The sequence below is a fragment of the Pecten maximus genome, chromosome 16, assembly GCF_902652985.1.
Source record: "Pecten maximus chromosome 16, xPecMax1.1, whole genome shotgun sequence".
Taxonomy (NCBI): Eukaryota; Metazoa; Mollusca; class Bivalvia; order Pectinida; family Pectinidae; genus Pecten; species Pecten maximus.
The window spans coordinates 6241219-6381790 of record NC_047030.1 but is presented as its reverse complement, the minus strand read 5'-3'; the positions used below and the strand labels follow the sequence as shown (position 1 = coordinate 6381790).

General features: G+C 36.3%; 9 protein-coding genes and 1 long non-coding RNA gene across 11 annotated transcripts; 4 read left to right on the top strand and 6 right to left on the bottom strand.

Annotated features, from left to right (window-relative positions):
* The first annotated feature begins 13107 nt into the window (after positions 1-13107).
* LOC117345009 (leucine-rich repeat-containing protein 23-like) lies at positions 13108-24931 on the top strand. 2 transcript variants are annotated; one of them, XM_033907930.1, is made up of 9 exons: positions 13108-13395; positions 15042-15154; positions 15353-15606; positions 16063-16193; positions 18385-18521; positions 18709-18788; positions 19641-19795; positions 20797-20839; positions 24553-24931. In XM_033907930.1, exons 1-8 carry the CDS (start codon positions 13222-13224, stop codon positions 20827-20829), a joined length of 1077 nt encoding a protein of 358 aa, XP_033763821.1. In that variant the 5' UTR covers positions 13108-13221; the 3' UTR covers positions 20830-20839; positions 24553-24931. The 2 variants fall into 2 exon arrangements, with proteins under 2 accessions (XP_033763821.1, XP_033763822.1); XM_033907931.1 differs by lacking the exon at positions 20797-20839 and having other exon boundaries at positions 13109-13395.
* Positions 24932-25265: 334 nt separating this feature from the next.
* LOC117345011 (transcription factor HES-2-like) lies at positions 25266-34212 on the bottom strand. The gene is made up of 4 exons (XM_033907933.1): positions 32259-34212; positions 31725-31820; positions 27847-27925; positions 25266-27082 (listed from the first exon to the last, which is right to left on the bottom strand). The coding sequence occupies exons 1-4, from the start codon at positions 32310-32312 to the stop codon at positions 26505-26507; spliced, it is 807 nt and encodes a 268-aa protein (XP_033763824.1). The 5' UTR covers positions 32313-34212; the 3' UTR covers positions 25266-26504.
* A 14748-nt stretch (positions 34213-48960) lies between these two features.
* Positions 48961-58398, top strand: LOC117345012 (carbonic anhydrase-like). The gene is made up of 5 exons (XM_033907934.1): positions 48961-49114; positions 49886-49960; positions 57105-57183; positions 57690-57835; positions 58224-58398. Exons 3-5 carry the CDS (start codon positions 57144-57146, stop codon positions 58341-58343), a joined length of 306 nt encoding a protein of 101 aa, XP_033763825.1. The 5' UTR covers positions 48961-49114; positions 49886-49960; positions 57105-57143; the 3' UTR covers positions 58344-58398.
* A 2886-nt stretch (positions 58399-61284) lies between these two features.
* LOC117345010 (transmembrane protein 185A-like) lies at positions 61285-74143 on the bottom strand. Its single transcript, XM_033907932.1, has 8 exons — positions 74000-74143; positions 71679-71855; positions 70667-70880; positions 69169-69252; positions 68487-68663; positions 66709-66832; positions 63165-64074; positions 61285-62674 (listed from the first exon to the last, which is right to left on the bottom strand). Exons 1-7 carry the CDS (start codon positions 74035-74037, stop codon positions 63851-63853), a joined length of 1038 nt encoding a protein of 345 aa, XP_033763823.1. The 5' UTR covers positions 74038-74143; the 3' UTR covers positions 61285-62674; positions 63165-63850.
* A 7266-nt stretch (positions 74144-81409) lies between these two features.
* LOC117344917 lies at positions 81410-97079 on the top strand. The gene is made up of 12 exons (XM_033907801.1): positions 81410-81505; positions 82236-82326; positions 83287-83436; positions 83999-84133; positions 84691-84766; positions 85584-85771; positions 89217-89277; positions 91118-91218; positions 93665-93712; positions 93921-93980; positions 96088-96108; positions 96869-97079. Exons 1-12 carry the CDS (start codon positions 81449-81451, stop codon positions 96949-96951), a joined length of 1071 nt encoding a protein of 356 aa, XP_033763692.1. The 5' UTR covers positions 81410-81448; the 3' UTR covers positions 96952-97079.
* A 1147-nt stretch (positions 97080-98226) lies between these two features.
* On the bottom strand, positions 98227-110833 carry LOC117344915. Its single transcript, XM_033907799.1, has 5 exons — positions 110064-110833; positions 109185-109319; positions 108507-108626; positions 99876-99999; positions 98227-99213 (listed from the first exon to the last, which is right to left on the bottom strand). The coding sequence occupies exons 1-5, from the start codon at positions 110632-110634 to the stop codon at positions 98985-98987; spliced, it is 1179 nt and encodes a 392-aa protein (XP_033763690.1). The 5' UTR covers positions 110635-110833; the 3' UTR covers positions 98227-98984.
* On the top strand, positions 99999-101988 carry LOC117344916. Its single transcript, XR_004536294.1, has 2 exons — positions 99999-100934; positions 101000-101988. It is a non-coding gene; the product is annotated as an uncharacterized LOC117344916 (long non-coding RNA).
* Positions 110834-112905: 2072 nt separating the features above from the next.
* Positions 112906-119932, bottom strand: LOC117314712 (medium-chain acyl-CoA ligase ACSF2, mitochondrial-like). Its single transcript, XM_033868801.1, has 2 exons — positions 119867-119932; positions 112906-115069 (listed from the first exon to the last, which is right to left on the bottom strand). Exon 2 carries the CDS (start codon positions 115058-115060, stop codon positions 113381-113383), a length of 1680 nt encoding a protein of 559 aa, XP_033724692.1. The 5' UTR covers positions 115061-115069; positions 119867-119932; the 3' UTR covers positions 112906-113380.
* A 6945-nt stretch (positions 119933-126877) lies between these two features.
* LOC117314574 lies at positions 126878-130472 on the bottom strand. Its single transcript, XM_033868641.1, has 2 exons — positions 129522-130472; positions 126878-127018 (listed from the first exon to the last, which is right to left on the bottom strand). The coding sequence occupies exons 1-2, from the start codon at positions 130470-130472 to the stop codon at positions 126878-126880; spliced, it is 1092 nt and encodes a 363-aa protein (XP_033724532.1).
* A 2418-nt stretch (positions 130473-132890) lies between these two features.
* Positions 132891-136554, bottom strand: LOC117314573 (putative acyl--CoA ligase YdaB). Its single transcript, XM_033868640.1, has one exon. It carries the CDS (start codon positions 136552-136554, stop codon positions 134875-134877), a length of 1680 nt encoding a protein of 559 aa, XP_033724531.1. The 3' UTR covers positions 132891-134874.
* Positions 136555-140572: the final 4018 nt, after the last annotated feature.

The window sequence follows — 140572 nt, the reverse complement described above, 5'->3', positions numbered from 1 at the left end:
AAGGAATGCATATTAATTTAATCAAGCTTGAGATTGATGCAATTAATTATAAATATTTAGAAGATTTTATTACACTTGGCCTCTTGAAATATAATTTTCTCAAGTTGATACAATAGTCAAAAGGGCCATGGTGTATACTTGAGTAGGATTTCACTTCAATTAGGTAGGTAGTTTAATATGAATGTCATAAAAATGTTATTATTTCAGTACATACAGTATACTGTTCAATGATAACTTATAAAAAGCTAGTGTTGTGACTAATGCTGCTATTCTGAAGAACATCTCCTTCATCTTATGAACCATTCAAAACAACAACTATGATTGGTCACAAACATATTTTTAAGACAGTACTCACTTGAAAAAAAGAAACAGTTTTCTATCGTTATCTCAAGTTTTCAACCTGCAATTATTTCACTGTGTTCAGAACTTAACTATAGAGTTTAGACAAAACACTGTCAAACTCCTGTATCTCTTCATCAGGACTTTCTCCACAATCTGACAATTGTTTTTTGTTTTTATTATTATTGCAACAAAAAGGAATGTCATACTCAATGCCATCAGATGAAATATGAGCAAAGCTTTGTCCAGCATCACTATAATAACATAGATCTAACATATATACAGTTTGTTTGTCTAAAAATAACAGGAGGCATTTAATCTAAATACTCTAAATTTCACATGAAACTTTTTATACATACACTAAAATCTGTCCATCAAATGAATCTGTATATTAAACCAGGGAGAAGTACATTCTGGCGAGTTTTGACGTAACCTTCATTTTCTAATGTTTCACTGTATACTGAAATATCCTATATGTAAATTTTAAAGCTATTACTTATGTGGGAAAATAATTCCAGTATTGGAGAATGTATCCAAAGTGTCAACTCCTACAGGGTAAAAATGTCACTGACATTTTATGAATACATCTGTGAAAACAGTGAATGTTTGAAAGGTCATTTTCTCATGAACGTGATAAAACACTAATATTTTTGTGAAACTGCTTTAATTTACAATAATAAAATCCTAAAATCAAAAATGTAAATGTCAGTTTTTTGAAACTTTGTACAACCACACTGGCCCACAATCCACTCTTTATCGTGGAAACACTATATATATTTGTTTTTAGCTCTCCCAATTATTTTGAATGGCTCACTTGAGCTGCCACTTAACTGCTAACTTTACTGACACAAATACCCATAGTGTTTAAACTCTACAAAACCCTTAAAAATGGATTATTTTGTCAGTACTCATTTAACCATGATACAAAGGTCCAAAACCAAATCTTTTCTGTTTACACTTTTCCCCACTTATCCCAGTTTTAAGTGCCTCATTTTGATATTTTTTACTAAATTTACACAAGCACTGTTAAGTTTTGAAACCCAATGTGTAATCTTTTGATATAAAAAATATTTTGCAAATAGATTTGTTTCTACAAAATATGATTTCTTTTGAAAACCATGAAATATGTCCAGTTATAATTTGAAGAGATATACATGTAATTAACACACATTTAAAGTCATAGATTCCACGATATTCACGTAAAAGATATATTCCAGTTTTTCATGGAAACGCCTCTATAGGTGAATAAATGATTTTTTCTTTTAACAAAAAATTATGTATAGATTATTAATTGAATCAATTAAAACATTTTTCTTTTAACAAAAAATTATGTATAGATTATTAATTGAATCAATTAAAACAGACTGTTTTTATGAGGAAATATCATAATCCTATGAGTCTGTCTGTATGAAAATCTTAACCGATTTTCATAATGTGGTTCCTGTAATTCAAGTATAGCTCGTTTTTACTTCATATTTTTTTTTTAAAGTAACATAATCATTGCAATTGTAACATAAGGTTGATTTATGGTAGAGAACACAAAGCTACTGAGATATGACAGTAAAATAAGGAACGATGAACTTCATTGGCATCTGATTGCCACAACTGACATTCAAAAGATTGTCATGGAAATCTCAAGGACATATTTAACGGTAAAAGAGAGTAACTCTTTAAAATGAACATATCAGAATATGAAGAAAAATCGGAAAACATTTTGCCTGCAGATTTTGGATAGGCCTATACATGTATTATAAGTAAATGAAGCTGACTGATTTTTTAGTACAAGTATTCACATTTTAAGTTTACTTAACCCCAGTACAAACTGATATGGAATCACTTAGGCCTAAAAGAATGACAGAAACCACAAACAATTAAATTCTAACAATAAAACCATCTTATCCGAGAGAATTTTCATTTTGATAAAAGGATCAATGTTTCTTGAACCATCAGAAAATTCTATGCTTATATCAATAACAGAGGAAATTTATAGATCTGATAAAACGGGGAGAAACATAACTCGTTATTTTTCTCATTTTTTGTTATTAAGCCTATAACATAAAGCTGTGAGAATAGCAAGGTAAACCCCTTCAACACAAGCTTTGGGACAAAAGAGGGACGCTTTTCCCACATTCATTGGAAATCAATTCACTCTTTCGCATTTCAGTGAATAATAACTCTGAAAAAGGATTTTCTCGTCAGACATTGATCATGGAGTCAGCCTATTAAGAGGATTTCATCACCAAAACGGCAAGGTCTTCACTTCTTTGTACGAAATATTGCCATAAATCAGGAATATAGCCATCAGCTTTATAAACGCTCAAAAATGCTGAGAAGTAACAGCTGAATAGATTGAGTATCAATAAATTCTCGTTATATTCAATAAAAATTATATATATCCAGTTGGCTCTTACTTTTTTTTCAGACATCTGAAGTGTCAACACATTATGTCAAATGATATATTTCCTCAAAACTAATTAAGAGCCAACTCTCCTTTTGGGGAGTCAAAAAAATACTATCTACTAGGATCTCTGTATTTCAAAGTTTATTTTGATTATTTACAAATAAAAGTTTTAGATATCAATGTCAACCCATCAAATTTAGGAAAAAGAAAAAAAATAGAGATAAGTGAAGTAAATTAGAAATCTGAAAATGTTTTAATTAAAATCAAATATGAATTATCCAGTACATTGCAATTTATCATTGGATGACAAATACACCAGAAATCTCCGCATGGCCAAAATATCAAGGTAACATCTGTCAAAATCTTCTCAATTATAAACTTGTTTGGAGGTTTTGTTCAATTGAAAAGGAAGAACATTTAGCAATAACTAACTTAAAACCAAAAACCTGCACAGATGATAAACAAAAAATTATTCTTGCTGTCTTTTTTCTCTATAAAACAGAAGAAAATGAACAATATCTCTTAAACAATCAGGAACTTACATAAAATAAGACATATTTCTTTTATGTAAAACACAAGATTTGAACGTAAAATAGCTTGAAGCCCTGTCAGTATATGAATTTGTAGTAAATGCCAAGCATACGGCTATAAAATTAGTCATGGTCTTTTTCAGAATAATATTTCTCTCACTGTCAAGACTGTAAACTTCTATGAAATTAATTGAATTATTGTGTGTAGGTTTTCATGAGGCCCCGGATAACAGATATCACATTAAAACAGTGCCTTTTGTTCTGTTGTGAGTGGGGAAACGGGGAAACATTAATCTCCACCACCAGATAGCTGTCATTGGATCTCCCTGTTATTGACAAATGATTAAATTAGGCTAGTGAACCTGACCTCAGGGCATATCATATCTCTACATCAAAATAACATTAAACTGGTCCTAATTATTAATTCTTATAAACACATCATTTTGTAATAAAACTGAGGCTACAAAAACGGTCGCAATAAAAACTATAGGTGAAATTCAACAACATTAACATAAATCTTGTATTACAAAACCAGGAAAAACAGCTTTTAAGAGATTTGCAACTCTTAGTAATTAATGAATTCAATCATATGTAGGTAATTCAGCAAACAAATATTTTTTTCTTTAATTTCAAAGTTAGGCAATAGACTTGAAGAAAGTTAATTATCCACATGTACATTAACAAATATTTGTTTCAAGGTTAATTTATTGACTGATTGACTCAAATATCAACCAGATGTAAAGAATATGCCATGGAGGTAGTTCCTTCGTTGATTGTGTTGCTCTAAAGATCATGGTTTAAAAGTGTGTTGTCTATGACATCAACATTGATCACTTTTTTGACAATGTGTAAATCCATCACATTCAACCCAACGAAAAAATCAGCAGCATTCTAGGTAATCTGAACAGGCTGTGGGATTGCACACAGTTTCCACATTCAAAATCCAAGGGTTCAAAGGTTTTAGCTCATCATGTGTTAATGAATTATGGTACACAAAATAAACAAAACAAAGTTGATATAAGATAATTAAAATTGAGACAAAGAACACACATTTCCTAATTATAGTGTGAAACTTTGAATTTAATCAAAAGAAATTAGTTTTAAATGGTTTTCATCAATGAAATATACATTTTTAGACAAAATGAACTCAGTCTGATTTTTTTTTACCAAAGACCATTTATCTATATGTTAATTACTAACTTCAAAGATTTTATGAAACCATCAGTTGATTTTCATTGTTGATAAGAAAGGACATTCACACAAATTATTATAAAGAAATAGTTCGCAGCTATAATAAACAAAAGCCTTATTGCTGCAGCTCTGGTATAAAGTATGTCAGTGTTATTTCCACATTGACAGCCTCCTTTGCCTGCATGCTTAAATTGAGAAGAATTTCTTTGAAATTGTGAAGAAGTCATAATTTTTGACAGAAATAACATACTTTTTAGCCAGGGGAAACAGTGTTTTCACTGTTAAAACAGTGCAAAAAGATCACTGCAGTTGAATCTTTTTTAAACATTTTGATTACTATTCCTGATAGCTCTAATTATTTGATATATGCAAAATAAATGCAATTGCAAAAAATATTTAAATAAGCCAGTAATTGCCCAATATGTATAAATCAGACTGCAGTATTTCCTCTTAACCTCGACACCTGTTGAAAATATTCTGGAAAGCATTAAACTGTTAAGGTTATGTTTAAGCTGTATTTTCACTTTGCAATTGATGTCACTTTGAAGAATTGAACAATGTTTCCTAACTTCAAAACACAATATATATAGGCATAATGGTCATTTTTAAAGAACTGAGACCTCGTAATGACTCATTCTAGCCTTAACATAAACATAAAGTCTTGAGAAGTAGGTATTAGATGGAAAAGATTCAATATTAGAATACAGAAAATCATTATATGTGGTTTTCATGTACATATATACCTGACAAAATAATGCGGTAAGTCCCAGTGTGAATAACAATGGGCTAAAATACCTGTGTATGGTCCTTTGTTAAAATGCTGCCACCAAGATTATGGTTTTTGGCAAAATATCTCCCGTGTCACTGAATTATGGCAATAAGTTGAGTGTTAATAAAATCCTGTATCGAATTGTACAAAATACCTCTGCATATGTAACGGGGACTTTAGCAACAATGACGTTACACAGGGGTATTAAAGCACGAACTTATTGTCCTCCTACAACTTCCAACACAAGGCAAGTATCTTTAAAAAGGAATAAATTTAGTATGGAGTACATTTAATGCCTTCATAGATTTGTTGATAAGAAAAATAATTGTGTCAAAATGTCTTGTTTTCTTTAAGATCACAATACATATCACAATACATATTATCAAAATCAAAGTACTGTACAAAAAATATACCAGTAACAAGATAATTCATAACGGTTCTTTTTAGAATAATTGAACAGAAAATCTTATGATAACACACTCCAACATCATCACAAAAACCCCCAAGAACTTTGTCATTACCAAAAAGAAAGCAACATAACAAAAATATGAGCATTATTAGGCAGAAATATGTAACATTTATAGACTACCAGACCATATTTTGATTAAGATTAAAATGCAAAATTGCAAAATACATTTATCTGAAGCTGCATGAACTGTATACTCTATGAAGAAGAGAGAAGATAAGATTTCAAATCAGTAACCTTTAGCTACTGTGACCTGTGAGCATTTAAAGTTAATTACTTTGAGACTGCTCCATTAATGTACGATCTATCACAATACTTGTGTGTATCTCCACATCAACACCAGCTGCCAACGCCACCATACATTTATCCCTTACCTGTGCTGCTAGTATTCTACTGATAAGTGATTCCTACTTTACTCCAGATTTAATGAGCACTCTGCTTACCTGTATCTATCCTCATTACGGCAGTTTTACCTAGAAACACCTCTGTTTGATGTGGCGGTGTGCTAACGTCACTTTCATTACGTTTAGTGTCACCAGAGACACAAAGGACAAAATACACATCTGAATCATAAAGTTAATTATCTGATACTTTTTCTAATAAAATAGTAAAACTGATATCCTCACAATCAAAGATATCCTGGTAGTTCATTTAGAAATGAAGATTTAATCAATAAGGAAAATAGAACACAGACCACCACATCAGTATTTTTTTTTCCATAGTTTTTGAAACTTATAATGGCCATTTTCTGACAGTACTTACATATCGAGACATCCGCTCATTAACTTACATACAGGTGACATACAGGTGACATAACATGATATTTTGAGATTAAGCTCTGAGATACTACGAGATTATGGTGTAAGTCAATGGCATTTACGACCGATACTGATCATGTTTGCCATGGATACTGTCATTCATCAATAGATTTTCATAGATCTTAAAGATACCGTACAAAGTAAATATCTTACCTAAAGTATATCAAGCATTTATCGACCTCAAACAATTGTCAAAATTATGACAGCACTACATTTTTTAATGTGTATATATAGATATTCATCTAAGTAACTTGAACTTACTGTTTCCAAAGGTAATGACGATCGGACATCCCAGGTGATGAAAAGCCTTATGACAGTTTTACCTTAACGACTGACACAATGCTATCCATGTAAAGTGCTACCATGGGACATTGAAAACTATTGCCCCATATAGATTTCAGTTATCCTTGTGTGGAGAAAAGTCGATCTCATATCACTGGGACTCTCTAACTGTATTCTAATGGCTCAGTCTCTACCTGGATCCTGCCTACCTGTTCTTACCTGCAAATTTGGGTGTTGCCATGACAATAGCAACAACGTTCCACTAGCGGCATGCATAAATAATAGCCAGGTTGCTATAACAATCTGCACTTCTAGAGAGGCATTCAACAATGAAAATTACTGGAAATCAATTCATTTCTACTGGCTAGGACAAAAACTCCACAATTTTATAGAAAGCAATATCTGTGATTCTTCTGATGTACATGACTTGCATAGAAATGTTACAGAGTGGTACCAGCTAAGTAAGAGCTGGTATTTAATATTACAATCAGTATTTTATCTATATAAAACCTATGTGTTGTCATTCAAACATTGTTCACACATGAGAGATTTTTATGGCCTGTTTAACAGTCATATTTCGGTGATATAATGAATTTTGCACAAGATGTATTCAGAGAGGTATCGACTACTGGCTCATTGCGTTGCCACGCAGTTCTGAGGGGAGCGCTAGAAATTCATTCAAATAAAATCATGTAGCAATATAATTCTTGTGGTTTATAGGACTATAGTTATCAGTGTTGACTTAAACGCCGAGAACCAAACTATTAATCATCGAAAGCATAAACATATGCATGCATCTTATTAATTCGTGGCTTGGCCATTGTGAATGAGAGAGCTAGTCTACACAGCACAAACAGCCATGATTATTAATCAATGAGCCTATTGATAAACACTTAAACTCTATTGACAGCACATGAAACAACAGTCGAGCCAATACAGTCATGTCCAACATGTTACATGTTGTTGACACAAATTAATCTAATACTCACAAATCTTCCTACTCTATCATAATTATTGGGCATCATGTTTTTTTGGGGTTAAGTTTTTTAACCAATTTTATTTTTTTCTTGTTATAACTTTAAAACCTATCATTTATAGTAATAGCAAAAATGAAAATTTCCAAATTAAGTTTCTTTTTCTTTGAAGTGCCATATTTCGTGGATTTATGTTTTATGATAAAACTTTTTTTAGATAAGAATTTGTTTCTTAAAATCTTATGAGTTTCTTGAAAATGAAATTTTTGAAAATATTTTCAAAATTCACATATATTTTAATCTATTTTTCACATAGATTCCTTAATTTGTTTGAAATTTATTTGAACATTAAGAAATAATTTTGACTACTTTGTGAAAATAAAACATCCATAAGGCTGAATGGCTTATCTTAAAAAATTGGACTAGAATGATACGGAACATGACATTAATTATACGCAGAAATGTCAACGGAACAACAAGTGTCCAGACCACTCAGAGGATTACTATGGTTATGTGATTCTCCTCAATTATCAACTAGTAAACTATTCAACTGGGAGGACATGGTACTTTGGATTATTGAAAGTCTGGAAACTAGCACATCTGAGATAAATTTCAAAGACTAAACAATCATGTGATTTTCACAAAATATATGACAAACTGACAAATTAATGTATCAATAAATTTATGCTTGTAAGTTTTGAGCAAGACTGATTCTATTTCTGGAAATTACGACTTCAGTATATTACAGTAAAACTGTCAGATAGGATTTTGTGTCACATTAAAAGATAAAAATACACTCTCTTATCATGCAGATTAGTAGGCATACAAGTTTCTGCCAATCGTTTTTTTTTTAACATTGATATATGGATACACTGTATTATCAATTTGTAAGAGAAAGTTGGAGCATTGACATGAAATACCAAGACAGGATACTTCATTGACAGGCATAAGATTTATTATGATTTTTGGATTTTTGCAAAATTTGTATAATTTTCTATTGAATTAAAGAAAAATATACTTAAGAAATAATTAACGATGATTCGTGTATTATTGCAGGATATACAACGAGGACGAGGATATTTTGCAATTAAATTAATAACGAAGGCCGCAGGCCTGAGTTATTAATTAAGATTGCAAAATATCCGAGTCCGAGTTGTATATCCTGCAACAATACACGAGTCAAAGTTGATTATTTCTATTCTACCATGTACTGTTTAGTTCTTAGATCGACTTCTTTCTCCTAGAAAAACAGCAAGGAAACCCCGAGAAAACCTTGTGATTTATTTCTTGAGTATTACATTATTTGTTGATGAAATATACAGGCAATACAGTACTACGATCAAGAGCATCTTTCATATGGCATTGATTTTGAAAATAAAAAAAGGGATAAAAAAAAGAAAAAAAAAGTGGGCCTCCGTAGGATTCGAACTCGCGTCGTGATAAAAATTAATGAAAGACTAACCCATTAGCCCACTAGGCTATGGTGACCTTAAATAAAACGGGTGAATATTAGATATATAAAACTGTTACAGCCGTGACTCCTGACCGTGTATTATTGGCACGAGCGTGTATTATTGGAAAATAATACATGGTTTTAAACCAATCAAAACTGGCGTTGCATAGCAAACATGGTAGAATTACAAGTTATACATTTTCAAAATGAGGTTGCACGACATATCGTCCAGACAAATCGCAGAGTAAGAACAAACTTACTTGACAGAAAAAATTTGAACGAGAGTGTTAACTAGAAGATTAACAACTGTGTTAATCATTTAGAGTATGACCTATGGATCTATTCTGAGCTAGAGTGTATGATAAATAATTGGACTGTAGGGGAGCTCTGATTTAGGCTGTAGGCTGAATGATGGAATGGTAGGAGGAAGTAGAGTGTAGGCTGAATGATGGAATGGTAGAAGGAAGTAGAGTGTAGGCTGAATGATGGAATGATAGGAGGAAGTAGAGTGTAGGCTGAATGATGGAATGGTAGGAGGATCTAGAGCGTAGGCTGAATGATGGAATGGTAGAAGGAAGTAGAGTGTAGACTGAATGATGGAATGGTAGGAGGAAGTAGAGTGTAGGCTGAATGATGGAATGGTAGGAGGAAGTAGAGTGTAGGCTGAATGATGGAATGGTAGGAGGAAGTAGAGTGTAGACTGAATGATGGAATGGTAGGAGGAACTAGAGTGTAGGCTGAATGATGGAATGGTAGGAGGAGCTAGAGTGTGGGCTGAATGATGGAATGGTAGGAGGAGCTAGAGTGTAGACTGAATGATGGAATGGTAGGAGGAACTAGAGTGTAGACTGAATGATGGAATGGTAGGAGGAACTAGAGTGTAGGCTGAATGATGGAATGGTAGGAGGAGCTAGAGTGTAGGCTGAATGATGGAATGGTAGGAGGAACTAGAGTGTAGGCTGAATGATGGAATGGTAGGAGGAGCTAGAGTGTAGACTGAATGATGGAATGGTAGGAGGAACTAAAGTGTAGACTGAATGATGGAATGGTAGGAGGAACTAGAGTGTAGACTGAATGATTGAATGGTAGGAGGAACTAGAGTGTAGACTGAATGATGGAATGGTAGGAGGAACTAGAGTGTAGACTGAATGATGGAATGGTAGGAGGAACTAGAGTGTAGACTGAATGATGGAATGGTAGGAGGAACTAGAGTGTAGACTGAATGATGGAATGGTAGGAGGAACTTCTAAGAGTGTAGGCTGAATGATGGAATGGTAGGAGGAACTAGAGTGTAGACTGAATGATGGAATGGTAGGAGGAACTAGAGTGTAGGATGAATGATGGAATGGTAGGAGGAACTAGAATGTAGACTGAATGATGGAATGGTAGGAGGAAGTAGAGTGTAGGATGAATGATGGAATGGTAGGAGGAAGTAGAGTGTGGACTGAATGATGGAATGGTAGGAGGAAGTAGAGTGTAGGCTGAATGATGGAATGGTAGGAGGAACTAGAGTGTAGGCTGAATGATGGAATGGTAGGAGGAACTAGAGTGTAGACTGAATGATGGAATGGTAGGAGGAACTAGAGTGTAGGCTGAATGATGGAATGGTAGGAGGAACTAGAGTGTAGGATGAAGGATTGGATTCAGTGGGAAAAAATTAACCATATCCGCAAATCAATGGAATCGTTTCATATTGATTAAAAATCAAGCTTGCCAAGTTAAAATTGACATAATAAGACCTCGGTTTATATGATATGATAGACAATATGTCTTCAATCTTTCTGCAAAGTATTTGTTTATACTTTGTATCTGTATTTAAACTTAAATGTTTTAGTATAATACTATATAGCTTTCGAAACATAAAACTAGATTTAAATACCATACCTCTGAACACTATCTCAAAATATATATAATACTGCAGATTTTATCAATAAGACATGATCGGTGAATAAAAAATCTATACATACTGGGATTATAAAAAATATATACTTCAAAGTCATTCATTCTACATAACCTGCCAAGTTCCTGTCCTATACAGCTATACCACTTAAGAATTTTTACCTGCTAATTTATATAACACAACAATTATTATTGAAGTTGCTAGTAGCAACCTGTATGTGAACATTTGACATACTACTTAAATATACACTAAATCATGCTTGTGTTGTAGAACCGTTTATCAATTGGGCAACCTTTAAAAATACCCCACTTGAATGGTGAAACGTCCTAATTTCTCAATAAATTGATCAGGATTGGGTCTAGAATATCAGCTTAACAAATTCTTTGGAAAAATAAATACACAGTATTTTGTTATTGAGCTCAAACATTTGCGGCATATATCTAAAATCCTTGTAAACTGCTTATTCAGAACATTATGTATTAAAAGAAATTGTTTGCTTCAAGTTGGGTGCTTGCCAAGTCACTGGGATATAGATTAATCTTTAAAAGTCCCTGGCTGAAAACAATGGCTATCTAGTTCCTATGACAACCCTAGCAGCCGAATATAAAACAAATTTGAACTTGACAAGAGAACATGGCATTGTTACTATACATGTTTAAGCTGGGTAGATTACATATGTGGGGCGGCCACATGACCAGGCATGTATTATTGGTATAATGTGACTAGTTTCTATGACAACTCAAATATACAACACCCTGACTAGGGGCCCCTTCTATCATACTTGTAAACAAAATAAATAAATTTTTTGTTGAACAATATTTTTTAATAAATTTTAATATCGAAAGGTTACCAAAGGGACCATATAAAATTTCAACAGTATAAGTCTGCTATAAATAGGAATATCACCGTCAACTTCTATTGTAAGGCCAATCAGTCGTCTGCTAGGCTATCTAGGCTAAGTTAGATCTATCACACAAAAATTTATGAACATAGAGATACTGTACATGAAAGCCTGTACAAAGGTTATTTTACAAACTTTGACAATGTTCTCAATCAACATCAGAAACTTATCTAAAATAAACTAACTTTAAATATAAAATGCAAAAACAAAACAAAAGTGCAAAATTTTGCAGCAGTGCACATCAAAGCAGAAATACAATTCAAGCATGATAACAATGCGTATGTTATTAGTACTGGCCAATACTTACATTTCATTCACTTTATCAACATTAAAATATTTTAATCGTGTCATGAAACTTCGTATTTTTTATCTACTCAGATATCACTGTTGTTTGGCAAATTTTATCAAATCGAAAACCAGGCCAACGCTTGGCCTATCAGTTCTTGTGTCAATAAATCTATAGTTTACATACAAAATATAACGTTTCAACAGTTTCCTCCCAAAAACGTGAATACATTAATGCGACATACAATGAAATATCAATAAAGTGAAATAACTTGGCACACCATCAAATTTCGTTCATATGTATATATTTAACGTAAGCTGACCTTTGAGGCGTGAACATTTGCGATAATAAACTTTTGGGTGAAAAGTACGGAATCTGTCCGTAAAACTTTTCGAAGTTTTTAAGTGTAAAGTGTTACTTAGAGCGCTAACCACACCGAGAAACAAAAGCAACATGTTATATAATGCTGTTACCTTAATTAAGAGAAGTTACGTGTACAATACTATGTTTAAAAACAATACAAAAAGTAAAATAAATGTGGGTTAAACATTACCTTCAAGCCTCTTCGATCATATGGGATGAATACCGAAACCACACGGATTCTCGTTTTGTGCGAAGTTTTACGAGAACATGCCTTCAGCATTAAACAGGTGTTTCCAGCCATATTAACGAGTTTTTATATTTATATTTCATTGTTTACTTGTATTAAAACTATTTTAGAACTTATCTTTATAACTAATTTGCAACGAAAGTATTAGAGTAACCCACTCGATTGGTAATATCTCAAGCGGTCTCCTTGACAACGGTCCGCCATTTTTGTAATCAACTTTCGGTGTGTTTACAATCTCCTCTGGTTTGGGACGTGTCTTGTTGTTTTGTGATTGATTTCAAACGTTGACAGTTGTTCAAATATGTCTGACCAAGAGGATGATTTAGGCATGGAGGAAGAGGAAACCCAAGAAGAGGGCGGAGGAGAAGAAACGGAGGCAGTTGAACAGGAAGAGGCAGAAAATGAACAAGATGAAGATCTTGACGAAGAGGAAAAGGAACTTGGAGAGGAAGAAGAACAGAAAGAAGAAGAAGAGGTTGGTATTGCGTTTTGAAAAAGGGCTAAGAATGTAAAAGGTATTATTCTATAGTACTCATTTTCTTTCTTTTGAAATAATTGATATATTTTAAATATTAGAAATAATTTAAGTGGTTTATTTACATGAGGATTTCCCTCCGTAAGAGATCGAGTAGGTAACCAACGACCATTTTTCATAATAAATAGAATATGAAATTGCATAGGTTTCCCCAAAATAAGGAAATTTCATTGACTTGTAGGTTAATTCAAACATTATAAACACTGTTAATCAACTTCATACTCCGACAGTCACTGAGTTAGAACGCCAGGCACATAACATATTAAAGATCCGATCGAGGTTTGTGTTTCTCTGGAAGCTGAGGAAGGGCCCTGTCTGTGCTGTCCTAGTTGTGTCATTGGACAAGACACGTAGTTTACCCTTATTGTTCTGGATGCCATGCGATGGGCCTCCTGTTGTTCAGTGAGGTAGTCACCAACTACTGCAAGAAGACTCTACCTCAAAATAACCTTAGCCGTTCACAGAGGGATAAACCAAGCAAACAGATGTTTTTCACACAAAAAACTCAAACATTTCTATTGTTTATTATGTTTTAAAATATTGTTATCACTTTGCAAAAACTGTCTGTAGTCAGATCAAGGTCCTGGGTTGGAGCTCCTGGTCTGATTTTAGCATTTTCCTCTCTTATTACATTTAACTATTATACCCATGGGAGGTGTAATATTGCCCTATATGTGTCTTCTGTGTTGATGACTGTTAAAGGATAGAGGAGTAAGAAAGAACTAGACTTTGCTGAATGCTGGTGGCCAGATCACTCAAATGATAACTAGCCTCCATCTTGAGTCCAGAAGTTGCATTTTCTCTCCTTTTTTAATTCAGGATTGATTTTTATTTTTTGTAGCTGCATCAAAGTGTATTTACATTGTGGTATGTACATATTTCGCATAACAAGTTAGATATGTACATACAGTACCCCAATGTAAATATGTAATAGGAGTGGAAAAATGCACGGCCAGACCGGGGTTCGAACCCGGGACCTCCGAACACTAGCCGGATGCTCTACCGATTGAGCTACCTGGTCGCCGACGATCGACCCTGTCCAGTTCCGCTACACTATTCCCTCCTTTTTTTTAAGTCTTCGACCCCGAAGACTTCACAACTCACAACCCAGGTTCGGGTATCCCCTTGTCAAGTATTCACCTCACTTGAAACAAGGTTTGGTCACAGGCACCAAATGTAATAGGAGTGGAAAAATGCACGGCCAGACCGGGGTTCGAACCCGGGACCTCCGAACACTAGCCGGATGCTCTACCGATTGAGCTACCTGGTCGCCGACGATCGACCCTGTCCAGTTCCGCTACAAATACACTTTGATGCAGCTACAAAAACAAAAACAAAAAAAACAATCCTTATATTTATGCTTGATCACCATGACATTTAATAAAAAAAAAAAAAAAATAATAACTTCAGGGTTAATAAGATTCATCTAGTGACATTGCAACACAATTGAAAATATAAGGTGAAAAAGCCCTCTAGTAGATTTTCATCTTTTATATTCATTTTTAAAGTTACATGTTTTTATTTTAATCAGTAGGACAGTACAAGTGTTTCTCTTCTTTTTTAAATAAATTGTTTCTGTTTTCCAGAAAGTGCCAGAAAATCCACTGACAGAAGAAGCTGTAGCAGAAAGTCTTTCACTCCTGTGTAAAACAGGGGATGGATTATCCCACGCTTATGTCCGCTTGGATGTCCACGAAAAGTAAGATGTCTGCTCTACTGTACAAGTCACTTAATGTACTGTGTGGTTTGAAATTTTCATTTTGGAAACTAAAGGGTTGCAGTTCAATAATAATATTCTGTTAAATATTTCTATCATAATCTAATTACTAAATAATGATTGACATACATGTATATAACTAGGTGTATAATTTATCTATTTATTTATTTTTTCTTTCAGAGAGTTGACAAATGTTAGTATTCTGAAGTCCTTTATTCATCTTCGATATGTGGATGTGAGCAAAAATAATTTAAAAGACATTTCATCTCTGAGTGCATTGACACATATGTTGACATTGAAAGCTGATTACAATATGTTAAGTAGCGTCCGCCTGGAGGAAATGCCATTTCTACAAGTTGCTAGTTTTAATTTCAACAAAATTAACACATTGGAAGGAGTAAGCCACCCGATGCTCGAGCATTTATGTCTCAACAGTAAGTGCAACTTGTCAAAGTATCAGTTGGTTTTCTAAATTCTCACACATTTTAAAGATGCTATACCACTGACATCATATACATGTATACTACTTGTCATAAAAATGCATGAAATGGCACCCATGGTATGATATATATCTAATTAACACCAAAAAATGAAAAAATAATAAACAATATGTCCTAAAAATGATTGCTTAGGTCTATATCAGACTGAAAGTTGTATGCCAAGTAGTACAATAGTTTCTCCAGGGTTAAAATCAATCATTTATTGATTCACTCTATGCTAATGATAAAAGAGAACTCAAGGCTACAGATTGTGATAATGGCATAAAGTATGTAACTTTTGGTATAATATTAAAATATACGAAAGCCCATCATTAAGGAATTTGATGAATTGCTTCAATTGAAATTTTAAACTTGATTGATTGAGGAATTAACTATACTTCTCTGTTGTAGATAATGAAATCACAGGAATATCAGGTCTGGACGAAGCCAAATTAGCACGCCTCCATACATTGGAGTTACGGGGCAACAAACTTAAAACCACAGGCGGAGTTCACCTTCCAAATCTTAAGAACTTGTTTATGGTAAGTGTGTGCTGAAGGTCTAAACAAATATCAAGTATAATATTTCTATTACTTGAGTAATACATACCTTAAACTCCTATAGGTCCTAGGACAGATAAATTAGGCCAGGAGCCTAGTCCTCCCTAGGTCCTATGACATATAAATGAGGCCCAGAGCCTAGTCCTCCCTAGGTCCTAGGACAGATAAATGAGGCCAGGAGCCTAGTCCTCCCTAGGTCCTATGACAGATAAATGAGGTCCAGAGCCTAGTCCTCCCTAGGTCCTAGGACAGATAAATTAGGCCGTGAGCCTAGTCCTCCCTAGGTCCTAGGACAGATGAATTAGGCCGTGAGCCTAGTCCTCTGTAGGTCCTATGACAGATAAATGAGGCCAGGAGCCTAGACCTCTGTAGGTCCTAGGACAGATAAATGAGGCCAGGAGCCTAGTCCTCCCTAGGTCCTATGACAGATAAATGAGGCCAGGGGCCTAGTCCTCCCTAGGTCCTAGGACAGATAAATGGGGCCGGGAGCCTAGTCCTCCCTAGGTCCTATGACAGATAAATTAGGCCCAGAGCCTAGTCCTCCCTAGGTCCTAGGACAGATAAATTAGGCCCAGAGCCTAGTCCTCCCTAGGTCCTAGGACAGATAAATGAGGCCAGGGGCCTAGTCCTCCCTAGGTCCTAGGACAGATAAATGGGACCGGGAGCCTAGTCCCCTGTAGGTCCTAGGACAGATAAATGGGGCTGGGGCCTAGTCCTCTGTAGGTCCTAAGACAGATCAATGGGGCCGGAAGCCTAGTCCTCTGTAGGTCCTAGGACAGATAAATTGGGCCGGGAGCCTAGTCCTCTGTAGGTCCTAGGACAGATAAATGGGGCCGGGAGCCTAGTCCTCTGTAGGTCCTAGGACAGATAAATGAGGTGGGGAGCCTAGTCCTCTGTAGGTCCTAGGACAGATAAATGGGGCCGGGAGCCTAGTCCTCCCTAGGTCCTATGACAGATAAATTAGGCCCAGAGCCTAGTCCTCCCTAGGTCCTAGGACAGATAAATTAGGCCCAGAGCCTAGTCCTCCCTAGGTCCTAGGACAGATAAATGAGGCCAGGAGCCTAGTCCTCCCTAGGTCCTAGGACAGATAAATGGGACCGGGAGCCTAGTCCCCTGTAGGTCCTAGGACAGATAAATGGGGCTGGGGCCTAGTCCTCTGTAGGTCCTAAGACAGATCAATGGGGCCGGAAGCCTAGTCCTCTGTAGGTCCTAGGGCAGATAAATTGGGCCGGGAGCCTAGTCCTCTGTAGGTCCTAGGACAGATAAATGGGGCCGGGAGCCTAGTCCTCTGTAGGTCCTAGGACAGATAAATGAGGTGGGGAGCCTAGTCCTCTGTAGGTCCTAGGACAGATAAATTGGGCCGGGAGCCTAGTCCTCCTTGGGTCCTAGGACAGATAAATTGGGCCGGGAGCCTAGTCCTCTGTAGGTCCTAGGACAGATAAATGGGGCCGGGAGCCTAGTCCTCTGTAGGTCCTAGGACAGACAAATGAGGTGGGGAGCCTAGACCTCTGTAGGTCCTAGGACAGATAAATGAGGTGGGGAGCCTAGACCTCCTTGGGTCCTAGGACAGATAAATGGGGCCGGGAGCCTAGTCCTCTGTAGGTCCTAGGACAGATAAATGAGGTGGGGAGCCTAGACCTCCTTGGGTCCTAGGACAGATAAATGGGGCCGGAAGCCTAGTCCTCTGTAGGTCCTAGGACAGATAAATGAGGTGGGGAGCCTAGACCTCTGTAGGTCCTAGGACAGATAAATGAGGTGGGGAGCCTAGACCTCCTTGGGTCCTAGAACACAGATTAATAGAATCTTTCACCCCCTTGGGGGTGAGACAGGGGAATCTCAACCCAAGGGGAAGATTCTTAAGTTGCCAAACACGAGTCTTGCCGAGTGTTAGGTAGCTTAATTATCTTACCCCGAGGGTAGAGATTCCCCTGTCTCACTTCCATGGGGGAAATGATTATTTTTCTCTTACCCTGTTTACCCTCTTATGTGTCTAATATTAACGTTACATTAATGCAAGGAAATCTTGACGTGATGTGATTGAATATTCGACGAGAAAAATGAGTCTGAGAATCAAGGAGCATGGACATGACATTATAGCTAAAGACATCTCCCTAGGCCTTGGGACATGAAATGAACATGTAGTTGATGTATGTTACATTCCATCCATTTACAGGCTGCAAACACAATAGACAAAATTGAGGATATGGAGTCGCTTAAGAGCCTCACTACGTTCCACCTCAGAGACAACCAACTGGAGAACCTTGATGGCTTCACGGACCAGCTCCAACTCCTCCAGTACATTAACCTTAGGTACTGATCATACTGATGATACAAACATTGTATTCATATGCCTACCAACTTTCACCTTCTCACATCTCTGATAGTAATAATGAAATTAACTTAATATCTGTTAAATTTGTTCTTTCTTTTTAATTTGTTGAATCATTTTAATTGAAAACTATTCCAATTAGTATCCATTTCCAAACCTTTATTTCAGAGGAAACAATATCACCTCTGTGAAGGAACAGGTACCGAAGATGGCATGTCTTCCAATGCTCAGGGCCTTGGTGCTGTTTGGTAAGCATTCTATAGCCATTATTGATGTAGACCAAGTCCTTACCAAACTGGTATTAATTATTGTTAGGTGGTATGTATCATCCATTGTTAAACTTAAAACTGATGTACTCAAGTTCTTACCAAAGTGGTATTAATTATTGTTAGGTGGTATGTATCATCCATTGTTAAAATTGATGTACTCAAGTTCTTACCAAAGTGGTATTAATTGTTGTTAGGGTATCTATCATACATTGTCGTAATTGATTTAGACCAAGTCCTTACCAAAGTGGTAGTAATTATTGTTAGGTGGTATGTATCATCCATTGTCGTAATTGATTTAGACCAAGTCCTTACCAAACTGGTATTAATTGTTGTTAGGTGGTGTTGTCTGTGATAGATTAACGGAGAAAGTAACTAACTATAAACACATCACAAGGTCAGGTGTGAGGTTTGATCCCTTCTCTTTAGGCAGTTTCCATTTCTCAGAAGCTGCCCTTGGACAAGACAACCTCACTACTTTGGATAGTATGTGGTTGTTCTCTCATATGTTATTCAGTGATTTAGCCACCAGTTACTACAAGACTAGACCTTAAAATGACCCTGATTGTGAACAAAATGACAAAGCAATTGTGTCCAATTTTGACATAGATGTTCTCGATTCTTTCCCAGCAAAATTTTGTTACTTTTTGTTTGCTTTAAATCATCCTTCACAACCTATTGAAATAGCATGCGTAGTCAGTGACAGGACATTCAAGTTCAAAATTCACCTCAGAAAAATGGACTTGCAGAAAATATAATATTGCACATGTGAAAAGAAGCCAACTGAATGAAATTATGCAGACAGTTTTAAAAATGAAAATTATGATTTATCAGAGAACCCTGCTCATGAGGAAGATGAGTACAGACTGGAAGTTCTGATCGGGCTTCGGAAGTTGGAACGACTGGACAAAGACGAATACTCCGAGGAGGAGAGGAATGAAGCAGAAGAGATTTACGAACAACGTCTCAAGGAAGAAGCAGAGCGAGAGGTGGGTAATCATGTACTATCGAGTAACACACAAAAACCCTCACATATTTCATACATTTCACAGCCATCCTAAACAGTGTGATCTTTTTTTTTTAACTTTGAGGCTGGAATGTAGGATTTATATCAAAGTTATATATCCATCATTATTTTTTTGTAACATTAATTTTTATGCAGCAAATTCAATTAACATCAGGCTTATAATTTTTAAAAAAAAAGTATAAGAAAAACACCCAGCATTTTTCCATTGAATTTTTTAATCTTTGATTTATACAAATCTGTTGAATTGTATGATATCAATAACAAAATTCAAAGAAATATCTCAATTCTTGTAAAGTGAGTGTCAATGAAAATTAAATCAGTGGGATTAATGTATTGTGTATTTCATGGATGGGGAAATCTTCAGAATTATGTCTGTTTTTCATCTCGTTCTGTGTTATAACGAATGTGTATTTATGTATCAAGGTCAAATTAATGTTTAATTTATAATAGTTTTGCATAATTAAAGTGTTTTTATAACCCAGGAAGTGGACCACTATTCTGACTGTGGTGGAAGTCAGTGTATATTTTGATGTTTTGTCACAGCATTAAAAACAGATGTCATTAAATGTTACATATAATTGTATATGGCACCATTAATTTGTGTGATATGTTAATAATGTTGTTCTACCTTAAAGAGACAAATTAAAAAAAAAAAAAAATGGAACTGCTTTTATTTAGAATTGTGTGATTATCTCTATTGATATTCAAAAATATACTGAATAATATGAAATATTTCAATATTGGTTAATTGATATGAAATTAAGAAATCTTAAACAATATGAATATCTTAAATCTTAAGTGAGAGTTGACACTTTCAAACCTGTGTCAATTAAAAAAGAAAAAAGAAAAAAGGAATTTGTCTCTTTATCAAAAATTGAAATCACTGCTACATCAATGCACAGGATTACAATTGTTTTGACCCTATGACCTTTCACCACACCCTGTGTGACCTTTGATTGACAGGCCAATGGAGAAGAACAGCAAAATGAGGATTGATGAGAACAGAGTATGTTGCTATGGCGATGAAATAAACTTCATGTAACCATAACAATAGAACCAAGCTACTGAAGTCGTAGTCCTTAGTGCTAATGGTGTCCTCTTCTTTATTAACCAATCCAACTGTTTGATTTTCTTCGCTTCCCATTAAATATGATTTTTTTAAATGTTGAATTTATGATGCTATTCTTGATAGAAAAAAAAAAAAATCAATGATTTTAAACATAACTATTTTTCCAGTTTTAATTTTTTTATTCAATACCCACACAGTCAGTTGACCAAGGCATTATATCATAAGTACCAGGGCTATGGGAATATGTACAACTGTATGTATATTGTTTTTGTCAGATCGTCAGAAGGTTATAATATCTATTTTTTTTAAACTATTATCTGATATACCTAAGCTTGGCTTCTCAGAAAAATCCATTACCTTTCCTTTTCTAACAAAGAAAAAATTATTAAATTATATTAATTATTAAAAAATTATTAAATTATATCAATTATTAAATGGTGAACATTCTTATAGAAACAAACTTTTGAAGAGTGTTTTAACGATATAGAATTGTATTAACTGTTTGGTGATTGGTGCTATCAGACTTACCCCGATCGTGTGTACCTGTTTGTTCCTGTGTGCTGGCTTGTGTGATCCTCCATTTTACCCCGGACTTGTGTAACATTGATTACCTACACTAATGTACGCCCATTTTCTGACAGCTAATGTTTTATTGACAGGCATGTACTTTAATATAAAAGAGTTAAAAAATAAGTTTATACTTAAAGAATCATGGAATGGTCAATTTTGTTATCAATTTTCTGTCCACCACTAACATCCTCACATCACTAATTCAGAGTTTGTGTTGAAGCCGTTCCTTATATCCTTTTGAAGCATGGACCCTGCTTATTTTTAGGAAGTCAATTCAAACTATTCAGAGGGTCCTTTTTCATTTGGATGTGATCCGAAGATTTCTCAGCGTTATTGGCCTTTGGCCCATATCAGGATTTCAAAATGAAAATAATGACCCATTTATAAAAGACCCTGCATAGATCCTGTTATTTGTAAATATTTTTTCACATTGAAGGATTTCAGGCATCTATTTCAGCTTCATGATAAATTTTTATCATATAATATGTTACTTTCATTCTTTTGGTACTTTTTTCAACAGTACAATCATTTAATGGCCTTCATGTTTCACAATTGTTTCTGAAGATTGAAAAATTATTATTTACACAAATAATCTGATCTTTATTTCAACATTAGCTTGATAAACAAATATTTTAATTGAAAAATTTCCTTAATTATTCTCATCAATTTGCCAAAATCTCGGATTGTCTTAAGAAATGGTTAAAGGACAAAATTATATATAAAATTCACAGCTTGTTAAAATATTCTCATGGCAGGATACAAAATTTATAAGTTAAAAGAATAATAATAATTAAACACTAAAGATGTACTGTCAACTACAAAATTCATTTAATAACATAAAAAAGGGCATATTCAAACTTAAAATTTTAACTTGAAGCAACTTTGTTTTGTAATATTTCAGTATAGTAACACCACTTTTGTTCATGATGGAAGGGAGATAACTCTTTTGGGAGAAAGGACAGTTTCAGTATTAATTTTGAGCTAGGACTGTTCAGAATAAACAGGTTTTCAGATTACAACAGTGCAACAAATGACTTCAAGCATTACACTACAGAATTGTTCTGAATAATATTTGACAAGGAACTGTCTAACCATGGTTGATCCTGTGTTATTTGTTTCAGAAATGCGTTAGCAATTTCTAAAAATTCACCTCAACAATTTTTTTAAAATCTGACCTTGACAATGTTAACCTATACCATTTATTTCAGACAAAAACTTACTAAGCATTCTATCTATAGCGTCAGGTTGGTAAGACAGTGCACAAACCTGTAATACTATTGTTTTTTTAACTATATATTTTCTCCGTGGTACTAGCTTCTCATTCTTCATACAAACTCTTTTGATGAGATATCTTTTTTATAGAAAAAAAAAAAAACATCTTTGCTTTTTGTTTACCTGTATATCTATTTTTGTACCACTGTGATGGTAACACCTCTGTTTATGATAAATACAGAACTTGTGTACAAGATTGTACTGCATCTTCATACTACAATCCCATTAATGTATTCATATATGTATTAATGTATATGTTGTAATTGACGCGTTTTGACGTGTTTTGACGTGTTACACTCATGTTGTTGTCGTTGACCGATATCTTTTCACCAATAATTTGTATCTAAATATCATAAAAATCATTGTAGTCCAAACCAGTACCCCTTTTCCCGGTTTTTTCTTTGTTTTTTCGTCCCAGGATTTTAATTTTTGGTGTGGTATTTTGTTTGTGCTCTGGAATTACCCTGGATTACAGTTTTATTTTTGATGCTTTTTTCTCCTATAAACATCCCTTATTTATTTATTTTATTTTTTCTTAAAAAAAATCTGGAGTGTCATGTTTGTTTGAACTACACATAGTGCTGGTATTTATAAACTTACCAATTGTCATTTTAAAAATTCTTTTGGGAAATATTTCAGCATGAAAATCATGTTTAATAAAGCCAGTATGATTGTCAGCTAGCTGATATATACCATGTATATTTATATCTACCGTACTTATTTAGTCCTATTTTATTATTTGTCAATTAGTTCTCCTCAGGCAAGATTTTTTTTTTCATCTTTTTCATTTGGAATAATGCATTTCATAATTTAAAAAAAAAAACTAGTCTTAGGAAGGACATTATACATTATTTTAAAATAAGGGCAATTTCCCTCTTTGGCAATTGCTTACCAGTATATATATATATATATATATATGTACATGTATATATTTCTCTCGGGTACAACTACGACAGGAAATTCAAATCTATATCTTCGGATCACCAACACATAGTGTATATGATACTTCCTTCGTCATTTGTGTTGCTAAGTTATATACATGTATATATACGGCGGTATGCAGTTAGGCTGAGTAACTTTAAATAGAAAAATGGGGAACATTTGATATTGAAAAGGATTGGAAAGGACCAGTATAGGCTTAGTCTGTTGTCTAATCCATTCATTTATTTATCTTTATGAATTGTATACACATGTATTACTTGATAATAAAATCTTTTGATATGAAAAATAACATTGAGTCTGATAAAATTCCTAGTTTTTAGTCAGCGACATACGTCTTTAAAAATTATTTCATATACACACTGTACGTAATAAACAGGGTTACTTAGTTTGAGTGATATTGAAATTTGAATTAATAATATTATTCAGTTTAATACCTCCAGACAAGTAGATTCATTGAGGTTAATTGGTTAATGGGTTAATTGATATGAGGAGTCTTTCTCAAAAATAGAGAATTCCAAAACTGTACAAAATATTTTTTAAAAACTGATCAAAAACAAATTCTGGGAGTTGTGTTCAGGTACTATCTTTACACAAGGGTTTTTAACAGTGGATAATGATGGCCTCAAGTCCTAGCTATTGAAACTTGAAAATCTGATTTAAATCAAATAGGATTTAGATAATTAGAAATTATGAAAATAGGTTAAGAAAAAAGGAGGTTTGTAAACTTCTATTTAAAACTTACATATATTTGTATGTACAAGTGTCAATTTTCTTGAAGCACAAAAATTGGACTAACTTATGAAATTCGGTTTTCCTAACATTATTAGATTCCAGCCAGTCTAAGAATACCATGTTTTTTGTTTCAGAACGAGGACAACTCAGATGAGGATGATTAAAACTGATTTTCTGAATCCAAATGTGGACTTAATGGGAGTATTCAAGATGGAGCACCTCAGCATCACGCCAGCAAATGTGACGGGACATGGGAATTTCATTTGTCAAATGTGATAAAAAAAAAAGACTATGAAAAATGTCTGTGATATCAACTTCAAAATTGAAACTTTTAATAAAAAAAAATTCATCAGATACACTTGTATCATGTAACAAAATATTCTAAACATTTACAGTATTTCTTGAAAAATATTCTGTAGAAATAAATCTGAATGGAATTATTGTATCATTGTTACTGTTGTAAATATTATTGCAATAATTTATGTGAATATACAATGCCATTTTCATACCTGTTGATTTTTGTCTGTACTTTGTTGCACGAGTGCCATTGAGGACTAAAAATAATCAAGACAAGAGTTACCTCCCTTGGTTCACAGTCCTACCAGAAATGAGAACAAAACTACAATCATTCAATTTATCATATTTTATTTTTTAATAAAAATAAACTCTACATCACAGGAAACAAACAATACATTTTATGTATTAACAAGACAAACAGCTTCCTGTTTCATGGCGAGCATGTCTGTACTTTGTTGCACGAGTGCCATTGAGGACTAAAAATAATCAAGACAAGAGTTACCTCCCTTGGTTCACAGTCCTACCAGAAATGAGAACAAAACTACAATCATTCAATTTATCATATTTTATTTTTTAATAAAAATAAACTCTACATCACAGGAAACAAACAATACATTTTATGTATTAACAAGACAAACAGCTTCCTGTTTCATGGCGAGCAAAATATCATTGATACTACAGGAGACTAAAAACAACCAAATTCTATAATTTGTAATTTGGAAGATTATCAGTTTTGAAATAAAGTACCTGTAATGGTTGAATTTATTTAATCATGATTCTCTGTAAATTTATAAAGAAATTTCATACAAATGTCTCCAATTATGATAAAATCCAATATTTATCAGGACAGAATGGACTGAATAATTTCTTGAAAGAACAAAATAGAAAAAAAATGTGTTTGTTCTGAACTGTAAAGCCAACCGACATCTTAACATCTTGGTCACCATAAGTAGCCAACACCATGATTACAGATATAAGCACAGTACAGGTACATTTAATAATGTACAATATAATATATACAACACAGAAATAATAAATTATCTTTTAAATTAATTCATAGGTCATTCAGTTTTAATTCTTGTGGGAATTTCAACTATTAAGAAAATATTTTAATATAAATAAATTTTAGGCGCATCTTCCACAACTCTTTTCTTTCCAAACCGCTGTAAAATGGACTTGCTAAGCCCTGAACATCAAATTTTAATCCATATTTTGAAACGTAAAACAAAAATCTATATTCATTGATTAAATATGATTGATCACTTTGATAACAAATATCCATAAAACAAATTTGGAACATACATATGGAAAATTTTAATTAAATATGATTAAGGTAATGTGGTTTGATATTACTGACACACAGTATACAAAATGTTACCATCCTGTCGAGGAATACTCCCGTGTCTAGTAATAAACCAATCCATATCAACAGAGTTTGGTAGAAATAGCAGAAAATGATTTTGTTATAAAATAAGTCCACATCACCACTTTGTGTTAAGGGGTTATGCGTTCACCCCTGGGCTTAATGCAGGATAAACAATAATACACCTAATTCAGCAAGTAAGTTTGAGTCATAAGTCACTTGTATCCTTGGAGTTTTTGAACATGAATATAAGTTATATAACACAGGAGCACATTTTTTTAACGGTGAATGACAAGTTACAGACACAGTCTAAGGGAGATAATCCAGTTCGAAATATTGGGCACCCTCTAAAGCACAGTAATCTCACATGTCAATAATATCTTACTGGTGTCCAAGTCACTATGTTGATTGTAACCATGGCAATGATCACCATGGTCTCCACATAGAAGAGCTGGAGCTATCACTGTAGGTGGATACACTGTCAGGAAAGGCTGCCTTGGAAATCTCCGACACTCCGGCTGAACTCATATCGGGACTCGCAGAACTGACATCTGGACTAGAGTGACTCCATTCAGAATGTCCTCGGAACCATTCCATGCTGGACATGTTGAATCCATTTGGGGTACACAGAGGGAGAGATGAAGTAGTGTCCATGGATGACTGGTTGAAGGACGGACTGGATAAAGCTGTTCTGGACATCTGATCTGGTGACCACTGGTGACCTTGGATGGGCACGTGAAGCTCACTGGTATACAAAGACTGACCGGGAGTGCTGTAGCCGGGTAATACAGGACAGGTGTAGTCGCTAGCGAGAGTAGCTGGGGACGGATCCACACTGTAGCTGGCTGGGGGAGGGGTCTGGTGGGTTGTCGGAAATCTGGACAGATGATAGAACAGCCTCATCTTCACATCGTTGCTGACAGAAACATCCTGGTTGAGAAGTCGGAACACTTCCTCCTGGCATCGGGTAAATCCTGATGTATAATCCGAGCTCTTGGAATGTACTGCAATACAAAATAAGAAAAAAATCAGTAATACATCTCAATTAATGGCCATTTCAATATCAAAACCTACTCTGGTGGCTATATAGCATCTCTACAGAGCCCATAATGCTTCATTATTGTCGGTTTTGATTGTCATTGTATTCCACAGACCTGCCAATATAATTATTGAGAACATCCATTCCAATTTCATATTAGATGTAAAAACTGCAAGGAAAGAAAAAACTTTCTTGACTTTTGTGTTTCTCCCTTTTGACCTTTTCTGACACATATGACCTCTATTAGATGACCTTTGTAACTTTAACCCTGTTGAATTTTGTTGAACTATATATTATATGACCCCTGTTGGATGACCTTTGTGCATTCTCTTTGACCCATATGACCAATGCTACTTGACTGGGATCTTTGTTAAACCCAGATGTCTATTGCTGATGATTGTTGGATAACCTTTGTAAACTTGTTGACCCCTATGACCTATTTTGACCCCATGGCCTAATTTGACCTCTATGACCTATTTTGACCCCATGACCTATTTTGACGTATGTTGGATAACTTTTGTTAAACTTGTTGACCCCTATGACCTATTTTGACCCCATGACCTATTTTGACCTATGTTGGATGACCTTTGTTAAAACTTGTTGACCCCTATGACCTCTTTTGACCCCATGACCTATTTTGACCTATGTTGGATGACCTTTGTTAAAACCTTTTGACTCTTGTTGACCCCTATGACCTATTTTGACCCCATTGACCTTAGCCATAGTTACCTGCGTTGGTGTCGTTCTGTAGGTACTGTACAGTCATCTCTAGGATGTCGGCCTTCTCCAGTCTACAGTGTTCATTCTCCTACAAATCAACGACACAATTATGATTAACAGTGAAAAAACAATGGAGCTTGTAACATTGTTAAACAATATCAACTAGTGAAAAAACAATGGAGCTTGTAACATTGTTAAACAATATCAACTAGTGAACTTGACATCAACTTAGATGTGACATCCGCATGTGTTTTTTTTCCACAAAATATTTTGTTTTCATTAGTTAAAAAATATCAATACTAGGGTCTTTCTGATAATTTAAAAAGAACGGTCTAAGAATGCTGCCTGCTGCATATTTAATGATTAACATTTTGATAAAAATGAAATATCTCGTGTAAAATTCTGCATTGATAACAACTATTTAAATTTTAGATAGTTCTCTCTCTTATTACCTAAAGCAACTTGAAGTATTTTCAAAACAAAATAAACTATGAATATTTGATACTGAACATGATTTTGAAAAAAAAAAGAAAAGTGCAGTGATATTGATACATAAAATCATTATAGAAATATGCTATATGCCTGAACTGACACATAATGTGAGCTTTGAAAATAAAATCATTTCACTATTAAGTAATAATCCACAACAACCATAATTTAATATAATTTTTGCTAGCTGATGTGTCAATAACATAATGTTCAAAACATTGTTTAAAATTTGGATATCTTGGTGAAGGAGGTGCATTTCAAAGAAAGGTAGCATACAGCCTTAACTACATGTAATTGTTAAATTTGTGGAACTTCAATTATACAGTCATCATTATATCTGTAATAAGAAACTCTTTATGAAGGAGGTGCATTTCAAAGAAAAGGTAGCATACAGCCTTAACTAATTGTTAAATTTCTGATATTTCAACCATACAATCACCATTTATATTAAATATCTGTTGTATGTAAAAAAAGACAACTAAATTGAACAATAGATGTTGTTATCTGACTATTCACCTGTAAATAATAAAACAATGCTCCCTTCACACCTGGGTAATACCTTGTGCAGATATCAAGTTACAACAATGGTGTTTCAAAATTAACATTTTATAAACAATTAAATATTAAATCCTAATCTATGAAATTTTTTATGACACGTGCCTTGATGATGATCATTAGATGTTCCGTATTGTGATATGAGTTTTAAACAATTACACAATAGAAGTCTCCATGTTTTTCTTTTTTTTTTTCAAATTCAATAAGACATTGTCTGAGCATAGCCTGTATTTGGGAATTAAAATATAACTAGTTTCCATCTAAATGTAAGCAAAATATGAAAAATGTTCTTGAAATGGAGACAAATGTGACTGAATTAATCAAAACTGATTCCTTCAGTGTATATACACATAGACAAAGAAAAAACTGTTAAAAAATAAATATAAACTGTTTAAATAGATAAGTATAAGAATGTGTAGCATTTAAACATCATCATTTCGTTGAGTAAGAAATAGCTTGTAATTTATATACAAGTGAAGAGACAACGTTAACCCGACTCCTCTAGCCCTAAACCAGGCCTTAGACATTTTGAAGGACAGCTCTTTCATGTTTCGTCCAAAGTATGTCCATGGAAATGTCTCAATATCTGGTATTGGGGTCAGAGGAAACTGGGGCTAATACCAGACGTGCCCCACTTAACATACATGTAGCATTTCTAGACAGCTATTCATACATCTCGAAATAATTAAACATGATCAGATAAAAAAATGTTTAACTAAAGACGGTGTATTGGAAAATTTTATAATTTTAACACAATCAAATTAATTAGAAAATAGTCGGCACACATGGAACGGTCGTTTTCCTTCGAAATGTTAGTTTATTAACTGAGCATCAAACAGGGTTGATTATTGTTAACCTGTCAGTATGGTGGACCTCGTACCATTTTGATTACAAATATTCAAATTATATGTAAATTCTCAAGGTAATGATGCAGATTATATATATGGTGATTATAATTTCTAGTCTGACACAACCATCTACACCCGAAGTGTCACAGCGCGAATTAAGTGCAATGTATCACGTTAATTTATCCTGGTTATCGAGCCTTTATCTGTGTAACGACAAATTGATATGCCTAAAGCTATTTGTAAGATAATGTAGTAAACATTGATTTTGACAGATCGACAAACCACAGGTATATCGCTACGGGGGGCCTATAGTAGTAGTAATTGCAAATTTCCGCGCGTTCCGTTTTCAATCGCGAGGTTGACACTCACACCTAGCTCGGCTGTGAAGTATTACAGGTATTTGCTCCCAATTAAACATGGTAATTAGCCTGTCTGTCTACCTGGTCAGGTACGGCACGGACGTCCAGGTGACCTGGTGTCGCTACCTCGTGTCATTAATTATAGCTGTTAAATGGATTAAAATTCTCCCGCCGATATTCCGATTACTACATTACAAATTATCCGATAAAATCTGGGATCATCGTCTGTCAAGGGTAGGGCAGAATCATAGTTACTTAAGACAAGCTTATAGGGCACTTAATAGGTATTTAAAAGGAATATAATCACATGAAATTTTACTCACAATCTACAGATATTTTTTAAATGCCTACATTGTCCCCTGTTCCTTATTTTTACCGTCGCTACCGAGAAAAGGGTTACTTTTCTTGTGAAAAATAAAATTAACATCTATAAGTCAGTATATTCTAGAAACATTTATTTCTTTTGAAAAAAAACCCAACTTATACGGTGAAATATTTAGCACGTGTGAATTCGCTAAACAATCCTGATTCAATTTACACAATACTTTTTTACTGTATGTATTGTAATGTTTACAAAACAATGAAGTAAAAAACTAGATGATAAAAAGTAAAAATGAAAACAATAAAATTGTACAGGAAAAAATCCTTTGTATTCCCCAGCTATTATAGCGTTAAAGCTATTTGATTCTAAATCAACAAAATGTTTTCACTTAAAACGTTTCTAATTAGAAAATATAACTTTAATTATAACTGAGATCAGTATAATAGTCCATCATAATTACATTGATGATTTATTTCTTAGGAAGTTTGCCGATAAAGATACAATGTTGTTTTCCATGAGACAAGCTAGGATTTGTCGCTGTGTGGCGGAAATCAGTTTAGTTAAATGTTGAATAATGAATTTTATTTTTTTATCGTCGGAATAAAATAGCATTTTTTTTTTTTTTTTTTTTAAGTTCTACCTTATATTTAAACAACGATAATCAGTATATGTATATTTGGATGGGACCGACATTTACATGAATAACTGATAAAATCCGCAGCAACATTCACGGCTCAAATAAAATCACACGAAAATAGATAATTATACAAATTATACTAATATTAAACACATCATCTTTCATACTGTACGATGTGTTGTTATAAAGTTAATGTGAATGAAATAAAGTTTATTATAAACACATCATTGTGTTTTTGAACATATATAGAAAATGACGAAATGTTGGGGGTGGGGTATGAATGAGGGAAAAACAGTAATCAGGTAACAATTAATTGCAGAGAGGCCAAATTTAAAAAAAAAAAAAATTGAAGCATCACTGGATTATTGGAAAAATAGGCAAATTCACTAAGTATTATTTTTTGCTTACGACTGGATGCTAAAGAATTAAAATGTAAAGTGTCAGGGATATCTCTAGAGATGTCGTTTTACTCCGAGGATATAATACTCCGTGTTTAATACTTATTAACAGATATTTCAATAAATCATTAAAAACATTGCTGTCGTAACGTTTTCTCCCGTAGTGAAATGAACTGTTAATCCTATGATATTTTATGTGTTTTGCCGGGCAAATGAATATCTGCTAAGATTTTTTTTTCTCGAAATTATTAAGAAAATACAAAATAATCTTTCACTTACCTGTCGGTCTGTTTTCTGAAGGATGAGGGATTTAAGTTGACTAAGGAAATTGTTGATTTTCTCGCGGCGTTTCCTCTCTGTCAGTGGCTTGTTGGACTAAATTTGAAAAAAGGAAGAAATATGAAAAGTCAGTTTTTTCTATTGTTCATAAGAAAGCATGTGATACTTAAAAACATGGACAGATGTAAGAACATCGAACATACCAGTCCGTGTATATACTTTTTATTTATCTTTGTCAAAAGTATTTGTAAATTCCCAGAATATCTACAGGCGAAAGTTTTAAAACACAAATCACGTCAATTTACGACCTCTGTATTATATAACTGTATTTCCAATTACAGATCATTAAATAAATAAATAAATAAATAAATAAATAAATAAATAAATAAATAAATAAATAAATAAACCGAGAGCAATCAAATTGAAGGAGAAAAATCTAACATTGAATTTTTCAGTTTGTACGATAAATAGCGAACTTTAGTTTCTTTAGACTTTAGTTTACAGTTAATTAATATATACAGTAATTCTAATTACCTGCCGTTTTCTTGCTACCAAGGGTGTTGAAGCTCTCTCGATCTCGGGATGCATGATGATAAAGGTATCGTAATATAAAGTTGGATATGTGCTACTTGCTGGGAGTCAAATGCAAAGTGTGCTTCTGGTAGAGATCTGTCACCTATATGGTACCCGGTCACGTGACGGGTAGGAATACTCGCCCCACCCCCACGGGACAGACAATTAGATCACCTACAGTGCAGCACGTGGCGTTAGACAGGTAACTACCGTTAATTGTTATGTAAACGCCACACAAATGTCGCATCCCTACTACAGGGCAGGTGGGCAGCTTACCTGGGGCGCGTGTCGGTGACACGGAACAGGTATTGTACACAAATTGCAATAAAAACTCACCTGGAAACCTGCACAGGTAGATAGGTAAGACCTACCTCTACTCAATCATCACATAGATCTACCTGGGGAATCACCATTGTAGTCATCTGATTGATGGGGTGTGTACTAACTGGAGTATCGTTTGTCTAGAGATAAGTGTTGTCCAAACAGATAGTCTTACCAGTGACACGTGTATGGATAAAGATTATGTCACGTGAGGGTAACATACACACCACCCCTCCTCCACACAATTCTCTACCGTTATTATAGACTTTTTGACAAGATAAGAAAAATAAATTGTGTATATATATATATACATAAATTTGTTTATTTATGGTTCAAATGTTAATTATAAATCTATGAACTAGATAACTTGTCTTAGGCCGTGAGAAAAACACTTAATTCTATCCAGATATTTTGTTATGGGACATTAAATGGTAATTGTGACCAATTAAAAAGAAGAATATGTGGTTGTATATATATACATGTATATATATATATTTCTTACAAATCCATGTTACATAATAATTATTTTACGCTAATAACACTTTCCAAAAGCTTGCGTTTTTCTTTATTGCTGCTATTTCTCGTTATTCCAATGTGTATCTCTCACTGGTTTTATTTGTCTCCGATCCTATCTGATGTGGATAACGGAAACATTATTATTTGTTCCAAACTTTCCTTGAAGACAGTAAACGTTTTAACACAATGTTTTCTTCTTCTCTCCATCATGTGTTTCTTATCTGTTTTTTTTACACTTGATTTTCTGTAAAGATAACTCTATGAATGTGTTTGTTATTGACGTTTTTGTAAAGATAACTCTATGAATGTGTTTGTTATTGACGTCTGTAGATTGTATACTGACATGTTTTATAAAACACATAGAGAATTATGACCCGTTCTACATAACTTTCTGGAATCAAGTCCAAGAAACACGTATGGTGTACAGTTCACAGGGACTTGTCATACATTCCCTACCTATCTTCTATAAATACTGTGTCATGTCCCTGTGGTATCTTATCTGTTATTGCAATTCAATTATTTTTATTCCGTATGCAAATGGCATATAGGATCACAATATACATACATATGACAACATTTTACATTTGTGCAAGACGGCGGAGAACACAGCCAATGTAACACAAAGTATTTTACATTTCAATAAAGCACGTGTTAATATTTTTTGCCATCACAAAAAGTGTATATCATATAACTACAATATTACAATTGCAATTTTAAACTACACGAATTTTTAAGACATAAAAAGACAATCACATACTGGAAATAACTTGAAGTTATATACCTGCCTCTCTGATCCCCAGAGTATCTCTGAAGTTTACAGGCATGACAATAATCTGTTCATTATAACTTCACAGAATAAATGGTACTATTTGGAGATGTTGACCTTTCCTCCGAACAAAATGGTGAACTGTTCAACTGTGTTCAAAAGTTTATCATAGCTACTAAACGTTTCTGATTTCTTATATAATGCTAACATCACTTTGGAATTAAATAACGTACCTGAGGACAAAATCATCTTATTATCCTGTTTATTTTTTCTTCGTCAATTTGAATACATGCATAATCATGAAAGCTTTGATAAGCACTAATTAATTAATTAATTAACCAGGCAAGCTCACCACCCACCCACTTGTCCCCCCCCCCCCCCCCCCCCCCCCCCCCCCCCCCCCCCCCCCCCCCACACCACACACACACACACACACACACACACACACCCTCCCCTCCTATAGAAGTATGAACAGTAGACGGATCAAACTTACGGATTCTATAAATTAATCAAATTTTCTTTCACATTTTGTTTTATTGCTGATCTTGTCCATCTCAATATTGTAAATTTCAATTGAAGGGAAGTGGTTTAACAAAAGCTTTACAGCTTGTTTCGATATCCTTTTCAGTCTTGAAGCGATATTTGTTGTATTTTGTCTTATCTGTATAAAACGAAGTTAATACTAATCTGCTCATTTCCGTAAGAAATACATTGTAATGTAATTTGATATAGGATCTGAAGCTGTACAAGTACTCTCAAAATGTTGTATACTATATATAGTTTTCGATAATTATCAATATTTATATGGTATATACATTTGAAAAGACTGCTATGAAATTATATACAATGCAAAAAGTTACTTTACGGTTTTATCATCCTCCAGACCTTTGAGCCTCTCTTTCATATTTTAAATTGTGAATATGTAATGATAACAATACAATACCATAATTAATAGGTACAATACAATACAACAATTAATTAATACACAATACAATGATTGATTCATACAATACACAATACCATAATTAATTAATACAATACCATAATCAATTAATACACAATACAATGATTGATTCATACAAAACACAATACCATAATTAATTAATTAATACAATACAATACCATAATCAATTAATACAATACAATACCATAATCAATTAATACACAATACAATGATTGATTCATACAATACACAATACCATAATTAATTAATACAACACCATAATCAATTAATACATAATACAATGATTTATTCATACAATACACAATACCATAATTAATTAATACAACACCATAATCAATTGATACACAATACAATGATTTATTCATACAATACACAATACCATAATTAATTAATACAACACCATAATCAATTGATACACAATACAATGATTGATTCATACAATACACAATACCATAATTAATTAATACAATACCATAATCAATTAATACACAATACAATGATTGATTCATACAATACGTAATACCATAATTAATTAATTGCCCCCGAAGACATTCTATCGTGTTAAGTCTCTATATGTAATTGTAAGTCTTATAAGCGATAATTTTTTGAGTTGCTGTAGCAATCTTATTAACATAAGAGTTTTAATTTCTGCTTGCCTGTGATACTCTACGATACTCTACGATACACTGTAATACATTATCGTATTATATGGTTGAGTATCGTAGAGGAGCGGAAATTACAAGTTTGATTTTAATTAGATTGGTTGCTACTGTGAATATTTTTAGTTGCTGATGCTAATTAGATATATTTCTATACTGGGGGTGACATTTTATGTATTTTAGTGACAAGCAGTTTTTACACTGTCAGGGATCTAGCACCTTGATTTATAAGGACTGATTATAATCGCAGTGAGTTTACTATGTAATACATTCATATCTAATTAGAATCATATATTATCTCAGGAAAACGTGAGATATTAACTTTTCTTTTCACAAATATCAGTATATAACATCTGTAAACATTATTTTTTTTATCTCAATCTACACTACTTATTTCATCTTTTTGATAGACAGTAGCGCAAACTATGTTATGTATAAATGAATTTTAGGGCGATAAAGAGCCGCCTACTTAACGATTATATAGTATTATACATGTAGTAAACAAAGCCTCCTCTAACATGGAACACTCTCATAAAGTTTTTTTTTTACATCGGCCCTTTTACTCTAGTGACAATTTTTATCGTTTAGAATGAACTTTTGAATCTGTTTGTGATTATGGTTCTGAAGTAGATTTTCTTGCCGATTTGAATGTTGACCTCAATTGTCCTAATTTGCTTCTTGAAACATTAATATCTCAAAACAATAATCTTGGTAACAAGATTTTAGAACCTACCCGTGTTACAGAGGAGCAGATTTTGTTCATTTTGATAAGGTAATTGCGAAGATTAATTGGAGAGGCCTCTTTTCGTCTGTACCGTCCATTAACTCAATCACAAACTCTACCATTAACTCAACCACTGACTCTACCATTAACTCAACCACTGACTCTACCATTAACTCTACCACTGCCTCTACCACTAATTCTACCATTAACTCTACCATTAACTCAACCACTGACTCTACCATTAACTCAACCACTGACTCTACCATTAACTTAACCACTGACTCTACCATTAACTCTACCACTAACTCTACCATTAACTCTACCACTGACTCTACCATTAACTCTACCACTAACTCTACCATTAACTCTACCACTGACTCTACCATTAACTCTACCATTAACTCTACCATTAACTCTACCATTAACTCAACAACTGCCTCTACCATTAACTCAACAACTGCCTCTACCATTAACTCAACCACTGACTCTACCATTAACTCAACCACTGACTCTACCATTAACTCAACCACTGACTCTACCATTAACTCAACCACTGACTCTACCATTAACTTAACCACTGACTCTACCATTAACTCAATCACTGACTCTACCATTAACTCAACCACTGACTCTACCATTAACTCAACCACTGACTCTACCATTAACTCACCACTGACTCTACCATTAACTCTACCTACTACTCTACCATGACTCACTAACCAACCATCTCTACCATGACTCTACCATTAATCTCTAACCACACTTGACTCTACCATTAACTCAACCACTGACTCTACCATTAACTCACACTGACTCTACCTATTAACTCAAACCACTGACTCTACCATTACTCTAACCACTGCTACTCTAACCCTACTAACTCAACCACTGACTCTACCATTAACTCACACCAATACACTCTACCATTAACTCAACCACTGACTCTACCATTAACTCAACCACTGACTCTACCATTAACTCTACCACTTAACTCTACCATTAACTCAACCACTGACTCTACCATTAACTCAACCACTGACTCTACCATTAACTCAACCACTGACTCTACCATTAACTCAACCACTGACTCTACCATTAACTCTACCACTGACTCTACCATTAACTCAACCACTGACTCTACCATTAACTCAACCACTGACTCTACCATTAACTCAACCACTGACTCTACCATTAACTCAACCACTGACTCTACCATTAACTCAACCACTGACTCTACCATTAACTCAACCACGGACTCTACCATTGACTCTACCATTAACTCAACCACGGACTCTACCATTGACTCTACCATTAACTCAACCACTGACTCTAACCACTGACTCTACCATTAACTCTACCACTAACTCTACCATTAACTCTACCACTGACTCTACCATTAACTCAACCACTGACTCTACCATTAACTCAACCACTGACTCTACCATTAACTCAACCACTGACTCTACCATTAACTCTACCATTAACTCTACCATTAACTCTACCATTAACTCAACCACTAACTCTACCATTAACTCAACCACTGACTCTACCATTACCTCAACCACTAACTCTACCATTACCTCAACCACTGACTCTACCATTACCTCAACCACTGACTCTACCATTACCTCAACCACTGACTCTACCATTAACTCAACCACTGCCTCTACCATTAACTCTACCATTAACTCTACCACTGACTCTACCATTACCTCAACCACTGACTCTACCATTACCTCAACCACTGACTCTACCATTACCTCAACCACTGACTCTACCATTACCTCAACCACTGACTCTACCATTAACTCAACCACTGACTCTACCACTGACTCTACCATTAACTCAACCACTGACTCTACCATTAACCCAACCACTGACTCTACCATTAACTCAACCACTGACTCTACCATTAACTCAACCACTGACTCCATACCTACCATGACTCTACATTACTCAACCACTGACTCTACCATTAACTCAACCACTGACTCTACCATTAACCTAACTCTACCATAACTCTACCATTAACTCTACCATACTCTACCATTACTCTACATTAACTCAACCACTGACTCTACATTACCTACTTAACTCTACCACCTACCTACATGACTCTACCATTACTCAACACACTCTACCATTACCAACCACTGACTCTACCATTAACTCAACCACTGACTCTACCATTACCTCAACCACTGACTCTACCATTAACTCAACCACTGACTCTACCATTAACTCAACCACTGACTCTACCATTAACTCTACCACTGACTCTACCATTAACTCAACCACTGACTCTACCATTACCTCAACTAACTCTACCATACTCACCCTGACTCTACCATTACTCAACCACACTCTACATCCTCAACCACTGACTCTACCATTAACTCAACCACAGACTCTACCATTAACTCAACCACTGACTCTACCATTAACTCTACCACTGACTCTACCATTAACTCAACCACTGACTCTACAGTTAACTCAACCACTGACTCTACCATTAACTCAACCACTGACTCTACCATTAACTCTACCATTTACTCTACCATTAACTCAACCACAGACTCTACCATTAACGCAACCACTGCCTCTACCATTACCTCAACCACTGACTCTACCATTAACTCAACCACTGACTCTACCATTAACTCAACCACTGACTCTACCATTAACTCAACCACTGACTCTACCATTAACTCTACCATTAACTCTACCACTGACTTTACAATTAACTCAACCACAGACTCTACCATTAACTCTACCGTTAACTCTACCATTAACTCAACCACTGACTCTACCATTAACTCAACCACTAACTCTACCATTACCTCAACCACTGACTCTACCATTAACTCAACCACAGACTCTACCATTAACTCTACCACTGACTCTACCATTAACTCAACCACTGACTCTACCATTAACTCTACCATTAACTCTACCATTAACTCAACCACTGACTCTACCATTAACTCTACCATTAACTCTACCATTAACTCTACCATTAACTTAACCACTGACTCTACTATTAACTCAACCACTGACTCTACCATTAACTTAACCACTGAACCTACCATTAACTTAACCACTGCCTCTACCATTAACTTAACCATTAACTCTACCATTAACTCTACCACTGACTCTACCATTAACTCAACCACTGACTCTACCATTAACTCTACCATTAACTCTACCACTGACTTTACAATTAACTCTACCATTAACTCAACCACTAACTCTACCATTAACTCTACCATTAACTCAACCATTAACTCTACCATTAACTCTACCATTAACTTAACCACTGACCCTACCATTAACTCAACCACTGACTCTACCATTAACTTAACCACTGACCCTACCATTAACTTAACCACTGCCTCTACCATTAACTTAAACACTGACTTTGAAATCTTCCATTAACTCATTGAGGATATTAGTATCAAGCTAGTTCCTGGTGTCAATATGCTTATGTGCAGGGACATATAATATATATCATGTATGTCCCTGTTATGTGGGGGAGATCCTGACCTTCTATTTAAAACAAAAATGCACTGGTCTTACTTTCTTTCATCAAATAAAGAAAATATTTTAAACTAATTAGTGGTAAACTAAGGCAACCAGAACTTCCCCTTCTTATCTTTCTCCTCTTCCCTTGCCTCCTTTTATATGATATTTAGAAAATTGATATTGATAAGGAGTAATACTTTGTTTAGATTGTGTCCTCACGTGTTGTATATGTTATTGTGTATTGTAATGTTGGGAGAGGGCCTTGTTAGTTGTGAGAACATGTGCTCCATCATTTGATACATTCCCAATAAAATATGTTTGACTTATCAAACGTATACTCGTAAATATCTCATTTGAACATTTATGTATATGGAGTAACTGGTGTTTCAAAGCAATCCATCACTGATTCACTACACAGATGATCTAGCTCAAGGGAGACAACCCATGCATGTACTCTACTGGGAAACACACGTCTAGTTGCCACCAATCCAATAAATATCTAGATGGTCATTCTCACTACGGTTCATGTAACGTAGCGAGAATGGCCATCTAGATTTTAATTAGATTGAGATGCCACAGTAAAATATCTATATATTTGGATGTCAAATTATCATCACAGAAGACTTTTTTTTTGTTTTGTTTATGTTTTGTTTTTGTTTCTTATTACTGAGAATATTGGTTTTGACATGAATATAGTACCGAGATTTTGTATTTGATGTCACGCTCCCTCTGGGAGACTTCCCTACAGTGTATGTACCGATACAATGATGGGTATTGATTTATTGTGTAAATCTTATTTTGATTACGACATTTCTATTCTGTTTGTTAAGACGAACCACCCCTACATTGTAGGTGGAATATGATAACACAATAGCCACAGTGACGTAGACTTAACCAAATGGACTATTAAAACATCACACGAACGGGGAATGAGTTCAATCCAATAATGTATCAAACAGTTTATGTTGTTTTTTCTGATCTGATATTATATGATGTATTCAACAGAAGGCGACTTTAAGACAGCTGGACACATATAGACACAATGGCACAAAGAAGACAATCCGGATTAGTTAAGAGTAAGAAAATGTAGCTGAGAGGTTGTTCACATTGTGTAGATGAAGAATATTTACAATTCTATCTAACGAATGGTGGCTTGGATGCTACGTAATATTTGATCATAAAAGTGAATATAATTTGTTAAGATACATGTATGTGAGTTTAGGTAATATTAGTATACATTATGTATGCATTTGATAAGGTTGTCTAATTTGTAGATGTTTTGTATTTCAATAATTCCTTTTTTCGTCTGGGAATCAGCTAACTGGTAAACAGCCTACCCTGAAAATGGATATTATTTATCTTTTTGATGTTGAACCGTCAGAGACAGATGTTCTCGCTCGGGACAGAGGGACCATACATATATAGTGTATCGGGACAGAGAGACCATACATATATATAGTGTATCGGGACAGAGGGACCATACATATATAGAGTGTATCGGGACAGAGGGACCATACATATATAGAGTGTATCGGGACAGAGGGACCATATATATATAGAGTGTATCGGGACAGAGGGACCATACATATATAGAGTGTATCGTGACAGAGGGACCACGAATATATAGAGTGTATCGGGACAGAGGGACCATACATATATAGAGTGTATAGTGACAGAGGGACCATACATATCTAGATTGTATCGGGACAGAGGGACCATATATATATAGAGTGTATCGTGACAGAGGGACCATACATATACATAGTGTATCGGGACAGTGAGACCATACCTATATAGAGTGTATCGGGACAGAGGGACCATACATATATAGAGTGTATCGGGACAGAGGGACCATACATATATAGAGTGTATCGGGACAGAGGGACCATACATATATAGAGTGTATCGGGACAGAGGGACCATACATATATAGAGTGTATCGTGACAGAGGGACCATACATATATAGAGCGTATCGGGACAGAGGGACCATACATATATAGAGTGTATCGGGACAGAGGGACCATACATATCTAGATTGTATCGGGACAGAGGGACCATATATATATAGAGTGTATCGTGACAGAGGGACCATACCTATATAGAGTGTATCGTGACAGAGGGACCATACATATCTAGATTGTATCGGGACAGAGGGACCATACATATATAGAGTGTATCGGGACAGAGGAACCATACATATATAGAGTGTATCAGGACAGAGGGACCATACATATATAGAGTGTATCGGGACAGAGGGATCATACATATATAAAGTGTATCGGGACAGAGTGACCATACATATATAGAGTGTATCGGGACAGAGGGACCATACATATATAGAGTGTATCGGGACAGAGGGACCATACATATATAGAGTGTATCGGGACAGAAGGACCATACATATATTTAATGTATCGGGACAGAGGGACCATACATATATAGAGTGTATCGGGACAGAGGGACCGTACATATATAGAGTGTATCGGGACAGAGGGACCATATTTATATATAGTGTATCGTGACAGAGGGACCATACATATATAGAGTGTATAGGGACAGAGGGACCATACATATATAGAGTGTATCGGGACAGAGGGACCATACATATATAGAGTGTATCGGGACAGAGGGACCATACATATATAGAGTGTATAGTGACAGAGGGACCATACATATATAGAGTGTATCGGGACAGAGGGACCATACATATATAGAGTGTATCGGGACAGAGGGACCATACATATATAGAGTGTATCGGGACAGAGGGACCATATATATATATAGAGTGTATCGGGACAGAGTGACCATATATATATAGAGTGTATCGTGACAGAGGGACCATACATATATAGAGTGTATCGGGACAGAGGGACCATATATATATGGAGTGTATCGGGACAGAGGGACCATACATATATATAGAGTGTATCGGGACAGAGAGACCATACATATATAGAGTGTATCGGGACAGAGGGACCATATATATATATAGTGTATCGGGACAGTGGGACCATACATATATAGAGTGTATAGGGACAGAGGGACCATACATATATATAGTGTATCGAGACAGAGGGACCATACATATATAGAGTTATCGTGACAGAGGGACCATACATATATAGAGTGAATCGGGACAGAGGGACCATACATATATAGAGTGTATCGGGACAGAGGGTCCATACATATACAGAGTGTATCGGGACAGAGGGACCATACATATATAGAGTGTATCGGGACAGAGGGACCATACATATATAGAGTGTATCGTGACAGAGGGACCATACATATATAGAGTGTATCGGGACAGAGGGACCATACATATATAGAGTGTACCGTGACAGAGGGTCCATAAATATACAGAGTGTATCGGGACAGAGGGACCATACATATATAGAGTGTATCGGGACAGAGGGACCATACATATATAGAGTGTATCGTGACAGAGGGACCATATTTATATAGAGTGTATCGTGACAGAGGGATCATACATATATATAGTGTATCGGGACAGAGAGACCATACATATATAGAGTGTATCGAGACAGAGGGACCATATATATATAGAGTGTATCGGGACAGAGGGACCATACATATATTTATTATATCGGGACAGAGGGACCATACATATATTTATTATATCGGGAGAGAGGGACCATACATATATTTATTATATCGGGACAGAGGGACCATACATATATAGAGTGTATCGGGACATAGGGACCATACATATATAGAGTGTATCGGGACAGAGGGACCATACATATATAGAGTGTATCGGACAGAGGGACCATACATATATAGAGTGTATCGGGACAGAGGGACCATACATATATAGAGTGTATCGGGACAGAGGGACCATACATATATAGAGTGTGTCGGGATAGAGGGACCATACATATATAGAGTGTGTCGGGACAGAGGGACCATACATATATAGAGTGTATCGGGACAGAGGGACCATACATATATAGAGTGTATCGGGACAGAGGGACCATACATATATAGAGTGTATCGTGACAGAGGGACCATACATATATAGAGTGTATCGTGACAGAGGGACCATACATATATAGAGTGTATCGTGACAGAGGGACCGTACATATATAGAGTGTATCGGGACAGAGGGACCATATATATATAGAGTGTATCGGGACAGAGGGACCATACATATATTTATTATATCGGGACAGAGGGACCATACATATATAGAGTGTATCGGGACAGAGGGACCATACATATATATAGTGTATCGGGACAGAGGGACCATATATATATAGAGTGTATCGGGACAGAGGGACCATACATATACAGAGTGTATCGGGACAGAGGGACCATACATATATAGAGTGTATCGGGACAGAGGGACCATACATATATAGAGTGTATCGGGACAGAGGGACCATATATATATAGAGTGTATCGGGACAGAGGGACCATATATATATAGAGTGTATCGGGACAGAGGGACCATACATATATAGAGTGTATCGGGACAGAGGGACCATACATATATATAGTGTATCGTGACAGAGGGACCATATATATATATAGTGTATCGGGACAGAGGGACCATACATATATAGAGTGTATCGTGACAGAGGGACCATACATATATATAGTGTATCGGGACATAGTTACCATACATATACAGAGTGTATCTGGACAGAGGGACCATACATATATAGAGTGTATCGGGACAGAGGGACCATACATATATAGAGTGTATCGGGACAGAGGGACCATACATAGAGTGTATCGGGACAGAGGGACCATACATATATAGAGTGTATCGGGACAGAGGGACCATACATATATAGAGTGTATCGGGACAGAGGGACCATACATAGAGTGTATCGGGACAGAGGGACCATACATATATAGAGTGTATCGTGGCAGAGGGACCACGAATATATAGAGTGTATCGGGACAGAGGGACCATACATATATAGAGTGTATCGGGACAGAGGGACCATACATATATAGTGTATCGTGACAGAGGGACCACGAATATATAGAGTGTATCTGGACAGAGGGACCATACATATATAGAGTGTACTATTAAAACTCTACTAGCACAAACATAGTTGATGTATTACCTACAACCAATTGAAATTTTCTGTACGAAATCAATATTGCCTATATAACAAGCGTTGTCCTAGTGGAAAAGGGTGAACGACACAGCATGGAGGGGAAAACTCTTTTCCGGCTAGTGAATATCCTTCAAATAGTTAGAGCTACGTATGACTTCACGTATGACCAAGATAGCGATCAGAGTAAGTATAATTTATTCATCAAATATTTATCAGGATAATATGGAGTCTTATCATATTTTGACTATTGTTGTTTTAAAGTATGCGGGCGCTGTTCCTTTGTGTGTTGTCGCTGTGGTTTTTAAATAGTGTTTTGTCTTTTGATGTTGTCGCTGTGGTTTTTAAATAAATGCTTTGTCGATCTGATGCTGACGATGTGATGTTTAAATTGTGTTTTATTGTATTTTATGCCGACGATGTGGTTTTTAAATTGTGTTTTGTCTTTTGATGTTGTCGCTGTGGTTTTTAAATAGGTGTTTTGTTTTATTTATGCTGACGATGTGATGTTTAAATTGTGTTTTGTTTTATTTATACTGACGATGTGATGTTTAAATTGTGTTTTGCTGTATTTATACTGACGATGTGATGTTTAAATTGTGTTTTGTTGTATTTATATTGACGATGTGATGTTTAAATTATGTTTTGTTGTATTTATGCTGACGATGTGATGTTTAAATTGTGTTTTGCTGTATTTATACTGACGATGTGATGTTTAAATTGTGTTTTGTTGTATTTATATTGACGATGTGATGTTTAAATTGTGTTTTTGTTGTATTTATACTGACGATGTGATGTTTAAATTGTGTTTTGTTGTATTTATACTGACGATGTGTTGTTTAAATTGTGTTTTGTTGTATTTATACTGACGATGTGATGTTTAAATTGTGTTTTGTTTTATTTATACTGACGATGTGATGTTTAAATTGTGTTTTGTTTTATTTATACTGACGATGTGATGTTTAAATTGTGTTTTGCTGTATTTATACTGACGATGTGATGTTTAAATTGTGTTTTGTTGTATTTATACTGACGATGTGTTGTTTAAATTGTGTTTTGTTGTATTTATGCTGACGATGTGATGTTTAAATTGTGTTTTGTTGTATTTATACTGACGATGTGATGTTTAAACTGTGTTTTGTTGTATTTATATTGACGATGTGGTGTTTAAATTGTGTTTCGTTTTGTCTATGCTGACGATGTGATGTTTAAATTGTGTTTTGTTGTATTTATACTGACGATGTGTTGTTTAAATTGTGTTTTGTTGTATTTATACTGACGATGTGTTGTTTAAATTATGTTTGTTGTATTTATACTGACGATGTGATGTTTAAATTGTGTTTTGGTGTATTTATGCTGACGATGTGATGTTTAAATTGTGTTTTGTTGTGTCTATGCTAACGATGTGATGTTTAAATTGTGTTTTGTTGTATTTATACTGACGATGTGTTGTTTAAATTGTGTTTTGGTGTATTTATGCTGACGATGTGATGTTTAAATTGTGTTTTGGTGTATTTATGCTGACGATGTGATGTTTAAATTGTGTTTTGTTGTGTCTATGCTAACGATGTGATGTTTAAATTGTGTTTTGTTGTATTTATACTGACGATGTGATGTTTAAATTGTGTTTTGGCGTATTTATGCTGACGATGTGATGTTTAAATTGTGTTTTGGCGTATTTATGCTGACGATGTGATGTTTAAATTGTGTTTTGGTGTATTTATGCTACATGGCTCCATATATTGTACTTGGCTACATGACGCCACATACTGCTAGGTTTGCAAAGCTTGCTTTTAGTTTCGTACAAAGTGTAGTAGAATTGATTTAGTGATGTAAGTTTTTTCCAACCTTGACAGACCCTTCCCACTGGAAATACACGCCTGGGTGGGGCCACTGTGGAGGGAACCAACAGTCTCCGATCGACATTAACACACAACTTGTCACCTCTAGTGATGGAAACGATTCAGTGTTCGTGCTGTCCTCCGTAGACCTTCAAGTTGATGGACATTTTGAAAATAATGGTAATACAAAGCTTAAGTCAAAGATGGCAGTTGTCTCCCTTGCTTTATCTTGATGTGGCATCGTTTTACTATCTATTCATGGTATTTTTATAGAAAAAATCGAATTCTTCATATAAAAGATCATTATCATTTTATATATAAGAAATAATCCTTGATATCAAAAAAGCGCATTATTGACGATATAAAAAGATAATGAATAAATAGTGAAACGCCACCTACTTTATTATCGCTGAATAGCTACGGGTTAACATCTATTAGGTATTGTGTATACCTGTTGACTAAGAAGTTATGTTTAATTACATTATTATTGGAAACAAATCTATGTCTAAATTTGTCCAGTTATTGTGTGTCAAATGTATTAAGAAGTTATGGAAAAGTCTTCCAGGAAAATTACATATTTTGATGGAACATATTAAGGGTATTATTATAAATAACAATGCCTCACTCTAACAGTGTCAGTGACCATGTATGCATTTTATACTGACAGATTGAAATATAACTCATATTACGTAATGACTATGGATATTGTTGTACAATCACATGATATCTGTTACATTTTATTATTTGTCTTGTTTCTTTCACGATATATTATAAACATGTACAAAATATGAAAAGTATTGTGGAAGATATCATGTGAATAAATTTCATTATCTTTAATAAATCATCTCCTGAAGAAATAAATGATCATTTAAAACATAATACATAAAGATAAGGATACTTCCTAACGACAGGATCAATGATTAATATGCCAGACAATTCAACTTATATCTTAATGAAATATCTGATATATTATATATACTTTTGATTAAATACTGGTTCGACAATGCTTCGCTTGGAGCAGATTTTGTGTTGGATTATATTACAATCAGACGGATTTGCTGACCAAGCAATTTTTTAATGGTAAAACTGTTACAAACCACAAGCGACAAACAATATCCACGCTTCTCTTAAATACACATTACTGATTCCGTCGTACCGTACATCACGTGATACCTTACCTGTATAGTTTAATGATTCCGTCGTCCCACACACCACGTGATACCTCACCTGTATAGTTTAATAATTCGGTTGAAAAATAAATAACTGGATATTAAAAAGGTGTGAGTGACATTTAATGTCATCATTTACGCGTAAAGCTCACACATCGAGAACACTTTGGCTTCACAGTCGTAATTTTCTTTTCCGTATGTACATTTGTAAGTTTATCGTGTTTCTCCTAATGTGTAACACGTGTTATTAGACGCTAAGGTGTTTAGATCGACTGTCAAAACTGACCTCGGTCGATTCGTAGGTCGGCTTACCTGCCTTCGTACATAATTAAGGACCACATAAAATTTCATTGAATTAAAGATAGTTTGATTATATAATTCACTGACCCACCCTATGTACGCGTTCACCTTGTAATCTCCTAACAAAGGCAGCGACATTACGTGTACATGTGTGTGTAGGCTACACGTGCACGTTCACGTTGTCTGGAACGTCGTAAAATGACGTCACGACATATACGTTTTGAACATTCGATTTCTCGATATTTTATAGCTTAAGCAAGAAAAATTTGATTTTTTTCCCCCAGAAAATACAGATGCTCAAAAACATTATCTACAGAAATTTTCATTGCGAAAATCCGTCATTCAAACACAACTGTCTACACATTTGTAATCGCCGCGCTACAAGTTGGTTAGGTATAGTAGATGCAAAACCACATATTGATGACGTCATCCACACATAATTCAGGGGATTCCCCGTCTATTATATTACTCCACTTTCCCTCCATAGGAACGTTCGATGTGCAACAAGACATAGGGTCTCGGTTTTGATTTTGGGTAATTTATGACATCAGTTAATAACACTAACATGTACAATCAAGTATCTATACACATTGTGGTTATTAAGTGATGATACCGAGCCCCTGTGCTTACAAGGTAAACGTTTCTTTGGACAGATGGTGACAATGACAAATAAATGTAAGAAACATCTACAAAGGTTTTATTGAAGATACAATGTCCAAGTTTTGTTGTTCGCGTACAAAATATCTTGTCTACGAATACATACTTTTTATTGCTATATCCCAGGTCATGCGCCAACATTTCTGACCGACACCGATTCAGTCGGTTCCTTACAACTACTATCACAAGGAAAAACATACAATTTTCGGAATCTGCATTTCCATTTCGGAGTTCACCTTGGCAAAGGGTCGGAACACTCTGTCGACGGAAAGTTTTATCCAGCAGAGGTCAGTTACGTATGTGCGGATGTGTTGTTTGCTTTTGTCTTTAACCACTTAAATTTTTTTATCAGTAATTGGCTAAGAATCTTACGATCGCGAACTTTCCCTTTCTAGATAGTCGCATTCATGCCGCCCCAAGGACAATGTTAAATTGTTACAGTTGGATAGCTATTCAATGATATACTAAGAGGAACATGATGTTAGTGATAGATTTCGACTGCCAAACAGAAAGAAAACACATGTATAGCCACCGTCTCGGTGTCATTTGGACATTCTCTTATCTTAACTCACAGGGGCTTGACACGTTCCTATGATCTAAAATGAAAAAAAAAATAACCCCAGGGTCCGACCAATAATGAAAATTTTGCCTTATTGATTGGTCCATAGGGGTTAATTTTTAATTCAGGGACATGTTCTTATAACGCAGACTGAAAAAAAAACCCACATATAAGGCCCAACCTCTAGATCACTGATTGGTCGGACCCTAGAGTTATGTTATCATTTTGGGTCATTGGAAAGTGTCAAGCCCCTGGGTCCTTTCTCTGTTCCTAAATTAGAGAACATGTCATTGCTTAGATTCGATATAACAATAATACAATTACACTTGTCTTAATTTCGTTGTACCTTGCCTCTTTTTTTATTTTACTATTTTTTATTATTTTATTTGTTTATAATAGTTTGAGCATAAACTGATTTCCAAAATTGTGTGATTGGTTCAATTATCTCATAACCCTCTGATAAGGTAGAGTTAATATGTATATATATATGTCGTTACAGGCACACCTAGTCCACACGGGGACAGAGGAAGGGGGCGTGTCTATAGTCGTACTAGGAGTGTTTTTAACAATACAGGTACAGTATACATGTATATGATAACTGAAAAATTAGATCAGATATGCTACCAACACAAGGTAATGGTATTCTTAATATATGTATTTTTAACATGGTTTTCGGGTGGCGCAGTGATAACACATTCGCCTTTCACATTTGCGACCTGAGTCTGATTCCCCGATTTGATGTGAAAAATATGTTGCCTGACCACTTGAGTTTTCTCCTAATATTCCGGTTTCCTCCTATAGTAAGACCCACCACACGCTTCCATCCGGGTCATCAACAGTGATTAGATAAAGGTGATACAACTTGTTCCGCAATTGCTGTAGAATATTAATATGATTTTGGCTCTGAGGTAATTGAATGGAGGAAAATATAACAACCTCATTCTAAAAGCGTTGATTTATGCTACGACGTGAACGGCAGTCGCATGCAAACATTCTCTTGATAGGAACATTGTGCGGTATAACATAATAGTGACATTGGCCTTAGCCTTCTGACCCGAAAACCCATCCCATGTAAGAACCATATGTAAAGAAGTACACGTAAATACAAATATGTGGTGGGTGACAGTATCTCTGGTGGTGGGTGACAACATCTCTGTGTGGTGGGTGACAGTATCTCTGTGTGGTGGGTGACAACATCTCTGTGTGGTGGGTGACAGTATCTCTATGTGGTGGGTGACAGTACCTCTGTGTGGTGGGTGACAGTTTATCTGTGTGGTGGGTGACAGTATCTCTGTGTGGTGGGTGACAGTATCTCTGTGTGGTGGGTGACAGTATCTCTATGTGGTGGGTGACAGTATCTCTGTGTGGTGGGTGACAGTTTATCTGTGTGGTGGGTGACAACATCTCTGTGTGGTGGGTGACAGTATCTCTATGGTGGGTGACAGTATCTCTGTGTGGTGGGTCACAGTACCTCTGTGTGGTGGGTGACAACATCTCTGTGTGGTGGGTGACAGTACCTCTGTGTGGTGGGTGACAGTATCTCTATGTGGTGGGTGACAGTATCTCTGTGTGGTGGGTGACAGTATCTCTGTGTAGTGGGTGACAGTATTTCTGTGTAGTGGGTGACAGTATATCTGTGTGGTGGGTGACAGTATATCTCTGTGTGGTGGGTGACAGTATCTCTGTGTGGTGGGTGACAGTATCTGTGTGTGGTGGGTGACAACATCTCTGTGTGGTGGGTGACAGTATCTCTGTGTGGTGGGTGACAGTATCTCTGTGTGGTGGGTGACAGTATCTCTGTGTGGTGGGTGACAGTATCTCTATGTGGTGGGTGACAGTATCTCCGTGTGGTGAGTGACAGTATCTCTGTGTGGTGGGTGACAGTATATCTATGTGGTGGGTGACAGTATCTGTGTGTGATGGGTGACAGTATCTCTGTGTGGTGGGTGACAGTATATCTGTGTGGTGGGTGACAGTATCTCTGTGTGGTGGTGACAGTATATCTATGTGGTGGGTGACAGTATCTCTGTGTGGTGGGGTGACAGTATCTCTGTGTGGTGGGTGACAGTATCTCTGTGTGGTGGGTGACAGTATCTCTATGTGGTGGGTGACAGTATCTCTGTGTGGTGGGTGACAGTATCTCTGTGTGGTGGGTGACAGTATCTCTATGTGGTGGGTGACAGTATCTCTATGTGGTGGGTGACAGTATCTCTGTGTGGTGGTGACAGTATCTCTGTGTGGTGGGTGACAGTATATCTGTGTGGTGGTGACAGTATATCTGTGTGGTGGTGACAGTATCTCTGTGTGGTGGGTGACAGTATATCTGTGTGGTGGGTGACAGTATCTGTGTGTGGTGGGTGACAGTATCTCTGTGTGGTGGGTGACAGTATCTCTGTGTGGTGGGTGACAGTATATCTATGTGGTGGGTGACAGTATCTGTGTGTGGTGGGTGACAGTATCTGTGTGTGGTGGGTGACAGTATATCTGTGTGGTGGGTGACAGTATCTCTGTGTGGTGGGTGACAGTATTTCTGTGTGGTGGGTGACAGTATATCTATGTGGTGGGTGACAGTATCTCTATGTGGTGGGTGACAGTATCTCTGTGGTGGGTGACAGTATCTCTGTGTGGTGGGTGACAGTATCTCTGTGTGGTGGGTGACAGTATCTCTGTGTGGTGGGTGACAGTATCTCTGTGTGGTGGGTGACAGTATATCTATGTGGTGGGTGACAGTATCTCTATGTGGTAGGTGACAGTACCTCTGTGGTGGGTGACAGTATCTCTGTGTGGTGGGTGACAGTATCTCTGTGTGGTGGGTGACAGTATCTCTGTGTGGTGGGTGACAGTATCTCTGTGTGGTGGGTGACAGTATCTCTGTGGTGGGTGACAGTATCTCTGTGTGGTGGGTGACAGTATCTCTGTGTGGTGGGTGACAGTATCTCTGTGTGGTGGGTGACAGTATCTCTGTGTGGTGGGTGACAGTATCTCTGTGGTGGGTGACAGTATCTCTGTGTGGTGGGTGACAGTATATCTGTGTGGTGGGTGACAGTATATCTGTGTGGTGGGTGACAGTATATCTGTGTGGTGGGTGACAGTATCTGTGTGTGGTGGGTGACAACATCTCTGTGTGGTGGGTGACAGTATATCTGTATGGTCGGTGACAGTATCTCTATGTGGTGGGTGACAGTATCTCTGTGTGGTGGGTGACAGTATATATGTGTGGTGGGTGACAGTATCTCTGTGTGGTGGGTGACAGTATCTCTATGTGGTGGGTGACAGTATATATGTGTGGTGGGTGACAGTATCTCTGTGTGGTGGGTGACAGTATATCTGTGTGGTGGGTGACAGTATATCTGTGTGGTGGGTGACAGTATCTCTGTGTGGTGGGTGACAGTATATCTGTGTGGTGGGTGACAGTATCTCTGTGTGGTGGGTGACAGTATCTGTGTGTGGTGGGTGACAGTATATCTATGTGGTGGGTGACAACATCTCTGTGTGGTGGGTGACAACATCTCTGTGTGGTGGGTGACAGTATCTCTGTGTGGTGGGTGACAGTATCTCTGTGTGGTGGGTGACAGTATCTCTGTGTGGTGGGTGACAGTATATCTGTGTGGTGGGTGACAGTATCTCTGTGTGGTGGGTGACAGTATCTCTATGTGGTGGGTGACAGTATCTCTGTGTGGTGGGTGACAGTATCTCTGTGTGGTGGGTGACAGTATATCTGTGTGGTGGGTGACAGTATCTCTGTGTGGTGGGTGACAGTATCTCTATGTGGTGGGTGACAGTATATCTATGTGGTGGGTGACAACATCTCTGTGTGGTGGGTGACAGTATCTCTGTGTGGTGGGTGACAGTATCTCTGTGTGGTGGGTGACAGTATATCTATGTGGTGGGTGACAGTATCTGTGTGTGGTGGGTGACAGTATGTCTGTGTGGTGGGTGACAGTATCTCTGTGTGGTAGATGACAGTATCTCTGTGTGGTGGGTGACAGTATATCTATGTGGTGGGTGACAGTATCTCTGTGTGGTGGGTGACAGTATATCTATGTGGTGGGTGACAGTATCTGTGTGTGGTGGGTGACAGTATGTCTGTGTGGTGGTGACAGTATCTCTATGTGGTGGGTGACAGTATCTCTGTGTGGTGGGTGACAGTATCTCTGTGTGGTGGGTGACAGTATCTCTGTGTGGTGGGTGACAGTATCTCTGTGTGGTGGGTGACAGTATCTCTATGTGGTGGGTGACAGTATCTCTGTGTGGTGGGTGACAGTATCTCTGTGTGGTGGGTGACAGTATCTCTATGTGGTGGGTGACAGTATATCTGTGTGGTGGGTGACAGTATATCTGTGTGGTGGGTGACAGTATCTCTGTGTGGTGGGTGACAGTATCTCTGTGTGGTTGGTGACAGTATCTCTGTGTAGTGGGTGACAGTATATCTGTGTGGTGGGTGACAGTATCTCTGTGTGGTGGGTGACAGTATATCTATGTGGTGGGTGACAGTATCTCTGTGTAGTGGGTGACAGTATATCTGTATGGTCGGTGACAGTATCTCTATGTGGTGTGTGACAGTATCTCTGTGTGGTGGTGACAGTATATCTATGTGGTGGGTGACAGTATCTCTGTGTGGTGGGTGACAGTATCTCTGTGTGGTGGGTGACAGTATCTCTGTGTGGTGGGTGACAGTATCTCTATGTGGTGGGTGACAGTATCTCTGTGTGGTGGGTGACAGTATCTCTGTGTGGTGGGTGACAGTATCTCTATGTGATGGGTGACAGTATCTCTATGTGGTGGGTGACAGTATCTCTGTGTGGTGGTGACAGTATCTCTGTGTGGTGGGTGACAGTATATCTGTGTGGTGGTGACAGTATATCTGTGTGGTGGTGACAGTATCTCTGTGTGGTGGGTGACAGTATATCTGTGTGGTGGGTGACAGTATCTGTGTGTGGTGGGTGACAGTATCTCTGTGTGGTGGGTGACAGTATCTCTGTGTGGTGGGTGACAGTATATCTATGTGGTGGGTGACAGTATCTGTGTGTGGTGGGTGACAGTATCTGTGTGTGGTGGGTGACAGTATATCTGTGTGGTTGGTGACAGTATCTCTGTGTGGTGGGTGACAGTATTTCTGTGTGGTGGGTGACAGTATATCTATGTGGTGGGTGACAGTATCTCTATGTGGTGGGTGACAGTATCTCTGTGGTGGGTGACAGTATCTCTGTGTGGTGGGTGACAGTATCTCTGTGTGGTGGGTGACAGTATCTCTGTGTGGTGGGTGACAGTATCTCTGTGTGGTGGGTGACAGTATATCTATGTGGTGGGTGACAGTATCTCTATGTGGTAGGTGACAGTACCTCTGTGGTGGGTGACAGTATCTCTGTGTGGTGGGTGACAGTATCTCTGTGTGGTGGGTGACAGTATCTCTGTGTGGTGGGTGACAGTATCTCTGTGTGGTGGGTGACAGTATCTCTGTGGTGGGTGACAGTATCTCTGTGTGGTGGGTGACAGTATCTCTGTGTGGTGGGTGACAGTATCTCTGTGTGGTGGGTGACAGTATCTCTGTGTGGTGGGTGACAGTATATCTGTGGTGGGTGACAGTATCTCTGTGTGGTGGGTGACAGTATATCTGTGTGGTGGGTGACAGTATATCTGTGTGGTGGGTGACAGTATATCTGTGTGGTGGGTGACAGTATCTGTGTGTGGTGGGTGACAACATCTCTGTGTGGTGGGTGACAGTATATCTGTATGGTCGGTGACAGTATCTCTATGTGGTGGGTGACAGTATCTCTGTGTGGTGGGTGACAGTATATATGTGTGGTGGGTGACAGTATCTCTGTGTGGTGGGTGACAGTATCTCTATGTGGTGGGTGACAGTATATATGTGTGGTGGGTGACAGTATCTCTGTGTGGTGGGGTGACAGTATATCTGTGTGGTGGGTGACAGTATATCTGTGTGGTGGGTGACAGTATCTCTGTGTGGTGGGTGACAGTATATCTGTGTGGTGGGTGACAGTATCTCTGTGTGGTGGGTGACAGTATCTGTGTGTGGTGGGTGACAGTATATCTATGTGGTGGGTGACAACATCTCTGTGTGGTGGGTGACAACATCTCTGTGTGGTGGGTGACAGTATCTCTGTGTGGTGGGTGACAGTATCTCTGTGTGGTGGGTGACAGTATCTCTGTGTGGTGGGTGACAGTATATCTGTGTGGTGGGTGACAGTATCTCTGTGTGGTGGGTGACAGTATCTCTATGTGGTGGGTGACAGTATCTCTGTGTGGTGGGTGACAGTATCTCTGTGTGGTGGGTGACAGTATATCTGTGTGGTGGGTGACAGTATCTCTGTGTGGTGGGTGACAGTATCTCTATGTGGTGGGTGACAGTATATCTATGTGGTGGGTGACAACATCTCTGTGTGGTGGGTGACAGTATCTCTGTGTGGTGGGTGACAGTATCTCTGTGTGGTGGGTGACAGTATATCTATGTGGTGGGTGACAGTATCTGTGTGTGGTGGGTGACAGTATGTCTGTGTGGTGGGTGACAGTATCTCTGTGTGGTAGATGACAGTATCTCTGTGTGGTGGGTGACAGTATATCTATGTGGTGGGTGACAGTATCTCTGTGTGGTGGGTGACAGTATATCTATGTGGTGGGTGACAGTATCTGTGTGTGGTGGGTGACAGTATGTCTGTGTGGTGGTGACAGTATCTCTATGTGGTGGGTGACAGTATCTCTGTGTGGTGGGTGACAGTATCTCTGTGTGGTGGGTGACAGTATCTCTGTGTGGTGGGTGACAGTATCTCTGTGTGGTGGGTGACAGTATCTCTATGTGGTGGGTGACAGTATCTCTGTGTGGTGGGTGACAGTATCTCTGTGTGGTGGGTGACAGTATCTCTATGTGGTGGGTGACAGTATATCTGTGTGGTGGGTGACAGTATATCTGTGTGGTGGGTGACAGTATCTCTGTGTGGTGGGTGACAGTATCTCTGTGTGGTTGGTGACAGTATCTCTGTGTAGTGGGTGACAGTATATCTGTGTGGTGGGTGACAGTATCTCTGTGTGGTGGGTGACAGTATATCTATGTGGTGGGTGACAGTATCTCTGTGTAGTGGGTGACAGTATATCTGTATGGTCGGTGACAGTATCTCTATGTGGTGTGTGACAGTATCTCTGTGTGGTGGGTGACAGTATCTCTGTGTGGTGGGTGACAGTATCTCTATGTGGTTGGTGACAGTATCTCTGTGTGGTGGGTGACAGTATCTTTTTGTTGTGGGTGACAGTATCTCTGTATGGTGGTGTCAGCATTTCTGGGTGGTGGGTGACAGTATCTCTGTGTGGTGGGTGACAGTATCTCTATGTGGTGGGTGACAGTATATCTGTGGTGGGTGACAGTATCTCTGTGTGGTGGTGTCAGCATTTCTGGGTGGTGATCGAGTGACAGCGGGTATACGGCACCAGAGTATCTGATACTTTACTAATGATTTTTGTGTAATTCTTGTATCTTGTGCAGCTGTTGATTTCTTAATTTCGATTTCAAAATTTCTTTGAGGAATAACGCGAGAGAATACATGTATGACTTATACAGTGTTAACATTTCAGATAGATTCATACGTTGTTGTTGTTTTTTTTCTTTTTTTTCTTTTTTGGTATAAACTGTCGAGACCTGGCTACTTAATCCACTATTTAATTAATGTATTCATGTTATTACAATGCTGATGTTCTTCATTCAATAGGAAGACAATTCCGCTGAACCGAACCCCGAGCTTACTCGAATGGTTGGGAAATATGTTGAAAAAATTCAACAACCCGATGGTAAGAAAACCTAATTACAAAACAATATCCGGGTGGAAAACAAGCTATGACCCCTGAACAAGATCAAGTTTATTTTTACCCGAAAGAAAAATAAATCACTTATTGATGAAGATCGTAAGGTCTAATTTTCAGAAAGACAGTGCGGATTGATCTAGAGTTAAACGAAGGGGAGTAACTCTGATGATCATAATAGACAGAACAAGAATAGGGTTATTTCCCCTTAACAATAGTCATGAATCTATGAGACGTTACTAAGTAGACGTGGTATTCTTTTTCAGGCGCATTTTTGTGGTATGTTGATGTTCTGTTTATTAGATAATCAAACAGTATACAATGATAAACATTTGTGACTTATTTCAAGGGATTTCAATCAAAATTTCACAATATCGATTCATAAAAAGAAAGAAAGAAGAAAAACAAACAAACAAACAAACAAAACAAAAAACAACATCATCGTTTCGTTACACAGGGTTTTATGAAGATGTCCTTTCTGGTTTTGCTTACAGAAAAGACACCTGCTGATATTAAACCCTACGCTGTTCTGCCTAAAAATCTCCACTACTACACCTACAGCGGATCGCTGACCACGCCCCCATGCACGGAACATGTCCGCTGGATAGTTATGCAGGAACCGGTGATAATTTCTCAGGAGGTAAATAAAATCCAAATCTTAACAGCAAATTGTCAACTTTAAAAAAAAAAATTCATAGAGCACATTTCAATTGCGTTTCTAAATACAGAAAATCAGTTGTAACCGATCTTTATGATAAATATTAAATTTTCAAAATGTACATCTGAAGGCTATACTCAGAATCCCCATTTTAACCAATCTTAAAGATAAATAATTCTTTCATGATTTATCCAAAAGTCAGTTTCTCCAACGTCAAGTTGTAACCCGCCTTTTAAGACAAATTATTTCAAAATGTTTTCAAAAAGTTTTCTCTCCGCGTTGACCCATTTTTAGAATAAATAATTCCATCGACATTTATCTGAAATTCAGCTTCATTGCTGTATAGTATGGATTCCAATTCCTCTTGCAGAGCATTACAACACTCCGCTCCTTATATGGTCACAAGGGTCTGATGTCAGAAGACGGGAACAGGCGACCGGTTCAGCGACAGGACACAGCAGACGTCAGCGTCGGCGAATTGAAACACTAATATCTTACTTTGCAGTTTTGTTTCCTATTAAAATGTATGCAGTAAAACTATCAAATTTCCCTTTCTTCTGATTTTAATGTAAATTAACAGTTTATATATGAATGACATGCAGTTTCGAAAAATATAGACCCATGCTATTTCCAGATTACAAAATACTTAAGATGTTTCATTTATTTATTTTGCAGTAGATATCGTTCAAAACTAAGATCAACCATCTTCAACAATATATGGTTAGAATATAAACACATATTTACCATTGCATAATAGTTTATGAAAGAGGACGTTACTAAGTTGTATAACTTGTGTCCAATTTCATTTGAATTTTTCAAATAAAATATGTTTAAACTAAAACTATAAACACTTATATTAACTGCTGATCGTTCTGTTTTGGGGTTGTCTTGTAATTTTGCCACGTTGATTGAAGTGACCGGTAGTTGGTAGGTGAACCTCCCAGAAGTGGCTGTGGCTCCAATCCTCCCATTACACTACTCCCTGACTACAGTACACTACTCCCTGACTACAGTACACTACTCCCTGACTACAGTACACTACTCCCTGACTACAGTACACTACTCCCTGACTACAGTACACTACTCCCTGACTACAGTACACTACTCCCTGACTACAGTACACTACTCCCTGACTACAGTACACTACTCCCTGACTACAGTACACTACTCCCTGACTACAGTACACTACTCCCTGACTACAGTACACTACTCCCTGACTACAGTACACTACTCCCTGACTACAGTACACTACTCACTGACTACAGTACACTACTCCCTGACTACAGTACACTACTCCCTGACTACAGTACACTACTCCCTGACTACAGTACACTACTCCCTGACTACAGTACACTACTCCCTGACTACAGTACACTACTCCCTGACTACAGTACACTACTCCCTGACTACAGTACACTCCTCCCTGACTACAGTACACTACTCCCTGACTACAGTACACTACTCCCTGACTACAGTACACTACTCCCTGACTACAGTACACTACTCCCTGACTACAGTACACTACTCCCTGACTACAGTACACTACTCACTGACTACAGTACACTACTCCCTGACTACAGTACACTACTCCCTGACTACAGTACACTACTCACTGACTACAGTACACTACTCACTGACTACAGTACACTACTCCCTGACTACAGTACACTACTCCCTGACTACAGTACACTACTCCCTGACTACAGTACACTACTCACTGACTACAGTACACTACTCCCTGACTACAGTACACTACTCACTGACCACAGTACACTACTCACTGACTACAGTACACTACTCCCTGACTACAGTACACTACTCACTGACTACAGTACACTACTCACGGACTTCAGTACACTACTCCCTGACTACAGTACACGACTCCCTGACTAAATGTTGGGGGTTTCGGTCCAGTTAGTTTCTCCATGTCTATTTCGGGATGTTCACACTTTTGGTGCCGTAGCAACCCTAAAGATAGTGCCGATCCATTTTAATTTGTTAGTGTGTGTTGTTAGTACGAGTTACTTCCCTTGTTCTTGTATGTCGAGGACGAGAAAAAGAAATGTCCCTGTTAACTTAGTCTCTTCGCCAAATAAAACAGAGTATTATGTTACTATGACTTCAAATAGAATCCAAAATATACCACGATAACTATTTAAAACTATGAAGCGCAAGTGAAGAATAAGTTTGAAATTACAAATGAAGATAAAACAATTTTAGTAATAACATTATAAAGACTGGACATGGCCCATAGCCTCATGCATGTATAAAAGAACTATATATATGTATCAAGGACCGTCAGAATGTCGGATGAGTTTTTTTCCTCCTAAAGGAGATTAGTGAAATATAATGTCAGTGACAGAAAAAAGAAAGATACGAATAAATAGTGAGAACAATTCTGGTAACGCGGATTGAGAGAAACTGCAAAGCAGATTACTCATTTCGCGTTCCGACATTGTACGCTAAATTCGAACTGAATTTAAGCACGTAAGCAGTTTTCATTAGGAATCGCTTAATTGCAGCATCATCTGCGAAAGGGACGTCCAACGTGGCACCTAATGTTTGGGCGAAGGACACGTCGCTTTTGCGTATGGCAGCGTATGTGCTGCTTTCACGTCACTGTTCCAATGACCAGAATGAAAGTTAACCCCAGGGTCCGATCGGCCTTCTGGGTCATATGAATATGTCAAGCCCCTGTGGTAGTACCGCGCGCCAGTCCAAATTGGTCGATCATTCAGTCAACAAGGAGTTGGCACAGATTTCCATCATAGTCTGTATATGTGCATAATTTATCTCAGGTCCCTGTGATATGGGTGATATGCATATATGTTCAAAGGTCAATGATAAAATGCTATGGATATGCTGACGTTAAAAGTTGAATAAGATACAGAATACAAACCCCACAAACACAATGGATAGTGATGTATACAATATACATTTGTTTATTTTATAAATCACAATTCATAAAACACATACATATAATTCATAACATCATAGCAAACGTAATTATCTTAATTACCCATGAAATATTTTGTATAGCAAAGACGTGCAAAGTGTAATTATAATAAAGAAATGGGAACAAAGCTTGTTACATCTGATGTTTAACATGTCTGCTCTATAATTCTAAATCATATCCTAATCTCGACATATCTATAGCTGGTGTTGATTCTGAATCCTCCAGTTCCAGTTTAATCCAATAATTCCATTTTTTAGGGAATGTAAGTCAGTCATAATCATGTATAATTTGTATTTGTGTCTTGTGAGGTTTTAAACACAGAAGGTACTGAACATATCAATCATATGTACCCTGTACAAGAAAAATGATGAACATATCAATCATATGTACCCTGTACAAGAACAATGATGAACATATCAATCATATGTACCCCGTACAAGAACAATGATGAACATATCAGTCATATGTACCCCCCGTACAAGAACAATGATGAACATATCAATCATATGTACCCTGTACAAGAACAATGATGAACATATCAATCATATGTACCCCGTACAAGAACAATGATGAACATATCAGTCATATGTACCCCCGTACAAGAACAATGATGAACATATCAATCATATGTACCCTGTACAAGAACAATGATGAACATATCAATCATATGTACCCCGTACAAGAATAATGATGAACATATCAGTCATATGTACCCCCGTACAAGAACAATGATGAACATATCAATCATATGTACCCCGTACAAGAACAATGATGAACATATCAATCATATGTACCCTGTACAAGAACAATGATGAACATATCAATCATATGTACCCCGTACAAGAATAATGATGAACATATCAATCATATGTACCCTCGTACAAGAACAATGATGAACATATCAATCATATGTACCCTGTACAACAATGAACACCATGCTTTACTAGTTTTACAATTTGTTTCTGAAATGAACTTTCAATTTCAAAACATCCTTGCTTCACCAAAGTGTTTTGTGTAGATGATTAAAGTTCTTGTTCCCTGTAGCAAGACTTACCGGGGTATATTATCAGCATCCTGACCTAATCTGACCTTTTTTTCTTTTCTTTCTTTTTTCCATTCTCTGAGAAAAATTCATAGTCATAGTTATGTCTAAATAACCATAAAGTTGTTTTTTATTTCTATACTTATCAATTAAAAGTAACAATAAGGAATTTCTTGTAACATGATATAAATATGTATCTATATTCCATTTCATAAAGTTTAACCATTGAAAGACAACTTCTATGAAAATACATGTATTCATTCTTTAAAAATTTGAAGCATTTTATTCTTGATAAATATTTTAAAAATATTAATAAACTAAGATTTGTGTATATATAAAGAACAAGATATAAAATTTCCAATATCTAAATTGATTAACCTGTGACCATGATCATCTAATCTGTGAAGTCATATGCATGCTGTGAATAATTATTCGGAAACATTTAAAATCAAATGCAATAATCACAACTTCATGATGTTTAACTAAATGCTAAAACTTAGTAAAATATCCATGAGGATGACAGGATACATGATGGGTAGTTCCTTAGATAATTATATAATACTTATTTCTGAGACAGACCAGTGAAATTTGGCACAGTAATATTTCAAATTACGATGTTCTAGTTGATATCTCATTCGGACAGCCACATCAATAATATTCACATAAACACATATTCTCAAAACAACACATCTTAATGTAGAATATTAAAAGAGCATAAACTTATCCTTAAATTATACTAAGGAAAATGTAAAGATTACAAGAAATGTTTTGTTTGCTTTTCGGGGCAGTTTGTCACCAATTTTCACTTGCCTACAGACCAAACCTACTGGCCATGGGCCATCAGACCAACAGACCAAACCTACTGGCCATGGGCCATCAGACCAACAGACCAAACCTACTGGCCATGGGCCATCAGACCAACAGACCAAACCTACTGGCCATGGGCCATCAGACCAACAGACCAAACCTACTGGCCATGGGCCATCAGACCCACAGACCAAACCTACTGGCCCTGGGTCATCAGACCCACAGACCAAACCTACTGGCCCTGGGTCATCAGACCCACAGACCAAACCTACTGGCCATGGGCCATCAGACCAACAGACCAAACCTACTGGCCCTGGGCCATCAGACCCACAGACCAAACCTACTGGCCCTGGGCCATCAGACCAACAGACCAAACCTACTGGCCCTGGGCCATCAGACCAACAGACCAAACCTACTGGTCCTGGGCCATCAGACCCACAGACCAAACCTACTGGCCCTGGGCCATCAGACCAACAGACCAAACCTACTGGCCCTACAGACCAAACCTACTGGCCCTGGGCCATCAGCCTATGGGTTTTTTCTTGCCCTGTGTATCTTGTTGCCTGTAATTTTTATGATATTCTTAATAGAAAATGTCTACATATTAATTTTTTTCTTATAAGCAAATGATGCATATTGTCCAAGGAAATCACTGTGAACTAAATTATCTCACCATTGGTCAGAAATTTGTTTAATTAATTACAATAAATTTCATCTAAAAACCCAAACTGCATTCTACAAACAATAATGCCATAATAATATGATGCCATGTGTAATATTAATTTGCCCTATTCGGTATAAATTTGTGAAAATAATTTCTGATTGTGTATTTTGGGGGAAAGTTTGAGGTCCTTTTGGTGGATTTTTTTTCTCACTATATAAATGAACAGAAGATTTGTCAATGTTGTAATAAAAATTAATAAAATACCTAGTTAAGGTCTTTATAAAAACGACCTATACATGTATAAGGTATGAAGTATTAATTATTCAGCTTTTAATTACAAAATGCCTTGTGATTTGAAAACGTGGAGCGAAAAAGAAAAGCATAAAAAACCCACTATGAAACCACATCAGTGATTATAAATGTAAAGTATTTGCACTTTGTCAACAACTTTTTTTCATGAAATGAATGTCAAATCGATGATCGATGAGAAATTGTAACATGAGAATTAATTTTACTTTTACGCTAAAATCAATCTGGAGTCTCTATAGATATAACAGGTACAACTGCTTTCGGTTGATCAGAAATATGGTGTTTTTTAGAAGGACACATGTCTATTTTCCCAGTCTCAACCACGGTCTCTTCTGGGTCTGTATCATCGTTATGGAGCGAGTACGATATATTTCCATACTCTTGTAAAAATGGACACACTCCCAGTAAAAACTGGCAAAAGTCTTTTCTTATACCAAACCACCCTGAAAAACAAATAAACAATTATCAATAAATACCATTAGTATACAATTGAACATCTTCCAAAAATTCAAATATATTCTTTATATATCTATTTAAACAAGAGGCCCAGGGGCCTTAACGGTCATCTGACTCTAAATTAAAACCTTATATAATTGTAGTATGTATGCTCTGTAGCAAGTATATAGTGGCACCGTTTGCCATGGTGGCCATCTTGGATTTCTGACCGACCCAATAAATAACAACACTTGGTAAGGACCATCTAAGGATCATTTCTGGTAAGTTACAGCTGAATCCCACTGGGGAAATTTGAGAAGAAGTTTAAAATAGGCATTTTTCAGGAAAACCATGATTGCACAATCATGTTACAAATGGCCGCCATGGCTGCCAAGTCAATGATTTTACGAGGCGGAAAAATATTAACACTTTGTTGGCCCTCCTTCCTTAAAATCCTCACCAATTTCCAACTCAATGGCACCAGTGGAACTGGAGAAGAAGTTTAAAATGTTTTTTCAAGATGGTTGCCATGGTGGCCATCTTGGATTTCTGGCCGACCCGATAAATAACAACACTTGGTAAGGGCCATCTCAGGATAATTTCTGGTAAGTTAGGGCTGAATCCCACTGATGGAATTTGAGAAGAAGTTTGAAATAGGTGTTGTTCAGGAAAACCATGATTGTGCAATCATGTTACAAAATGGCCACCATTGCTGCCATTTCAAAGTTTTTACGAGGCCGAAAAAATAACAACACTATGTTGGCTCGTCTTCCTTGACATCCTCACCCATTTCCAGCTCAATGGCACCAATGGAACTGGAGAAGAAGTTTAAAATGTGATTTTTAAGATGGCTGCAATGGCAGCCATCTTGGATTTCAGACCAACCCGAAAAATAACAACACTTGGTCGTGATCATATCAGGATCATTTCAGGCAAGTTTCAGCTCAATAGCACTGGTGGAACTTGAGAAGAAGTTTGAAATGTGTTTTTCAAGATGGCGGCTATGGCGGCCATCTTGGATTTCGGACTGACCCGAAAAAGAATAACGCTTGGTCAGGATCATATCAGGATCATTTCAGGCAAGTTTCAGCTTAATAGCACTGGTGGAACTTGAGACGAAATTTAAAATGTGTTTTTCAAAATGGCGGCTATGGCGGCCATCTTCGATTTTGGACTGACCCGAAAAATAACAACACTTGGTCAGGATCATATCAGGATCATTTCAGGCAAGTTTCAGCTTAATAGCACAGGTGGAACTGGAAAAGAAGTTTAAAATGTGTTTTTCAAGATGGCGGCTATGGCGGCCATCTTCGATTTTGGACCAACCCGAAAAATAACAACACTTGGTCAGGATCATATCAGGATCTTTTCAGGCAAGTTTCAGCTTAATAGCACTGGTGGAACTGGCGAAGAAGTTAAAAATGTGTTTTTAAAGATGGCGCCACGGCGGCCATCTTGGATTTCGGACCGACCCGAAAAATAACAACACTTTGTCGGCATCATATCAGGATCATTTCGGGCAAGTTTCAGCTTAATAGCACTGGTGGAACTGGCGAAGAAGTTTAAAATGTGTTTTTCAAGATGGCGGCCACGGCGGCCATCTTGGATTTCGGACCGACCCAAAAAATAACAACACTTGGTCGGCATCATATCAGGATCATTTCAGGCAAATTTCAGCCCAATAGCACTGGTGGAACTTGAGAAGAAGTTTAAAATGTGTTTTTGAAGATGGCGGCTATGGGGGCCATCTTGGATTTTGGACTGACCCGAAAATTAACAACACTTGGTCAGGACCATCTCAGGATCATTTCTGGCAAGTTTCAGCTCAATGGCACTGGTGGAACATGAGAAGAAGTTTAAAATGTGTTTTCAAAATGGCAGCTATGGCGGCCATCTTGGATTTCTGACCGACCCGAAAAATAACAACACTTGGTCAGGGCCATCTCAGGATCATTCTGGCAAGTTTCAGCTCAATCCCACTGGTGGAACTTGAGAAGAAGTTTGAAATATGAAAAGTTTACGCACGGCGGACGGCGGACCCTTCGGGTCAGATGATCTAAAAAAGCCTGAGAAACAACTTTCGGATCTACCAGAGTTACTTCCCTTCAGTTTGTCGGGATGGTATACAGATAGCTTATCAGCTGGTGAAGGCTCAAGAAAGCAGAAACCAAGATGTAAAATATTATACATCCTAGCAGAAACACACACTTTTACACCTTTCTTGAAGAAACTGCATCTTAAATATGTATATTAAAAAAAATATCAAGGATCTTCCTTCCTAATATAATAGGGAGGTTGGAAAGTATGATAGTAGTGTAAACTTATAAATCGATAATTTATATCAGATGTATGTTAAAATAGCCTCTTTAAAGTTCAATCCCTAAAAACAATGACATTAAAAACATCTGGGAATATATCAACACATTTCAGAGATTTCAGGTTCTTGTGGATTTCTTGGATTCAATATTAGAAATTGATGGGCCCGTTTGATTCACTGTATGGAACATTCCAGGCAGTAATCGAACGAAACGCAACACTATCTGGGACAAGTTTAGGCTGTGCCGATGAAAAAGGTGATGTGGCTCGCACAGTGAGGTCAACCATCATGGCCGACGGTAACATGTATGTGTAATTTAACTTACAGGAGTTGCCTCCCTTAGCACCAAACGCCAGACAGATGAGAGTGAGGAGGGATATAAACAGAGGCACAGTTATGGCAGTGTACTTGATATGATTGTCTCCGTCCAGGCGATTCGTCAACAATATCTGAAACACAAATTCACCGTCAGTTAGTACACTACCTATTATAGGGACAGAGTAGAAAAGGTCAGAGGTTGACTGAAAATAAACAACATGCAATGCTTTGTGCTATTTTACCTCTGTCTGCCATTGACCTGATTCCAGATTCCAATTTCATTAATTTCTTGAACGTTTTGGAAATTCCAGAATATTGATTTTTCCATAGGTTTCCATTGGAAAGTGTTACACAATTTAAGGAAAATTTCACAGCAAAGATATTTTCCTTAAATCCAGTAATGCTTCACTATGGAAAAAGTCGAAAGAGCATTGATGAAACCGCAGCAAGAAAAATGACATGTTTGTTACTGGGATATCAAAAATATAATTCAAAATGAATGTCTTCAAATCTGTCAGATATTCAAACTAGAACTGTCGCCAGGATGGCTGACTAATACCCCCGCAATCTGTATGAGTCAATGGTGAATTGGAACTCTTAATTAGAGACTAACTAAGATAACCCAGTAATATAGTGACCAGTTGCCATAACAGCCATAATTTTGTGAAAAATAAAGTGGCATGCACATCTACACATGGTCCTCTATATTAATTTGAAGTTTCATTGAAATCGGCCCTTCGGTTTAGGAGGAGTTGTCCGGACAAACTTAAAGTTATGGTTCTTATCAGAAAACCTGCTTATAGTGACCAGTTGCCATAGCAACCATACTTTTGAAAAAAAGAAAGTGGCATGCACATCTACACATGGTCCTCTATATTTGTGTGAAGTTTCATTGAAATCGGCCCTTCGGTTTAGGAGGAGTTGTCCGGACAAGCATAAAGTTATAGCTCTTATCGGAAAACCTGTTTATAGTGACCAGTTGCCATAGCAACCATAATTTTGAAATAAAGAGAAAGTGGCATGCACATCTATGTATGGTCCTCTATATTTGTGTGAAGTTTCATTGAAATTGGCCATTTAGTTTAGGAGGAGTTTTCCGGACAAACTTAAAGTTATGGTTCTTATCGGAAAACCTGTTTATAGTGACCAGTTGCCATAGCAACCATAATTTTGAAAAAAAGAAAGTGGCATGCACATCTACACATGATCATTAATATTTGTGTGAAGTTTCATCGGAATTGGCCCATCGGTTTAGGATGAGTTGTCCGGACAAAATGCGTCTACAGACAGACGGACGGACGGACGGACAGACAACCTGATTCCAGTAAACCCCCCTAACTTCGTTGCGGGGGTATAATGATGAAAATAGCATTAATTATAGCAAGGAGCTGGAACAGGCAGAATTTACCTTCATCAGATAACTATCTTAATGAAGTAACAAATTATAAATAATTAATAAAATCAAGGAGTGAAACAATCTTGTAGTAAAGTATAACAACATTATATCCTATACATTTTATGCTACATATGTAATATCTTGCTAATTGTGAATTTTTGATTTCATGTACAAAATTTTCTTAACATATAAATTATCTGGCACCTGGTAAGTAAACATATCCTATTCATTATGGTGAAACAAAGATCCCCGTTAATATTATAACTTTACTCTCCTGAATTAGTTTTGTAAATTGTTACACCAGATAATTATATAAAGTACCCTTATACATACAGTATGTACTTCACACAGGATGAATTGTTTCCGAAATCATTTCACCTTCCACTCACCTCAAATATAAGTAATGGTATCACCAAAAATGCATAACCAATAGCAGAGGAGATGTTTCCTCGCCTCTGTTCTGGAATGATATCCGGAGACTTGACCAAGATAATTGCCAAGATAATCGCATACAGTACACCAATCATAGCTGTGCACATTACAATCCAGATGGGGATAAAAACAATCTGTAGAAACAATAGAAATAAGTGTTTATTTAATGCTATGTGACTGAAGACATTTTGTCATGGCTGCACTGTAGTTTTATCTCATATTTTTTGCTTAACTCATAAACAACAGCTGAAGTAAATCTATCACTTTGGATTCGAAATATGACAAAATAGTTCATAACAAAAGATTAAAAAATTTTATTATCATTGACTTTATCTCAGGAATAAAAAAAAAAAAAATTCAAATGCAATTTTCTTAATTTATGCTTATATTTCACACAAATTTTTATAAATTAACATTCAATTGTTTAATATCAAAAATATTTTATGTAGATAATCTTAATTTTAAACCAAATTAAGAGAGGCATAAACAATGCTTTAATGTCCCTGACTTTTTATGGTTGGGGCATTAAACCCCAAAAAATATGTGAAATGGTCAAAAATCTATAACATATTCACAAAACAAATGCTGAATTGTCTCCCTTACACCAACCACCATACATAGGCGGGACCTAATGCTTACCACCCAACTCCAATCAATTGTGTTGTCCAATCGCAGGGCGAAGAAAATAAATTGCAGAATGTTAACTGATGAGAAAAGCTCCAACTGAAAATAAACAGGAAAAGACGTTCAGTTTTTTTTTTTTTTTTTAAATAATTTAAACTAACTTAGGAGGGAATCAAAATAATGCGAAACATCTGAGGAAAATTAAAACATGTGACATTATATCCTATTTTAATGCACATTCATTTCACATATAGAAAAGTTTGTGAAAAAGTCATTCAAGCACAATTCTTTAACCAAGACAGTTTGGGTTTAATTCCCCGCTGGAATGTGAGATACATTGTCACTGTGGCTACATTAAAACCTCATGCACTCTCCAATAAATATAGGCCAAAAACTTACAGAGAGGCTAATAATATTGTCATGGAATCTTATTTTATTTCAAGGTAGATCCACTTTAGTCAATATTCCTTAACTTAAAAATCCAATCCTTAACTTAAATTTTCAAATTTCAAAATCAAATAATGTTTTTGAACTAAGATTTTTTCTTACTGGTAAATCCAATGATGTTTGCACATGAAAATTTTTACAATTATACATTAAGTCATATAATGGTGATTTCATTGTTAAGGAATACTGATGAAAGCGGCCAGCATTCAAGAAGATATATCCTCAGTTAATAAGTTGTATTTCCCCCTCAATATTCTCAGGGCCCGGCAAAAGCACTCGTCCGCTCGTCCTGACGAGTAGATTTTCCCGACGGACGAGTGGTTTTAATTGTCAACTAGTCCGTCGGACGAGTCAAATTTTTCTATGTTATTTCAGTATTCGTTAATAAAATTGCTTAAAATTTGATGCATTGTTAGTTATGTATTCTTTTTTTGTGCCATTATTACGAAAAATAGCAAAATTTCTGCATGATAGCAGGTAAGTAGGCCTATCTTCGTCTGTAGGTCGGAAGTCATGTACGATGACCGATAACCTCTGAGTGTTCCGGGTGACATGTAAGTATAATGGGTGTTGTCCGAGGATGTCTGCATAAAAATGGCTTAACGAAAATTGGATTGTTATTTTTATTGTCAGTCAACCTAAAAAACAGGATGACAGTTGTGTTGAGACGACTGATTCAAATGAAAACGGTAACCATTATGATCTCTAACAAATAATTGATTAAGTTTACATTCGCTACATTCCTGTATTAGTTGAATCATCGTCCTTTCTATTGATGGATTAAAAACTTACTAACGTAATGAACATTATAAGATCAAGCGTGAACGTATTGAATACAATTGGTAAACAGCCATGTGAAAAATGAGAATGTTGTATAGCAGATAATTCTGAAATTTTTTTGGACAAGTGAATTCTTTGTTCGGACGAGTACTTTAATTCAGGCCACTAGTCCGATGGACGAGTGCTTTTGAAAGTTTTTCCTGGGCCCTGTATTCTGCCATACAATCTTCATTGTTAGGATATTTTTTGGCTTTGGGTTGACAAAATTTTTTTTCTCACATCTTACCTCAAAAGAGCGGTCATTTTTAACGGCCCATACACAGATCCCGATGGAAATGACAGACATGCACATCAGAGGGATGAATACCAGGATCCAGGGATGTCTGTTGTGTTGTGACTCGAGATTATCACAGGCTAAGATCTCGAACATCAGCAGTAGGAGATGCATGCCAGTACAAATTACCATCGCCTTAAACTGTACATAATTGTTTCCTTCCACTCTGTAAATACAAAGAAATTATTCTGAAATGTTTTGAATTTTACTCAAGTTGGACTTAATAAAACTACTTAATTTTGCTTATTTCATCTTTCCATGAAATTGATCAACTGTGTATAACCTACAAATATTACTGTATTTATCCTGTTACAAGCCCAGGGCCAAACCTTTTAATCTTTGATAAAATGAATGATCGACTAATTGCAGGACAACCAATTCATATTTGTTGCCAACCATTTTTACCGAAATACAATAGACATTGGTGTACTTATTTTCAGAGAGTTGTTCTAGAGATGCAATGGATGCTAGTCTGGGCCGTAGTGTAGGCAGGCTATTCATCATCATTACATTTTCAGTTTTGTATCAGATACCGAACAGTCTATATTTGGTCACATATAATCCCCATGTAATGCATGTATTGCACACTCGTGTCCGAGTTTTGTGACATTGAGTAATTTCAGCCAATCAGATCTGTCAGATACATTCTGTCGAGTTGTGCGAGAGTGCAATATGACAATTTATTATTACAGGTTTTATGATCATTATTACAGCCTTACATGCTTTCAGCAGACAAGATGATGTTTTATCGAAGTTGCAGTATTTATAAGGTTGTAGTGAATATTATGGGATAAGATGCATTTTAAAATGGCATCAGAGTATACCTTTAACATTCTGTACTCTTGTTTTGATACAGAAATGTGATAAAACAGTTATATTATGGCCCTTTGTTTCTATTGGCTGAGGTTGATATCGGTCATCTGAACTCCATAAATGATCATATCAGCAGGGTCAGTTAACATACCTGTAGTTGGGGTGTTTCCACCAGATATAGCTTCCTGTCAAAGCACCGAGAACAACCATCAATTTCCATATCCAGATAGGTAGGAACACCACCCAATAACTCCACTGAATAGTGTCGTCCAGTCGTAGGGCAAACAGGAGAGAAAACACCAGCAGGCTAGTAAACACCAGAAATTTACTGCAACAAAAAATACTATTAACATATACTTACAATATGTCTATGGTTACTGTAATATCATACGGTAGTGTTTATCGTTTTGTTTTTGTAATTATGTGTTTAATTTGACTTTTACGTTTGTGTTTATTATGACATATTACGTTTGTGTTTATTATGACATATTACGTTTGTGTTTATTATGACATATTACATTTGTGTTTATTATGACATATTACGTTTGTGTTTATTGTGACATCTTACGTTTGTGTTTATTATGACATATTATGTTTGTGTTTATTATGACATATTATGTTTGTGTTTATTATGACATATTACGTTTGTGTTTATTATGACATATTATGTATGTGTTTATTATGACATATTACGTTTGTGTTTATTATGACATATTACGTTTGTGTTTATTATGACATATTACATTTGTGTTTATTATGACATATTACGTTTGTGTTTATTATGACATCTTACGTTTGTGTTTATTATGACATATTACATTTGTGTTTATTATGACATATTATGTTTGTGTTTATTGTGACATCTTACGTTTGTGTTTATTATGACATATTACGTTTGTGTTTATTATGACATCTTACGTTTGTGTTTATTATGACATATTACGTTTGTGTTTATTATGACATCTTACATTTGTGTTTATTATGACATATTACATTTGTGTTTATTATGACATATTATGTTTGTGTTTATTGTGACATCTTACGTTTGTGTTTATTATGACATATTACGTTTGTGTTTATTATGACATCTTACGTTTGTGTTTATTATGACATATTACATTTGTGTTTATTATGACATCTTATGTTTGTGTTTATTATGACATCTTTCATTTGTTGTTGGTATTCTCAGTGGAGGCACACTACTGGCTTTTCTGTTGCAACTATAAACACTATGGTTTCTAAAAACAATTGTAGTATTTTTCTTTTATTTCTTGAAGTATTTTTCCTATATTCTAATAAACAATTATTACTGTGTGTATTTTAATAGTGCATCTGTCTGTTGACTATTTGTAATTAGATGGGGGGGACAACGGGGGCTGTTAATCCATGAAGTAATCAATTATTCACGCCCGTGGCACTAATCATTGGCATGGCTCTCCTTCAGTTTTATTGCCCCCCTGTTAGAGAGGTATTTATCATCGTTTCAATCCCATTATCTACTGCAGATGGGTACACCAATATGGGACCTCCTGCCATGGCCACATCTATATATATATTACATAAGGTAAACATTTACTTGTTGCTATTTTCTTTCTTAGTGTTGTGTGTATTATTATTGTCACATTTAGGTAAAAGAAGCCGACTACTCCTTCACAGGAGTGGGGTGCCCTTTTTGCTCTTGCAAGCACTCCTGCAGGTTTCTGTATAAAAAGGGGCGAGAGTAAGAGGTAAGAGTGGAAAGGGCGTTTGAGTTTTATATGCCTAGGTGTCATTTTCCTGGATTTACTGGATATTCCTTATGTGAGAGCAATGTTGCGAGTTACTCTGTAACGATGTCACTTGAATACTTGTGTTGCTGAATACAGACAACTTAGCTGGAACTGTACTACGGTGTTGAATTGTGTTTTCTCGACGACCCACTCTTCTTTCCTCTAAACTCGGGTATTGTGGCGTGTGTCTAATGCTAGTAAGAAGGCACCTACTGAGGGTTGCAGGACTTTGATTCGACAGCACCAGCAGTTTTTCGCTGCAAAGTGTATATACATTGTGACTTTAAAAGATACTTCATTCTTCTCACTTTGTACATCGCTTATGTGTATAAACCCTCTTAGGATGACAAGGAACTAAAGGAGGGGTGGTCTTAAAAGCGACGCTTAAGTGACCGGAAAACAGTGCAAACTTCGGTACAGTAGATAAACATAAAATTACATATATACACTGTATGCTGTATATACGCACTACACTCTGCACAAGGACATGCACGAGTCTGGCCCTATAATCGAGTTAGGGATTATACACAGATTAGGATATAATAAGTAAGCAAAATACAAAGATAGAAAAATCAGTATTTGTTGGGTAACCAAGGTATCTTTGACCATATGTAACAGAAAATGGGTGTAAACAACGGGACAAAACATACGCAATGTGACCGAGATTAAACATCGTAACATTGAAACGAAAATAATATATTACCTGGGATTAAAGTCTCTGAAAATATTTTTCAGATTCATTGTCAATGAATCATTTCATCGTTCGCTACAAGGCGAGAATAGATCGATCATCTAGATCTACAACGGATACCCATTCCTCTCCTCAACAATACGCACGTCATTTTCGGAAGACTGTCGAGTTATATCGCTTATAGCATTTCTAATAAAAATAAAAGTTGGAAGTGTCTTAAAAAGACACATTAAAAATAAACTTGTAACTAATTCAGGTTGACATAGATATTTCAACTTAACACGGACATATTTTAAATTTCAGACCATCAATCATTATACGAATCATGTATTTTTATCTACTTAAGCGATCCCGGGAAGAGGGTAAAAGGCAGAAAGGGTTGTTACTGCATTAGGCTAGGCTGTGCCTAGCGACTCCATCACATCAATCGCTCATTTGAAGTTCAAATGATGTGATATAAAAGTTTTCGCTGCACGAGATGTTAATTCATTAGTTTGATTAAAGATTTGATATTATTTTTGTTATTTTGTTTTGTTCTACAGATATCTTATATCATGTTGAAAAAATGCAGATTACACACCAGTAAACAACAAAAAAAAGAGAGAAATTATATTTCTTATATTTACATTTTGCCGGTTTTTTTTATTTATGCTACTTATAAAAAGCTATACTCGTCATTTATTGGACGTTATACACACTGAAAAGAAATCCGGCCATCCGGGGCCGCGGTGGCCGAGTGGTTAAGGTGTCCAAACACTTTACCACTAGCCCTCCACCTCTGGGTTGCGAGTTCGAAACCTACGTGGGGCAGTTGCCAGGTACAGACTGTAGGTGGGTTTTCTCCGGGTACTCCGGACTTTCCTCCACCTCCAAAACCTGGCACGTCCTTAAATGACCCTGTCCTGTTAATAGGACGTTAAACAAAAACAAACCAAACCAAATCCCGGCAATCAAAGAAGACGAATAGTAGTAATAATAAGAATTTAAGAAGAGGAGTCGCCTAATTTTAATTTTCCTAATTTTCCTTAAAGCGTTTAAAAAAAACCCCACCCGTTTCTGGTTTTTATAACATAGAGAAACTAGTGTTTATTTTAAAACACCTTATAATCGATTCCAATGTTGTATTAATTGTTGCATAAATATAGAAGAAATGATGTTACAAATTAAGATTAGACAATTTGATTATAACTTTATTTCCTGTCCCCAAACTTAAGTACCTGTGTCACACCCTTATAATATATATTACAATGGCGGAACAGCTGTGTGATTCAGTTTTATAATCGTACAGTATCTATTCCCGAAGTCATATTTAGGTAAAGAAAAAGTCATTTAAAACTTACAATACTGGCATTTATACGTTTGCTCTCACACAGTTCATTATCGAACAGTGCAATCAGTTGGTAAAATGGGGTTTTGTGCGTTCAGCTGTTAGCTGCGAAGCGGTAACAACACACTCAATCTGCCAACTCTCTGCATCCTCATCTTCTTCCATGTTCTCGCAAAAGTCTAACTCCTGGGCGTTGATCATTCAGTCGTGATTCGGGTCATATTGATATCAAAATTGTTAACTGATAAACATTTGGACGTATAACTTTGTTGTCCAAATACGCAGGAAATATGTCATTGCGTTTTCTATTATTTTATGTTCATACTGATTTCAAACTTTTATTCTTAGTTTCAATGTTGTGGATACGACGGGGATAGACACATACTGAAGGAATAATTGACATGTAAAGGTTGTCGCCATATCCATAGGAAAACATCAATAATACCTGCAAATGAAGATATCAAAACTTAATATGAAGATAAATGGATTCCAGCTGATTGTACAAAACTGCTCATAATTTCAACAGTTGATCATATATACAAAAAGCTTCCATCAAACTGTACGGATTTCCACGCTATAGACACGTGTGTAAGCTTCCATCAAACTGTACGGATTTCCACGCTATAGACGTGTGTGTAAGCTTCCATCAAACTGTACGGATTTCCACGCTATAGACATGTGTGTAAGCTTCCATCAAACTGTACGGATTTCCACGCTATAGACGTGTGTGTAAGCTCTCATCAAACTGTACGGATTTCCACGCTATAGACGTGTGTGTGTAAGCTTCCATCAAACTGTACGGATTTCCACGCTATAGACGTGTGTGTAAGCTTCCATCAAACTGTACGGATTTCCACGCTATAGACGTGTGTGTAAGCTACCATCAAACTGTACGGATTTCCACGCTATAGACGTGTGTGTAAGCTTCCATCAAACTGTACGGATTTCCACGCTATAGACGTGTGTATAAGCTTCCATCAAACTACGGATTTCCACGCTATAGACGTGTGTGTAAGCTCTCATCAAACTGTACGGATTTCCACGCTATAGACACGTGTGTAAGCTTCCATCAAACTGTACGGATTTCCACGCTATAGACGTGTGTGTAAGCTTCCATCAAACTGTACGGATTTCCACGCTATAGACGTGTGTGTAAGCTACCATCAAACTGTACGGATTTCCACGCTATAGACGTGTGTGTAAGCTTCCATCAAACTGTACGGATTTCCACGCTATAGACGTGTGTATAAGCTTCCACCAAACTACGGATTTCCACGCTATAGACGTGTGTGTAAGCTTCCATCAAACTGTACGGATTTCCACGCTATAGACGTGTGTGTAAGCGTCATACGGTGCATCGGTCCTTTTCATTATTCAACATTTGTGAACACAATAGTGATGTTTAGGAATGTTGAACAACAATCAGTTATATTTTAATAAGTCGCTGGTACGTGTTGCATAATTTTAGCGATGCGTATTAACGAAATGAGGGGAGAGAATGTTCTTCAAAATCAGTATATATCAAAGTGCAGAATTGAAAAGATGAAAAAACATTTATCCAACTTTATAGGAAAACAAGATTTTTTTTCGCAATTAAACTTGGAAATTATAATTTTACATTACCATGTTTGACGTCAGGTGACTCTATATCACCATTCACTCGCTTGGCAACTCCCAGCTGTTTGTACAAACTACCAGCTGACTGTACAAACTCCCAACTGACTGTACAAACTCCCAGCTGACCGTACAAACTCACAGCCGAACGTACAAACTCACAACTGACTGTACAAACTCCCAACTGACTGTACAAACTCCCAGCAGACTGTACAAACTCCCAATTGGCTTTAAAAACTCCCAGTTGGCTGTACAAACTCCCATATGACTGTACAAACTTCCAGCTGACTGTACAAACTCCCAGCTTATTGTAAAAACTCCCAGCTGACTGTACAAACTCCCAGCTGACTGTAGAAACTACCAGCTGACTGTACAAACTCCCAGCTTATTGTAAAAACTCCCAGCTGACTGTACAAACTCCCAGCTGACTGTAGAAACTACCAGCTGATTGTACAAACGCACAGCTGATTGTACAAACTCCCATCTGACTGTACAAACTCCCAGATGATTGTACAAACTCCCAGCTGACTGTACAAACTCCCAGCTGACTGTAAAAACTCCCAGCTATTTGTACAAACTCCCAGATGATTGTAAAAACTCCCAGCTGTCTGTACAAAATCACAGTTGATTGCACAAACTCCCAGCTGACTGTACAAACTCCCAGCTGACTGTACAAACTCCCAGCTGACTGTACAAACTACCAGCTGACTGTACAACCTCCTAGCCGGCTGTACAAACTACCAGCTGACTGTACAAACTCCCAGCTGACTGTAAAAACTCCCAGCTATTTGTACAAACTCCCAGCTGATTGTAAAAACTCCCAGCTGACTGTACAAAATCACAGTTGATTGCACAAACTCACAGCTGACTGTACAAACTCCCAGCTCACTGTACAAACTCCCAGCTGACTGTACAAACTACCAGCTGACTGTACAAACTACCAGCTGACTGTACAAACTACCAGCTGACTGTACAAAATCACAGCTGACTGTACAAACTACCAGCTGACTGTACAAACTACCAGCTGACTGTACAAACTCCCAGCTGACTGTACAAACTACCAGCTGACTGTACAAACTCCCAGCTGACTGTACAAACTACCAGCTGACTGTACAAAATCACAGCTGACTGTACAAACTACCAGCTGACTGTACAAACTCCCAGCTGACTGTACAAACTACCAGCTGACTGTACAACCTCCTAGTCGGCTGTACAAACTCCCAGCTGACGGTGCATTCTATTATACATCGTGTTTCATACTGCTTTACTTATGAGGAACTTTTACTGATTAAATATAGTTGTTTTGAGGATAACTTACAGACACACGGTCGTGGGTCATAGATACGTGAACATAAATATGTCACTGCTTCCATATTGTGTATCTAAAATAGTTTTAGCGAATTAATCAAGTTTTATTCTAAAGCAATGTCAGATGGTATACCCAAGCTATTTTGAGTACTATGTCATACTTATATATAAAGACAAATGTAAAATTTTATGATTCTAAATTATACATGTTGTTACAGGTTTCACACGTCGTGGTATTTTATGCTAAATACAATACTTCAACGTATATCATAATTATGTGATTAGAAAAAACATTCTAATAAGTTTGTTTCGGTATGTATATACACTATGATTTTATCATGGTTTTAAAATGTGTATTAATGTAGACATGGATATTACATTTTTATTGAGTTTTATTTAATTGTTTTTTCTAAGTTATTTATCATCTAAACGCCTTGTTGATAAACATTTTGGTCGTTGTTAAAAGATTGTCTAAATCGTCTCTTATTTACTTTAGAATCTACATGAATTTTTATATGTTATCAGTTTTGATATATTTCCGAATTTAGTCTTAAGTGAAAATCGAAAATGTATATTGGAACAACATAACGTGAAAAACCTAGTACACCACAAACAAGGACGTGAGGTTGTCAGTACTGTAGATAAGTGTCTGGACATCTGAAACCTGAACGAGTCCAGTTTTATTTTCATATAACTATACATCTTTTTTTATCACGTGAAATGGTAATTCGAATTCAAAAGTCAATAAATCGAGAAAACACTTTAAATGCTAAAGTAAACGATTTATGTAATGGTGAGTTTTTCATACAACGTTTTTGCTGTCGCCAATTTGTTTTCGGACTGTCGTCTGATTGCATGTATAACATAAAAAAGAGTTCAAATCAGTCAATATGTAATCATGAGCACACGTATTTTTTTCTTTGTATTTTCCATTAATGAGTTAAGAATAGGGCAGATGAGGGATTTGTATGATGTGTGCGAAATGTGTATTTGTGCGTCATTGTTTTTGATAATCATGGCGTTAAACTCATCAGCCAGTGCCTATGTCATACTGTCGCTGTGAAATACAGTTGTTATATTTGTGTTGTTTATCCTATTGTATTCTGTAGAAGAGAAGGAAACCTCTATGTACATGTTCTCGGTTTGCAGGTAAGGAATCCAACTTGTAAATTAAGCACCTCCGATAGACTGACCTAGGGAGAAAGTGAACTGATTAAGGGATCCAGTAGACTGACCTAGGGAATCCAGTAGACTGACCTAGGGGATCCAGTAGACTGACCTAGGGGATCCAGTAGACTGACCGAGGGGAGCCAGTAGACTGACCTAGGGGATCCAGTAGACTGACCTAGGGGATCCGGTAGACTGACCTAGGGGATCCGGTAGACTGACCTAGGGGATCCAGTAGACTGACCTAGGGGATCCGGTAGACTGACCTAGGGGATCCGGTAGACTGACCTAGGAGAGCCAGTACACTGACCTAGGGGATCCAGTAGACTGACCCAGGGGATCCAGTAGACTGACCTAGGGGATCCAGTAGACTGACCCAGGGGATCCAGTAGACTGACCTAGGGGATCCGGTAGACTGACCTAGGGGATCCAGTAGACTGACCTAGGAGAGCCAGTACACTGACCCAGGGGATCCAGTAGACTGACCTAGGGGATCCAGTAGACTGACCTAGGGGATCCAGTAGACTGACCTAGGGGATCCAGTAGACTGACCTAGGAGAGCCAGTAGACTGACCTAGGGGAGCCAGTAGACAGACCTAGGGGATCCAGTAGACTGACCTAGGGGATCCAGTAGACTGACCAAGGGAAACCAGTAGAATGACCTAGGGGATTCAGTAGACTGACCAAGGGAAACCAGTAGAATGACCTAGGGGATTCAGTAGACTGACCAAGGGAAACCAGTAGAATGACCTAGGGGATTCAGTAGACTGACCAAGGGAAACCAGTAGAATGACCTAGGGGATCCAGTAGACTGACCTAGGGGATTCAGTAGACTGACCAAGGGAAACCAGTAGAATGACCTAGGGGATCCAGTAGACTGACCTAGGGGATCCGGTAGACTGACCTAGGGGAGCCAGTAGACTGACCTTGGGGAGCCAGTAGACTGACCTAGGGGATCCAGTAGACTGACCTAGGGGATCCAGTAGACTGACCTTGGGAATCCAGTAGACTGACCTAGGGGATCCAGTAGACTGACCTAGGGGATCCAGTAGACTGACCTAGGGGAGCCAGAATGACTTACTATATATATACATGTATCTCAAATTGATATTAACATGAGTGGCTATATAGGCTTTTTGTGTGTTTTTTTTACAAGACAATTCAGTAATTTGATGAATCGGGACCAGTTACCTGGTATCTGTAACATACTGTGCATGTTTATATTACCTACTGTGTTTAAACTTTTCATGATGTCTGTTTCCGAAGATATGTATTGACCTATACGTACGGTGCCATAACGGCATTGCTATGTCTAAGGACAGGGACATGTCTAGTCTTATATTAAAAATAGCCAGACATACCAATATATGTAGGTATTTCTATATCTATCTTGATATAAGACTAGACATATCCGTGTGGTCTAAGGATCTACATTATATCGTCTATTCGTCTGTTTCACAGTCAAACGAATATTAGTTTAATATACTAGTATTATAAATGAAGAACAGCTTGCAGATCAGCCAGACCTAAATAGAAGGGGGGGGGGGGGGGGGGGGGGGGGGGATTACCGTGAAAGCACTGGCGCTAATGTTTTGTGATGTGTTGTAAATATGTACTGATATTTTTAACATATTACGACAAACATGGTAACCACTGTGTCCAAATCTAACAATACCAGAGAGGACATTCATTCTCCGTCCATGGTTGATCTCCAATATGTCGCAGACGTAATAGGCAGGGATTTTCGGATACATTTAAGGTTCCTTGATTGCAATAATTAGTCGGACGCTGGCCAATATAATCTAGACACCGATAAATATCTTGCAAGTTCACGTAGAGTTTGACAGGAAACTCATCCACAGGAATATCAATATTTTAATGTGATACTATTGAAATAATAAATTCTTCAAATGTACTGGCGTTCGCCTGACTACGCGCCTGCGCATTGCTAAAACACTGCAGTTGATACGCAATTCATGAATATGTATGAGTTATGACGTAGGTTGGCGGACTTTTTTCCTGGAAGATAATGCAGTACAACAGTCATGACAACTACGTGGTGTTCATACCTCTCACTACTTCTCGTCATACGGCCTTATCAGGTAGGTGATACTGAAACAGGTATGTCAGTTTACTGAAGGTAAGTCTAAACGTGTTACACGTGTATACATAGCTACGTGTAGGGATATGTTTATGTTTATATACGGCTGTTCACTAGCCAACGGACAAGTATAATAATGGTGTACACAGAATCCATTTCATTATGATCAATTTGACTAAAATTAGTTTCCTTTGTTCCTATCACCATGTATGGTGTAGGAATACACAGTGAAAAAACATCAAATTAAAAAAGACAAGAAAGCTCACAACAGGGAAATATAATAATCGCAAAAATAAACATACAAATCGAAACTGAAAGTAGGAATTACCCAGAAAGAGTATACATGAATAAATACCCTGTGAGACAATATAATGAGGCGGGTTATTATTACGTGTATCTGTAAAGTCAATATCATCGACGCATTACGTGTATATTATAAATTCCTGTAGAACATTTGTATCCCTCGGGGTTATAGAGATAATGGTTTCCAATCGATAGATAGGGTTCATATTTGATCAACTTCCACTTCTTCCTTTGGTGCCATTTTCGCTTTTTCGAGTTCGAAAACGCGAAAAAGTGAAAATCTAAAATCCAATTGTCGCTATTTCGCGGTTTTTTTTTTTTTTTTTAGCTCGCTAAGCTTATTAAGCCATGCCTATGTAATATATACTTTAGCCAGGATACGAAAACATATCTTTGGAGGAATCAAACTTATTGTATCCCATTTTTAGACATCCTCAGCTCCGAGCCATCTTGTACTACACATGTTGGATGATTTACGCCCGGTTGAATGTATCAGTGTACAATGTTCCGCTGGAAAACGTAAGTATTGGTGATATCAGAATACAAACGGAAATGTATATTGTATAGACATTTAAGACGACCAGTCTGTTTATTGATTTTATTAATGGGGATATTACCTCACAAACAAGATATATACCAGTCATTTGATTATACTGATGAAAATACTAATAGGCAATGCCGACCAATCGTGAACCGTCAGCACTTTCTACTTTCTCGTTTACGGAAAGTGCCGACAATTCCCGATTGGATACCACAGTAAATCGATAAAATGAAGACAAAATATGAACAGAAATAGATTTTCATGTAGAGCCTTAATTGGTACAAGGACCAGGGTACCCCGGGAAGGATTCTTCATTGACGAAACCCGCCATACAAATCTATGTCAAATTTCCAAACGAGAACTTGGCTGATGACAGCGGAGCCACTATGCCTGTCTGTAGACATGGAGTGATTCATACATCATTATTATGAATATCGACGTAACGATTACAAACAATGTACGTCCTGATGTGAAATAAATACAGACACTATGTTCTACACGGAACTATTGATTGTGTAGCATGCCTTAACATTGATAACGATCTCTAGTGAACTTCCTGTATAGTGTGGACATTTAATAATTAAAACATAAGGTCATTATACAACTTCGCGTGAACGTGCACGTGTCCAATTCAAATATTAAAATGACATCACGGTAAAACATTTCTGTATTTATTGTACGTGTTTTATACAATTCCAGTTACGTTTCTGGAAATTTGAACTACCATATTTTAAATGAGGAATATACTATACTTGATACATGATTGAACATGCGTACTGTAAATAGAAAGATAAAAACAGGTGGTCAAGAAGCGGACACGCTTATATGAAGACCGATGACTGCTATTGCTATTGCTATACTACTCCGACATTCGTATTGATTTTATGGCTTTCATTTCTAACTTTTTTTTGTTCCCTTTTGTTCCTATTTTTTTTTAGAATTGTCATTTTGTAAGAGAAACAGTACATCAGACTATTGTCACCAATGTCCAATAGGAAGTTCGCAGCCATTACACGTTGACTCCAGGAGAGTAAAGGACCAAAAGGATATACCGAAATGCGTACGGACAAACATTGCTTGTCCACCCGGTATGATTCTACAATCTATTTTTAATTCACCAAATACTGTAAATCATTTAGTTTTCGCGAATATTTTATTTTGCGAACTTACCTCTTCAGCCAATATATGATTTTGCGAACGCTGATCTAAAAATTACTTTAAGTTCCCGAATGGTAAACTTATAGAGTCATGGTTTCAGCTCAGCAAGAATACTCTATCGTTAACCGATAGCTTGGTCGCTACCCAAAGGTCTTATTTTCGTACAAATATTCGCAAAGAATGTGAATTTGTGATTGAGGCGGCTATTCACGGAAAATTAAATACCACGCGATACATAACTGATTTACAGTAAATTGATACGTAAATGCAATTTTAGACTTGAATAATATACACTTGCCATTAGAATAGTTGTCATTATAAGAAAGTTTCTGTTTAGTTTTCTTCTTTACCCAGAATCACATACTACACGTAGTTGTATAACACCAATAGCCATAGTTTGACACGATTCGCCCCAATTCTTACAACTTTTCCATCATTACACAAAAAATACAGAAAAAGACACGTTTGAATATTAATATATCTTTTATTCAGAGACGACACCAATAAAAGTAAATGGCAAAAAGGTAGACTGCAAGTGTGACACTTCCAGAGGTTATGTCGGCGAGAACTACATGTTTTGTCTGAAGTATACAAAGTGCCCTCCTGGAACGGGGTTTGAAGTCCAAAGTAAGTCCGCGAAATACCACTTAATTCTGATCACTGGAATGAATGACATAATATTTACAAACAAATTGTGTTACAACAATCACAAAGGTATGATGTCACAAGAAAAACGAACACAACGTAAAAAATCGCCAAAAATCACAAACACATGATGTCAGAAAATAGAAACGCATAATATCGGAACACCTCGAGTATTTTTTCAAGAATCCACCTCGAGTTTGCGGGAAAGGCCCGAGGTGTCCCTATTCAAATGTTTGATGTCACTATAAACACAAATATATGACGTCACAATAAACACACACGAATGATGTCAAAATAAATACAAATGCACGATGACGTAATAATTAAAATACATGATCTTACAATAGATACAAATGCATGAATTCATATCGTGTTGAGGACAATACCCTAATACCAACTGTTAATTTTTCATATCGTGTTGAGGACAATACCCTAATACCAACTGATACATTTTCATAACGTGTTATGGTCCATATCCTGACAGCAACCGTTAATTTTTCATATCATGTTAAGTTCAATACCCTTTTTCTCGTTTACAGGCGGATCATGCAGTCCTTGTCCCCTTGGGTCGTTCAATCAGGGTTGGAATTACGAATCCTGTAAAACTCACACCAAGTAATTATCCAGAAACTTTCCTGGAAATCTTGATAATATGGACGCATTAATATTATGGATGAGCATAATTTTAGCACCAACAAAAATTGCCTCTAGTAGGTGAGACGAAACCTAACAATAAGTGGAGTCATGTAGGTGGTAAATCAGTAACTATATAAGCCTAATATTACAAAAAAAAAAAAAAAAAAATAAGATACGAGTTCCACGTTATGAATATCTCCATCTTACTGGTATACTTATTAATATCACTATCCAAATAAACCGGGTTTAATCGTCTTATAATTAAATGTGTTAGAATCCTACGAGTCGTTATCGAATGTATTAACCTGTGATCATATTGCTATCGTATGAAAGGCTCGGGAATAAAGCACCAATTTTCACTATTGAGTGATGTCTGGCTTTGACATAAACCATGTCTGTGTGTCAATATAGTTAGTTTCAAAGGAGTTTTAAGCTATCTCGTTAGTAAAGTGTGTGATAAATGTTAAATGTATCTTTGTTTTTGTTATGAATAATGAACACTTTTGATAAATTTATCATTCAGATGATATTTTGAAATATAAATTCATTGTGGTTACGTTTACGGTTGCGGTTAACAACAAAGAAACTACATTGTTTGAATTTGTATATGTTGTGTATTTCGTAGCATTTTTGATAAAATTATCTTGGCCATATTAATGAGAAAATACATGTATTTGAATGATATGTACATAAATATTCCATTATATCTGTACCTTAAACAACAGAAATAACAGCACTTGGGCATTACTAGTGAGATATAATTTTAAACATAATATTAACATTCTCTCCGTTGTAGTTGCACCCAAATCAACCGAGAAACGAGGTCGTATGGGAACACAACCAAGGACAGTGTGTGTGGAGAAATGTTAGAACCGGACGTGATTACCTCCCCTGTAACACCGACAAGCGCCGTGTTAGGTGATACGGTAGAGTACCAAGGGAGACCAAAACAAGGATATACCATACACGAGGATGCAGATAAAGGTACTTTTGTAGCTGACATCTTGTTTTTAAATATATCTTTTTGATATATATATTTCGTTTTAGAATGTAACAAACAGCCGAAATCAATTAAGCATACATGTATACAGAGACTTGTTTGTATATATAAGTCTCTGATGTAAGGTTAGTAAACGTCTATCAAAAGTCCAATTTCAATTTTGAAAGTACTATATGTTGTTATTATTGAAATTAACAATTTAAATCACTAGGTATCAATATGCGTGTTACAGGACGAAAAAAGATGGTTACGATTTGATATTTCACCAAAACTCAGAAACACTTTAACAGTAGAATTATGTAATGGTCGATGTTATTGTCATGAATTAGATGATATTCAGTATTTCTTATTGAAGGAATCGGTATAATATTAGAATGTTCCATGTTTTAAAGTATATAATGAACTCGACACAGAAATGTGATGTAATGTAAGTCGGAGACTGTCGACACAGAAATGTGATGTAATGTAAGTCGGAGACTGTCGACACAGAAATGTGATGTAATGTAAGTCGGAGACTGTCGACACAGAAATGTGATGTAATGTAAGTCGGACACTGTCGACACAGAAATGTGATGTTATATAAGTCGGAGACTGTCGACACAGAAATGTGATGTTATGTAAGTCGGAGACTGTCGACACAGAAATGTGATGTTATGTAAGTCGGAGACTGTCGACACAGAAATGTGATGTAATGTAAGTCGGAGACTGTCGACACAGAAATGTGATGTTATATAAGTCGGAGACTGTCGACACAGAAATGTGATGTAATGTAAGTCGGAGACTGTCGACACAGAAATGTGATGTAATGTAAGTCGGAGACTGTCGACACAGAAATGTGATGTAATGTAAGTCGGAGACTGTCGACACAGAAATGTGATGTAATGTAAGTCGGAGACTGTCGACACAGAAATGTGATGTAATGTAAGTCGGAGACTGTCGACACAGAAATGTGATGTAATGTAAGTCGGAGACTGTCGACACAGAAATGTGATGTAATGTAAGTCGGAGACTGTCGACACAGAAATGTGATGTTATGTAAGTCGGAGACTGTCGACACAGAAATGTGATGTTATGTAAGTCGGAGACTGTCGACACAGAAATGTGATGTTATGTAAGTCGGAGACTGTCGACACAGAAATGTGATGTTATGTAAGTCGGAGACTGTCGACACAGAAATGTGATGTTATGTAAGTCGGAGACTGTCGACACAGAAATGTGATGTTATGTAAGTCGGAGACTGTCGACACAGAAATGTGATGTAATGTAAGTCGGAGACTGTCGACACAGAAATGTGATGTTATATAAGTCGGAGACTGCCGACACAGAAATGTGATGTAATATAAGTCGGACACTGCCGACACAGAAATGTGATGTAATGTAAGTCGGAGACTGTCGACACAGAAATGTGATGCTATATAAGTCGGACACTGTCGACACAGAAATGTGATGTAATGTAAGTCGGAGACTGTCGACACAGATATGTGATGTTATATAAGTCAGAGACTGTCGACACAGAAATGTGATGTAATGTAAGTCGGAGACTGTCGACACAGAAATGTGATGTAATGTAAGTCGGACACTGTCGACACAGAAATGTGATGTTATATAAGTCGGACACTGTCGACACAGAAATGTGATGTTATATAAGTCGGAAACTGTCGACACAGAAATGTGATGTTATATAAGTCGGAGACTGTCGACACAGAAATGTGATGTAATGTAAGTCGGAGACTGTCGACACAGAAATGTGATGTTATATAAGTCGGACACTGTCGACACAGAAATGTGATGTTTTATAAGTCGGAGACTGTCGACACAGAAATGTGATGTAATGTAAGTCGGAGACTGTCGACATATTAATGTGATGTAATGTAAGTCGGACACTGTCGACATATAAATGTGATGTTATGTAAGTCGGAGACTATCGACATATAAATGTGATGTTATGTAAGTCGGAAACTGCCGACACAGAAATGTGACGTTATATAAGTCGGAAACTGTCGAAACAGAAATGTGATGTCATGTAAGTCGGACACTGTCGACACAGAAATGTGATGTTATATAAGTCGGACACTGTCGACACAGAAATGTGATGTAATGTAAGTCGGAGACTGTCGACACAGAAATGTGATGTAATATAAGTCGGAGACTGTCGACACAGAAATGTGATGTAATGTAAGTCGGAGACTGTCGACATATTAATGTGATGTAATGTAAGTCGGAGACTGTCGACACAGAAATGTGACGTTATGTAAGTCGGACACTGTCGACACAGAAATGTGATGTAATGTAAGTCGGAGACTGTCGACACAGAAATGTGATGTAATATAAGTCGGAGACTGTCGACACAGAAATGTGATGTCATGTAAGTCGGACACTGTCGACATATTAATGTTATGTAATGTAAGTCGGAGACTGTCGACACAGAAATGTGAGGTAATGTAAGTCGGAGACTGTCGACACAGAAATGTGATGTAATATAAGTCGGAGACTGTCGACACAGAAATGTGATGTTATGTAAGTCGGAGACTGTCGACACAGAAATGTGATGTTATATAAGTCGGAGACTGTCGACACAGAAATGTTATGTAATGTAAGTCGGAGACTGTCGACACAGAAATGTGACGTTATATAAGTCGGACACTGTCGACACAGAAATGTGATGTAATATAAGTCGGAGACTGTCGACATATTAATGTTATGTAATGTAAGTCGGAGACTGTCGACACAGAAATGTGATGTTATATAAGTCGGAGACTGTCGACACAGAAATGTGATGTAATGAAAGTCGGAGACTGTCGACACAGAAATGTGATGTAATGAAAGTCGGAGACTGTCGACACAGAAATGTGATGTAATGTAAGTCGGAGACTGTCGACACAGAAATGTGATGTAATGTAAGTCGGAGACTGTCGACACAGAAATGTGATGTAATGTAAGTCGGAGACTGTCGACACAGAAATGTGACGTTATATAAGTCGGACACTGTCGACACAGAAATGTGATGTAATGAAAGTCGACACTGTCGACACAGATATGTGATGTTATATAAGTCGGACACTGTCGACACAGAAATGTGACGTTATATAAGTCGGACACTGTCGACACAGAAATGTGATGTTATATAAGTCGGACACTGTCGACACAGAAATGTGACGTTATATAAGTCGGAGAAATTAAAAGGTAGAGTACAAGATGATAAATAGGCCTCCTTGGAGTGGCGACATTTTGTTTGTAAGAGGAGTGAATGAAGGATTCCCAACCATTTCATCTCTTAAATATACAATACCTCAATTTCACAGTGTATACGGAAGTATACCTGCTACCGCGCTAACCATTGGAAATATTCGTTGCCGACTGCAGGAATACTATCGTATACGCAGTCAAAATGAGGTACAATCCTTCAATATTTGTCATATTAATTTACAGATATGTCACTGAAACATCCACAGGACTGCCTACTGATTGAAACCGAGAGGCACAAAAATGGGTATAATTATATTTACTTAAATAGCCAACATTGTTATTTGTATTTGCATGCTGTATGACTGAACGACGACTATTAAAAATGTTATATGTGTGTTGATTATTACAAACGTTATATGTGTGGTGACTATTACAAACGTTATATGTGTGGTGATTATAACAAACGTTATATGTGTGGTGATTATTACAAATGTTATATGTGTGGTGATAATTACAAATGTTATAGGTGTGGTGAATATTACAAACGTTATGTGTGTGATGATAACTACAAATGTTATATGTGTGGTGATTATTTCAAATGTTATATGTGTGGAGATTATTACAAACGTTATATGTCTGGTGATTATTTCAAACGTTATATATGTGGTGATTATTACAAACGTTATATGTGTGGTGATTATTACAAATGTTATATGTGTTGTGATTATTACAATCGTTATATATGTGGTGATTATTACAAACGTTATATGTGTGGTGATTATTACAAACGTTATATGTGTGGTGATTATTACAAATGTTATATGTGTGGTGATTATTACAAACGTTATATGTGTGGTGATTATTACAAACGTCAGTATATGTGTGGTGATTATTAGAAACGTTATATGTGTGGTGATTATTACAAACGTCAGTATATGTGTGGTGATAATTACAATCGTTATATATGTGGTGATTATTACAAACGTAATATGTGTGGTGATTATTACAAACGTAATATGTGTGGTGATTATTACAAACGTCAGTATATGTGTGGTGATAGTTACAATCGTTATATATGTGGTGATTATAACAAACGTACGTTATGTGTCGTGATTATTACAAACGTTATATGTGTGGTGATTATTACAAACGTTATATGTGTGGTGATTATTACAAACGTTATATGTGTGGTGATTATAACAAACGTTATATGTGTGTTGATTATTACAAACGTTATATGTGTGGTGATTATAACAAACGTTATATGTGTGGTGATTATAACAAACGTTATATGTGTGGTGATTATTACAAACGTTATATGTGTGGTGATTATAACAAACGTTATATGTGTGTTGATTATTACAACGTTATATGTGTGGTGATTATTACAAACGTTATATGTGTGGTGATTATAACAAACGTTATATGTGTGGTGATTATTACAAACGTTATATGTGTGGTGATTATTACAAACGTTATGTGTGTGGTGTTTATAACAAACGTTATATGTGTGGTGATTATTACAAACATCAGTATATGTCTGGTGATTATTACAAACGTTATATGTGTGGTGATTACTACAAACGTAATATGTGTGATGATTATTACAAACGTTATATGTGTGGTGATTACTACAAACGTTATATGTGTGGTGATTATTACAAACGTTATATGTGTGGTGATTATAACAAACGTTATATGTGTGTTGATTATTACAAACGTTATATATGTGGTGATTATAACAAATGTTATATGTGTGGTGTTTATAACAAACGTTATATGTGTGGTGATTATTACAAACGTTATATGTGTGGTGATTATTACAAACGTTATATGTGTGGTGATTATTACAAACGTTATGTCTAGTGATTATTACAAACGTTATATATGTGGTGATTATAACAAATGTTATATGTGTGGTGTTTATAACAAACGTTATATGTGTGGTGATTATTACAAACGTTATATGTGTGGTGATTATTACAAACGTTATATGTGTGGTGATTATTACAAACGTTATATGTGTGGTGATTATTACAAACGTTATATGTGTGGTGATTATTACAAACGTTATATCTAGTGACTTTTACAATGTTGATGTGATCTATGACTTTTTTACTCTCTGGTTTTATTTTCTCTGACAGTATCCTCACGGTCGTGACCCTTGTTATGGGCGTAGCTGTTCTGGTCCTGGCGATACTCCTGACGTTAGTTACCTGCAAGCTCCGCAAGGATAAACCAATGTGTAAGTCGTTAGTGTGGAGAGTTTGTGAGCTATATTTTGTATTTAGTATTACAATCATGCTATATGTTTGATACTTTTGTCATTCCTTTGCTGAGTTATACAAGGGATTCCACTTTGAGGACACTATTTCAGTGTTTTTATAAACACCAATATTTTATATGATATGAATGAGTCCTACTGACAAGAACACTACGGACAAAGCCCTGGATGGAACACATGTACACCATTACCAATGAATCGTATTATAACGATATCATTTAAATGAGGTCGATATATGGTTATATATCCCGAAGAAAAACCTTCTAAAATAAAATAATGCTATATTTGCTTGATTAATTTTCTTGGGTTTGTGTGAAATTGGAAAATGGGGTGTCGGTAGGATGATACAAAATTTAAAATCATTATTACAATATACTCGTATGAATCAGGGAAACCGATGACAAAACAGGTTCAATGAAATAAGATATTGGTGTAATTCTTATTCACCTCGTGCATTGCTAACACCATCCATACCTGTTGTTATATGTAAGGTCCATTTACACTTAGTTATGTCAATCTACTGCTAATATAGCATTGTCACACTGACATCTGACTGAGGTTTGATATATTATGTTGCCCAATTTATATTATCGGAGATTATTGTTTCGATTTCCTCTAAATGTCGTCGAATGCCGATTTTGTGTGCCAACTGTGTATATTTAGTGTAGGACTTACTTATGACGTCCATTGAAAACCCGCGAAGTGCACCCTTCATGCGTTCAACATTAATTAAGTAAACATCTAACTCTGTGTGTTTATTTCTGATCTCAGGTTACATGTACAACGTGAAGAGCCTGACAGTTGTAAAGTTACCCTCTTTGTCTTTGTAGAGTCAGTATTGTTTAAAATGTTGTCAATATCCTCTTTGATATATTTGGAAACTAGGGTTTGACAACTTGTCTGGCATTTCAGATTTTTTTATGCTGTGTCAAGGTCTGCGAAACGTTTATTTAAAGCGGCCAGATACGTTGAGAGCTCTTGTGAGCTACATTTGTAGATGCCACATATATTTAAGCATTGAATGCTAGCGCGCTTTGTCTTTTGTCCAATTGGCATTATCAGCCCATAACTGCCAACTGAAAGCAGTTCAATGCTTATATTTACCACTTACGCTTTCAAAAAAAAAAAAAAAAAAATATATAGGCCTAACAAAATTCAAGTTTCCTCACCATTCTCGGCTGTAAACCCTGTAAACAGCTCTCCCATGCTGTTCCGCGTAAAAAATAGTGAGTAAGATAACAAACAAAAACCCAGACAAGATAAACAATATAATACAAGTATTTGATATAAATTAACATCATGAAAATACAAAAATTGGCAAAATATAGATCAAAATAAAAAAGACAAACCCAAACAATTACAGCGACCCACATAAAACATGAAGTGAAGTACGATCACTAATAGAATAACCAGAGATAGAATCATAAGTAACAAATTTGATATATATTCATAAGTAGTTTCATTCAATTACAAACATCCACTCTGCTGCGGTACAAGTAAAATATTACTCCAAAAAACCAACGGGATGAAAGCTATGTCATATGATAGATGTATACACACGCCAAATGAATGTTGATATCAAAGTACTTCACGAGATATGTATACATAACTGAATTTATGCTTTATAGTTATACCCCCGCAACGAAGTTAGGGGGGTATACTGGAATCAGGTTGTCCGTCCGTCCGTCCGTCTGTAGACACATGTTGTCCGGACAACTCCTCCTAAATCGATGGGCCGATTCCAATGAAACTTCACACACATATAGAGGACCATGTGTTGATGTGCATGCCACTTTCTTTTTCTCAAAATTATGGTTGCTATGGCAACTGGTCACTATAAACAGGTTTTCCGATAAGAATCATAACTTTATGTATGTCCGGACAATTCCTCCTAAACCGAAGGGCCGATTTCAATGAAACTTCACACAAATATAGAGGACCATGTGTAGATGTGCATGCCACTTTCTTTTTCTCAAAATTATGGTTGCTATGGCAACTGGTCACTATAAACAGGTTTTCTGATATGAACCATAACTTTAAGTATGTCCGGACAACTCCTAAACCGAAGGGCCGATTTCAATGAAACTTCACACAAATATAGAGGACCATGTGAAGATGTGCATGCCACTTTCTTTTCCTCAAAATTATGGTTGCTATGGCAACTGGTCACTATATTACTGGGTTATCTTAGCCTGTAATTAAGAGTTCCAATTCACCATTGACTCATGCAGATTGCGGGGGTATTAGTCAGCCATCCTGGCGACAGTTCTAGTTTAAAATGTATTCTCACAGGCATTTATGTAATAGATTAAGTTTAAATATCATTGATCATTTGCTTTCTGATTCAGAATTACCTAAACATGTAATTTGATACATATTCATTTTGTCACTTGTTATGACATGCTAGCTATGAGACTTTGCGAAAGGATGGCAACCTCTGGGAACGATAAACCAGGTAAATATCTATTGATACTATATATAGTCCGCAATTCTTATTCTTTATCATATTATGTTCACCTGTTGCTCAATACGCATCAATTTGATATACCTAGCTATAGTTCAAATTAGACATATTCTTGTCATATCTTCCTGTATGTGAAATAACAACGAGTATATTTTTACCACTTTCCAACAATAATTGAGAAAACCTATGTTCATTCTAGGAATCCAGGCAGAAGATGACTGTGGGCCAGAAATGACTTTGGTTTGCTCTGACAATAGAGGTATTCCATTGCTGTCTTCAGCTAAAAAACTTTCTCCAGAATATTCATATAAAGTAACAGTATACACACTTATAGTATATAGAGAATACATGGTCAGTATCTTAAAATATAAGTTGTATTTTGGCGAGGGTAAAGAAAGACAAAAGTGGCGAGTCTTGGCGAGCCACTTTTGTCTTTCTGTCCCGAGCCAAAAATACAGCTTATATTTTAAGACACTGACCATGTATTCTATTTATCCTGCAACAATAAAAATAAACATTTTTAAGTGAAACGGTGTCAAAAATGACAGAAACAGGTTCGTTGTTTCACTTTAAGTAGGTCATTCGAATTGACGCACGTGCTAAGATTCCAAAATACCGCTGTTTTCCGTCGCTGCCGTATACAGCAACAATATATACGGTGGGTGTATTCCGACAATGCGGTGGCAGTTGCAGGATAAATATATATATTTAAATCACGTAATCATCTAAAAGTTCTTCACGGTTAACTACGACCTGAGGCTATGACATGCTATGATAATCAGCCATTAGTATCGTATAGGTGTAGGTTGATTTGCATTTTTATCTTTTGCCGCTCTCATATATTTGAATAGAGAGTAATAAAGTAGAAGTAAAAGAGTAAGCGTATGCTGCTTCATAAACGACACCAGTCATACAAATCTGGGTCACGCTGACACTCATCATAAAATCTAGGTCACGATGACACTCACCATACAAATCTAGGTCACTGGCACTCATCATAAAATCTAGCTCACGCTGACACTCGCCATACAAATCTAGGGCACGCTGACACTCACCATACAAATTTAGGTCACGCTGACACTCGCCATACAAATCTAGGTCACGCTGACACTCACCATACAAATCTAGGTCACGCTGACACTCACCATACAATTCTAGGTCACGCTGACACCCACCATACAAATCTAGGTCACGATGACACTCACCATACAAATCTAGTCACGATGTCAAACACCATACAAATTAAGGTCACGGTGACACACACCATACAATTCTAGGCCACGATGTCATCCACCATACACATTTATGTGACGATGAACTCACCATATCGATCTAGGTCACAACGACTTCCACCATGCAAACCTAGGTCACGACGACTCCCACCGTACAAATCTAGGCCAAATCCGGGTAAAGTCACATTTTCGAAATGAGAACTACATTGTAGGATAGCTCTAACAGAACCACTAGGCATATCAACAGTCATCGAACATGTCTGATATCATAAATGAGATTATTATTTCGTATAGAAACTTTATCGTTTTCAAATTGAGCTTATATATCAATCTGATAAAATACTTTCCGCTTGATATCATATAAACATAATATATACATGTACCACTACTTCAAATATGGCTTCGATGAATCTTAATTCCTAAAGAATTGCTTTAGAAAATACTATTTGGGAATATAATACTCTGAAGTGGCGGATATCTTCTATTCAGCAAACGTAACCTACATCAACAAGAAGTCTTAAACTTTCGATATTGTAATCTAATCTTAGTTTTAAGCCATCCTAAAGCATTAGATATAAAGTCTGCCTCGAAAATAATCCATTGATTACCAGTAGGAAGAAGCATGTTGGAAATAAAAGGGCTTTGAAGATAAGTCGATAAGTTATACCTAGTCATAGGGCTGGATTGTACCATAAAAATAGCAGTTTGTGATCACAAGCCAGTTATACTAATTGTAAATTATTTTTAGGTGTACGAGTTCTGATCCAAGTATATGGTTTATGGAAGTTTTGTGAGTTAGACCGACCATACTTTTGCATGACTAATGAATGGTTAAGGTGTGACTTGTCTTCAACTTTGAACGTCGAATATTGTCAACAAAGATTCCCCTGGAAATAAGCCATGAAATCCTAAATAAAGAGAATAAAAACCATGGCTTAAAGGGCATTTCCATAATTTTAAAATAAAGAATCATATTAGATGCCAATATTCACAGTTAATTTTCTCATCCAACCTTTTGATGGAAATATCTAAAATGACGAAAGAGTTGTGTTACTTTGTTCTCGCCTTGGCGGATACGTACAGAAGTTAATTGATGTACATCAAACACACATAACTTGTGTTTTTGGATTTCAGATGATGGAGTTGAACAACCAGGTAAGGTGGATCACCCCTTTCAGAATATCATGACATTAACTGTTTACCATATTGGATGATTATAATAATGTACATAGGTATTTAACTCGATTGGATTATAATTTTCATATCAAAATTAGTTAAAGACATATGACAGAAAAAAAAATCATTAGAAAATAATATTGTAGATTCAATGTTTTGGGAATCAATCATTTCAGTTATGCCTTTCTTTATGAGTGATGTCTTTCTTTATGAGTGATGTCTTTATTTATGAGTGATGTCTTTATTTATGAGTGATGTCTTTATTTATAAGTGATGCCTTGATTTATGAGTGATGCCTTTCTTTGAGTGAAGCCCTGGTTTATAAGTGATGCCTTGATTTATGAGTGATGCCTTTCTTTATGAGTGATGTCTTTTTTTATGAGTGATGCCTTTCTTTATAAGGTATGCCTTTCTTTATGAGTGATGCCTTTCTTTATGAGTTATGCGTTTCTTTATGAGTTATGCGTTTCTTTATGAGTTATGCCTTTCTTTATGAGTTATGCCATTCGTGAAGAGTTATGCCTTGTCTAAAGAGTGATGCCTGGATTTCCGTACATAGATTTTCTTTTCTGTTTGAGCGTTTGGCTTAAATTTCTTAAACATATGTTATAATTGGAATAATATAATGGAATATGATTAATTTCATGTATTTGAACATTTTGACTCACAAATAAGCATGTAACCAATCAGCAAATGAGATTCACTCACGTTCCCTGTATTGAACTGCACTATTTTTCAGGGACAATGACCATCTACCCAAAGATAAATGCTGTTCCGTGTAAACCTACAGCCCCGTCAATGACACCATCAATGGACTTGTAGTACCTGGCATGCTCCACTGTAATATTCGTCACATGTTGAAATTGCCAATGATGTGAATTTGATCCGCTAACAACTATGTAACAATGTTCGTAATAAACCGTAGTTGAATGGGCCGTATGAAAAATCAATGCCGACATTTGTAAATAAGAAAATTATTTCATAATGTGGTAATCCGAAAACTGTGAAACGGCAATTTAAACACAGCTCTTTGCGGAATCTTACATTCATGTCGATTGGGAAGCTAGACTATAAACATCATCCATAAGTTTATGAATGAATACGTTTCCTCTAAGCCACAAGGGTCCACTCTGAATGAGAGGTTATTTCCTTATGAAGTACTGGGTATTTTTTTTATTAGAATCTTCTCTTTAAGGGCATTTACAGTCGGCTCCCCTATTTAATTCAACCGAAGAAATAATCAAGGTATCGTAAGATGAATTGTTCATGATATCAGCAGTTTGTGCTGTACCTATATTTGTCTCTACAGACATGAGAGCTCAGATGTTGCGACATTTCTTGGGTAGTTGTATATGTCATCGGCTCCGCTAAATACCAAACTGACCACCGGCGGCATGGGCACGGACGATGTCTTTAACTCATTCACACCTGAAGTGTCATAACGAACTATTCCAATGTTTGAATTGGAAGAGTTCAAATTATCTTAAGGGGTGAATGAGTTAATGACTACACACACTGTCACTCGTTATATTTCACTCGTGTCCCCTTCTTTCTTCGTACATTTTGCCGGTTAAACATTCATTTTGAAACGAAATATAGATTTTAACATATGAAAACACTTGATATGGAAAGGGCCTGTTTCCAAAATGGCCCCTTCTCTGATTCAAATTTCCTGTTGGTGGTGCATTGCCCATGCCGTTGTGGTCACAAATCTATAAAGTATAAAGATTTAGGTCGCTTGGTTTGTTTTTTATGGCTCCTCAAAGTTGTACCTTTCAGAAGCTGTCTAAGTGTTGATAAAATGTGCATGTTATGTAAAATATTAATGAAAATCTAATCAAATGATGGTCACCGTAAAGAATACATTCATGGCATGATTGTGTGACAAAAATCATGTTTCCATCGCGTCATTTGGCTGTTTCCCATAGGTGGCAATCGACAGAAGTCCCACATATTTTCAAGGACAGCCATTTATAAAGGTAGAACTAGACGTGTTAGATGACCCCGCCGATCAAATTCGGATATAGTAATGTGATGTTTCACTGATGAATCCGTATATTAGTAACGACAAGCGTATAAAAACACGAAAAAATTATGAGACATAGAAACAGAAATACATTTATTATAAATTGAGGTTTGCAGAAAAGCAAACCACGCTTTCTGCTACACTATACGAGCATTATTATGAGCTCAAGCTGACAGTGGATTTGGAAGTATTTTGAACACCCCCCCCCCCCCCCCCCCCCCCCCCCCTCTTACACATATACGATATCATATTTTTCAATTCAAGTTAGCATTAAAAAGGTAATTTTGCTTCCTTCAGTAAAACGTTAAAACGAAATCAATCAAGGTGATAAACATTACATTACCATCATCAGTAAAACATCCATTAATGGACATTAAACTGTTTTATTTCCTGCCGTTTTATATTACGTTTCTCTTCTTTATTTCGATCCTTCGTGAGCAACACCTATGAGTGATATTAGCACTTTGACTTCTTGTTTTTATTAGGCTTTACTGTATATTTTGCAACACTAAAAAGCGATACATTGATTTTCACTATATTCGTGTCATTTAAGGTACCACGAAAATAAATACGCAGCTAATAATGTTACCTTTTATCTTTAATGTACAGATAAAAAATATAGATATGATGACCAGCTTACTGTGAAATGTTGACAAGGTGGTGTCCTGTAAAATCCAGATTAAACTCCTGGGAACTAGTCCCATGCCGGGGTCGTAAAATGTCACTACAAAATTGGCATGTAAATGAAGTCAGTATACTTTAAAGCCAAACTTATATGTTGTGCATAAATAATCTCACTCTATGATATTCCGAGTATTCAAAATGATCATCAATGGTAATAGCAGAAAGAAATCTGATGATTATTTGATATGATACTAAGCGGTGTCGCCCCAGACACAAAGTTTTGGTTATAGGTGTTTTCACAATCAAAATAGGTGTGCTCTCTGCTACTGTTCATACCGCGGACATTTGGACAAACTCCGTCAAAGAATGGAAACAAATAGAACGGGTCGGAAATCGGGAGAGTCATCTCCGATCCAGCGTCAGTGGCATCGTTCCTGTAAAAGACATTTACCAATCGATTCGTGTAAAATACAAATACAGAAAGGCAATTCATAGTTTTACGGACCTGACCTGGACAATAGTTCCCGAGTCCGAAGGCCGATTAGGATACATTTCAGGCCAGGTCGTAAAACCATGGATTGCCCGAAACTAAAGTCTGCATTTACTTTAATGATAATAAAAAAAAACGAAGAAAATTCCTTTAAAATACTTCATCACATCACTGGAAGGTCAATATAACGTTTCGCCAGGTTCGTGGAATGTCATATTGACCTATGCTAAAATATATATCTCAGCACACATGACATGGTTTCATTTTTTATCAGGAGTCAATATAAGATTCCATGGACCTGGCGAAACGTTATATTGACTCCTCAAATAATTGATGTCATGTGATCTCATAAGGACCAATGAGTGATAGTGTTACATACCAATCATATGATTAAAAGGCGTTTAAATGCAACCAGCGGTTAAAGGTTTCTTGATTTCATTATTACACAGTTATTCAAAATGTTTAATTTTAGATAAGATTTTGAAATAGAAAATATTATTGAGAGGGGTGATTACAAATTGGCATTGTGTTTAAAGAAATGTTTCACTTTTAAGGTATAAAGTACATTAAGTAGCTATAGCCAGTATTACTGTAGTGTGTACATACTTGCAGCAGAAGTGTAGAGCGACATCACGTGTTGTGTATAAGTCGGGTAGTGTGCCATTTCTGGTTCTGTCGGCGTGGTTACCACTGTCCTCCTCATCAAAAGAAATTAGCCCTTCCCAAAAGTCTGGAATTTATACATACATTGTAACAGATCATCAAGCAATGTTAACCACAGTGACATTAATTGCACAATATGACTGGAAATGTATCTTATATACCTAGCAATATTTTCTCAGTTACTAGTAATCAATTGAAGGGATATTAAACATGTTTATCATATATCTTTATATGCAGTATGAATATATTCACATCGGTTCACGATATACACATGTTATTAATCCAATATGGTTAAAAAAAATAATATTAATTTATGGGTATATTGCAACTCCCCATCAAAATTTTGGCATTTGTGTAAGCCTTGATCATGTTTAGAGACTGAAGCTTGTTTGTTGCGGAAAAAAAAGACAGCAAGAAATATATTGTTGTTAAAGGCCATTTATTGAATGACTGATGAACTCTTGCGAGTCCACAATATATCATTATTCAACATGAACAATGTTTGATGTTATGGAAAAAGCACAGTGTATTTACTGAATATAATGATGTAGCAACAAAGATGGGAATAAATGATGGCAGGTCTGTTTCTAGAATAAACATCAAGGGTGGGATAAAAAGGGTGGGTTTTTGAAGCAAAAAATGTCCACAGCATGTAATTACTAATGTAATTGCAACTCCCCATCCAGATTTTGGCATTACTTTTGACATATTTTGAGTTTCCTGGTCCTCTCCTAAAGTCAACATTTCAGGCTCTTTTAACATCATTGACGCGTAATAGAAGGACGAAGCTGCTGTATGACGCAGTTTCATCCATGTTGGTTCTATTTTATCTAACCTTCGTAATCAAACAATAAAACAAGGCCCATATATATATATATATATATATATGATGCCACTAAATTAAAAGGAGAATACGACCAGGTGGTCAGATAGGAAAGCGTGTTCTGCTTAATGGACGAAATCCAACATGTAACTATAATTAAGATTTGTTTAGTCATGTAGGTAAGTTTAGAATAGTACAAAACACTCACTTTATTAACAAATACCGATATTGTTTAGTCATGTAGGTAAGTTTAGAATAGTACAAAACACTCACTTTATTAACAAATACCGATATTGTTTAGTCATGTAGGTAAGTTTAGAATAGTACAAAACACTCACTTTATTAACAAATACCGATAACGGTTTCATGACCTTAAGTCGACAAAATATATCAATAATGAAAATAAACAATGGATAAATGGTATTTTTACTATAGAGATGAGGCATAATGTGGAAACTCGTCAATGTGCTACTTCGTTCTTTTAGGACTCGTAAGTGATCATAAGGGCCTAAGATATTGACATCTAGGAGCTAAGGATGGAAACTCAAAACGGGTCCAACGAAATGTTAAAATCTGGAGGGGGGAGGGGTCGGGGTGCTATAAACTAATGACTCGTGTCATAACCAATGATAATTATGTTTTATTTATATTACAGCCAATGATAATGTGATAATGTGTTTAACTTATATAATAGCCAATGATAATTTGTTTTACTTCTTTAACAGCCAATGATAATATGTTTACTTATATAACTTATAACAACAAATGATAAAATGTTTTACTCATATAGCAACCAATGATAATGTATGTTAAATTGACGTTGATGAGTCTGAAATGTAATTTTATCCATCGACTTTATATCTAAATTCATCCTTAATAAGATAAGAATAAGTTTAGTTTTCAGGTATATTCTATTTTATCCCTAGGTATAAAAAAGAGTATGACCATTATCTAATGGAAGAGAAATAAAAGATGACACTATCTTTATATTTGTGTGCCCCAACTCACTCAGAATTAAATGCAATATTTATGTAGTCTACCATATGCTACCGATACCGCGCTGTACATAAATCAACTGTATTATTTGTATTATGTGAATTTTATGTCTTTATGTGGTGAAAAACATCTTAACTCTATGCTTGAATATCTACCTGTGTATTTTAATATGTTACGGTTCTTTTTTTGTTGTGTAGTATATGGAAATAAAATTCATTTGAATTGAAATTCATAAAACCTTAGTCTTTGTTTTCTGAGTAATGTCAACTGTAACGAGCATTATCAAATTCTACATGGCGGTATCATTTCTAATAGGAGAGAAAAGTGTACTGAAATTCGGTAATACACACAGATATATACCTAGGAAACCGACGGTACAGAAATATATCTAACACTAACATCTGGTACCCACGGTACAGAAATATATCTAACACCAGCAACTGGTACCTACGGTATAGAAATATATCTAACACCAACATCTGGTACCTACGGTATAGAAATATATCTAACACTAACATCTGGTACCCACGGTACAGAAATATATCTAACACCAACATCTGGTACCCACGGTACAGAAATATATCTAACACCAGCAACTGGTACCCACGGTATAGAAATATATCTAATTAAAACCAACAAATGGTACCCACGGTACAGAAATATATCTAATTAACACCAACAAATGGTACCCACGGTACAGAAATATATCTAACATCAACATATGGTACCCGCAGTATTGAAATATATCTCATTTACACCAAAATATGATGAAAAATACAGTACTCTGAAAATGATCGCTTATAAGAATTCGGGATGTGATTAATCATTTATTCACTTTAAATTCGAAAGGTAAGAAGCGAAGCTTTAATTTTTTGAAGATGGTTTGTAGGTACCAGTTGTTGTAAATATGTAACGTTTGGATGATGGTTGTAATAGTGTAAAGTATGTAACATCTTAAGTATGATAATAATAGTGTAAATAAGGTAACTTTTAGTTGGTGATATTTAATAGTTTTAAGGATGTTATGCTTGGAGAGTGGTAATATTGCAAAGTATGCAACAACTTGAGGATGGCAATAGTGTTAAGTATGTAATGTTTGGAGGGTGGTTTGTTATAGTGTAAAGTATGTAATGTTTGGAGAGTGGTATGTTATAGTATATAGTATGTAACGTTTGGAGGGTGGTATGTTATAGTGTATAGTATGTAACGTTTGGAGGGTGGTATGTTATAGTGTATAGTATGTAACGTTTGGAGGGTGGTATGTTATAGTGTATAGTATGTAACGTTTGGAGGGTGGTATGTTATAGTGTATAGTATGTAACGTTTGGAGGGTGGTTTGTTATAGTGTATAATATGTAATGTTTGGAGGGTGGTATGTTATAGTGTATAATATGTAATGTTTGGAGGGTGGTATGTGATAGTGTATAGTATTTAACGTTTGGAGGGTGGTATGTTATAGTGTATAATATGTAACCTTTGGAGGGTGGTATGTTATAGTGTATAATATGTAACGTTTGGAGGGTGGTATGTTATAGTGTATAGTATGTAATGTTTGGTGGGTGGTATGTTATAGTGTATAGTATGTAACGTTTGGAGGGTGATATGTTACAGTGTATAGTATGTAATGTTTGGAGGGTGGTATGTTATAGTGTATAATATGTAACGTTTGGAGGGTGGTATGTTATAGTGTATAATATGTAACGTTTGGAGGGTGGTATGTTATAGTGTATAATATGTAGCGTTTGGAGGGTGGTATGTTATAGTGTATAGTATGTAACGTTTGGAGGGTGGTATGTTATAGTGTATAATATGTAACGTTTGGAGGTTGGTATGTTATAGGGTATAATATGTCACGTTTGGAGGGTGGTATGTTATAGTGTATAGTATGTAACGTTTGGAGGTGGTATGTTATAGTGTATAGTATGTAACGTTTGGAGGTGGTATGTTATAGTGTATATTATGTAACGTTTGGAGGGTGGTATGTTATAGTGTATAGTATGTAACGTTTGGAGGTGGTATGTTATAGGATATAGTATGTAACGTTTGGAGGGTGGTATGTTATAGTGTATAGTATGTAACGTTTGGAGGGTGGTATGTTATAGTGTATAATATGTAACGTTTGGAGGGTGGTATGTTATAGTGTATAGTATGTAACGTTTGGAGGGTGGTATGTTATAGTGTATAGTACATGTAACGTTTGGAGGTGGTATGTTATAGTATATAGTATGTAACGTTTGGAGGGTGGTATGTTATAGTGTATAGTATGTAACGTTTGGAAGGTGGTATGTTATAGTGTATAGTATGTAATGTTTGGAGGGTGGTATGTTATAGTGTATAGTATGTAACGTTTGGAGGGTGGTATGTTATAGTGTATAGTATGTAATGTTTGGAGGGTGGTATGTTATAGTGTATATTATGTAACGTTTGGATTGTGGTATGTTATAGTGTATAGTATGTAACGTTTGGAGGGTGGTATGTTAAAGTGTATAGTATGTAATGTTTGGAGGGTGGTATGTTATAGTGTATAGTATGTAACGTTTGGAGGGTGGTATGTTATAGTGTATAGTATGTAACGTTTGGAGGGTGGTATGTTATAGTGTATAATATGTTACGTTTGGAGGGTGGTATGTTATAGTGTATAGTATGTAACGTTTGGAGGGTGGTATGTTATAGTGTATAATATGTAACGTTTGGAGAGTGGTATGTTATAGTGTACAGTATGTAACGTTTTGAGGGTGGTATGTTATAGTGTATAGTATGTAACTTTGGATGGTGGTATATTATAGTATATAATATGTAACGTTTGGAGGGTGGTATGTTATAGTGTATAGTATGTAACGTTTGGAGGGTGATATGTTACAGTGTATAGTATGTAACGTTTGGAGGGTGGTATGTTACAGTGTATAGTATGTAACGTTTGGAGGGTGCTATGTTATAGTGTATAGTATGTAACGTTTGGAGGGTGGTTTGTTATAGTGTATAGTATGTAACGTTTGGAGGGTGGTATGTTATAGTGTAGTGTATGTAACGTTTGGAGGGTGGTATGTTATAGTGTATAATATGTAACGTTTGGAGGGTGGTATGTTATAGTGTATAGTATGTAACGTTTGGAGGGTGGTATGTTACAGTGTATAGTATGTAACGTTTGGAGGGTGGTATGTTATAGAGTATAATATGTAACGTTTGGAGGTCGGTATGTTTTAGTGTATAATATGTAACGTTTGGAGGGTGGTATGTTATAGTGTATAGTATGTAACGTTTGAAGGGTGGTATGTCATAGTGTATAGTATGTAACGTTTAGAGGGTGATATGTTACAGTGTATAGTATGTAACGTTTGGAGGGTTGTATATGATAGTGTATAGTATGTAACGTTAGGAGGGTGGTATGTTATAGTATATAATATGTAACGTTTGGAGGGTGGTATGTTATAGTGAATAGTATGTAACGTTTGGAGGGTGGTATGTTATAGTGAATAGTATGTAACGTTTGGAGGGTGGTATGTTATAGTGTATAGTATGTAACGTTTGGAGAGTGGTATGTTATAGTGTATACTATGTAACGTTTGGAGGGTGGTTTGTTATAGTGTATAGTATGTAACGTTTGGAGGGTGGTTTGTTATAGTGTATAGTTTGTAACGTTTGGTGGGTGGTATGTTATAGTGAATAGTATGTAACGTTTGGAGGGTGGTATGTTATAGTGAATAGTATGTAACGTTTGGAGGGTGGTATGTTATCGTGTATAATATGCAATGTCTAGAAGGTTGTAGGTTATAGTGTATATGTTATAGTGTATAATATGTAACGTTTGGAGGGTGGTTTGTTATAGTGTATAGTATGTAATGTTTGGAGGGTGGTATGTTATAGTGTATAGTATGTAATGTTTGGATGTGGTATGTTATAGTGTATAATATGTAACGTTTGGAGGGTGGTATGTTATAGTGTATAGTATGTAATGTTTGGAGAGTGGTATGTTATCGTGTATAGTATGTAACGTTTGGAGGGTGGTATGTTATAGTGTAAAGTATGTAACGTTTGGAGGGTGGTATGTTATAGTGTATAGTATGGAACGTTTGGAGGGTGTCATGTTCTTGTGTATAGTATGTTACGTTTGGAGGGTGGTATGTTATAGTGTATAGTATGTAACGTTTGGAGGGTGGTATGTTATAGTATATAGTATGTAACGTTTGGAGGGTGGTATGTTATAGTGTATAGTATGTAACGTTTGGAGGGTGGTATGTTATAGTATATACTATGTAACGTTTGGAGGGTGGTATGTTATAGTGTAAAGTATGTAATGTTTGGAGTGTGGTATGCTATAGTGTAAAGTATGTAATGTTTGGAGGGTGGTTTTTTTATGGTGTATAGTATGTACATTTGGAGGGTGGTATGTTATAGTGTATAGTATGTACATTTGGAGGGTGGTATGTTATAGTGTATAGTATGTAACGTTTGGAGGGTGGTATGTTATAGTATATAGTATGTAACGTTAGGAGGGTGGTATGTTATAGTGTATAGTATGGAACGTTTGGAGGGTGGTATGTTATAGTATATAGTATGTAACGTTTGGAGGGTGGTATGTTATAGTGTATAGTATGTAATGTTTGGAGGGTGGTATGTTATAGTATATAGTATGTAACGTTTGGAGGGTGGTATGTTATAGTGTATAGTATGGAACGTTTGGAGGGTGGTATGTTATAGTGTATAGTATGTAACGTTTGGAGGGTGGTATGTTATAGTGTATAGTATGTAATGTTTGGAGGGTGGTATGTTATAGTATATAGTATGTAACGTTTGGAGGGTGGTATGTTATAGTGTATAGTATGGAACGTTTGGAGGGTGTCATGTTCTTGTGTATAGTATGTAACGTTTGGAGGGTGGTATGTTATAGTGTATAGTATGTAACGTTGGGAGGGTGGTATATTATAGTGTATAGTATGTAACGTTTGGAGGGTGGTATGTTATAGTGTATAGTATGTAATGTTTGGAGGGTGGTATGTTACAGTGTAAAGTATGTAACGTTTGGAGGGTGGTATGTTACAGTGCATAGTATGTAACGTTTGGAGGGTGCTATGTTATTGTATAGTATGTAACGTTTGGAGGGTGGTATGTTATAGTGTATAGTATGTACATTTGGAGGGTGGTATGTTATAGTGTATAATATGTAACGTTTGGAGGGTGGTATGTTACAGTGTATAGTATGTAACGTTCGGAGGGTGGTATGTTATAGTGTAAAGTATGTAACGTTTGGAGGGTGGTATGTTATAGTGTATAATATGTAACGTTAGGAGGGTGGTATGTTATAGTGTATAGTATGTAACGTTTGGAGGGTGGTATGTTATAGTGTATAATATATAACGTTTGGAGGGTGGTATGTTATAGTGTATATAATGTAACGTTTGGAGGGTGGTATGTTATAGTGTATAGTATGTTACGTTTGGAGGGTGGTATGTTACAGTGTATAGTATGTAACGTTCGGAGGGTGGTATGTTATAGTGTATAGTATGTAACGTCTGGAGGGTGGTATGTTATAGTGTAAAGTATGTAACGTTTGGAGGGTGGTATGTTATAGTGTATAATATGTAACGTTTGGAGGGTGGTATGTTAAAGTGTATATAATGTAACGTTTGGAGGGTGGTATGTTAAAGTGTATAGTATGTAACATTTGGAGGGTGGTATGTTATCGTGTATAATATGTAACGTTTGGAGGGTGGTATGTTATAGTGTATAGTATGTAACGTTTTGGGGGTATTGTGTTATAGTGTATAGTATGTAACGTTTGGAGGGTGGTATGTTACAGTGTATAGTATGTAACGTTTGGAGGGTGGTATGTTATAGTGTATAGTATGTAACGTTTGGAGGGTGGTATGTTACAGTGTATAGTATGTAACGTTCGGAGGGTGGTATGTTATAGTGTAAAGTATGTAACGTTTGGAGGGTGGTATGTTATAGTGTATAATATGTAACGTTTGGAGGGTGGTATGTTATAGTGTATAGTATGTAACGTTTGGAGGGTGGTATGTTATAGTGTATAATATATAACGTTTGGAGGGTGGTATGTTATAGTGTATATAATGTAACGTTTGGAGGGTGGTATGTTATAGTGTATAGTATGTAACATTTGGAGGGTGGTATGTTACAGTGTATAGTATGTAACGTTCGGAGGGTGGTATGTTATAGTGTATAGTATGTAACGTCTGGAGGGTGGTATGTTATAGTGTAAAGTATGTAACGTTTGGAGGGTGGTATGTTATAGTGTATAATATGTAACGTTTGGAGGGTGGTATGTTAAAGTGTATATAATGTAACGTTTGGAGGGTGGTATGTTAAAGTGTATAGTATGTAACGTTTGGAGGGTGGTATGTTATCGTGTATAATATGTAACGTTTGGAGGGTGGTATGTTATAGTGTATAGTATGTAACGTTTTGGGGGTATTGTGTTATAGTGTATAGTATGTAACGTTTGGAGGGTGGTATGTTATAGTGTATAGTATGTAACGTTTGGAGGGTGGTATGTTATAGTGTATAGTATGTAATGTTTGGAGGGTGGTATGTTATATTGTAAAGTATGTAACGTTTGGAGGGTGGTATGTTATAGTGTATAATATGTAACGTTAGGAGGGTGGTATCTTATAGTATATAATATGTAACTTTGGATGGTTGTATATGAAAGTGTAGAGTATGTAACTTTGGATGGTTGTATATGAAAGTGTAGAGTATGTAACTTTTAGAGGGTGGTATGTAATAAGGTTTAGTACCGCTCGGACAGTTCCCGCCATGTCTCATTACACAGTATCTACCCGATGGCCACTCGTCCAAGCCGACGTCTGATGTTTTTGTACAGAAATACCACTGCACCAAGTTGCTGATCACATCGCCTGCGAAATTGCAAATCGTTATATACTGATCATTATAGTATTTTATTACCATAAACAATTACAACGAAATAGCTTTTTCATATCCGTCCATATATGACACTTAACACCGAAGACGTTTATCACTTAAAAACACAACAACAGAGCTTTTTCACAAGTTAAACGTATACCATATCAATGGTTCGGTGTTATAAACTTTGCTATAAAATTTGATTTAATCATAGTTATCATGATAGGAATATTATTGTTGTCATGGCAACAATCCGTTTGATATTCATTATAAAACGGCATGAATGTATTTATTTCTGAGAGAGAAAAAATGATACTGATATGTTAAGACATGTAAACATAATATTTCAAATCAAATTTGTTGGACAATATGACGGAAAATAAAGATTAATACGGAGACCACCGAAAAAGAGAACAAGAACGGCCGTTCCGGAAGGATAAGCTTTGTTCTGTTTGATCGACGACGCCCTGAGAACCAGGGTCGTGAGCGTGGATTAACCTGGCAAATCAATAAACTTCTAACCCGCCGAGCGTCTGACAACACGATCATACCTTTGAGATAATTACTGGAGTGGTAGCTATTCCCACCCGCCTGCATCTCGAACTGTATGTATCCCGTGGACCAGCCATTCGGACAACCGGTGGAGGGTTGCAACAAAGTGTACGTTCCCTTTGGCCAACTTGAGTCTGCAACATTACCAAAACGGTTATGTTAGTTTTTATTAGCGAATTAGTGAAAAGAATAATAGGAATAAGTTACAGATACGGCGAATGTCTTTATGAATCTAGCTGAATCACATATACATGTTTCAACCTTCTGGGATGCGTCAGCAATGGTTGGATGGGCCAATAGCATAGAAATTAAGAAGAGAAAGAAGAGAAATCTAAAGGGGTCCAAACCTATGTTTACTATAGAAAAGGGTACACTATAACCCACTAATAAACGGTCTGGTTAAGGTTGGATATAAATCAACGAAAGGTAAATAGTCATGCAGGGACTTACAAAATTCCTCGGATGATCAGAAAAGTCTTTCAGGAACCTTATTTTTAACAATTTTTAGCAGTGAATATCTATTGGGGGAATTAAGATATCAGGGGCATGACCTTGAATGTTTAATCAAATATATGCACGTTTTTTTTTTTAAATAAAATGTATTACGATCGATTTACGTTTGGTTATATTTCATATTAATGATACGTCTTTTAAGCTACTAATAAAACACTTGAAATATTTTTTTCTCGGTTTTATTTTAACCGTAGCTGGTGACAATGATACACACGGGAATCTAAATCATCGAACTATTATAATGTTAGGCTGTTTTTTTAATTTATGAAATTATGCACTTAGTTTATTGAACCGTATAAAATGCATGACGCTTATGTTATGTATTATGTAAATATGTAGGTTGTATTGCTGCTCAAGTGACTTACCTTCATTCGTCTGATTAGTATGTGTCGTTTCGACTGTAGTTATATCTCTCAGAATCGTCAGATCTGAAGAACTTTCGGTGGCTGTGTGGTCGATCGTGACATCCCCAGGATAGGATGTCGGATCCACAGAACTGTCGGTGACTGTGTTGTCGGTAGCCCCATTTCCAACACCGGAAGTAGGATCCGTAGAGTTTCCGGTGTCTGTGTTGTCTTTACAGGTAATGTTCCCCTTTTTTCTGCTATAGAACATACATCCAGCTCTAGAGACTTCGTATAACTTATCAGTGCCATTTAAGAGCGTAAAGAGTAGCTCGCAAGTTGGATCCCCGCTCTCAACACAAACATTTATACCGTCACAAACACCGCCAATAGTTGGCGCCACATGGATACATTCTCTCGCACACTGGATGGCTGACTTGACTTGAACTGTTCTGTTCATTGAAGAAAAGACAGACCCATCTTCCCCGCAAACATTTGTGAACGTATCGCTAACATAATTGGTACAAGCTGGTAAAACTAAGACAGCATGAATAACAAGAAGTTTTTCGTAGATAATTTTCATAATTACCATCTAACTTGAACAAGCATTGGAGACTTCCCAATACGATACCAATTAGTCAAAGAAGACAATTTCTTGCCTTAGATTCGATGTTGCCGATTAGTAATTATTGCACAAATTCAGTCGGAATGACAATAAATCGTTGTAGTTTCTGCTGTTATTCAACATTCAACATTGGCCTTCCGCTTCTTCACTAACTATCTGATGTATATATTGGATGGTTTATGTGTATAAGGACGTAGGAACCGTTGACTGGAGGTACATTGTAAACGTCATGTATAATGCATATTCGTCAATCTACACGGGCAAGATAATACAGTTGTAATCAATTACATACTTAAATATGGATCAATAAAATCCATTTGATATATTGAGAAACCTCATCAAGGGATTCAGTTTAATATTGACATGATTATAAATATCTGGCATTTATCAATGATTTACCTGAATATGCATACGGTGTCTCTGGAGATTAAAATTAAACATAGATGAAAGCCAACCATTAAGAGCTTAATTTCATATATAAACGTCGGATCGAAAAATAAAGCTAATAACCGTACTACTAAAGATATAATGCCTTAAATAACCTTACATGTTGCTAGGACGTTAAGCACTTCAAAACCAAACCAATAGAAATATTAACTAAAACTAAAAATAAAACTAGGGAAATATAAAAACATTAAAAAAATGTATGAAGACCTGGCTTCATCTACTATGATACTTTTTATCTAATACTTTACAAGCCTCCAGGCAATCATGAAGGTGCAAAAATCTAGACAAATAAGATAACGATAATTAAATGCGATACTGTTTATTGATGGAATGTATAGAAACCATTACATATTAATTGTTCACCTCTCACTCTCCTATACACATTGACAAATTAATTTTAGCTATGCTTCAATTTTGAAAATTTATTCTAAACGGTAATCAAATAGTTGGTTAGGTAGAAAAGTACAAGTTGCGAGTGTCAATGATTCAAAATTCAATGTTTATAGTAATTTAAAAGATTGAAATATATAGTCGACTAGATCTAGAGACTTTCTTCTGAAGTATATCTGTTATATATACCGCTATATCACTGTAATAAATCCGTCCCAAAGCGGTTATCAAATTATTATCCGTGGTTATCAGGCTTTTGTAACCAGCCAATATTATCCTCTGCTTCCTGGGTAGCATACATCCGGAGCTGCCATTTTTTGGCGCTAACGGCGTATGGACTTGTATTGACACTGTTCAACCGAATTATTTCTCTATTGTAAATATACATGTTTTCGTTCAATAATTTGTACATTATTTTGTCGTATTCTCAGTATCTCATCGGTTAGATGAACAGTTTAATATCTTGTACATAGTAAAAAATGAATATGAATAATATTAGGTGTAATTGATATATCAAGAAATAAGTCTTCGTTATTAAATACTTCTCATGCAATTGTAAAGACAGCTTTTCTGTGGTTAGGAAAGAATATCAGAATAACAATCGTTTAACTTAACACCCATTATCATCTTCACCTCTACATACAAACTATCTCCCATATTCTTGTTTGTCTCTCTTCTTTCAATATCAAGATGAGACAAGCGAAAGTAATCGGATATTTTTTTCCCTAACTGCAATTTTCACTGTTTTTTTTTTCCTTTTACAAATTTGATCTTTAATTTAAAGAACAAAAAATTCAATATGTCAGTTTGTCAAAATACAATACACATGATAGTTTCTTTATTATCGCAGAAGATGATGGCGGCAGGTCCAGGATCACCATAAGTACTACCGCTAGACTATTTCACGGACAGATTAAAAAGCTAACCACATCTTTGATTATTGCTTAATCATATTACTAATATCATTAGCGTTTGATCTCAGTTCTCATAAGGGTTACCTACAGCTATGGTAATTTTCTGTCATTAAAAATATCATTGTTTATAGATTATTTGTCTTTGGACATTATTTGGGGTTCTATGCACTGCTAATATCATAGTTGATAGAATTAGTGATATCGTATCTGGAACAGCGCTATATTCAACTACTTTGACAAAAATCGATATCAAATTAATGTCATCCTTTATTGTTAATGTGTTACGAATTTACAAAGGTCTACCTAGTGCGGATTATTGGTCTGTCATGTTATCAATTTTAATATCCATATCCTACGATGGCAAAAACGACAAATTTGCATGTAACATTTTTTTTAAATCGTTTTATTATTATGTTTTGCAATCCAATATTTGACATTATGAGATATTTATTGAATTATTGATCTTTTGTATTTTTTCATACTATTTTCTGCCTCATTTCAAGATGACGACGAACATTATCTTATCTCGGAAGAAAAACAGAAGTCCCGATATACTCGGGAGAAAACTGAATTTATTAGAGGGTATGAGAAACTCAAACATTTGACTTTTAAATCCGGCACTCGTGACATTCACCTGATAATATTTGTAAATCTATCAAACACCGATTGAAATATAATTGTAAAAATGAAAACACGATTTCTTTTAAGAATGATATACTTCATAAAATTAGATCGATAGTAATGCATACTTTTTCGTTTGATAGAATTCAGGATGACGTTTTGCTTATCTAGCAGGCGATATTTTATCCGGAGTGAGTTTAAACAACACACACATACAAACATGTTCATACACTTTTCATCAGGTATATATACATTGTATTGTTTTCCAGGTCATGTGAAACGAACACTCATATACTTATTTCGTACTTTTAATTTCGATATTAATACTATCATATCGCTGTTTAGTTTTGTGTTTCCATTGTCAATCTCAATCTTGTAGTTGCATGCTGACGTATCGCCTTTCTGTCAAGTTTGCCAGTCCCTAATTTCGATAACGTTTCAAACTGTAAGAAATAAGACGGAATTTCGTCAAGCCCGCTGAGAGCTTTCGCCTTGAAATAATTTTGCCTGCAAAACTGTTTAACATCCTCCGGGGTGAGTTCGCCGAAAGGTACAAAGCACACGCAAACCTCTTCATACAGCTTTTTATCCGGAACAGGTACCACACACACTTCTTTGATTGCTTCCATGTCTTTAAAAATGGTCTCCAACATGCTAGGATATATTCTTTTTGAATCTCTGTTTACGACCTCGATCTCTCTTCCCTGTATAATGAGATTGCCATCTAATGATACCTTACCGATATCGAATGTTCTGTACCATTGCTCTTCTGTAAAAACCTCTTTTGTTTTCTCTGGGTTGGAAACATATCCCGTCATTGCCAACGTTGAGCGTACCTGGATTTTACCAGTTAAACCCCTTTTGATGGGATTATCTTGGTTGTCAACGACCCTGATTTCAACCCCCGCTACGGGTTTACCAACATCTCCAGCCTGAAGAAGTTCGTTGCAATCACTTATGGTTTTCAAGCAGATGCCTCGACACTCAGTTGCGCCATATAAAACCACAAATTTCTCACAGAGTTGTCCCAATGCTCCAGTACAGTACTTATCAATGATCTGGCCGCTGGTAATTATATGTTTCAGCCTGATTCCGTCATCTGCAACAAACTTTGATAATTCAAGTAATTTGCGGATTTCTGGAGCCGGAAGCAAAGCGTCCGAACATCTCTCTTCTTTCAAAATGTGCCAAGTAAAATCTATATTTGGACTGTTCAGTGTCACACTTGTTTCCAAAAATACCCTAGTTTCGCTTCGCATGATATACTTTATAATGGATCCTAACGCCCAGAAGAATAACCTGTCATTGAAAATAATACGCTGGTAGTTTCCTGATAAACGTTGCTCGATGTTTGCACAGTCAAAGTTGGAAAAACAAACCATCTTTGGTATGCCGGTACTTCCTGATGTTGATAATATTATCACATTGTCTTCTGGATAGATATGTGGGAGTTCGGCTTCTGCTATATTTTGTGATAGCATATATTGATTTATAACTGGCACATTGTATGAATCTGTTTCTCTCAGAGAAAGTACTTTAATATCATGCTCAGAAGATGGATCTGCTGTGAGAGCTCCGCAGTGATCCAGTATAGCCTTAAAAGAATGAATAAAACTGTCATTTTTACCACAATCGACCAAGATGAATTTTGCATTGACAATGTGAAGTTGTGCCATTACATCCTCTTTTTTCATGTTGAGAACAATAGTTAAGACAACACCACCAGCTTTTATTATCCCTAAGGTCGCTATGGCCATCTCAAGTGTATTCGGGCCTAACAAGGCCACAGTTTCGCCTTTCTTAATTCCTTGTTTCACAAGGTATCTAGCCAGCTGTTCTGCCTGTTGGTACAGACTGGCATTGGTCAAACTTGACCGCGACCCGTCCAATTCTCTAAAGATTAATATTTCTTGATTTGGACGTAACTGAGCATTTTCACGTGCTGCATCGGCAACTGTGCTGTAGTTGTAGGGTTTATTTGCTGGAGTGTGGAGATAACTGAGGTCCGATGGAAAGGCCATGTCCGTAATCTGAAAAGAGGTAAATTATAAGCCATTAAGAAAAAAAATAAGCCTGGATTGTTATGGGATGTCTGTTCTTATTGTAATAACCATAATGCCTCAGAAGACCTTTTTGTTTATGGGGTATCTGTTGAAGCGAGCGAAATGTGCTTTCTTTTCCTTGCATATACTGACGTATATTCCTAGTGCATCACGACTGCTAATATAACAGCATAACACATTTTAATTCATAAGAAGATAATTGACACATTACAACTACACTTGTGGTTTTGTTATCTATCGATGTAAATAACTTTGGACATCATTAATGATTGCCAAAATATCTTAGTTTTGTTAAGTAAATGCAGCATAATATCCGTAGATAATCTACTATGCCGGTTATCAGGAACTATTTTACACCGTGTTATATTTTGCTTCCCGCTGACTTTCCCTTGGAGAGGTTAATACGCTGAAAAATGCGGTAGCAATGATTTCCTAATAACATATACTGGAATCGTTTGTTTACTATTTGTTACGAATTTACAAGTATCAAAATCAGTTATTTGATGGGACATTTGTTCATACAATTGTCTATCTCGATTAAGTTTTCATTTCAAATCATCCGAAATGTGAGAACCCTATTTTTGTACAAAGAATATCCAATTGACACATTCAACATAGTTTAATGCTTTTCGTTTTGCAGTATCACATGAAAATACACGCTTTCTTACGCTCGCGGTATCACAAGATGTTGTCTGGTACCTCGACTACTAGTGAATTCGTCTTTATTTTCGTTGAAAACCGCAAATGTTTATATATTGGACGACATATTATGATATAAAATTGTATTTATGTAGCCAGTTGGATATATATATTGTGTTATATAATAACACAGGTCAGGGTTGACTGACCAACAGGTAAGTTCCCGCGCTCCATACAGTATCAAGCTGTGGAATAAGTCTAAAGGTCATAAAAACCCTGAAATATTTGAAACAGAGGATTCGATTTTGGTCGAAAGGATTAAGATCCTGAACGATTACCTACAACAGGTTAATCAAGCTGCTGGGGTAAGCTCTGTACGGTTCCACTTGGACTTGTTGAAGTATACTAGAGCCAAACGCAAGCCGTTCGTCTGTTTTTCTTTATATAAGGACGGAATCCATCCCTCACCACTTTTAGCCAGGTGTTGGATGAAACGTGTAGTATTGAAAATTTTTGAGGACTGTATAGCTTCATCATAGTAGAACTTGTGATATAGATATATATATATAAATATATCAACAATGGCAGAATCTCCTCAAGAGGAACTTGCTGCCCAGCCGGAGGTTAAATTGGGGGCCTGGACTGAGGCAGATCTAATTAAATCATTAAATGCCTTGGGGAAATATGCGATAGTTGCACTGGGTGAGGAGACACAAACTCGCAGGCTGAGAACAAGCTCAGTGATAGAGGGTAATGCCTCTTTGTATGAATTCCCATCCACAAAGCAACAAAATATTCCCAAGGTGCCTCAGTTCTCAGGTGAGTCCCTTAAGGGTGATGTCGCCTATATGGATTGGCGCTATGAGATCCGTTGTCTGATGATGGATTCAGACATATCTCCGAGTACCCTAATACAGGCCATACGTCGTTCGCTTAGAGGTGTCGCGAAGCGTTCTTTGATTTCACTCGGGAGTGAGGCATCACCTCGTGATATCCTGCATCGATCCTGCAACCAAAAGCGATGCCACGGGGTACTCTCCTCATTACCTCATGTTCGGATGGCATCCACGGTTGTCAGTGGACGCATTCCTGGGTACTGAACCAGGTCAGCAGGGTGCGGTTGATCACACCTCCTATGTTGGCAAGTTGCGAACTAGGATGGAAAATGCTTACAAAACCGCACAGAGTGAAGCTAAAAAGAGATATGCTCAGAACAAGAGTCGCTATGACCGTTCTGTTCAGAACTCCAAACTGGAAATAGGAGACCGTGTACTGATACGGAACGTAGGTCTCAAGGGCAAACATAAACTGACTGACAGGTGGGAACGGGAACCCTGTGTGGTGATAAAAATACCAAACAGTGACATTCCTGTATATGAGGTGAAGTATGAATCGGGCAAAGGTCGTAACCGTACATTGCACCGTAACATGCTACTTCCCTTTAACTCCATTCCAATGGAAGTTCCTCCTAACTCGCAGAACCGAAAGGTTAAGCCTGCAAAGTATGTTGCTGTCCGAAGGGCAGAGCCCACATTACCAGTATCATCCTCAGAGTCTGATTCTGAGTCAGACTCGGAGTTTGAGCTACCTCCTGCTAGACCAACTCGTCCCGGAAGTTGCAGAGAGTACCAAACCCTTCCATGCAAGAACCTGTGTTCAACAATTCCGATCCAATATCCGTGATAACGGATCCATCAGGGTCCAGTATCCAGCCTTAATGACAGTGCTGAGTCCACAGTGTACCAGGAACACGACAGTTCAGAGGTTGTTGAACCAAGAAGGTCAGCTAGACCTAGACAGCCTCCAGATCGTTATGGTCAGTGGGTGTTTCCTCTGCAGTGTTCATTACAAAATCTAGATCTGAAGTAAACCATGATTATGGATCTGTGTTAAAACATTCCTGTGATGAAATGAGTATTTTAACATTTTTATATACATTTTACAATTGATATTTAACCATACCTGTAGGGCATAACGCTCTGGATGGTAGGGACTGGCCCAACCTCCAGAGAAGTCCTAGGCAGGTGTGGTAATAATTTTTATTTCATCGTTGTTGTTTTTTTAACTATCACCGTTTCATGTTAGCTATATATGTGATTTACTTTTGTTTACTGTTCATGCAGTCACCTTATAGTCATGATGGTGCTGGTAGGGACTGGCCCAACCGCACAACTCGTGGCTATGTTGGACATGAACCTTTACCTGAAAAGGTCATATAATTTGGTTCTTACCGTGAACCGTGTTGGATATCTCCTTGATTCAAAACCCTATCTGTAAAGATTGGTTTAGGTCAACCTACAGTGTATACCGGTTTGTTTTGCTGTAATATATATGTAGCACCATGGTGTTACCAGCCCTGGTTATATTAAGGCTAGTGGGTTAATCCCAATATAACTGTAAATTGTGGACCCTAGTTTTAATTGCAGTTGTTTCTAGAACAATTGCTGGCTCAGCATGCCATGTATCTGTTTTAAAACTGATCCTACATGGTATTAATTGAGATGCCAGGAGCCATCTCATCAGGGAGGGGGAGTATGTAGCCAGTTGGATATATATATTGTGTTATATAATAACACAGGTCAGGGTTGACTGACCAACAGGTAAGTTCCCGCGCCTCATACTGCGTCATGCATTGGAATGTAAGGTATGTGTGGAAGTTGTCCTGATTGGTCATTGTAGTGAGCAGGTGAGTGTGTGCGCATGCTAAACACCTGTCAATACCCTGCACCAGCACACTTTTCCATCATTCCAGACACGGCACTCAGCATGACAACATGTTACAATGTACCAGTCATCCGTCCCTGGTAAGTCTTTTAAATATATGATCATATTACTTGTTATTTTATTGAAGATCCTACACTTGTACATGTAATCGTCTTGGTTATTTACGTTCATGTTATGTCCATCGTCGCGTGTCCGTTATTCATGTCATGTTTATACATTTGTAGGCCTTCTGATTAAACCTGAAACTTATACAAGTTGTCCGTGTGATGTTTGCCCACACACATAAGGCTACATTTACATCACTTGTATTTATTAGCGAACGTCTTGATGTGCTGATAATATTAAATGATTATCATAAAGCTGATATTTGTCTTCTCAAGCTCATAGAACTTGCTAAAAGTGACCATATCAGGTGAACTGACTGTTAAAAATTGCAGATAGGCGGTGGCTAATCAACGGGAAATTTCGATATGATAAAGGCAAGTTTTAATAACACCACTGGTGAATTAGAGAAGTTTAAAATGAGTGTGAAAAAACACACACATCACATTCCTGCCGACAGCCCCGAAAGGAATTACAACCGAGTCCATGGCCCAATAATCTACGGCTCTGCCTACTGTGCCAAATAAACAGGTTCCGTCCGCTGAAGTAAAAGCCATACCGAGATTTAATTGTCATTTACCAAAGTCTCAACCCGAGATTCTCAATATCAGCACCGTGAGATTTTAGTTAGGCGCCAAAGTGTCAGAGTGTATTCCTGTTATACAACAACGATATTGCGCGTCTTTGGGTGGAAAACAAAATACTAGTACATTCCCACCTCCATCGTATATAACTAATTGTCACCAGAATGAATATGTGAAGCTTTTTAACACTTGTTGTTGATCGACTACATCAGAACTAAATTTGCAAGTGCCTGACGCTAAACAAAACGAGGTCACCGCCGATAATGAAAAGAATACACAATGTTGGTTTATATGGAGACAATTGTGATATCGCTCAATACTTTTAATAGAAGGACCTATATGACTCTATTTATAACATATTGTTTGAGGCTTCAGGTCCGTGACATCTCACTGATGTATCAGAAAATATCCAAACAATGAAAATAAGAAACAAGGAATTGGAATAAAAAAGCAGAATCCAGTATGTACGGTTAAAGCAAAAATAGCACGCGACAAAATAGTATTTGTTTTTGCAAATCTGATTCTATCCGTAATTCACAAGTTTATGTAAATAAAATGTGCAGCCGAAATCTTGCAGGAAGAACAATTGAAAAAAAAGTAGATTACAATCCGAGACAAAGAATTAGCATTAATACAATTACAACTATTATTACAGAAATACTGTTACGTATACACGGAACAGGAAACCCATGATGACAATATGTAGAAATGTTACCTTTTACTGAAATATAGATTTGTCAGCGTGCACCTGTCCACTGCTCTCCGTGATTTCTGCTGGCTGGGTGATGTGTCTGGTTTGGCCACAACATGGCTGGGTCCGGTAAATATACTTGTTAATTTTTATCTATTGATCAACTACATCTGTTGACACGCCATTGAACTTGTTTTCAAAACGAATTCAAAGCAACAAATCGAATTAAAGAACACCTAATTCAAAACTAAGCTTTGAGTTCACACTGCAGTAAGCTTTGAACACAGCATAACCACGTAGATATAAAATCACATCTGTTTGCCACGTTTAAATCATTATGAAAAGTGAATACGTTTCAAAACCGACATAAATCGGAATACATAAATCATTAAATAACTTCTCTTTCTGCATTTTAACAATTGGTTCGACCTGTTTTTATTTTCCCGTAGTTAGTTCTAGAACATTATTCCTCTCTTGGTTTTCTGGCGTTGTTAAAAATCCTATAGATTGTTGTGGTCAATATTAATCCGGCCCGTCTTCTTCGCTACATGCACGTGTGTACATTTTCAGAGCTGCTGTACCTTGGCGGTTTCTTCCTTGTAATAGCGCGGACCTTATGCCGCCTTCATAGTACTACCTTACTGAAGTATACTATAATTTAGTGACATTATAGAGACATCGGGCGAACCAGGAATAGCAAACTATTTTAAAGACTTTGGTGTGTCTCTTTTGCCAGGGAACATAACATAAACTCTTATTCACTTATTCGGTATGGTTTCTATAAACTCTATCTATATGTTTTGTGAAATATGATTCAGGATAGTTCAGAAATATATACTGATACAGCCGTTCCCCTTTCTTGGAAGAGAAAAATCTCATTACAAGAGAAAAAAAAAATCGCTTCTTAAGTTCTGAATGAAGAAAAGTAGTGTAAAGAATTTTTTTATGAGCGGATGTTTAAGATGAATTTGCAGATCTTTTAAAGATTAAGCAGTATCACAATAAAACTGCAGGCCCGACTTGATTGTACCAAAATAGTAATTGATTTTTTTTATGCTCAGATATAGGCTATATATCTAAATGTTATATGGATATAGTCACAACGTTAATTTATTCTTCTCATTCTATTTCATTACTATACTATTAAGACACTTTTACATTTCATCTCGTTCACAAAGCGAAGTATTCTTAAATCCTACCTGTGTACACTATGACAACACACTACATATACATTATACACATCATACAAACGGGATGTTCGTAATTTCATCCTAGAAAGTAATAACCACCCCCTCATCACCTCTCTCTCTCTCTCTCTCTCTCTCTCTCTCTCTCTCTCTCTCCATACTAACGGTAGCATGCTTGCATATATACGTGTTTATTTATAACCAGTCCACACAAAAATAGGGAATACATGTACCATCTTTCTCACAGTAAAAACACCATCACAACCTATACACACGCAGCGTATATAGTACCTATACGCCCTTTTCATTTAAACATAATACTTTAACTTACCCATCTTTACACATAGATCATAACTTTACGTTTTAGTACATTTTAAGAGCTAATAAGCTTACAGAGCCATCTTTATCACCATTGCACCTTTTCTCTTGAATCTTTTAATAGTTTTTATTCGTTTTTTACATGTTACTCGTTTAAATACATTGCTATGCTTTTCAATAATTTTATATCTCTATATCGTTGTAGGAGTAATTTTCTCTCAAGGAATATTTTGAATAAAGACACAATTGAACAACTGTCTACCCTTCTATTAGAGACGTGGCAGTGTCATTATTATCAATAATATTCCATCTTTTAAGTAAGATTCCATTTGGAGGAATATTATGGAATAGCTTCCATTTGAAAAAAATTTTCGTTATTATCTATTAAAATTTTATTGATAAATTCAAATAATCCATGAAAAATCAAACCACTGCTTTCTAACTTATACAAATCTTCCCAAATACCTCTGCAGTATGACTCTGATTTCTTTTTTCTTATAAATGCTATGTAAAGAAACTTATTATTTACCTGATCAATTTTTACACCCACTCCTTTATCAAAGACTTATAAATCAGAGTCAGTTTGTACATTTACCCGTTTATCTCCCTTGATTTTGTCCTTCCATTCTTTAGGAATAGCTTTCTTTACCTGACTTACCTCACTTATCCAGTCTCTCGTTTCTTTTAATTGTGGTTAAATTTTTATTTCATTGAATTGAAAATCTAGATAAAGGTTTGAGTTTGAAAGATTTAATTATCAAAGAATGATTGGACAGTCTTTAGTTGGACAATATGTTGCTAGGGATACTCTAGTACCCAGCAAGCCTATCCCACCGATGATAGTGGGCTTTTCAAAAATCGTCCTTAAGTCAATGGTTCATGACCCATGGTTCGTTGTCCGTCCGTAAAAAAATACTTGCTATGGTTATTTCTTAAGAATTTCAGGAATGGTATTTCTAAAACATTAAATTAGGTTTCTCTTGGTTCCTAGTTGTGCCCATTGCAATTTTAGTTAGATCAGGAAAACAAAATTCCCGACACACATCTATATTCGATTTTGACAGTTGAATGTTATTATTACTATTTCTTGAGACGCACTGGGACGAATTCCTTATCATGTCAATTATTTCAGTTATTTTTGTCGTTACCAAGGACACATCTGCTTTAACACTGTATTTGCTGCGGTAAAATTACATTTTACGTTTGTGCGACTCGCACAACTGGGGTTGTCGTGTTGTCGTCAAAATGACACGAGGTACGAACTAATTAGGCTTAAATTATCTTTTCATTACGTCTACCTGACCTTTCCTATAAAGTTTGATGTAGAATTTTTTTTTTTTTTTTTAAATATAAACGTCGATCGAAAAACAAAACTAGTAATCGTACTACTAAAGATATAATACCTTATATAACCTTACATGTTACTAGGACGTTAAGCACTTCCAAACTAAACCAATAGATACATTAACTAAAACAAAAAATAAAACTAGGGAAATATAAAAAACATTGAAAAAATGTATGAAGACCTGGCTTCATCTACTATGATACTTTTTATCTAATACTTTACACGCCTCCAGGCAATTATGAAGGTGCACAAATCTAGACAAATAAGATAATGTGACACTATTGAAGGTGTCACTGACTGACCCTGAAGAAAAAGGGATAGATACAATAAGAGTATATATTGTTATTATTGATATTGTAAACAATGATAATTGTTACAAGTAACTATGCAGCTTTAAAGTTGATATTGAAAGTGTCGCTTTAAATGAATTATTGAAATGTGTTATTTTACTGTAGATACAGTTGAGTGTAGACTAAAGGTTACACAAAGTGCACTCCGAGTGCACTCCGTTTGGACTCCAGGTAAACTTGGAGTGCACTCGGAGTGCACTCCAAGTTTACCTGGAGTCCTCTCAGGCCCCAATCCTACCTGGGTCCACATGTATCACATGTACCCGTAACCAAGTACATATATACATAATGTTTATAGATAGATGTATACTCTTATACATTTTGACTCCTTAAACATGTAACAATTAGCTATGTGTTACTGTTTTATCTTTGTATATATCATCTTATTATTTTGTTGGTTCATTTTTCGTTGGTTAAACCCTACATAAAATGAATAGATCTGGCACTTCGTTGAAAAATGTATGATAGCATTCCTTTGATTTGAAGAGTTTTAACAAGCCACATCAATTAGTATAAAATTGGCAATAAACAAAAATGTATATAAATTTGGCAAGTTGTTTGTGGTCTCTCAAAATGTAGAGTTTGATTGTGTACTGGACATAATTTGTACTTGAAGTACTAAGTACTGTTTTTAATATATTTCAAATACTTTTCTTCCAACAGTTTATAGTTATCTTAACATACAATAAAAAAGAAAGGTTTTTTTTATCACCTGGATAGCATTTTCCGGATCTAATGTCTAATTTTGATTTACAGTTTAACATCAGACTTACATTTCTTTGGTAAACCAACTTTTTTTTGTTATGCCTGCCTCATTAAATCCAGGTCATACATGGAGTTCTTTTAACAGTTATATCAGATACATCCCCCCCCCCCCCCCCCCCCCCCCCCCACTTACAGGGGTGTGGAGAAAAGACAGACTTACACTGACCCCAATAATGACCCCTTCCTCCAAGTTTACCTAGTAAGGTGTGAAGATCTGGACAGGTGTACACATGGTCATCTAACTAGATAAAGACCCTCTTAATTGTTAGATGGAAACTGGTCATCACACCTTACCTTTACCTAGCCCCAGTTTCTTCTGGCCCTGACACACACCATGTCTGGTGTAATATGGTGTCAGGGCCAGAGGAAACTCCGGCTAACCTTTATCAAGGTCTTATAGCAATAAAGGTACAGACTTGTGACGGTCGATATCTGACACTTTTGAAATTATATGATTGTCCATTCCTATTACAGTATTATTAAAACAGTTAAAAGTCATTTATAGAAAAAAAAATATTTGAAAAAAAATTTATTTCAAACTGGTACTATTGCTTTATGTCTTTGATATTATAATGGAAGCATGTATAGAGTATTAGAGGTCAATATGTAAATCAACATAGATTAATATAATTTTCATGTTTGAGTAAATACTTATCAAACATTCCATACACCAACTGCAGCGGGCATTATGCATTTTTTTTTTAAAGTTTGAACATTTAACTTTATGATTTTATAATTGGCAATTTGAACAACCATTGTACATTCATGACCTGTATCTGTTACATACAATGTATGAGTGACACATATCATGATAGCTATTGACTGAATGGGATAGAAAACGATGTAGTTCCAACAGGTCAGTTTTACAGGTAAATGGTACATAGGCTGCCGTGTCCAACTGCCCTGGGGCAAATTTTACCTCAGGCTCTATATTCTTATTTCCTGGATGAGAACAATGTGTACTAATTACAGGTATAAAGCTATAGGTTGGTTTTGGGAAATGGTGAATTTACATTCCTGATACCCTTTTGAATTACACTGAATTTTTTTTTTTTTTACTTTAATCTCTTTCTTTACAATTAATTTTTTAAAGCAATGTCTTTATATTTTTGAATATTACAAGATAAGAACTGCATCATTTCTTAATTTGATTTGCATTAATTTTTTTTGAACTTATATCATTCAACATTGTACCTCTACATACCGGACACTTGCATAAACCGGTAGCCAATACGTTTGGTCTCAAGGACTTACGGTTTAGACAGGTTACAATGTAATAAGAAACCGCTTATTTTTACTTTCTAATTTCAGTAAAGAATGACTTCATTTCAATAGAGTTTGTCTTCTTAAATCTGTTAACCAATTTGTTAATGGTTTTACAACTTATCTTGACATTTCCACCTTAATTACACTGGTATTTAGTTTATACATGTAATTTTGGTCTGATTAAGGCCTCTCAAATGGAGAGCTACAATCCTTTCCTTCAAGTCAGCTAGGAGATAATCTTACTGTTCTGTTAATTGGCCTGAGGTTATAACACTGTGACCCTGCTTTGCACAGCTTCATCATTTGAAGCCATACAGTGACAGTATTGACACAGGTATTTCTGTGAACTCAGGACAGTACCTGTAGCTGGCTCCTAAAACTCACCTGGCACAGTATCAGGGGTGTCAGGCCAGAGTCAGTCATGCATGACCAATAATAATAGCAATTAAACAGATACTGTCATTCATTATGGGTAGTCCAGAACTACATACTTGTGTGTACGTTATGTCAGAACATTAATTTAACTAGGTAATGCTCGTGAATATGTACAGTTGTAAATGTATATTTTTCTAATGATACATTTAAATATATAACCTATTATATATCAACTAAAATGATTGTTCATTTTATAATTACTTGCCTGAATTGAGTACATATATGTAGAGAATGTCTTATATAAAAAAACACATAATTCATTGAATACTGTAAACTTTCAATATTTTGAATAATCAATAACGTAATATAGATATATTATCTGAACTTCCTTTACAGTCATGATATATGTACAGTAATAAATATTCTAATTGAAATAATTTTCAATTCCTTAATAAAATGAAATACAATTACTTACATCTGAAATAATAAGCAATTAACTTTCATAGAAACCTGATTATAGCATAAATTGTATAACTGTCTTTTATGGATCTTAATAAATATAAATTTAACATGTAGGCATTATTACCATGTATAAACAATAAAAGAAATATTCCTAGTAGACTAAACAAATGTTAATAGTAATATTAACAGAACAAAAGTAATTTGTAAAAATCTATTTATTTATATGTAAATTATATTAAAAGCATCAAAGTATTAATATATATATATATATGATATAGTCTGATTATAGAACTGGGGTAGGCATGGTGTCTTATAGGACTCCAGGTAGACTCGGAGTCCACTTGGAGTGCACTCCAAGTTTACCTGGAGTCCAAACGGAGTGCACTCCAAGTCCAAATGGAGTGCACTCGGAGTGCACTTGGGTGTAACCTTTAGTCTACACTCAACTGTAGGTACTAGCTGTGACTGCTCCAAACCAGTTCTGCCTGGATTTCAGCATCACTGGAGTAAACAATAATTTTGCCATTATTATGTTTTCATAGTAGATGTTTATAGTATTCGACCTTAGGGTCATTAGCACTAGTTATACATGTGATGTTACACGTGATGTTAGGTCATTATGTAACGCGGCCTTGGATATGATATTACTTGAATGTATAGTGTAGAACTTTCTAGAATGTTCTCGAAACATAACTGTTTCCGGGTCAAACCTAGAATTTGGTGACCAATATTGTATATTAATTTGTCTACGTAGTAAATTGAAATGTCATGTAAATAGTCACTAGTGAATTTGCCGACGTGTGCCACCAAGACACCTGGCTCTGCAGCCAGAAACATAAACAATTGGCGCCAGGATTCTGTAGATTGAAGCTAAAATTGGTTCAATTTGACAGAATCTTGATGTGGTTGGGTCAATCGGGCCAACGATTGTTTTTCGGGTGTTTGTGACGGCGTAATAACCGGGTTCCTAGTTGTGTCCATAAATACGGGAGCAGAATATCTGCTCCTCGCACTTGGCACTTGACACTTGGAACTCCTGGGACGCAACGACACCTTCACCGCCATCTTCATTGAGAGCTGGGCGTGAGTTAAGTAGAATACTGTAAAGCTATACGATTACACAATCAAATATAAGACATCGAACCTGGGCTCTTGTCATCTCTACGACAACAACAACAACAACCAACAGTAGGGGGGCAATAACGATAATTAAATGCGATACTGTTTATTGATGGAATGTATAGATACAATTACATATTAATGATTATAGATACAATTACATATTAATGATTCACCTATCACTCTCCTATACACATTGACAAATTAATTTTAGCTATGCTTCAATTTTGAAAATTCATTCTAATCGAATAGTTGGTTAGGTAGAAAAGTACAAGTTGCGAGTGTCAATGAATTCAAAATTCAATGTTTATAGTAATTTAAAAGATTGAAATATATAGTCGACTAGATCTAGAGACTTTCTTCTAAAGTCTATCTATAATATAAAAGATATAAATAATTTGGAGTTTTATATACAGCTACATCACAGCAATAAATCCGCCCCAAAGCGGTTATCAAATTATTATCAGTGGTTATCAGGCTTTTGCAACCAGCCAATATTATCCTCTGCTCCCTGGGTAGCATACATCCGGAGCTGCCCTTTTCGGCGCTAACGGCTTATACACGACATTGCATGTGCTGCCTTTGCACCTGCATAGACACTGTTCAGCCGAATTATTTCTCTATTGTAACTATACATGTTTTCGTTCAATAATTTGTACATTATTTTGTCGTATTCTCAGTATCTCATCGGTTAGATGAACAGTTTAATATCTTGTACATAATAAAAAATAAATATGAATATTATTGGGAGTAAATGATACTTCAACACATAAGTCTTATTAAATAAGTTATTAAATACTTCTCATGCAATGGTTAAGATAGCTTCTCACCAAAAGTGTGGCGTACCAAAAGCTGTGGTTAGGAAAGAATATCAGAATACAAATCGTTTAGCTAAACCACCCACATTATCATCTACACCTCTACATACAAACCATCTTCCATATTCTTGTTTGTCTCTCTTCTTTCAATATCAAACCAGACAAAGATGAGACATGCGAAAAGTAATTTGATATTTGTTTCCCTCCCTGCCATTTTTACTGTATTTCATTTACAAGTTTGTTCTTTAATTTAAAGAAATTGTTTTCAATATGTCAGTTTGTCAAAATACAATACAAGTGATAGTTTCTTTATTATCGCGGAAGATGATGGCGGAAGCTCCAGCAACACTTTTAGTACTAACGCTAGGCTATTTCACGGAAATAATGAACAGCTACCCATATCTTTGGTTATTGATTAATTATATTACTAATATCAATAACTTTTGATCTCAGTTCTCATAAGGGTTACCTACAACTATGGTAATTTTAAGTCATTAAAAATATCATTGTTTATAGATTTTTCTTTCTTTGAACATTATTTGAGGTTATATATTATACTGCTAATATCATAGTTGACAGAATTAGTGATATCGTATCTGGAAGAGTGCTATTTTAAAACTACTTTGACAAGAAACGTAATCAAATTAATGTCATCCTTTATTGTTAATGTGTTACGAACTTCTACAAATTTATTGATGTTTTGTTTTGTGGGGATGGTATCAATATACAGAACAATGATTATTTATGATCATAAACACCATATGTTTATCGCCCACAGCTGTCCACAACTTTGATCAAGAAGTTATTTGTAGAACAATGAATATTTTACAAACTAGCAATTTTACAGCTAACATATACAAAGGTCTACCTAGTGCGGATTATGGGTCTGTCATGTTACCAATTTCAATATCCATATCCTACGATGGCAAACACGACAAATTAGCATGCTACATTCAAAATAATCGCTTTATTATTATTTTTTGTAAACCAATATTGAACATTATGAAATCTATTGAATTATTGATCTTTTGTTCTTCTTTTTTTCTACTATTCGTCTGTCTTATTGCCAGATGAAGGCGAACAGGATCTTATCTCCGATTGAATTATAATTCTAAAAATGAAAACACGACTTTCCATTTAAGAATGATATACTTCATAAACTTAGATCGATAGTAATGCAGACATTTTTCGTTTGATAGAATTCAGGATGACGATTTGCTTAGCTAGCAGGCGATATTCTATCTAGAGTTAGTTGTAAAAAACAACAACAACAACAAAAAACAACAAAAACAAAAACAAAACAAAAACATCAACAAAATAAAACAAAACACACACACACAAACATGTTCAGACAATTTTCATCAGGTACATATACATAGTAACGTTTTCAAGGTTATGTCAATAATAATCTTGTAGTGGCTTGCTGACGTGCCTAATTTCGGGAACGTTTCAGACTTTAAGAAATAAGGCGGGATTTCGTTCAACCCGCCGAGAGGTTTCGCCTTGCTAGGATATATTCTTTTTGAACCTCTGGTTACGACCTCAATCTCTCTTCCCTGTATAATGAGATACTTTTCCGATATCGCCTGTTCTACACCAATATTCTTCTGTGAAAACTTCCTTCGATAAATCTGGGTTGGAAAGATATCCCGTCATTGCCAACGGTGAGCGTACCTGGATTTTACCTGTTAAACCCCTTTTGATGGGATTATCTTGGCTGTCCACGACCCTGATTTCAGCCCACGCTACGCGTTCACCAATATTTCCCGTCTGAAGACGTTCGCTGAAATTACTGATGATTTTCAAACTGATGTCTTGACACTCCGTTGCGCCATATAAAATCACCATTTCCTGACAGAGTTGTCCCACTGCTCGAATGCAGTAGTTGTCAATGATCTCACCACTAGTATGTATATATTTCAGCCTGAATCTGTCCTCTGCAACAGACTTGGGCATTTCAAGTAATTTGCGGATTTCTGAAGACGTAAGCAAAGCGTCCGAACATGTCTCTTCTTTTAAAATGCGCCAAGTAAAATCTATATTTGGACAAATCAATGTCACGTTTGTTTCCGGAAATACCCAAGTTTCACTTCGCATGACGGTATTAACAATGGATCCTAATCCCCAGAAGAATAATCTGTCATTGTAAACAATACGCTGGTAGTTCTCTGTTAAACGTTGCTCGATGTTTGCACAGTCAAAGTTGGAATGACAAACCATCTTTGGTATGCCGGTACTTCCTGATGTTGAGAATATTATCACATTGTCTTCTGGATAGATATGTGGGAGTTCAGCTTCTGCTATATTTTGTGAGAGCATATTTTGATTTATAACTGGCACATTGTATAAACCTGTTTCTCTCAGAGAAAGTATTTTAATATTATGCTCAGTAGATGGATCTGCTGTTAGCGCTCCGCAGCGATCCAGTATATCCTTAAAAGGAGTTAGGAAACTGCTATTTTTACCACAATCATACAAGATGAATTTTGCATTGACAATTTGAATTACATCTTCTTTTTTCAGGTTGGGCACGATAGTGAAGACAACAGCTCCAGCTTTATTATTCCTAAGGTCGCAATTGCCATCTCTAGTGTATTCGGGCCTAACAAGGCCACAGTTTCGCATTTCTTAATTCCTTGTTTCACCAGGTATCTAGCCTGCTGTTCTGCCTGTTTGTACAGACTGGCAATGGTCAAACTTTAACGTGACCCGTCCAATTCTCTAAAGATTTTTTTTTTGATTTGGACGTAATTGAGCATTTTCACGTGCTGCCTGGGCAACTGTGGTATAGTTGTAGGGTTTGTCTGCTGGAATGTGCAGATAACTTAGGTCATGTAAATATTCTGTCATGTCAGTAATTCGTAAAACTTATAGACAATTTTGACTGCAATCAACATTGAGTTCGTAGTTAAATATCGCGCAATTTTGGTTTGATCAGGTATGACTTATAGACTTAAAGTAATCAAATTAAGTTATTTGATTGAATCTGTATGCCTATCAAACTAAAAATGTGTAATTTAACTTGATATGGTATCTTTGGTAGACTTAAATGCTAGAGCTTTGGAGACAAACTTCATATTGTGTGCTCGTTCTGTCACTAAAATTGAAAATATTTTTAAAAAAAATCCCCGCCTTACCGACAGCTCCAACATTTCTGTTTAACAAATGCAACTTCCTGCAGGCCGGTGCAGTTTGATAAACAAAATAGTGCATGGCAATAATAATCATTACTTATTCTCAATAAAATCATTTTATTTATTACCTCATCTTTTAATGAACAACGTTATGATATTGGCCGCGTCGATTTTGGAATTAAAGTTGCTTGAATTTTTCAAAGAAAGGCGTGGACGTGGTCTGATTGTTCATGGATATCCAATCTGGTATGACGTTGCTAGCTAAGGAAGACAGGGATATGTCACCATCGTAAACTTTGTATTTCCTTGAGTTGTATGTTCCACTCTTGCACTCAAGAGTATTTACGAAGCCATACAATAGTGAGTATCTCTGTGATATGGTATCATTGTTCGACCAGAAAGAAAATTTATTTTTGTGTTTGAGTATATGCATTACTGCGTCGCTTCTCGAACTTTCTATAAATTAAACATCCTAAGGCTGTGTTGTGTGTTAATAAAACGTAATCATTCGCATGGAATGTTGTCATGATTTGTGTGTTACTTATGCTATCATAGACTGCAAACCTGTCTAGTAAGTTTATTATCTATTGGGTTGTCATAAAAGTGTAAATATTCATGTATAACCGATAATGCAATTCATGAAAACCAAAATCATCCAAAAATGACCGCATATACCTATGTTAAACTGATATTATGTCGTCTCAAGTTCAAAGTCTTTTGATAGTGGTCAAATACAATAAAAACCATAAAAACCGCAGATAGCCGGCGGCTCATCAGCGGGAGATTACGATTAGGTAAACAGAATCAAACACACCCAGGTGTTAAAAACCATCAAACAATAAATGAGAAAACTTGACAAACATGAGTATCAGGTGATGGAATCTAACTCAGATTTAGTGTGTCAAAATAGAGGAATTGATAAGAAATGAGAAATCGGAAGAATTGGCGTCCCTGGAATGCATATTAAGGACTTGTTCTGACCGCTGTTATGGACGAGAACTACGGAACAGGAAACACTCTCAAAATACAGTGAATATAAAGAAATCCTATCTTTTTCAGAAATATCGATCAGCCAAATTCCACCTTTCTACTGTGACTTTGGGTTGATGTGCTGACTGGGCGGTGTGTCCGGTTTGGTCACAAGGTAGCTGGTTCGGTGAATTTATCTACCTGTTGATTTACATTATCGATCGACTGCAGCTGTTGACATTCCTTATCATCATTTTAAATTCAAACTAATAGTGACAATGGCCAAATTCACAGACATGATCATATTTTTAAAAACAATCCGATAAAAGAAAAATCTCGAAATAAATGCACTTGTTACTCAGCTACATAACATTTCATTTGAACTGTTTTGAGTTCGCTGGCACTTGTTACTCAGCTACATTTGTTTTGAACTGTTTTGAGTTCGTTGTCCATCCTTCTTTATTTCTTCGACCTTTAAAATTATTGACGATATAAATCAAGAGGCTATGATGACATGGCAACTATATGAATTAAGGTCTGCGAATTCTAGTCTAGGTGCAAGTATATATTCAAAAAACAGAAATGTTTTGTGTAATACAACAATATACTTTTGAATTACTGATGCTATTTTCAGGAATGGCGGTTTCAACTTGGGACGTCGAATACTGTCAACATAAATCCCCTTGAAAATCAGCTGGTCTCTTAAAAAAAGTCAAGCATTTCTTACTCAAAAGAATATCAATTGTTGATATCAAGGTAAATTTTTGAGACTTTCCCTATTGGAAGCTCACATAGACATACCATCATCTCACCTACAGATGACGTCTATTATGACAATGATATCAAGATATTTCTCAACCTAATTCATGAATAGTCTGAGAAATGAAGGTATAACACAAATAATGTTGGAGATAATGAAGAAATTTATTGTAGCACGAAATAATATACATTTGTTTATTCCTTATCAGTCAGTCTCGGAAACATCGGTCTGGCCACGACACCTGGTGGGATTTATGTTGTTGATTGATATTAAAGGCATGATACAACCGTTCTGTAATCTGAATATATCAAACAATTAATCAAATATTAGCCATTTAAAAGATCCTCGTCTGATATATCATGAAATCTGCTGGAAGCAGACATTCCTGTTACCACGGTAATTGTGATAAGAAAGACCCTTGATAATATCAATTTCAATGCTTGAGCGCCTTCGGATGTCCCAGGCCGGTCAGCATTTTGTCTACTGACTGTCATGTTACCATTTTCTATCAAATTTCCCGGGAAACAGTAGAAAATATTTAATATCATGAACCTAGGGACAGAAGGTAACAATATGAAATGTTATTTGAATCATATAATACGTTGCACCCATTATACCGTTACAGACGGTTTTAATAGCATTTTCTAATTCTGACATTTGTCGAGTAGAATGGAGATAGATGAAGCACATTTTGGGATATTACAAATAAAACTTCTGCTACAGTTGAAAATTCGTCAAACTCTTGTCTCTAAATATTTATGTAGTTTTAAAGAGAAGTTTCCAGACTCATCAGTTTTAACGCACTGTAATCAGCAGGCCAAGACAAATACTACTAGTATCAGAGAATGTAACTAATGTTTATTTGATATCTCACATTTTAGACAAACATATCGTGTAGTTACTTCTTACACAAATCCTACGATTGCCTGCATTGACACTGTCGCATTATTTCTCTGTTGTATCTAAACATATTTTCGTACAATAACTTGTACATACGTTTACGGTATTTTTACTATCTCATCGCTTAGATAAACAGCTTTATATCATGTCACAAAAGTTCAAAAAATAACAACAGTAGATGTATGAATAATATGTGCATATTGAATAAAAGTAATTCCTTATACATCCATAAATAATTCTTCGGTATTGATTACTTTACATCCAACTACATGTATCTACAGCTTTTCATGAAAAATATTGGACCACTAAACTCGCTGGCCTCTCTAACCGGGAACAACTGGGGAAAGCGCAATTAATATTACTTAGCTCAACACCTCTTCCCCAAATCAACTACCCATGCATTCTGCTTATCCTAGGGAGTAAAAATCTCAGCTACGATGGCTGATTGCTAAGTTGTGAGCCTCGTATTAAATGAGGTACTCAAGGATATCATTTTAAAATCCTATTATTCTCTGACTATATATCAATCAGCCCTCGTATATGCCACGGTTTCGATTCGTATCCATCATAACTTACCAAACCGAAATGGTCATGGTATCGATCAAAAGAGAAAGTAGCACGTGTGGTTGGTACACAGGCCCCAAAACTATCCTCCTAAATAAGTGTCTCAATGCGAGCTTCTAACTTGTTCATTTCCATCGCTATCTCATCTGCTTTGGGTTATTAGAAATATCATATGCCAGACATGATGTCAGAACAGCTTACATTACTACATAGTTTAATTCAGAGTGATGATTCGCTTAGCCAGCTGTCGGTATTCTGTCTGGAGTGAGTTACACGAAAATTACAATGCACACAAAAATCTCCTCATTTTATAACGAAAAGTTCTCATTTAGACTTTTTGTTATTGATTTTATCTTTCAAACCATGCCAGATTATATCCTTGAGGGTCCTCTGGTTTTAATTTCAACCTCTCGGTACACGGAAATTGTCAAATAACAGATATCCCATGTGCTTTATGAATATACTGGGAATTTGTTTTTGTGATAATTAATTGATTTGAGTATCGTTTAGTTGGTTGCAAAAGTCGACATTCAACAAATACAAGCAGGTTTACGTAAAACATTATAAACACTGAAAACGTTGACATTAACTATAAATGGAGTTTTTTTTACCTGTTTTCCCAGTCAACTAAAACGTCCATTTTTACACGTTGATATACTTTATTTCATGCACTTATTTTCGATGTTGTTATTCTCATCGTTTAATTGTCATATTCCATTGTCAATTCTAATGTTGAAGTGGCTTGTTGACGTATCGCTTTTTTGTCAAGTTTGCCAGATCCTAATTTCGGAAATGTTTCAAACTTTAAGAAATAAGGCGGAATTTCGTTCAACCCGCCGAAAGTTTTCGCCTTGAAATAATTTTCCTTGAAAAACTGTTTAACATCCTCCGGGGTGAGTTTCCCGAAAGGTACAAAGCACACGCAAACCTCTTCATACAGCTTTTTATCCGGAACAGGTACCACGCATACTTCTTTGATTGCTTCCATGTCTTTAAGAACGGCCTCCAACATGCTAGGATATATCCTCTTTGCATCTCTGTCTATAATCTCAGCCTCTCTTCCCTGAATAATGAGATTGCCATCTAATGAGACCTTACCGATATCGCCTGTTCTATACCATTGCTCTTCTGTAAAAACCTCTTTTGTTTTCTCTGGGTTGGAAACATATCCCGTCATTGCCAACGGTGAGCGTACCTGGATTTTACCAGTTAAACCCCTTTTGATTGGATTATCTTGGTTGTCAACGACCCTGATTTCAACCCCCGCGACGGGTTCACCAACATCTCCAGCCTGAAGAAGTTCGTGGCAATCACTTATGGTTTTCAAACAGATGCCTTGACACTCAGTTGCGCCATATAAAACCACAAATTTCTGACAGAGTTGCCCTAATGCTCCAGTACAGTACTTACCAATGATCTGGCCGCCAGTAAATATATGTTTCAGCCTAATTCCGTCCATTGTAACAGACTTTGATAATTCAAGTAATTTGCGGATTTCTGGAGCCGGAAGCAAAGCGTCCGAACATCTCTCTTCTTTCAAAATACGCCAGGTAAAATCTATATTTGGACTGTTCAATGTCACACTTGTTTCCAAAAATACCCTAGTTTTGCTTCGCATGATATTATTTACAATGGATCCTAACGCCCAGAAGAATAACCTGTCATTGAAAATAATACGCTGGTAGTTCTCTGATGAACATTTCGCGATGTTTGCACGGTCAAAGTTGGAATGACAAACCATCTTTGGTATGCCGGTACTTCCTGATGTTGATAATATTATCACATTGTCTTCTGGATAGATATGTGGGAGTTCCGCTTCTGCTATATTTTGTGATAGCATATTTTGATTTAAAACTGGCAAATTGTATAAATCTGTTTCTCTAAGAAAAAGTACTTTAATATCATGCTCAGTAGATGGATCTGCTGTGAGAGCTCCGCAGTTATCCAGTATAGACTTAAAAGAATGAAGAAAACTGTCATTTTTACCACAATCGACCAAGATGAGTTTGGCATTGACAATTTGAAGTTGTGCCATTACATCTTCTTTTTTCATGTTGAGAACGATAGTGAAGACAACAGCTCCAGCTTTTATTATTCCTAAGGTCGCAATTGCCATCTCTAGTGTATTCGGGCCTAACAAGGCCACAGTTTCGCCTTTCTTAATTCCTTGTTTCACCAGGTATCTAGCCAGGTGTCCTGCCTGTTGGTACAGACTGGCATTGGTCAAACTTGATCGTGACCCGTCCAATTCTCTAAGGACTAAGATTTCTTGATTTGGACGTAATTGAGCATTTTTTCGTGCTGCCTGGGCAACTGTGGTATAGTTGTAGGGTTTATTTGCTGGAGTGTGGAGATAACTGAGGTCCGATGGAATAGCCATGTCCGTAATCTGAAAAGAGGTAAATTACAAACCGTTAAGAAAAAAGTAAGCCTGGATTGTTATGGGATGTATGTTCTTATTGTAATAACCTTAACGTAATGCCTCAGAAGACCACTTCTTTTGTAAGATATCTGTTGAAGCGAGCTAAATGTGCTTTCTTTTCCTTGCATATGCTGACGTATACTCCTAGTGCAATCACGACTGCTAATATAACAGTATAACACATTTTAATTCATAAGAAGATAATTGACACACTACAACTACACAAGTGGTTTTGTTATCTAGATCTATCGATGTAAATAACTTTGGACATCAGCAATGATTGCCAAACTATCTTACTTTTGTAAAGTATATGCAGCATTATATCCGTAGATAATCTACTATGCTGGTGATCAGGAACTATTTTACACCGTGTTATATTTTGCTTCCTGCTGACTTTCCCTTGGAGAGGTTAATACGCTGAAAAATACGGTAGCAATGATTTCGTAATAACATATACTGGAATCGTTTGTTTACTATGTTTACGAATTTACAATTCTCAAAATCAGTTATTTGATGGGACATTTGTTCATACAATTGTCTGTCTCGATTAAGTTTCCATTTCAAATCATCCGAAATGTGAGAACCCTATTTTTGTACAAAGAATATCCAATTGACACATTCAACATAGTTTAATGCTTTTCGTTTTGCAGTATCACATGAAAATACACGCTTTCTTACGCACGCGGTATCACAAGATGTTGCCTGGTACCTCGACTACTAATGAATTCGTCTTTATTTTCGTTGAAGACCGCAAATGTTTATATATTGGACGACATATTATGATATAAAATTGTATTTACATCACTTGTATTTATTAGCGAACGTCTTGATGTGCTGCTATTAAATAATTATCATAAAGCTGATTTTTGTCTTCTCAAGCTCATAGAACTTGCTAAAAGTGACCATATCAGGTGAACTGACTGTAAAAATTGCAGATAGCCGGTGGCTAATCAACGGGAAATTTCGATATGATAAAGGCAAGTTTTAATAACCCCACTGGTGAATTAGAGAGGTTTAAAATGAGTGTGAAAAAACACAGAAATCACATTCCTGCCGACAGCCCCGAAAGGAATTACAACCGAGTCCCTGGCCCAATAATCTACGGCTCTGCCTACTGTGCCAAATAAACAGGTTCCGTCAGCTGAAGTAAAAGCCACACCGAGATTTAATTGTCATTTACCCAAGTCTCAACCCGAGACTCTCAATATCAGCACCGTGAGATTTTAGTTAGGCGCCAAAGTGTCAGAGTGTATTCCTGTTATACAACAACGATATTGCGCATCTTTCGGTGGAAAACAAAATACTAGTACATTCCCACCTCCATCGCATATAACTAATTGTCACCAGAATGAATATGTGAAGCTTTTTAACACTTGTTGTTGATCGACTACATCAGAACTAAATTTGCAAGTGCCTGACGCTAAACAAAACGAGGTCACCGCGGATAATGAAAAGAATACACAATGTTGGTTTATATGGAGACAATTGTGATATCGCTCAATACTTTTAATAGAAGGACCTATATGACTCTATTTATAACATATTGTTTGAGGCTTCAGGTCCGTGACATCTCACTGATGTATCAGAAAATATCCAAACAATGAAAATAAGAAACAAGGAATTGGAATAAAAAAGCAGAATCCAGTATGTACGGTTAAAGCGAAAATAGCACGCGACAAAATAGTATTTGTTTTTTTCAAATCTGATTCTATCCGTAATTCACAAGTTTATGTAAATAAAATGTGCAGCCGAAATCTTGCAGGAAGAACAATTGAAAAAAAGTAGATTACAATCCGAGACAAAGAATTAGCATTAATACAATTACAACTATTATTACAGAAATACTGATACGTATACACGGAACAGGAAACCCATGATGACAATATGTAGAAATGTTACCTTTTACTGAAATATAGATTTGTCAGCGTGCACCTGTCCACTGCTCCCCGTGATTTCTGCTGGCTGGGCGATGTGTCCGGTTTGGCCACAACATGGCCGGGTCCGGTAAATATACTTGTTTATTATTATCTATTGATCAACTACATCTGTTGATACGCCATTGAACTTGTTTTCAAAACGAATTCAAAGCAACAAATCGAATTAAAGAACACCTAATTCAAAACTAAGCCTTGAGATTACAGCGCAGCACGCTTTGAACACAGCATAACCACGTAGATATAAAATCACATCTGTTTGCCACGTTTAAATCATTATGAATTGTGAATACATTTCAAAACAGACATAAATCGGAATACATAAATCATTAAATAACTTCTCTTTCTGCATTTTAACAATTGGTTCGACCCGTTTTTATTTTCCCGTAGTTAGTTTTCTGGTGTTGTTAAACATCCTATAGATTGTTGTGGTCAATATTAAACCGGCTCGTCTTCTTCGCTACATGCATGTGTGTACATTTTCGGAGCTGCTGTACCTTCGCGGTTTCTTCCTTGTAATAGCGCGGACCTTATGCCGCCTTCATAGTGCTACCTTATTGATGTATACTTTAATTTAGTGACATTATAGAGACATCGGGCGAACCAGGAATAGCAAACTATTTTAAAGACTTTGGAGTGTCTCTTTTGCCAGGGAACATAACATAAACTCTTCTTCACTTATTCGGTATGGTTTCTATAAACTCTATTTATATGTTTTGTGAAATATGATTCAGGATAGGTCAGAAATATATACTGATACAGCCGTTCCCCTTTCTTGGAAAAGAAAAATCTCATTACAAGAGCAAAAAAATCGCTTCTTAAGTTCTGAATGAAGAAAAGTAGTGTAAAGAATTTTTTTTTTTGAGCGGATGTTTAAGATGAATCTGCAGATCTTTTAAAGATTAAGCAGTATCCCAATAAAACTGCAGGCTCGACTTGATTGTACCAAAATAGTAATTGAAAATCTTTTTTTTTTATGCTCAGATATAGGCTCCTAGATATATCTAAATATAATATGGATATAGTCACAACGTTAATTTATTCTTCTCATTCTATTTCATTACTATACTATTAAGACACTTTTACATTTCTTCTCGTTCACAAAGTAAAGTATTCTTAAATCCTACCTGTGTACACTATGACAACACACTACATATACATTATACACATCATACAAACGGGATGTTCGTAATTTCATCCTAGAAAGTAATAACCACCCCCTCATCACCTCTCTCTCTCTCTCTCTCTCTCTCTCTCTCTCTCTCTCTCTCTCTCTGCCAAACACACACCCTTGCACAGACGTACCCTTAAAAAGAAACAGAAACTCTATACTAACGGTAGCATGCTTGCATATACACGTGTTTATTTATAAACAGTCCACACAAAAAATAGGGAATACATGCACTATCTTTCTCACAGTAAAAACACCATCACCATCATCACAACCAATACTCACGCAGCGTATATAGTACCTATACGCCCTTTTCATTTAAACATAATACTTTAACTTACCCATCTTTACACATAGATCATAACTTTACGTTTTAGTACATTTTAAGAGCTAATAAGCTCATAGAGCCATCTTTATTACCATTGCACATTTTCTTTTGATTCTTTTAATAGTTTTTATTCGGTTTTTTACATGTTACTCGTTTAAATACATTGCTATGCTTTTCAATAATTGTGTATCTCTTTATCGTTGTAGGAGTAATTTTCTCTCAAGGAATATATTGAAAAATGACACAATTGAACAACTGTCTACCCTTCTATTAGAGATGTGGTAGTGTTTGCATATTTTATAACCAATCAGGGACATAAGAATGTTAAATTCTTTGTACTTCCTATCAACAATCTTATATCCTATCACGACGTAATACATATTTTTTGCTGAACATTGTAATTATGCTTTTGTAAAAATTCCACAATGGGTCTACACATTTACATTCAATAAAATAGTGCTTATAATCATCCTTAACTTTACATATACAATGTACAACATTCATCATTATCAATAATATTTCATCTTTTAAGTAAGATTCCAT

What these genes read in the sequence shown, in the direction of transcription:
- LOC117345009 (XM_033907930.1), top strand. Translation starts at nt 13,222, where the DNA reads ATGTCTGACCAAGAGGATGATTTAGGCATGGAGGAAGAGGAAACCCAA. An exon ending in CGCTTGGATGTCCACGAAAA is followed by an intron (nt 15,155 to 15,352) that starts GTAAGATGTCTG and finishes TTTTTCTTTCAG; the next exon opens with AGAGTTGACAAATGTTAGTA. An exon ending in CGAGCATTTATGTCTCAACA is followed by an intron (nt 15,607 to 16,062) that starts GTAAGTGCAACT and finishes TCTCTGTTGTAG; the next exon opens with ATAATGAAATCACAGGAATA.
- LOC117345011 (XM_033907933.1), bottom strand. Translation starts at nt 32,312, where the DNA reads ATGCATCCCGAGATCGAGAGAGCTTCAACACCCTTGGTAGCAAGAAAA. An exon ending in TGGTAGCAAGAAAACGGCAG is followed by an intron (nt 31,821 to 32,258) that starts GTAATTAGAATT and finishes TTTCAAATTTAG; the next exon opens with TCCAACAAGCCACTGACAGA. An exon ending in TTCAGAAAACAGACCGACAG is followed by an intron (nt 27,926 to 31,724) that starts GTAAGTGAAAGA and finishes GTTGATTTGTAG; the next exon opens with GAGAATGAACACTGTAGACT.
- LOC117345012 (XM_033907934.1), top strand. Translation starts at nt 57,144, where the DNA reads ATGGTTGGGAAATATGTTGAAAAAATTCAACAACCCGATG. An exon ending in AAAAATTCAACAACCCGATG is followed by an intron (nt 57,184 to 57,689) that starts GTAAGAAAACCT and finishes TTTTGCTTACAG; the next exon opens with AAAAGACACCTGCTGATATT. An exon ending in CGGTGATAATTTCTCAGGAG is followed by an intron (nt 57,836 to 58,223) that starts GTAAATAAAATC and finishes TTCCTCTTGCAG; the next exon opens with AGCATTACAACACTCCGCTC.
- LOC117345010 (XM_033907932.1), bottom strand. Translation starts at nt 74,037, where the DNA reads ATGAATCTGAAAAATATTTTCAGAGACTTTAATCCCAG. An exon ending in TGGAAACACCCCAACTACAG is followed by an intron (nt 70,881 to 71,678) that starts GTATGTTAACTG and finishes TTGTATTTACAG; the next exon opens with AGTGGAAGGAAACAATTATG. An exon ending in CAATTGATTGGAGTTGGGTG is followed by an intron (nt 68,664 to 69,168) that starts GTAAGCATTAGG and finishes TTGTTTCTACAG; the next exon opens with ATTGTTTTTATCCCCATCTG.
- LOC117344917 (XM_033907801.1), top strand. Translation starts at nt 81,449, where the DNA reads ATGACAACTACGTGGTGTTCATACCTCTCACTACTTCTCGTCATACGG. An exon ending in ACACGAGGATGCAGATAAAG is followed by an intron (nt 85,772 to 89,216) that starts GTACTTTTGTAG and finishes ATTAATTTACAG; the next exon opens with ATATGTCACTGAAACATCCA. An exon ending in CTCTGGGAACGATAAACCAG is followed by an intron (nt 93,713 to 93,920) that starts GTAAATATCTAT and finishes TGTTCATTCTAG; the next exon opens with GAATCCAGGCAGAAGATGAC.
- LOC117344915 (XM_033907799.1), bottom strand. Translation starts at nt 110,634, where the DNA reads ATGGTAATTATGAAAATTATCTACGAAAAACTTCTTGTTATTCATGCT. An exon ending in CTCCAGTAATTATCTCAAAG is followed by an intron (nt 108,627 to 109,184) that starts GTATGATCGTGT and finishes GCAATTTCGCAG; the next exon opens with GCGATGTGATCAGCAACTTG. An exon ending in GCTCTACACTTCTGCTGCAA is followed by an intron (nt 99,214 to 99,875) that starts GTATGTACACAC and finishes TGTCTTTTACAG; the next exon opens with GAACGATGCCACTGACGCTG.
- LOC117314712 (XM_033868801.1), bottom strand. Translation starts at nt 115,060, where the DNA reads ATGGCCTTTCCATCGGACCTCAGTTATCTCCACACTCCAGCAAATAAA.
- LOC117314574 (XM_033868641.1), bottom strand. Translation starts at nt 130,472, where the DNA reads ATGCGAAACTGTGGCCTTGTTAGGCCCGAATACACTAGAGATGGCAAT. An exon ending in GTTTAACAGGTAAAATCCAG is followed by an intron (nt 127,019 to 129,521) that starts GTACGCTCACCG and finishes GTAATCGTATAG; the next exon opens with CTTTACAGTATTCTACTTAA.
- LOC117314573 (XM_033868640.1), bottom strand. Translation starts at nt 136,554, where the DNA reads ATGGCTATTCCATCGGACCTCAGTTATCTCCACACTCCAGCAAATAAA.